Source organism: Rattus norvegicus, assembly GCF_036323735.1.
Source record: "Rattus norvegicus strain BN/NHsdMcwi chromosome Y unlocalized genomic scaffold, GRCr8 chrY_unlocalized_21, whole genome shotgun sequence".
Lineage (NCBI taxonomy): Eukaryota > Metazoa > Chordata > Mammalia > Rodentia > Muridae > Rattus > Rattus norvegicus.
In genome coordinates this window covers 504711-648889 of record NW_026947380.1, presented here as the reverse complement: position 1 = coordinate 648889, position 144179 = coordinate 504711, and the positions used below count along the sequence as shown (strand labels likewise).

The window sequence follows — 144179 nt, the reverse complement described above, 5'->3', positions numbered from 1 at the left end:
AAACTCCTCCATGGTTTGGATACCTATATTGCAGTTTGTGTCTGACACTGATATCTGGGAGAGAGAAGTGCTTCTAGTTGAGATTTCATCATCTGTCTTTCACTAGTATTACTCTGATTACCATTCCCTTACAGTAACCCTTTAGATTTCAATAGGTGAGATTAGGTAGCAGTTTCTTTTACTTCTTCCATTTTTTTTTATTTTTTGGCAAAATTCATTGCTTATTTAATTGGATATTTCTATATTTACATGTCAAATGTTATTTTCTTTCCCAGTTTCCTGTCAATATGAGCCCTATCTGACCCCTCTCCCCTTCTTCTATAACCTCCCATACTGCACCTTGACATTCCCTTGAACTGGGAGTCAAACCTGGAAAGACCAAGGGCTTCTCCTTCTATTGGTGCCCAACAGGGTCATCCTCTGTTACATATGCAGTTGGAGCCATAATTCTGTCCATGCACAAAATATTGGGTTAGTACCAGAAATCTCTGGTTCTTTGGCATTGTTTTTCTTATGTAGTTGAAAGCCCCTTCAGTTCTGTTTGGAGCGACACTCTTGATGCCCTCCACTGTTGATGATATTATTATGGTTAGAATTTACTATCACTATTTTCATGGAAAATCCCCACCAAGCTGCAAAATAGTAATACACATTTGCTGGTAAAGAAAAAATAATACTATTTTAAAGTTGTCCTGCTGACTAATAATATGACAAACCTGTGACATTTCTGATACTTTGTGAACATCACCTTATTACCTGACCACACCAGTATTGTATGTTGGTCCTGGGTAAATGTTCCTTACTTTTCCCTGCCCTCTGTTACCCCTGTTATGGTATAAATTCAGCCTTGGAGGAAAATAAAATTGCCGCCCTGGTCAGACTCCTGTCTTAACGTCATTATTTGTCCCAAGAACCCTTGTCCCAATTCTATTCCAGGCACCCTCTGATCTCTCACTTACAAAAGGCACACAAGTTGCGGCTCTTTGAAGGTGTCCTGGAGGAGAAAGTCTTTCCCTATTAATAGGCTGGTCTGTCTTCTTTGTTTGTGGAAGACTTTGCTCCTTCTTGGACCTTTGGCTCCCACCCCTAACCCCCTCCCAGAGCTATTGCTGAGTGATGGGACAAGCATTCTACTCTCATCTTTTGTGACAGGACACAGAGAATAGGGCTATGGGGTCTTAAAGCACTTTGGTGCATCACAGGGACTGTGCTCCCTCCAGACCACAATTGGTTAAGAGATCAGAGGTAAGCTTGAGCAAATCTGTGTTTTGTGTTCTGTGTTACTTTCTGTTTTGTCTCGGTGTCATGTTTCGCCTTTGTTTCATGCTGACTTGTGTTGTATGCCCCGCTGTCTGAAGGGTTTGAGTCCCAACTGGAGAAGTTTTAGAGTCCACTTGGTGGTCGCTATTGGTCCTGTAAGGGGCTTATGGCTGTGACAGGTCGACTTGCTTGTTGTCACAGGCCATAGGCCCTAGAGGATGCTCTAGGAGGAGAAAGGAATATAGAGGACACTCTAGAGTCACATTGGGAGGTGGGATCAGATGTTCTGCCTCATCCCAGAAACAGCTAAGGTTAAGCTGCATTTTGGGCCAGGTATTGAAGGTAATGGGCATCTGTGGAATTCACTTATAGAATGCTTTTTCTTGGTCTTGTTTGTCTAGTTTTTTTCTTTGGTATTGTCGAGTGTCTTTTTTGCTGTTGTTTCATTTTTGGACTTGGACTGATGATAGTGTTTGAAATCATGGAACTGTTTGCTTTCTTTCTCAAGAAGTTTTACTTGGTCTACTTGGTGCTTAACTTGGAAATAATTTGCTTGAGAGAAATTGTTTTCTGCCAGGGAACCTGCCTTATCTGCTGGCCCTATTGCAAGTGAGGAGTTGGTCTTCAGCATTAAGTCACCTTCCTTGTTAGTCATCATTGACATACACAGTGCCTCTGATCCTATTCCTGCAGCAGTAGGTTCTTGCCCCTGTGGTCAAAATGCCCCAGGTTGGGAATCAGGGTAGTCCCGAAAATAGTTTCAGAAAGAGTCTGCAGCAGACTGTGAGGAACATCTTTGTGCCAGACAGAAAAGGCTTTACTCTAGGATGACAAGAGGAGAAAGTCTTAGCACCGGCTCTTCAGCTTACTCCAACTGGAGGCTGTGGCCACGGTCAGGATCAATGTTTTCTTTTTCATGGCCCTCTAACTCAGTGAGGCGGCTTGGTGAACGGCTACAACTGCAGTCCTTGGAGGGCTATACTTCTATTAAAGATCAGTACTCCAATGTTAGTAATCTATTTATTGGTTGTAAGAGTCCGGAAACCCAACACAATTGTGACCAATGCCTCAGGAATGGTAGCCGAAAGCGTCCTTAAAACCAATTGCCTGTAACTATAGTTTACTCTATGATATCTGAGGCTTCAATCGGATAACACCCCCTGGGCAAGCCCCCCTTCAATTCTCAAATGCTATTTTCTCCTGGTCTTTTGGCGCAAGGTCATCTAGCATGTATGACAGCCTGGAAGAAATTCCCCCCTTAAAGTAGACGAACCATACAATTATTTTATCAGCCACTTGGCATCTAGCACTCAGTTCTTAACCATCTCTCTATCCTTTTGTTATTAATTCTTACTGGAAGCCTAGTGTCCTTCAGAGGCTGGGTCTCTTGATAGGCAGAGCCACTGAGCTGACTCTAAGGAGCTGAGCTGAGCTCAGGACAATCAAAGTCCAGAGAGACAGCCGGTAACAAACCAGCTGCCACTCTGCTCTCATTTTTGTTTCACAGGCACAAAGCTTGTGCCTGATTATGGGCTGGCCTTTTTGCCCCAAGAAAGCTGGCCCATTTAGCTGTATGACTGAATGCTATTTGTCACCTATCTGGTTGTTCCACGTGCTCTCACCATGTCACCCACTAGCATTCTTGCCTGGCACCTCACCGCTGTTCTTAAGAATTTTATCACCCAAGACACTGTGTAATTTGACTTAAAATATATCCCATCCTGCTAATATGGATGTCCCAGATTCACATTCTGAAGGTACTAATTTTAAAACAAGGGATGGTACATTCCCCTAAGTATTAAATTGATATACTTGGGGTCTTAGAACGTTTCAATCAGAGGTTGATACAGAGATTATAATTACTTTAAAATAGTTAAAAGATACAGTGCATTCTTACTGACCTGCTTTTGGGCACAGATCCAAAGAAGGAGCCCAGCGAGGCACTTAACATGGCGTAAGGTACACACGACTTCATCTACAGCCTGCATTCCACTCAAAGGACCTGCTTCCTCAAAGAACTGCATCGCTTCAAGAAGAATGAGAAACCTAACACCCACTCCAGGACAGCTAAATTATGTATTCTTCAAAAATGCAATACCATTCATAGGATTTGACTTTTTGGATAATGCAATTATGATTGTTGCAGGAACCCAAATTGTATTGTCTATTTGATTTATTTTGAGACTTTAAAAAATGTCAATCAGCATGCTATTTTTCCTTCTATGTATCAACACATAATTTATTTTTCAGTTAATGATGCTGTACATTAATTATTTGGGGTTTGCTTATTCCTTATTGGACATGCATGGGATACCTATTTATCTCCTTGTCTTTTGCTTATATATTTTGGCCCTTGGACATTTAATCATTTATCAGCCTTGTTAAGTAACAGGGAGATAATATAACAACAAAACCTATTCACTTATATTATCATAGGCTAACTATCAATGATGCTTTGATGAGGGTCAAGTTCACCTACAAATCTCCAGCCCAGTCCAGGGAAGGACATTTTTGTTCCTCAGTCAAATGAGGCCATCATTCTTTTTTGCCTACTGTCCTGATGCCTTTGCTGAAAAACCAAAAAATTCTCACCCCTGCGTGCAGAGCTGGACAGTCATTGATGGATAGAGAATGATATATTCATGAATAAATGGCCTAAGACAGGAGGGCCGACATTAGCTGCTGCCTTATCCCATGATGGGCCCTGGCTACAAGATTCTCTTGGCCATGTGACAAATAACACCCCAAGTTAGACAGACGCAGTTTCCAAGGGGTGCATTCCAGTACATGCATGGGCACTGGTCACTTTTACATTTGAATATATGTAAATTGGAGATGTTGGTTGCAATTCCCTTGAAGCCCTCCATTGTAAATGTTATTATTATGATTAGTATTAAGTATGACTGGGTTCATGGAAAATCCCCAGCCAGCTGCAGAAGACTAATACAAATCTGGTGGTCAAGAAAATAAAAATATGGTAATGTTGTCCTGCTGATTAATAATATGACAAACCTGTAAACTCTGTACCATCCTTTCAACATCAATCCGTGACCAAACAAATCATGTGTTTTGCCCTGCGTAAATGTTTCTTAGTTCCACCTCCCTCTGTTAACCCTCTTATGGTATAAATTCAGCCTTGGAGAAAAATAAAATTGACGCCTTTTTCAGACTCTTGTCTTGGGATCCTTCTTTGGTCCTTTGTCCCACATTCTCTTCCAGGTACCCTCAGAACCCTCACTTACACAGCATTTGTAATCCCTTCTCAAAATCTACCAACAACATATCAGTTGTCAGTAAACTAGTTTGCCACTAGCATTCACTTCTGTATTTGATATGCTCTAGCTGTCTCTCTTAGGAAGGAGCTATATCCGGTACCTGGCAGAATGCACTTCATAGCTTCATCACTCATATCTAGTTTTGAATATATATATTCAAATATATATATTTGGTGTCTCCTACAGCAATGAGGTTAGGTAGAATTTTAGCATGGATTGTGCGCAACTAGCTAAAGAATGTAGAATTCACAAATGACAATGGCAAATAATCTCACTCCTGTTCTTAGGAACCTATTGAGGTTGATGTTTAACTGGACCTCAAGCCATTCCTCTCACTGCCCATCCTCCTAAGTATGATGTATGGCCTGAAGAAATAATCATGGTGGGAACACAGGTAGGTAGATATGAGAGAACTGATAATTAATTGGAAACAGAACCACATTCTATAGTCTATGTTGTCCTTTGTTTTATTGATATCTGCTATTTTTTGGATAAAATAAGCATTTAGGAGTTTATCATTCGAAGTAGGTAGACAATATTTACATTGTTATATTCATTCTATTGCTAGACCCACATTGTTGCCAAAATCAATGAAAAAAAATGGAATTGGAAAACAGATTATTTGATAACACATTCTGGAATATATATATATATATATATATATATATATATATATATATATATTCCAGAATACACACACACACACACACATACACACATGTATATATATATATATATATATATATATATATATATATATATATATAATATATATATATATATATATATATATATATATATATAAATTCCCCAATCAAGGAATGTTCAAATAGAAAATGAAATACAATATACACTCAATTAAAGGTCTGTAGGGTAAATACAGGTTTTTGGGAAACAAAGAAAACCTAGGAAACTGAACTGTATATCACAGGAATGGACCTGGTAATAGAATTATGATCCAGAAGAATCTCCTCCATCCTATGTTCCTAGATGTTTTCTACTCATGCCAAGCCCCTGAATAACTTTCTCCATTCAGACCATGTAAACACTAATACAGGAAAGAGAAGTATCTAGACTTGGAGAGATGAAGTTTGTAGTACGTACAGGTTTCCACTGTGTCATAGGAGACACACCTGCAAATCACATTCTTGAATATATTCAATGTACCTCTCCAATATTCCTTCAGTTCATATAGGGTTTACTAATTGGCTGCTAATTCAGTGTAAAGGGCCATTTAGGAGGGATGACAAAGAGGATGAAGAAATCAGAGGTGTGGAAAAGAAAGCTGGCCTTCTGTCTTGGTATAAAAAAAGGAAGATATGCATGGATTATGGGAAATCTCAGTCCTTGGTAGGAGTTGAGTATATTCACTTGAGACACAGACATGACCTTAGCCCTCCACATACGGGATTCAGGTGCTGGAGCCTCTCAGAAGCATCCTGACTTCCCTGCTTCTAATGGTTCCTGGAAGTCAGAGAGTTTATATCATTAATATCTTTATCCAAAAGGCCAGGTGTTGTGAAGGACACTGTTCTTTTCCTTAGAACTCATCGTTTTTATTCTTTCTGCCCAGAAGAAAATGGTCCTAAGGAAGAAGTAAAAAAAACATGTATTCTTTCCTCAGCTCAGAGGAAATTACTCAATTATTTGGATACTTATAGAGCAGTATGTTCTGATACTGGTATTTGAGAGAGAGAATTGCTCCAAATTTGGACTTCATCACCTCAGACTTTCCACTAGTATTATTCTGACTATAATTCCCTGATAGGGACCATTTGGATTACTGAGCCAATAGGTCTGATTAGCTGCTAATTTTCTTTTCTTTTCTTTTCTTTCTTTAATTTTTTTTATTTTTTTAGCAAATTTTATAGCATTTTTAAATGGGTATTTCTATATTTACATTTCAAATGTTATTTTCTTTCCCAGTTTCTTGTCCATAAGATTCCTAACTGGTCTTCTTACCCTTCTTCTATAACGCCTTTACTGAGCCTTGACATTCCCTTGAACTAGCAATAAAAACTAGGGAGAACCAAGGGCTTATCCTATCACTGATGCCCAAAATCACCATACTCTGCCACATATACAGTTGGAGCCATAAGTCTGTCTATAAACCGTCTTTGAATATTGGTTTAGTACCAGAAAGCTCAGGTTAGTTGAACTTGTTGTTCTTATTTGGTTGAAAGTCCATTCAGTTCTTGAAATCCTTTCTCAACATCTACAAACAAGGGGTCTGTTTTCAGTTATCTGGTTTGCCACTAGCAATCACTTCTGTATTTGACATGCTCTGGCTGTCTCTCTAATGAAAGATCTATAACTGTTTATTGGCAGAATGCACATTTTAGCTTCATCAATCTTATCTAGTTTTGGTGCCTGATTTTATATATATATATAAAATGGCTCCTACAACTATGAATTTTAGTGGAATATTTACATGGATTCTGTGCAATTAGGTCAAGAATATAGGATCCACAAATGACAATGCCAAATAGATTCCTTCCTGTTCTTATGAACCTGCTGAAGTTGAGGTTTCACTGGACCTAAAGCAATACATTTTGCTGCACATCCCCCTGAAACTGACGTTTGGACTGAAAAACTCTCATGTCTTGCCCTGGGAATACAGGAAGATAGATATTAGAGAAAAGATATGTAATAGAACTATAGAACTGCATTCTATAGTCATTGTTGTCTTTGCTTAACTGATGTCTGTTAATCTTTGGATATTATAATGATTTGGGAGTTGATCATTTGAAGTAGTACACAATATTTCCACTGTTATATTCACGCTATAGCTGGGTCAAGTTTGTTTACCAAATTTATTGCAAAAAATGGAATTCGAAAAATGAAATTTTTGAGTACTCATGCAGGAATATATAGAATATCCCCTGTCAATGAATGTACAATCAAAAAATGTAACAAAATATCCACTAAATTAAAGGTCTGTAGGGAAAATATTGGCACATGGGAAACTGAGAAAACCTAGGGATTTGAATTGTATTTCACAGGATTGGACGTGGGAATAAAATTAATCTCCAGAAGAATCTCCTTCACTCCTTGTTCCTAGATATTTTCTACCCATGCTAAGCCCTTGCCTAACTTTCTCCATTCTGAGCATGTGACCACTAATGAAGCAGAGAAATCTCTAGCTTTAGAGAGATGTAGCATGTGAAGTTTTACCCTGTGTCAAAGGGGACACTACTGGAAAGGGCACACTTGAAACTGGTCAATGTAAGGAAAGCTGTTTAGCAGGTAGGCCATGGCAGTTCTCAGTGACATCATCATTAGGCCCTCCACGAAAAATCCCTTGTATCCTGGAGAGCCCTAGCTTCTTCTGTGACATAACAAGTGTTGCTTCGTCAGCAATTGTCTCTCAGATATTCCTTCCATATATCTATGGTTTACTAATTGGCCTCTAATTCAGAGTAAAGAGCCATTTGGGAGGGTGAACAAACAGGATTAAGAGATCAGAGATGGGGAGAAGGAAGCTGGTCTTTTGTCTTGGTATAAAAGAAAAAAGAAACATGTGGTTCTTGGGAAAACACCCTGGGAAGATGGCTTTAGTTTTTTTGATCTCTGGTTTAACTGTGATCTTGGAGAAGTTGCTGAACATTCTAAAGACCTTTGGGCAGATGGTAAAGTTTCTAGATACCACTTTTTTATTTCATTGGTCCTGGGGATTGTACGGCTGATGGTAAATGTTTCCCAGGAAGACTGCTAAGCCAGATTGATTTTTGGATGCTTTAGAAGACATGGAATATTTCTGATATACTTGGGCTGATGGCACAAGGTCTAAAAGATATTTTTCGATGTGGACTTTCCCTCAGACCTTTGAAAATATAAAAAAAGCTTTTGTAATTTTGAAGTCTAATTTGCACAATGACAAATCACTTTGAGCATGGACAACACTTTCTGGAGCCCTAGAGCAGTGTGAAGAAATTCCCTGAAACCCTGGGCAGACGGTGAACATGCATTTTGGTAGAAAAGTGAGTTTCTTGAGCACCTTGGGACAATATGGAATGTCCAGTATGCCCTTGTAAGGATTGGCAACTTTCCAAAATTCCTTCGTCATTTTTGGAAAATTCCAAGGGCCTATGGACAGATGGAGAATGTGTGGGACTCACCTGAGGAGTAGTTGTATCTTTTGGTGTCTCTTTTTTTCCAGAAGATGACACAATATCCCAATTCACAACTGTCTTCCTCAGAGGAGAAAGTTCTCAAGACTCCATCCGAAGGATCAAATCTTAACCCTGTGTTTCTAGAGACTGGATGCTTATGGTCCACTATGGTAGAGGGAGAATGCAATCTATTTCTTCCCAGAGTGCACATGTGATATAAATCTACTTGGGTAGAGAGGGATAATTGTAAAGCATGCTGTTCAGCTGCAGTAGATCCTCAGACATCCTTCTCAGATGAGGAAGGTCTTAATGTATCATGTATATGTATAGAAATCCTGACTGTGACATCAGAATGGTGGTTAGGTATTAGAGCTACCTCTGAAGATGTGACTTCTTCTAGAGCATCATGGACATATGTGAAAGATCTGGGAGCCTCATGAGCAGATAAAGATGTTTCTACACATCGTTGTGTAATTGTGGAAGTTCCAAGAAAATTTTCTTCTGCGGGAGAAATGGAATCAGACTTTCATATAGAAGTGTCAGGTTCCCTAGCCTGCTTGATAGGCAAAACGGCTTCGAAGGCACCTTCAGGAGATAAGGTAAAATCCAGAGCCTTAGAAGTATTTTGCAGATGTTCTGGGTCTGCTTGTGGGTATAAAGAAGGACTGGATACCCTTTGGGAATATTTGGAAGAGTCTGTAGCGTCTTTTGTGTTTGTGGATGTTGGCTGAGCTTGAGGAGATTAAGAAGTTCGTATAGACACCTGTGAAGTTAGCAGAACTCATATCCATTCTTTTGCACAAATGCAATCCAAGCAATCCCTTTCCTCAGCTGTTGAGGATGGTACAGACACTGGTATTTCGTTATCATGTTCCCCCACTCCTGGTTCATATATGGTTGAATCCATAACCTTCTCTACAGATGGAATATGTCCTAGAACATCTTTTGTACATGTGTCACATCGGCAAGCCATTTCTACATATGTGGCTGTGGGTAGAACTCCTTTTGTAGATGTTTCTTCTCTCACAGTCTCTTTAAGAGATAGAGTACTACTCAGAGAATTCTGCTAAGTTTTGGGAAATGCTAGCATCTCTGCTGTATATGTGGAAAAATTTGGAGCCTCTCCTTACAGGACAGAATGACCTAGAGTCCCTTGAGGAGGTAGGGGATGTTGTATCTTCTCTGCACTTTGTATAAATATGGAGTCTGCATGGCTCATTGACTGTGTGTTGTGATAAACTTGGTTCTTTTGGGCCTGATGACAAGTCAGGAGGGACCTTTTCGGTGGTAGAGGATATTTGAATAATTCTCTGTTGTATAGTGACATTGTAAGTACTGGGGGAGATGGTGAGGGTGCTAGATCATATTTTTTATATGCTGAAGGCACAAGAGTTCCTTTGGTGGACTCAGAATTTTCTACCACATCTTGCTTTGGTATGGAACACTGAAGAGCCCCTTCTGAAATTGTCAATGGTCCTTGATCTAATGTTGTACATGCAGAAAGTTTTGTCTCTGCTTGGGCTGGTATGTGCGTTTTGAGTTTCACTTTGGGATTTGTGACTGCATTTTGTCACTCTGGACCATAAGTGATGATTTAATCTCATTTTTAATAGTGGAGGGCTTTTAAGTTCCTCTTGGTTTAATAGGGAAGTTCTGAAACCCCCTTTTTCAGCAGAATCAGGTTTAAAATTCGCTTTACCCTAAGCAGATTGCATTAGGCACTTTGATGTAGATTGGGGACATCTTTGACTGTCTTTCGGATTGGACATAGCTCTCTGCCCTGCTTTGGCAGCTATCAACGGTATTAAAGTCTCCGGTGGAGAGGGGGCATGTATTAATCCATTTGTGGAATATGAATAATCACTGAGATTACCTTTAAGAGAAGTAGTTTTGCAGCCCTCTTTTTCTGATGGGGCCTGTTGTACCTCCCCTTGACCAGAGGGTTCTTGTCCATCACACTTTGGAGGAGAATTGGAATGATTAGAGACCTACAGGATAGGGAATGAACATTTGAAACTCCTCTGGAATCTCTGTGTGACAGAGAGCTGATCACCCAGAAGAGTGGGCAATACTGGGACCTCAGGGAAGGAGAGACTGCCACTTCTGTCCACCTGTGCCGACATCCCTAGCCCAAGAGGAAACTGCACAGTGCCTCTGGATACATGAATATAGTAGGAGTCAAGGTACAGGAGCCCTGCAGTCCAAACTGCATCTTTATCTGGTTTAGTCCAAATGCATCCTACACCCAAATCTCATGGGATTGGAAGACTTAGAGCATCAGAGGGGTGGAAACCCCTGAAAACCACCTAGCTCCAACTGGGCCTCCTGTGCATAGGGACCTAGGAGCGGTAGGGGTAGGACATTTCTGCTTGTGGCTCTCATAAAGAGCTGAAAGTCAGCTGTGGAATGACTTCTGGCCTGAGACCAGTGGTAAATCCAACTTTTCTGCTCTAAGTGACCTGACTGGTGGACTCAGAACAAGCAAAGGCAGAACTCTTCTGGGACCAGGCACTTCCAGTTTCTAGCTTTCTCCTGAAACTCGTCATCCCGGCCCAGAGCTCCCTGCTCCTAGACGCTGTGGGAGAGAGAGCTGATTATCCAGTATTGTGCACAATACTGAGCCTACAAAGAAAAGAGGCTCCCATGTCTTCCCACTGTTACCCACATCTCTGGCCCCAGACAAAAGAGCATAGTGCTACTGGACCCAGGAATATAGAGGAGTAAAACTGTAGGAGCACCATGTCCCAGACTGTGCCTGGATCTGAAATGAACTGGATGAATAGCTCACTGCACACAAATCCAGAGGGTGGGGGAACTATACTTTCAGAGGAGCGGACACTCCTGGGAAACCAGAGGATACTATTCTATCCCCAAATTCCTGTCTCAAGAGGGAAACACCTTGTGCCTTCTGTGCCCCCACCCGCACAGTAGGACCTAGGAGAAGTATGTGAATTTCCTTCTGGTTCCTGCCCACAGGGAGAGCTGAAAGCCAGTGGACAGGAGAAACTACTCGGCTGAGAGCAGAATACTCTGTTCCCATAACTGACTAAAAGAAATCAGGAAAACAGGTTTACAGCCGTCCTGACACACGAGCATACAGGACTGTCAAGCCACTGTCATAAAGAGCAAGACAAGCTAACTCTAGAGACAACCTGATGGCTAGAGGCAAGAACAGGAACTCAAACAACAGTAATCTAGACTACTTAGGCTCATTCAGAGCCCAAATCTCCCACAAAAGCAAACACTGGATATCCAAACACACCAGAGAAGCAAGATCTAGATTTAAGTTCACATTTTATCATAACCATGGGGGATGTTAAGAAGTTCATAAACAACTTCCGTAAGAAAATACAGGACAGTAAAAAAATACAGAAGTAAACAGGTAGAATCCCATAAAGAGGGAACAAAAAGGTACCTTAAGAACTACTGGGAAAACAACAAAACAGGAGAAGGAAATGAACAAAACCGTCCCGGAATTAAAAATGGAAATAGAAACAATAAAGAAACACAGAAGAAGACAACCCTGAAGATGGAAAACCTAGGACAGAGACCAGGAGTCACAGATGTTAGAATCACCAACAGTATAAAAGAGATAGCACACATAATCTAATGAGCAGAAGATTCCATAGAAAACATTGACACAACTGTCAAAGATAATGTAAAACCGAAAAAAACTCCTAGCCCAAAACATACAGGAAATCCAGGACACAATGAGAAGATAAAACCTAAAGATAACAGGATGGAAGAGAGTGAAGACTGCCAACATCAAGGGACAGTAATATCTTCAACAAAATTATAAAAGAAAACTTCCATAATCTAAAGGAAGAGATGTCCATAAACGTACACAAAGCCTACCGAACTCGAACTCCAAGTAGACTGGAATGGAAAAGGAAATAATCCAATCACATAAAAGTCAAAACACCAAATTCACAAAAGAAATATAAATATTAAAAGCAGTAAAGGGAAAGGTAAAATAACATATAAAGGCAAAGCTGTCAGAATTCCACCAGAATTCTCACCAGAGACTATGAAACCCAGAAGATCCTGGACTGATGTCATACAAACACTAAGAGAACATAAAGGCCAGCCCAGGTTACTGTATCTAGCAAAACTCTCAATTAACATAGCTGGAGAAACCAAGATATTCCATGACAAAACCAAATTTACACAATATATTTTTACATATCGAGTAAGACAAAGGAAACTAACTGGCAAACCCCAATACAAGGAGTCAGGTAAAATCATAGATAAAGCAAGAAATTAATCTTTTCACAACAAAACAAAGAGAAGCACACAAACGTAAACTAACCTTCAATATGAAAATAAGAGAAAGTTACCATCACTAATCCTTAATATCTCTCAACTTCAATGGACACAATTTTCCACTAAAAATACACAGATTGACAAACTTGATATGTAATGAGGACCCAGCGTTTTGAACTACAGGAAACACACTTCAGAGACAAAGACAGACACTACCTTAGAGTAAAAGGCTGGATAAATACTTTCCAAGCAAATTGTCTGAAGAAGCAAGCTGGAGTAGTGATTCTAATATCATATAAAATCTACTTTCAACCAAAAGTCATTAAAAATCATAAGGAAGGACACTTCATATTCATCAAAGGAAAAATCCACCAAGATGAACTCTAAATCATAAATATCTATGCTCCAAATACAAAGGCACGTACATACATAAAAGAAACCTTACTAAAGCTCAAAGAACATATGGCACCGCAAATAATAATAGCAGGAGATTTCAACGCCCTACTCTCATCATTAGACCGATCAGGGAAACAGAAATTAAACAGAGACATAGACAGATTAACAGAAGTTATAAACCAAATGGACTTAACAGATATTTTAGAACATTCTATCATAAAACAAAAGGATATAACTTCTCACCACTTCATGGCACTTTCTCTAAAATTGATCATATAATCAATCAAAAACCAGGCCTAAAAGAATATGGAAAGATAATAATAATCCAATGAATCCTACCAGACTCCATGGGCTAAAACTGTTCTTCAATAACAATTAGGAAAGAACACCCACATATACATGGAAGTTGAACAATGCTCTACTCCATGATAACTTGGTCAAGGAAGAAATGAAGAAAGAAATTAAAGACTTCTTAGAATTTCATGAAAATTAAGGTACAATATACCCAAACTTTTGGGACTAATATAAGCTATACTAAAAGGAAAGCTCATATCTCTGAGTGCCTGCATATAGAAACAGGGGAGAGCATACAGCAGCAGCTTGACAGCACACCTAAAACTCTAGAACAAAAAGAAGCAAATATTCACAGGTGTAGTAGAAGGCAGGAAATAATCAAACTCAGAGCTGAAATCAACCAAGTAGAAAAAAAGGGGACTATACAAAGAATGAAGAGAACCAAATGCTGGTTCTTTGAGAAAATCAACAGGATACATTAACCCATAGCCAGACTAACCAGAGGGCACACAGAGTGTTTCCAAAATAACAAAATCATAAACGGAAAGGGAGAAATAACAGCAGAATCAGAGCAAATTATAAAATTTATCGGGGGTTGAGAATTTAGCTCAATGGTAGAGCACTTCTGTAGCAAGCACAAGGACCTGGGTTCGGTCCCCAGCTCTGAAAAAATAATTAAAAAAAAGTTATCAGATTGTCCTACAAATGCCCATATTCAAGAAAACTTGAAAATATGGAGAAAAAGGACAATTTTCTCGACAAATTCCAGGTACCAAAGCTAAATCAGGAACAGAAAAACCGTTTAAACAACCAATAACTGTTAAGAAATACAAGCAATCATTAAAAGCCTCCCAACATAAAAGGAGTCCAAGATCAGATGGGTTTAGTTCAGAAATCTATCCAATATTCATAGAACATTTCATACCAATACTGTCCAAACTATACAACAAATTTGAAACAGGTGGAGCACTACCGAATTCCTTTTATGAAGCCACAATTACTCTTATACATAAACCACACAAAGACCCAACAAAAAAGAAAACTTCAGAGCAATTTCCGTTATGAATATTGGTGCAAAAATACTCGATAAAGTCTTGCAAACTGAGTCCAAGAACACATCAAAAAATCATCCATCATGATCATGTAGGTTTTATCCCAGGCATGCAGGGATGGTTTTGTATATAGAAACCATCAACATAATCCACTATATAATCACACTCAAAGATAAAAACCCAATGATCCTTTCATTACATGCTGAGAAAACATTTGAAAAAATTTAAAACTACTTCATGATAAAAGTCCTGGAAATTATAGGAACATAAGGACCGTTTCTAATCATATACAGCAAACCAGTAGCTAACATTAAATTAAATGGAGAGAAACATGAAGCAATCCCACTAAAATCAGAGACATGACAAGGCTGTCCACTCTCTCACAATTTATACAATGTAGTTCACGATGTCTTAGCCAGAGGAAGCAAACAACAAAAGGAGGTCAAAGGTATATAGACTGGCGAGGAAGAAGTAAAAATAGCACTGTTTGTAGATGATATGATAGTATACTTAGTGACCTCAAAAGTTTCACAAGATAATTCCTGAGCCTGATAAACAATTTTAGCAAAGTGGCTGGGTATAAAAGTAACTCTACACAAAAGCTAAACTAGCAGAGCAAGAAACTAGGCATATGACAACCTTCACAATAGCCCCAAATAATATAAATATCTCAAGGTGACTTTATCCAAGCAAGTAAAAGATATGAGCATATGAGCAGAACCACAAGTCTCTGCAGAAAGTGAAGGAGATTTCAGAAGATGGAAAGATCTCCCATGCTCATGAACTGGCAGGAATAATATAGTAAAAATGGCCATTATACCAAAAGCAACCTACAAATTAATTCCAATCCCCATCAAAATTCCAATCCAATTCTTTGTAGAGTTAGACAGTACAATTCATTATTTCATCTGGAATAACAAAAAACACAGAATAGCTAAAACTATCATCAACAATAAAAGACTTCCTTGTGAATCACTATCCCTGAACTCTAGTATTACAGAGCAACAGTGATAAAAACTGTATGGCATTGAGATAGAGCCAGGCAAATCAACCAGTAGAATAGAATTGAAGACCCAGAACTTAAACCATACTCCCATGGTCACTTAATTTTTGAGAAAGAGCCAAAACCATCCAATGGAAAAAAAGATAGCATTTTCAGCAAGTGGTGCTGGTTCAACTGGAGGTCAGTATGTAGAAGAAGGCAAATTGGCCCACTCTTACTGCCCTGTAAAAAGCTAAAGTCCAACTGGATCAAGGACCTCCACTTCAAACCAGATAAACTCAAACTAACAGAAGAAAAAGTGGGGAAGCATCTGGAACACATGGGCACTTTAGAAAATTTCCTGAACAAAACACCAAAGGCTCATGTTCTAAGATCAAGAATCAACAAATGCCATCTCATAAAACCGCAAAGCTTCTGTAAGGCAGAGGACACTGTTCTTAGGACAAAATGGCAACCAACAGATAGAAAAAAGATCTTTCCAATCCTACAACAGATAGAAGGGTAATATCCAAAATATGCAAAGAAAACAAGAAGTTAGACTGCAGGAGACAAATAACCCTATTGAAAAATGGGGTTCAGAGCAAAACAAAGAATTCACAGCTGAAGAATATCGAATGTCAGTGAAACACCTAAAGAAATATTCAACATCTTTACACACAAGGGAAATGCAAATCAAAACAACACTGAGATTTCACCTCAAACCAGTTAGAATGGCTACGATCAAAAACTCAGGTGACAGAAGATGCTGGCGAGGATGTGGAGAAAGAGGAACACTCCTCCATTGTTGGTGGGATTGCAGACTGGTCCAACCATTCTGGAAATCAGTCTGGATGTTCCTCAGAAAATTGGACATTGAACTACCTAAGAACCCAGCTATACCTCTCTCGGGCATATACCCAAAAGATGTCCCTTCATATAACAAAGACACATGCTCCACTATTTTCGTAGCAGCCTTATTTATAATAGCCAGAAGCTAAGAACCAAGATGCCTTCAACAGAGAAATGGATACAGAAAATGTGGTACATCTACACAATGGAATATTACTCAGCTGTCAAAAACAATGTCTTTATGAAATTCTTAGGCAAATGAATGGAACTGGAAATATCATCCTGAGTGAGGTAATCCAATCACAGATTCACATACATGGTATGCACTCATTGATAAGTGCTATTGGCTCAAATTCTCGAATTACCCTAGATGCACAGAACCAAAATGTGAATGCTTCACTCCTTCTTTAAAAGGGGATCAAGAATACCCTTGTCAGGGAATAGGGAAGCAAATTGTAGAACAGAGGCAGAAAGAACACCCACTCAGAGCCTGCCCCACATGGGGCCCATACATATACAGCCAGTAAACTAGGTAAAAAGGATGAATCAATGAAATGCAGGGTGATAGGAACCAATGTAGATCTCTCCTGAGAGACACAGCCAGAATACAGCAAATACTTAGGCAAATGTCAGCAGCAATCCACTGTACTGAGAATGCGACCCCTGCTAAAGGAATCAGAGCAAGGCCTGAAAGAGTTAATGGGCTTGAGACCCCATCTGAACAAAAATGCCAACCAAACCTAGGTTCAACCGACTAAGCCACTACCCAAGCCTATACATGAACTGACCTGAACTCCAAATTCACAGGTATCAATGAATGCCTATTAGGGGCACCAGTGGAAGGGGAAGTCTTTGGTTCTCCCAAGAATGAACCCCCAGTGAATGGCATTTTTGGGAGAAGGGCAGTAATGTGTGGGTGGATCGGGAGAGGAAAACCCCTATAGAAGGGGAGAGGGAGGGGCTAGGAAAATGTTAATGGGCAAACTTGGAAGGGGAATAACATTTGAAATGGAAATAAGAAATACTCAATTTAATAAAGATGGAAGAAAAAAAGATACTCCCTCTGGAAGAGGAGAATGTATGATTTTCCTTTCAGGATCTGTGGGAGGAATTTTGGACACCTGGGCAAATGTGGAATAACCCTATAGAACATTGGAACCATTTGGTTATTTCCGGAAAGTCCTGGGTGGGTAGGAACATCTTGGGGAAAAATGGGAGATCCAAGTTCTCCATGTCTAGATAGGGAAGGATGTTGGCAACCTGGAATGTGTGGGGAAAGTACCTGTCCCAATTTGTCAGTATAAGAGTCAGCAAAAAGTGGCCCAGGCACAGTGTGATATTCTTTGAGTCTTTCACTATTCTTTCCAGTATTGTGTTTTGTAGATGTTACAGGCACTCTGGCTACCAACTCGTCCTAGTCCACATGTTCCTCAATCCCAGTAGACATAACCCGCTTTTCTTTTCTTTACTTTTTTTTTTTCATCTTCCCAAGAACCAAGAATGGGAACTTAGATGAGGCCACTCTTTTTCGGGTAGCAGGATGTAAAGCAGATCTTCTGATATCCCTAGTCAGTGGGTTTCTCAGTGATCTGCTATCCTTGGTCAGTGTATTACTCATGCCCTCAGAAACCCTCAGAGTAAGTGGAACTGTCCATTTCTTCTTCTCTGTCAGTTCCCTTCTGGAGTCTAGGTCCCTCTTATTGACTGAAGCCTTTATATGATCTTTGAGTTTCTGCAGGTTTTCTGTAACATGAGCATCAGGTTTTTTGAATCTCTGATCTTCATAGGGTTTTGGGCATCTGAACTTGTCCCGAGCCCTTCTAAGTAGTCCGGGAGGTGCAAAGTCGCTCGGGTCTCTGGTGTTCAATTGCTTCCCCCACTGTGGTAGGAAGTTATAATCCACTTGGGGGACACCGAAGGTCTTCCAGGCTGTGGAGGCTGGGAACCCTTAAAATGCTTCCCCCATTGGAGTCCGGTGTTATAATCATCTTGGGGGACACTGAATGGGCTTCCAGGCTGTGGAGGCTGGGAATCCTTCAACTGATTCCACTGTTGCACTCAGGTGTTGTTGTCATCTTGGGGGACACTGAAGGGTTCCCAGGCCGTGGAGGCTGAGAAATCGTTGGTGCATGGTCAGAGGGTGAAGTCCGGGATGAGGGTCGCTGGTCTCTCTCCTCACATCTGGTCGTTTAGTCTTTAAGGAAATTGAACAAGAAATGTCGAATGGGCTACTACCATGTGAAGGGGCAGTGAATGTACTTGCCAGTGGTGAGTCATGGTAAGCATCAGTTGAGCTGTATCCTTTGAGTATGTCTCTCTATCTTCCGAGAACTGTGGACAAGTCCGGAAGGCAAAGCAGGGAAATCTCGAGTGACCATTGATCTCAGGAAACATCCAAAGCTCGAGAGGAGCTGTCCTCGAGTTTGCACAGGGAAGTAGCGAGGTCTGCATGGGGCAGTAGCGAGTTCTGCACCGGGCAGTCAGGAGCTGCTTCACTTGTCATTTCTGCTTGTAGTAGCGGGACGATCATCCAAGCTTTCTGAATGAGGAGGAACCATGTCGAATCTCTTCCTTTGTGTCCAGAGTGCTATCTGCTATTGTGCCCACTGTCAGGGGCCAAGACAAGGGATTCGGGAAGGAGCAACATGAATGGAAAGGGCAAGGGGTGCTTAGGACACTGTGCGGTCAAGCGACACTTACAACACGGTAGATCCCTCTAACCAGAGGCCATCTGTGGTGCAGTGATGTGTCTTGGAGCCTCATAACCGAATGGGAAAGGTTGATCCAGACCCTTGATCCTCAGAGACTGCAGGGACTAGAAAATCACTGGTGGATTTTTTTAGGGAATGAACATGTTATAGGATTTGTATAGAGCATTGAATGCATGGGATTGATATTAGAATTCCATTTGAGTTCCAGATATTACTGTGATGCTTCTGCCTTGATGTATCACTATTTTTTCTTGTCCCAAAGCTCTTAATATTCTTTCCGTGATGATATATTTGAAATATTGAGTATGCTACACAATGGAAAGTATTTTCTCTAATCACATATATTGAAATTCTAAATATGTCTTGATATCGTATGCAGTTGCCTTTATTATTACTATTATTAACAATTGTATTTCTTTGCATTTCAAATATTGCCCCCTTTCCGGTCCGCCTCTATAATCCCCACCACCACATACTCTTCCTCTTTGTCTCTAAGAGCGTGCGTCCCCAACACCCCCAGTCGTTCTTACCTCACCCCTCTAGATTCGCTCTTCTCTGGGACATCAAGCTACCAAATACCAACTGCTTCCCCTTCCACTGATGTGAGATGAGGCAATTCTCTGCTTCATTTGTAGGTACCAGAACATGTATATTCAATGGTTGGTGGTTAGGTCCATGGGTTCTCTGAGGGGTCTGGTTAATTGATATCGTTGTTCTATCTCTAATAACGATCCCCTTCAGCACCTTCAGCCCTTCCCCTACATCTTCCATTGGGATCTCTAGGTTGAGTTCAATGGTTAGCTGTGAATATCTGCATCTGTCTCAGTCAGGTGTTGGCAAAGCCTCTCAGAGGACAGGCATATCAGACTCCTGTTTGCAAGCACATATCAGCAGCAGCAACAGTGTCCAGGTTGGTGTCTGCAGATCTCTGGATGGCCTTTATTTCAGCCTCTGCCCCACTTACCCCTCTGCATTTCCATTAGACAGGATAACTCTGAATATATTTGAGATGGGTGAGTGGTCCCATCCTTACACTGGGGGCCATGTCTATCTACTGGAGGTGGTGTCTTCAGGTTAATTTCAGTGTTATTGTTGATGTTGGCCAATGTCATCAGTATTGGGTCCAGGGAACCTGTCGCATTCCTAGTATCTGGTTTATCCTAGAGGTTACCCCCATCCTCAACTGTTCCTTCTCTCTATACTAATTTTCCTGGTCCTCTGTTTTTTTCCCTGTTTCTTCCAACATCTTATCCTGATCTCCTATTTTTCTATTTCACTCCCCTCTCTCACACAGGGTGATTCCTCCATCTGACTCCCATGAAAATTTTCTTCCCCCTTCTAATTGTTAATGAAGCAATCCCCCTTTGTCATTTCTTGTTAAGCTTCAGAGTGCATATGAGTTTATGGTGGATATTATGAGCTCTTGGGCTAATATTCACTTACTAGTGAGGGCATGCTATGTGAATTTATTTGTGTTTTTGTTATGTCACTCAGGATTATATTTTCTAGTTTCATCCATTTCCCTATGAATTTCATGAAGTCATTCTTTTTAATAGCTGCATACCACACCATTGTGTAAATGTACCACATTGTATCAATCTGTTCCTCTTTTGAGGGACATCTGGGTTCTTTCCAGCTTCTGTCTGTTATAAATAAGGCTGCTCTGAACATAGTGGAGCATGTGTCCTTGTTGTAGGTTGGAGCAAGTTTTGGGTATATGCCATCAAATGGTACAGCTGGATCCTCAGGTAGTAAATACTATGTTCAATTTTCTGAAGAAGCTCCAGCCTGGATTCCAGGGTGATTTTAAGAGCTTGTAATTTCCACAGTGAAAGAGTGTTCCTTTCTCTCCACATCCTTGACAGAGACTGTTGTCACCTGACTTTTTTGACTTAGCCATTCTGACTGGTATGAGGTAGAATTTCAGGATTGTTTTGATTTGCATTTCCCCAATGAGTAAGGATGTTGAACATTTTTAGGTGCTTCTCATCCATTCAATATTCATCAGTTGAGAATTTTTGTTTAGAACTGTAGCCCAGTATTAAATAGGGTTATTTGATTCTCTGGAGGATAGCTTATTGAGTTTTTTTGTATATATTGGATATTAGCACTCCATCGGATATAGGATTGGTAAAGATCTTTTCCCAATCTGCTAGTTGCTGTATGGAAGTAATAACAGTGTTCTTTGTCTTAGAGAAACTTTGAAATTTTATGAAGTTTCATTTTTCAATTTTTGATCTTAGAACAAAAGCCTTTGGTGTTCTATTGAGGAATTTTTCCCCAGTACCAATCTGTTTGAGGCTTTCCCCTGCTTTTCATCAATTAGTTTCAGTGTATCTGGTTTTATTTGGAGTTCTTTAACCCAGTTTTACTTGAGCTTTGTACAAGGAGATAAGAATGGATTGATTTGCATTCTTCTACCTTCTGCCCTTCAGTTGAAACAGCACAATTTTTAAAAAAATGCTATCTTTTTTTCCACTGTATGGTTTTAGATCCTTTGTTAATTATCAAGTGGCCATAGCTGTGTGGGTTCATTTCTGGGTCTTACATTCTATTCCATTGTTATACCTGACTGTCTCAATACCAATACAATACAGTTTTTCCTCACCATTGCTCTGTAATACAACTTGAGCTCAGGGATAGCGATTTCCCCAAATGATTTTATTTTTAAGAATAGTTTTCTCTATCCTGGGATTTTTTTTATTCCATATAAATTTGCAAACTGCCATTTTTATGTCTGTGAAGAAATCAGTTGTAATGTTGATGGAGATTGCATTGAATCTGTAGGTTGCTTTTGGCAAGATGGCCATTTTTACAATATTAAACCTGCCAATACATGAACATGGGAGATCTTTCTAATTTCTGAGATCTTCTTCAATTTATTTTTTTCATACAGTTGTGTTCTTGTCATGTATATCTTTCATTTGCTTGGTTAGAGTCACACAGAGGTATTTTATAAGCTTTTTCACTATTGTCAAAGGTGTCATTTCTGTAATTTCTTTCTCAACCTATTTCTCTTTTGAGCAGAGGCAGGATACTGATTTGTTTGAATCAATTTTAAACTCTTCCACTCTGCTATAGCTGTTTATCTGCTTAGAAATTCACTGGTGGAAATTGTCGGGTCACAACATCTGCATATAGTGACATTTTGAAAATTTCCTTTGCAATATGTATCCCTTTACATCCATTTGTTTTCTGTTTACTCTGGCTAGGGCTTTGAATACTATATTGAAAAGGTAGGGAGAGAGTGGTTATCATTGTCTAGTTCCTGATTGTAGTGGGATTGCATTAAGTTTTTCTCCATTTAGTTTGATATTGGCCTCTGGTTTGCTGTATATTGCTTTTATTGAGTTCAGTATGGTCCTTGAATTTCTGATATTTCCAAGACTTGTAACATGAAGGGCTACGTTCTGTAAAATGCTTTCTCAGCATCTAATGAAATGATTGCTTGTTTTGTTTTCTTTGAATTTGTTTTTATAGTGGGATTAGTTTGATTAGTGATCAGGTTCTGTATATTGAACCATCCCTGTATCTCTGGGATGAAGCCTACTTGATCATGATGGATCATTGTTTTCATGTGTTCTTGGATTTGACTAGCAAGAAATTTACTGAGAATTTTTGCAGGGATATTCATGAATAAATTGGTCTGAAATTCTCTTTCTTTTTTGGGTCTTTGTTTGCTTTAGTTGTAAGCATAATTGTGGCATCAGAGAAGGAATTGTGTAGTGTTCGTTCTATTTCAAGTTTGTGGAATAGTTTGGAGAATATTGGTATTAGATATTCTATGAAGGTCTGAGAGAATTCTGTACTAATCCTTTCTGGTCCTGGGATCTTTTGGTTGGGAGACATTTAATGACTGCTTCTACTACTTTACAAGTTATGGGAGAATTTAGGTGGTTTATCTGATTCTGATTCAACTTTGGTACCTTATATCTCTCTAGAAATTTATCCATTGAATCCTTACTTTCACACTTGTTAAGTATAGGCTTTTATACAAGGATCTGATAATTTTTTGAGTTTCCTCACTTTCTTTGGTTATATCTCTATTTCATTTCTGATTTTGTTATTTTTAATTTGAATATAAGGGATTTACCTATTTCTGGATTTTTCGAAGAGCCAGCTCCTGGTTTTGTTGATTCTTTATATAATTCCTTTCATTTCTACTTGGTTGATTTCAGTCCTGAGTTTGATTATTTCCTGCTGTCTAGTCTTTGGATTTTTATTGGTTCTGAGATTTCAGGTGTTCTATCAAACTGCTAGTGTATCATAGCTTCTGTTTGTTTGTGGAGGCTCTCAGAGCTATGAGTTTTCCTCTTCCATTGCTTTTTTGTGTTCCCAAGTTATGCCTTCATTTTCATTAAAATCTGAAATGTCTTTAATTTTTTTTCTTTATTTCTTCCTTGAACAAGTTCTCATCGAGTAAATCATTCTTCAGCTACCATGTATATGTGGAACTATGGTTGTTTTTGTTGTTATTGAATACCATTCTTAGTCTGTAGTGATCTCATAGGATGCATGGGATTAATTCAAACATCTTGTATCTCTTGAGGCCTGTTTTATGATGGATCAGATTGTCAGTTTTTGAGAAGGTACCATGTAAGACTGAGAAGAAAGTGTCAGGATCCATAACAGGACAGGCTAATAACTAGCAGGTGATCATCCTGAGATACACAGCTTCGAATTATTTTATAATCTACAACTGGTTCTACCTTATTAAGCAAAGTTGTAAGGGATTCATTTTGGGAAAGTTTACGCTATTAAATGCTATTCCTGTTGTTATTATTAGACATATATAACAATCATTGAGTAATAGCACACCCCTTTGGAGCAGATCTCTGCAGTCATACGAAGTTTTACTGTCCGTAGTGATACTATACAGGCAAATAGATGAATTCTTTAGTCTTAATAATGATTCTACAATAATTCCTAAAATTATATCAATGGTTATTAATCTCTATTATAGTGGGACTGCTATAAGTCTCTATTTTTTTTCTTTTTCTTTTTTTCAGAGCTGGGACTGAACCCAGGGCCTTTCGCTCGCTAGGCAAGTGCTCTACCACTGAGCTAAACCCCGAACCCGTATAAGTCCCTTTCTAATAGTCAAAATTGCAGTGACAATTCTGCCGGTGTCCCTGGTGTCAACAGTTAATTTTTCTGAGATAGTAAACAGACTTTCTCCTACTAAGAACACATTCCATGATGTTGCAATACAGTTATCAAGAGTCATAAAAAGAAAACAAACGATTTGTTGCAGGTGCAAGGACAGTTAATATAAGATATTAACTGGGTTTATCTATATATAACATCACTAACAACTATGGTTTTGGATCTTCAGTGAGCCTGTGGAGCTGACACAGGTGATGAATGTTTCGCCAGATAATTACTCTTGATGGATATTGATGTAAAAATTCTCGGTTGTAAATTATGTTTCAATTTATGCTTGATCTTTCATATGAACTTGTGATGAACATTGTAATATGGGATCATATATTCTTAAAGATGTTTAAGTTCTGAGGAGAAAGAGAAGTCACACAGAAGGACTGAGAGAGAAGGACTGAACTGGAAGGACAGAGACAGGTGGACTGACCTGGAGATGGACAGAGCTGAAAAGTCAGCTTTGAGTTAAGGAGAACTGAGCTTAGTAGAACTGAGCCAAAAATATCTGGGCTGAGAAGAAATGTAGAGAGGAATAATGTAGATATTATAAGTAACATAAGAGGGCAATCTGCAGAATTACAGAGGAGAAGAGGAAAAGAGAAGAAGCTGGAAAGAACAGAAGGTGCAGGCAGGTTTCTCCTTACCATGGGACAGAACAGGTCATTTCTTAATAGCAATGCAGGCTTACTCTTATCAAAAGGAACAAGGCTTTTCTCTTACACACTTGGGTTTAATTCACTTAGCATTAAAAGGGTCGAAGTGATTTTTTTCTTTATGTTATAAAGATTGGACCTCATCATTCTGCACTGGTGCTTGGTCTCTTGCTCCCTATGCATATGAAAGTAAGGATGTCTGATTAAATATGTAATTACAAGAATGAATGCATATGTGTGTGTGTAAGAGTATAATTGTGAGAATGCGTGTAAGTTGGACCCAGCTGATTTTGAGTGGAAATATATAAATGCACGTTTATGGAATTCAGGTGTAAAATTACATGTTTATGCATATTTGGCTATGTAAAATACTGACATCATTTGTGATTCAAATATACTAACAATATATCTATACTTACCTTCATTATTATATAAACTACTCATTGAAGAAATTTTAATGGATATATCAAAATTTGTTTATAGGAATGGTACATCAAATATTTCTGTTAATAGTCAAAATCAGGAAATTCTTTCTATATGCATTTTGGTATTTGAATATGGAAGAAACTGAATGATCTTAGATTTTGTAATAATGTTTATAAATCATTTATTCTTAATGTTTGTTGAAAGAAGGAAGTTATCAATGAATACATATATACAATGTGCCACACATTACAAAAGCAATGTGCCACACCTTTGTAACATAAATAGAGCAAATTAAATATATAATTTATGAACTAAAGTTGAGCAATCATGTAAAAAAGCAAAATATATCATAGAGTCTACCTACATTTGGAGTTAAGAGATGATTCATGCTTCTGTGTATTTCTTTCTAGACATCTAAAGAGATAAAATTAGTGTGGAAAAGGCTAAAACTGCAATTAGTGTGCTTCATGTAGTATACATATTTAAACAATGCTTTTGAAAAAATATACAGTACATATTTTCAAGGTTACATATACAGCATATACAAAAATTCAGTGTCCATAAATTATCAATAACACTCAAGCTACTTTCTCTGGTCTTATTATATTTGAATTGTCAAAGATATACATGTATGTATGTATGTATACTCAAACAGGCATACTCACAGACAAACAAACAAACACACACAATACTTCTAAAAATTTAAAACAAATTTGTAAATAATAGTCTTTCAGACAAAACTAATGAAAAAGGATGAACTAAATTTCCAGTGTAATGTACTCTCAAAAGTGTACTTTCTAGCATATAAAACTTTACCTTATAATTTTTAAAAAAATCGTACGGGGCCAATATATGTAATCAGATCCCATTTGGACTTATTACTCAGAGTTAAAGTAGAAATTGAAATGAAGTGGGAAAAATATTAAATTACAAGATTTAGCTATACACTTTCAATTATACAAAAAAATCTGAGAAACAGTGAAATGACACAACATGTAAAATTGCTTTCTATTAAGCATTGATATCTAAGTTTAGTCTTCATAGTCTATATAAAAGAGAGAACTAAATCTCAAAAGTTTTTTCCGGGCTTAAATACAATTTTCTTGGCTTGTGAATATACCCAGAACCAATCAATACAATGAAAATGGATAGATGTTGTGTTACAACAAATAAAACACATTTTGATTATTTATTCAGTATAAATTTATTTTTGTAGCATTTCTTCCTATGTTTCTGTTGGATATTATATAAATCCTCACTTTGGTGTGGTCAGTGCTTAAATTTAACTGAACATGACTGAATATGTCAATATAGTAGAAATGAATTCTTGGGGCAGAGAATACCTTTGGGTTAAACCTGGTTATAATGAAATGGTGGTGACAATGAGCACAACTAAATAGAAGGAAAGAAACTGTGGCTTCAGGTACAGGAGTCAATATAAGATTTCACTTTGTAGTGTTGGAAGAATTGTTCCGTGATATCATGAGATTGTGCAGTGAACAGGCCTTTTCTTTATTCCTGTAATGAAAGCAAAAATTTGTGGCTTTCAGTTCCTTCAGAGAGCTTGCTACGTGTGCAGATCAATCAGCAACTCGGGAGTAGGGATTTAGGTGTGCAAAATATATTTTTGATACTGAATTTCTTCTAGGTACTTTAGGGAGCTAACTTCATAAGATTTGGAATATAATCAGACAAGAGCTTGTTAAAGATGTAGAAAAGCACGGAGTGTGGTGGCACAGGCCTTTAATATTAGCACTGGGTAGCAGAAGCAGGCATAACTCTAAGTTCAAGGCCAGCTTGGTCTACAGAGAGAGAGAGAGAGAGAGAGAGAGAGAGAGAGAGAGAGAGAGAGAGAGAGAGAGAGATAGGTGAAAGAGATAGTGAGTTCTGGTACTGCCAGGGATATAAAAGAAACAGTGTCACAAAAATTTTCAAGAATAAGTTCTGTATTATACAGAGAAAATTCTCATTTTATTTTAGTAAGATGTTAACAATTCTTTCTTGATTCTAATGAAATCTCTTAGCTATAAAATAATGTGAAGGCAACGAAAATGTAAGAAAAGATGTTTTACATCACTATTCCCCTTAAACTATAAGTTGAATTTTTACTAAATAATCCTATGTAAATACACTTTGAAGGCTTTTCTGTGATTAGCTAAAGGGCATTTACATTGTGAATTAAGAATGATGGATTTCATGCCAATCTTGAATTGTCATCACTAAGGTGTAGAAGCATATTAAGCATACAAAATCATACATAAAATTTTGCACAATAAAAAATGAGAACCTTTAATTGGTTTTCCTCTAATGTCAACACCTTCTTTTTGTTGGAGTGAAGATTGGATGATTTGAACTAATTTTATGAGAAATACCACCTGCTTTCAGAAGATAAGTAACAGAGAAAGATGAGGAAAAACATATGCTAAGGAACAGTGAACTGGGATAGAGTATTCTATGTAATACATAGAACAATAAATTTGACCCATCTGTTACTGGTAAGGTGGGGACTTCATTACGCACATCTATGTACTTAAAAATGTTTTCTTTTCCTTCTTAAGTTTGTATGGTTGCTATGAAAACTATGGGTTTTGTGTTAAGATCTTTGCATATTTAATGATAGTTTTGAAATATTAGTGTTATAATCAAAAGCCGTGCTTTGTACATACTTTTTAAGCAACAAAAAAGAGAAGTGTCTGCTTGGGTTTTATGAAGAAAGTTACTATGTTAAACATGAATTAATTTTTCTGACATATACATTATCTTCATGTACCATGCTTGTTGATGAAACCTTAGCACATAGGAATGAATAGTAACCATCTTAGTATAGTTTCAGGATTTTATTGTATCTTGTTTGCCATGTGCCTTTCTATTAAAATGCTATCACTTTTCTAAGTCTCTTAATTTAACTGGAGAGGTTTGCAATATCTCCTAGTCTGTTGGTTATTCATATAATTCGTCTTTGGTGTTGTTATTGAATTTTATGACTAACTTCTTAATATTATTTATTTTGAAGGTAATATATATATATATATATATATATATATATACATACATATATATATATGTAAAATAGTTTATAAAAAGATTACAGTTTTAGTGGAAATATAACTTAGTGATGAACAATTTTATAAGTATTATCTAAATTATTGAATATTCTACATTTTATTAGTATAAAAATATTATAAATACCACATCCTTTATTAACTTTAACACACACTGCTCCAGTTAATATAAACACAAATATGTTCGTCATATTTATCTTTGAAATTTTCTTAGTTTCTTAGTTTCTTGACTTTTCTATCTGAGCTTTCTCATCGTTTTTCAAAAATAAATCTATTGCTCTTTTATTGAGAATCATAATGAATATTCATTGATACATAGATATATAAGAATGTGACAATATACACAATGGTACTTCATTCTCCCTAGGAAAACTAAACCGAGTAAGGTAACAAAGACTTAGAAAGGCAAATACCATGTGTTCTTTTTCAAAGAGATCAAAGAATCTCCTTTTAATATACTTGTATTTATGTGAAGCTGTGGGTGGTTTGAGTTCATTTAACTGGTATACATCACAGAGATTAGAGAGTAGGGTTTTAAACAGTGTGGTATGGAAGATATTGAGCATGTGGGATATGAATCTAGAAGTAAGAATAATGAAGAGAGACTAGTATAAGTGGTGAGGGACATAGGGCAGGCGAAAACAAAGAACTGAGGAAGCGAGGATGAGGGTGATTGTCTACAAACATAACATATGGCAACCTGTTACTTTATAGGTTAGGTTATAATAAATATTAAAATTTAAAACTAATACCATAATGTTCAATGCTATAAACATCATGTTTGAGGAAAAATGCCAGGAAGTGATATCAGAATGAAAACAATATATTTATCTTATTTGATCTTAGTCATATTATCCATAATTACTTGTTAAAAACATCATTTGTCTGCCAAATTTATGGTACCACTTAAAAATTGCCTGTGATATAATAATTCCTTATGACAGTAGAGAATTTTTATTATTAGGTCAATTTTTAAAATCTGTGATTTGATCTTGTTTTAAGTTTCTTTTTACTTAAATTTGGTCCCATGACATTCACTCATACTAAATTATAATTTTCAATTTTAACATACTACTGTAAAATATGATCAAGAGGGTTGTTGAAATTGCTCAATTATAAGTAATATTATCCATAAACTACAGGACATCCTCCACAAAGCTTAAAGGTACAAAGAAGATAAACAAGAAGAATGGCCAAAGTGCATAAGATTGACTCTCACTTAGAATGGGGAATAAAATAGTCTAGGAGGCCGATTGAGGAAAGGAACTAGATGAGAGATGGAAGGAAGAGGAGAATGGATCCTGTGTGTGAAGGGACAGGAGATAGGACCCGATAGTCATGAGAAAGAAAGGAAATCTTGAACTTTAAGAGATGAGGAGGTGGGAGAAACCTCCAGGAAGAGAAAGAGACCTGGTATAATGGAGGTACCCACGAATCAATGGGGTGACCTAAGCTGTGACTTACATTGGTGATATGAAACATTAAGAGGCCAAATCCCATTGACTGGAAAGACCAGCAATGGAGGGATAAAGACACAAATACACCCACAAAACCTTCTTCGCAAAATTTTTCAAGCCTAAAAGAAAATCTGAACCGCATTCTAAAGTCCATATTGTCCTTTGCTTTACTGATGGCTGGTAATTTTTGCTTAAATTAAGGATTTGAGAGATTATCATTTGAAGTAGGTATACAATATTTATACTGTTATATTCATGCTTTAGCTGGGCCAACTTTGTTGCCAATATTATTGCAAAAATTAAAATTGGAAAACAGAATATTTGAGTACACATTCAGTAATATATATAAAGTCTCCTTTCAAAGAATGTACAATAAAAAAATGTAATACAATATTCATTCACCTAAATGTCTGGAAGGAAAATATTGGACTTTGGGAAACAGAGAAAACCTAGGAACTTGAACTGTATGTCACAGGAATGGAACTGGGAGTGGAATTATTATCCAGAATAATATCCTCCACCCCATGTTCCTAGATCTTTATACCCATGCCAAGCCCCTGACCAACATTCTCTATTCCGAACATGTACGTACGAATGAAGCAAAGAGAAGTCTCCAGCATTAGAGATATATAGTATTTAAAGGTTTCCAGTGTGTCACAAGAGACACTCTTGGAAAGGGAACCCTCAAATCTGGTCAATGTAAAGAAAGCTGTTCAACAGTTAGATCATGGCAGTTCTCAGTGACATCATCATTAGGTCCTCCCTGAAATATCTCTTGTATCCTGAAGAGCTCTAGCTTTTCTGTGATGTCACAAGTGTCATGGTGACAGCAACTGCCTCTTGGATATTCTTTGAGGACCTCTAGGGTTAACTCATTGACCTCTTATTCTGGCTAAACAGCCATTTGTTAGGGAGATAAAAGAGAAGGAAGCTGGCCTTCTCTCTTTGTATAAAAAAAGGAAGAAATAAATGGTCCGTGGGAAAGCTCAGTGAGTCTTGGGTAGGCGTTGAGTGTTGTATCTGAAGAGATAGCCTTGATCTGAGCCTTACACACATGGGAATCCAGAGCTGGGATTCTCTCATTATCATCTGGACTTCCCTGCTTGATATGGTTTCTGGAATTCAGAGAGTTTATATAATCATTTTCTTCATTCCAAAAGTCAGTTGTTGGGAAGGGCACAGTTGTTCTAGTGAGAGCTCATGGCTTTCACTCTTTTTGCCCTGAAGAAAAAGGTCCGAAGAAACAAAGGATAGACAAGTATTGTCTCCTCAGCTCAGTGTAAACGCCTCCATGCTTTGGACACCTATAGTGCAGTTTGTGTCTGACACTGATATTTGGGAGAGAAGAGCTTCTAGTTGAGACTTCATCATCTCAGTCTTTCCACTAGTATTACTCTGATTACCATTTGCTGATAGTTACCCTTTAGATTTCTGAGTCAATATGTGTAATTAGCTGACAGATGTCTTTTCTTTAATTTATTTCATTTTTTTTTAATTTTTAGCAAATTTTATTGCTTTTTTTATTTGGATATTTCTATATTTGAATTTCAAATTTGATTTTCTTTCCCAGTTTCATGTCCATAAGACCCGTAACTAGTCCTCCTAACATTCTTCTATAACCTACCTTAGTGAACCTTGATATTACCTTGAACTGAGAGTTAAACCTAGGTTGGACCAGGAACTTCTCCTTCCATTGGTTCCCAACAAGGCCATCCACTGCTAAATATGCAGTTGGACACATAGGTCTGTCCAAGTACAGTCTTTGAATATTGGTTTAGTACCAGAAAGCTCTGGTTCACTGGCATTGTTGTTCTTATGGATTTGAAATCCCCTTAAGCTCTTGTAATTCTTTCTCAAAAACTACCAACAAGAGATCCATTTTTGGTTCACTGGTGCCAGTAGCATTCTCTTCTGTATTTGACTTGCTCAAGCTGTGTCTCTCAGGAAAGATGTACATCTCGTTCCAACTATACATTTGGTGGCTCCTACAGCTATGAGGTTAGGTGGAATTTTCACATGGATTATGTACACCTAGGTCAAGAATGTAGAATCCACAAATGGCAATTCCAAACACCTCCCTCTTGTTCTTATGAACCTATTGAAGTTGAAGTTTCCCTGGACATCAAGCCATTCATCTCCCTGCACATCCTCCTGAATTTTATGTTTGTCCTGAAGTAACAACCATGGTAAAACCTCGAAAACCTTCACGTCTGGCCCTAGAGGAACAGGAAGTTAGATATTAAAGAACTGATGTCTAATGAGACTACTGAAACATATTCTATATTTCATGTTTTCCTTAGCTTTTCTGATGTCTCGAAATTTTTGGATAAACTAAGGATTTGGAAGTTCATCATTGGAAGTAGGTACATAATATTTACATTTTTATATTCAACCTTAGGTGGGACCCTTGGGTTGCCAAAATCATTGCAAAAAAACATGAAATTGGAAAACAGAATTTTTCACTTCACATTCAGGAATATATAAAGTCACCTATCAAGGAATGTACAATGAGAAACTGTAATGAAATATGAATTCAATTAAAGGATTGTAGGGAAAATGCTGGCCCTTGGGAAACAGAGATAACCTAGGATATTGAACTGTATGTCACAGTAATGGACCTGGTAATAAAATTATTATCCAGAGGAATCTCTTCCACTCCATGTTCCGAGATCTTTTCTACCCATGCAAAGCTCCTGATTATCTTTTCCTTTCAGAGCATGTAACCACTAAGGAAATAAAGAGAAGTTTCTAGCTTTAAAGACATGTAGAATGAAAAGGTTTCCATTGTTTCACAGGAGACAAACCTTGCAAGGGCACCCTCGAATCTGGTCATTGAAAGGAAAACACTTTAGCAGGTAGGCCATGGCAATTCTCAGTGACATCACCATTAGGCCTATCTAAAAAAATCTGTTGTATCCTGGAGATCCCTAGTTTCTTCTGTGATGTAACAAGTGTTGTCCTGACAGAAGTTGCCTCTCCAGTAGTCCTTCAGTACCTCTAGGGTTTACTATTTGGCCTCTAATTCAGCATAAACAGCCTTTGGGAAGGAGAAAAAAGAGGATGAAGTGATCAAAGATGGGAAGAAGGAAGCTGGCCTTCTGCTTTGTTATAAAAAAAAAGAAATATGTGGTCCATGGGAAATCTCAGTCATTTCTGGGTAGTGGTTGAGAAGGTTTGCTGAAAAGATAGTATTGATTGGAGCCTTCCAAATATGGTAATCAGGAGATGGGAGCCTCTCAGATGCATCTGGACTTCCCTGCTAGTTATGGTTCCTGGAAGTCGGAGAATTTATATCATTCATGTCTTTTTTCCAAAGCCAAGTGTTGGAAAGGGCACAGTTTTCTTTAAAGCTGATGGTTTTGGTCCTAAGGAAGAAGGGAAAGACAAGTATTGTGTCCTCAGCTCAGAGTAAATTACTCTGTGCTTTGGATTCCTAGAGTGCAGATTGTGTCTGACACTGATATCTGGGAGAGAAAATTGCTTCTATTTGAGATTTCACCATCTTCGTCTTTGAACTAGTATTACTCTGACTACCATTCCCTGACAGTGACCCTTTAGATTTCTGAGTCAAAGGGTGTAATTAATTGGCAGTTTTCTTTTCTTTTATTTCTTTCATTTTTTTCTTTTTTAGCAAAATATATAGCTTTTTTAAATTTGATATTTCTATATTTACATTACAAATGTTATTCCTTTTCCAATTTCCTGTCTCTAAGATCCCTAACCAGTCCACCTCCCATTCTACTATAATCCCCTTACTACCCCTTTGCATTCCCATGAACTGTGAATCAAATATAGGGAGGACCAAGAGCTTCTACTTCTGTTGGTTCCCAAGAAGGCCATCTGGTACTAAATATGCAGTGGGAGCCATAGGTATGTCCATGTACATTCGTTGAATATTGGTCTAGTACTAGAAAGCTCTGGTTCATTGACATTGCTTTTCTTATGGGTTTGAAAACCCCTTTACCTCTTGTAATCCTTTCTCAAAAGTTATCAACAAGAGTTCCATTTACAAGTAACTGGTTTGCCACAAGCATTCACTTATGTAATTGACATATTCTAGCTGTGTTTCTCAGGAAATGTCTATATCCTCTTCCTGGCAGAATGCACTTCTTAACTTCAACAATCTTATCTTATTTTGGTGGCAGATCTATCTATCTGTCTATCTATCTATCTATCTATCTATCTATCTATCTATCTATCTATCTATCTATCATATATATATTGGCTCCTATGTGAGGTTAGATGGAATTTACCATTGATTCTGCGCATCTAGAACAAGAATGTAGAATCTACAGATGCAAAAGTCCCTCCTGTCCTTATGAACTTATTGAAATTGAGGTTTCAGTTGAACTCAAAACATTTCTTTCCCTGCCCATCCACCTAAGTCTTATGTTTGGCCTGAAAAAAGAATCATTGTAAAATATCCAAAAACCTCAAGTGTGGCCATGGGAACACAAGAAGGAAGATATTGCAGAAATGATATCAAATGGGAATAGAGAAACGAATTGTATAGTACATGTTGTCTTTGATTTACTGATATATGATAATTTTTGGATAAAATAAGAATTTGGAGTTTATCATTTGAAGTAGGTACAAAATATTTACACTGTTCTCTGCACTCTATACTTCGGCCCTCTTTTTTGCCAAAATCATTACAAAAATGCAATTGTAAAAGAGAATTTTTGAGTACACTTTCAGGAATGAATACAAAGTGCCCTATCTAGGAATGAAGAATTAGAAAATGAAATACAATATTCACTCAATTAAAGGTCTGTATGGAAAATAATGGCCTTTGGGAAACAGAGAAAAACTAGGAAATTGAACTGTATGTCACAGGAATGGACCAGGGAGCAAAATTATTATCAAGAAGAATCTCCTCCACTCCATCTTCCTAGATCTTTTCTACCCATGCCAAGTCCCGATTAATTTTGTCCATTTAGACCATGTAAACACTTATGCAGCAAAGAGAAGTCTCTAGCGTTAGAGAGATGGAGTACAAAAGGTTTCCACTGTGTCATAGGAGACTCTCCTAGAAAGGGCACCGTCAAATCTGGTCAATGTAAGGAAATCTGTTTAGCAGGTAGTCCATGGCAGTTCTCAGTGACATCATCCTTAGTACCCCCGTAATATATCTCTTGTATCCTTGAGAGCCCTATCTTCTTCTATGTTGTCACAAGTGTTGTCCTGACAGCAATTGCCTCTCAGATATTCATTCCATATATCTATGGTTTACTAATTGGCCTATAATTCAGTGTAAAGAGCCATTTCGGAGGGAGGACAAATAGGATGAAGATATCAGAGATGGGGAGATGAAAGCTGACCTTCTGTCTTGGTACAAAAAAGGTCCTTGGGAAAGCTCTCTGAGTCCTTAGTAGGTGTTGAGTTGTTTCATGAAGAGATTGTCTTGATCTGAGCCGTCTACAAATGGGAATTAGAAGCTGGGGTCCTCTCAGAAGCATCTGGACTTCCTGCTCTTACAGTTCCTGGAAATCAGAGAGTTTATATCATTAATTTCTTTATCCCAAAACCCAAGTTTGGGAAGGTCACAGTTGTTTTCCTGACAGCTCATGGCTTTTATTCTTTTTGCCCAGAAGAAAAATGTCCTAAGGAAGAAGTGAAAGACAAGTACTATGTCCTCATCTCAGGGTAAACTCCTCCACGCTTTGGATTCCTATAGTTCAGTTTGTGTCTGACACTGATATCTGGGAGAGAGAAGTGCTTCTAGTCGACTCTTAATCATATCAGTCTTTTCACCATTATTATTCTGATTACCATTCCCTGACAGTTACTCATTATATTTCTGAATTAATAGGTGAGAATGGCTAGCAGTTTCTTTTTTCATTTCTTCCATTTTTTTAGTAAATTTTTGCTTATTTTATTGGCTATTTCTATATTTACATTTCAAATGCTATTTTCTTTCCAAATTTCCTCTCCATAAGGTTGTAACTGGACCGACTCCCCTTCTTTTACAACCCTCCTTACTGCACCTTGACCTTTCCTTGAACTGGGAACCAAACCTGAGAAGGACCAAGGGCTTCTACATCCATTGGTGCCCAAGGAATCCATCCTCTGCCACATATGCTGTTGGAGCCATAGGACTTTCCATGGGCAGATTTTGAATATTGGTTTAGTGTCAGAAAGCTCTGGTTTGTTGGAATAGTTGTTTTTATGGGGTTGAAAGTCCCTTCAGCTCTTGTAATCCTTTCTAAATATCTACCAAGAAGAGACATGCTTTCTGTTCACCAGTTTACCACTAACATTCACTTCTGTATTTAACATGCTCTAACTATGACTCTCTGGAAAGATCTTTCTCCAGTTCTTGGCAGCATGCACCTCTTAGCTTCATCAATCTTATGTAATTTTGGTGTCTCCTACACCTATGAGGTTTGGTGGAATTTTAACATGGATTATGCACAACTGGGTCAAGAATGTAGAATCCACAAATGACAATGCCAAATAGATGCCATTCTCTACTTATGAAACTATTGAAGTTAAGTTTTCCCTGGACCTCAAGACATTCCTCTCACTGTCCATCCTCCTGAACCTTATGTTTGGCCTGAACAAAGAATCAGGTTAAAAAACCCTCAACCCTCATGTCAGAACCTTGGAAATAAGGAAGGGAGATATTAGAGAACTGATTATCTTTTGGGACTACAGAACCACATTCTAGAGTTGATATTGTCCTTTGCTTTACTGATGTCTGTGATTATTGGATAAAATAAGGATTTGGGAGTTTATCATTTGAAGTAGGTACACAATATTTACACTGTTATATTCACTTTATCATTGGGCCAAAATCATTGCAAAAAATGGAATTTTAAAACAGAATTTTTGAGTAAACATTCAGGAATATTTATAAAGTTCCCTATCAAGGAATGTACAATAAGAAATTGAAACACAATATTCATTCAATTAAAGGTCTGTAGGGAGAATACTGGCCTTTGGGAAACAGAGAAAACCTACAAAATTTTTATGTATTTCACAGGAATGAACCTGGGAAAAATTATTATCTAGAAGAATCTCCTGCACTCCATTTTCTTAAATCGTTTATACACATGCCAAACCCATGGCTAACTTTCCCCATTCAAAGCATGTAACCACTAATGAAGAAAAGAGATTTCTACAGTTTTAGAATGATGGACTATGTAAAGGTTTCCACTGTGTCACAGGAGACGTACCTGGAAAGGGCACTCAAAATCTGGTCAATGTAGGGAAATCTGTTTAGCAGGTAGGACATGGCAGTTCACAGTGACATCATGATTTGGCCCTACTGCAAGTATCTCTTGTAACCTGGACTCCCTAGCTGCTTCTGTGACATCACAAGTGTTGTTGTGGCTGCAACTGCCTCTCTGATATTCTTGCAGTACCTCTAGGGTTTAATAATTGACCTCTAATTCACGGTAAACAGCCATAGGGGAGGGAGAACAAAGAGGATAAAGATTTCAGTGATGTGGAGAAGGAAGCTGGCCTTCTATCTTTGTATAAAAAAAGGAAGATGTACATCATCCTTGGGATAGCTCAGAGTCCTTAGTAGGGATTGAATGGAATCTCTGAAGAGTTAGGCTTGATGTGAATCTTCCACATATGGGAATCAGGAGCTGGGAGCCTTTCAGAAGCATCTGGACTTACCTGTTCATATCATTCCTGGAAGTCAAAGAGTTTATATCATTATTTTTTTTTATTCCAAAGCCAAGTGATGGGCAGGGCACAGTTGTTTTGCTGAGAGCTCATAGCCTTATTCTTTTTGTCAAGAAGAAAATGGTCCTAAGGAAGAATGGAAAGACAAGTATTGAGTCCTCGCCTCAGAGTAAATTCCACCATGCTCTGGATGCCTATAGTACAGTTTTTGTCTGATACTGATATCTGGGAGAGAGAAGTGTTTCTAGTTGAGTCTTCATCATCTCAGTCTTTCCATTAGTATTACTCTGACTATCATTCCATGAAAATGACTTTTACATTTCTGAGTCAATAGATGTGAATACTTCGCAGTTTTCTTTTCTTAAATTTCTTTATTTCTTTTTATTTTTTTAGCAAATTTTATTCCTGTTTTAATAGGGTATTTCTATATTTACATTTGAAATGTTATTTCCTTTCCCTATTACCTGCACATATGATCCCTAACCGGCCCCACTCCTCTTTTTCTATAACTCCCCTACTGTCCGTTTTCAATTCACTGATTTGCCTCTAGAATTCACTTCTTTATTTGATATGCTCTAGCTGTGTCTCACAGGAAAGATCTCTATACAGTCCCTGGCACAATGCACTTCTTAGCTCCATCAATCTTATCTAGTTTTGGTGACTGATGTGTATATATTTTTGCCACATGTACAGCCTGCTCTGAATGGGATTTCCTCAGTCTCTGCTCGAAATTCATAGATATTATTGTGTCCACCTTTTGAAAAGGATTAAAGCATGCACATTTTGTGTATCATTTTATTGAGCTTCCAGTTGTCTGTGAACTGCATCTTTGGTAATTTTAGCTTTTGTGCCAATATCCACTTTTGGTGATTTCATAAAATGTGTGATTTCATACCATTTTGTGATTGGGTAACCTCAATCATTATGATATTTTCTAGATCATCCCATTTGTCTTTGGCTTTCTTGAGATAATTGGTTTTAAGAGTTGAGTAGTACACAATTGTTTAGATATACTACATTTTCTGTATTCATTCCTCTGATGAATGCCATTACGGATTCTTCTAGCTCTTGGGTATTATACATAAGGCAGCTCCCAGAAATGAACCCACACACCTATGGGCACTTTACTTTTGACAAATGAGCCAAAACCATTCAATGGAAAAAAGAGCATTTTCAGGAAATGGTGCTGGTTCAACTGGAGGTCAGCATGTAGAAGAGTGCAAATCGTTCCATGCTTATCACCCTGTACAAAGCTTAAGTCCAAGTGGATTAAGGACCTCCAAATCAAACCAGATACAGTCAAACTAATAGAAGAAAAACTAGGCCAGCATCTCAAACACATGGGCACTGGAAAAAATTTCCTGAACAAAACACCAATGGTTTATACTCTAAGATCAAGAATTGACAAATGGGGTCTCATAAAACTGCAAAGCTTCTGGAAGGGAAAGGACACTGTGGTTAGGCCAAAACGACAAACAACAGATTGGGAAAGGATATTTACCAATCCAACAACAGATAGAAGGCTTATATTCAAAAGATGCAAAAAACCCAAGAAGTTAGACAAATAACCCTATTAAAAAATGGGGTTCAGAACTAAACAAAGAATTCACAGCTGAGGAATGCCGAATGGCTGAGAAACACCTAAAGAAATGTTCAACATCTTAAGTCATAAGGGAAATGCAAATCCAAACAACCCTGAGATTTCACCTCAAACCAGTGAGAATGGCTAAAATCAAAAACTCAGGTAAAAATAAATGCTGGCGAGGATGTGGAGAAAGAGGAACACTCCTCCACTATTGGTGGGAGTGCAAACTGGTACAACCATTCTGGAAATCAGTCTGGAGATTCCTAGGAAAATTTCACATTGAACTACCTGAGGATCCAGCTGTACCACTCTTCGGCATATACCCAAAAGATGCCCCAACATATAAAAAAGACACATGCTCCACTATGTTCATCACCCCCTTATTTATAATAGCCAGAAGCTGGAGAGAACCCAGATGCCCTTCAACAGAGGAATGGATATAGAAAATGTGGTACATTTACTCAATGGAGTATTACTCAGATGTCAAAAACAATGCCTTTATGAAATTCATAGACAAATGGTTGGAGCTTGAAAACATCGTCCTGAGTGAGGTAACCCAATCATATAAAAACACACATGGCATGCACATGATAAGTGGCTATTAGCACAACTGCTTGAATTACCCTAGATGCATAGAACACATGAAACGCAAGATGGATGATCAAAATGCGAATGCTACACTCCTTCTTTAAAAGGTGAATAAGAATACCCTTGGCAGGGAATAGAGAGGAAAAGATTAAAACAGAGACTGAAGGAACACCTATTCAGAGCCTGCCCTACATGTGGCCCTTACATATACAGCTACCCAATTATACAAAATGGATGAAGCAAAGAAGTGCAGGCCGACAGGAGGCGGATGCAGATCTCTCCTGAGATACACAGCCAGAATACAGCAAATACAGAGTCTAAGGCCAGTAGCAAACCACTGAACTGATAACAGGACCCCCGTTGAAGGAATCAGAAAAAGAACTGGAAAGCTTGAAGGGGCTCAACATCTCATATGAACAAAAATGCCAACCAAGCTGAGCTTCCAGGGACTAAGCCACTACCTAAAGACTATACATGGACTGACCCTGGAATCTCATTTCATAGGTAGCATTGAATATCCTAGTAAGATCACCAGTGTAAGGGGAAGTCCTGGGTCCTGCTAAGACTGAACCCCCAGTGAATATGATTGTTGTGGGGAGGGCGGCAATGGGGTGAGGATGGAGAGTGGAACACCCATATAGAAGGGGAGGGGAGGAGTTAGGTGAATGTTGGCCCGGAAACCAGGAGAGGGAATAACACTGGAAATGTAAATAAGAAATACTCAAGTTAATAAAAAAAAAGAAAAGAAAAGAAATGGCATGCTAAAAAAAAGAAGTTAAAAACATATATGATATTTTTAAAAAGGCATTTTTTTTCCATTCACTCTATGTTGGGAAGCAGAATAAGCAGGTTTTTCTTTGTTTTTATTTTGATAACTGTCACTGAATCTCCTTTGTCAAATAAATAAGTTTATTTTTCTTCTGCTTGCATCCTGTCTGACCTTCCGATTGCTTTTAGCAACAGACCTCAGAACAGATGAAGCTAACGGGGGTAGAGACATTACAGTTGTTGTCCTGCTTTGTACCCGAGGCTGTCAGAAAGTGTTCAGTAGTTTAAGGTGCTAAGTCCTGGAATGGCTTGTTGTATAACATATAGCTTTAAGAATTGTTAGGATAAAAGTCTTCAAGAGCTTGGTAGGACTTACTTCTAAAGTATATACTAATAAGTATTAATAAAAATAGTAAAAATAGCAATAAACAATAATAAGAATAGGTGACTGGGATTTTTAATGAAAGGAATAATGGCAATTTTATTGACCAAACTTTTAAGATAGAAAAGGTTTCTTAAACATTCTGCAGAGGAAGACAAAATTCTCAAAGGAGCATGCTGAATGTGGTAGTTTAATGTCTTTTCCTAGCAAGAATTCATAGGCAAATAAAAGCTAAGGAAAGAACTGTTGAGTGTGATTTTATGCAGAAAAGGAGTAAACCTGCATGTTTTTCACATGGAAGGATGGGCTGTGTCATATGCCATCATTGCTTATACATGGGAAGTATAGCCTCAGCTTTCAAATGTAGTTGTGTGACTTGATATGGATGGTAAATGCTGAAGGATGTGATAGGTTGTTGAGTCCAGGACAATGATGTAAGGGATAACACAGGGGTCATGCATTTTTTTTCCTTCTTGTCTCACTCTTCTGTTGTTACAATTGCCATGAATGATCTCATCATTCAGGGGACTGGAGTGAACAAAATGATTTTGAGGAGCATGGGAGCAGATTCTTCAAAGATCATGTAGAATATGAAAGCTGAATGCTGATATCTAATGCTATTAGATTTGTGAATTTGCTTCTTTGTTGTCATTGTAGACAACATAAACAATGTGGTTGTACCAAAAGTGAAATAATAATGGAACGTTTATATGTTAATATTATGAATATTTCGTATCATTTATTTTCTCCCCCTCCATCACTTTTTACAATAAACTAAATGTACTCAAAAAAAAAAAAAAAAGAAGGCCATAAGCGGTAAGCAGAAGAGTAAATCTGAATAATAATAAAGTCTGTTAAAACAAACATGAAAAGGGCTAGAAGCGAGCACGCAACCCATGGAGAAAGACCAATATACCTCTTGAAAATAAAGTGAACATTGGAAAATAAGTGCTGTAATTGGAAGTAAAAGGTACAGAAAGTCCTACAGTTAGGACAGTGATGGCACCCAGGCTACTGTACTCCAAGAATCTATAGTAAAACCTAAAATTGTGACAAAGCAATTGATTTCATAATGGTCACTGGATCTACATATTCAGTCTTCAATAATGTACTGTGACAATTACCTGATCAAAAGGTACCATTCACGGTAGCAAAAGGAAAACTCCCTTAATGTCTCTGAAGCAGCAAACATGCCATTGACATAGGCAAGGGGATAATAACTCACCTGTTATTAATCATGTCTCATTGCCCCCCTTCTTCCTGTTTCCTTCTGGCAAGAGGCCTCTTGCATAAACAGAAAGCAACCATCATCTTTTTGAAAAATTAGACACAGTTCGACTTACATATACTAACAAAGTTAACCTTTTTTCTGTTTACCAAAAGAATATCTTCTTTGTGAAAGTCCTGAACCGTATTAAAAAGATAGTTGGACTAAAACTCACACTTGTAGTTTCAGGTTAGTAGTGAAGAATCCTAGGTATATTGGGATAATCTATCTTCCCAGACCTGTCCCTAAAACATAATCCCATAATTATTCAACTAACCAGATCATTTGTGCATATGTAGATTAAATAATGCACACTCTGGAAGCAAAGGGAGAGATACAGTCTATATTACCAACTGAAAGAGATGGGCATCCTGATATCCTCACAGTCTCACTGGAGTTGTTGTCATTACTTGAGAAGAAACTGGGCTATTTATCATATGAACTATCCAAGATATGAGGGACTGGCAATAGAGGGTAGAGACTACCAACCCCATAGTTCCGATCTCATATACACTCAGAAGTCTGAATCTCCAGTAAAGTATGTAGATTTTCTTGTTCTTGGAAGATGTATTCTTCAGGTGCTTTTTGCAAAGGAGATAAAATTAACATTTGAATGACCATTTCAGAATGAGTTAAAAGTGGGCAAATACCTTAGACCCTATTCTTTCATGGATTTCAAAATTCTTCAGTCCTGTCTGTTGATGGCCTCAGAAGTTTCACAGGTTGACACCCTTACAACAGAGAGATAACCTCCTCCTCTCTCCTGAAGCTCAAAATAATTGAACAAGGGACACTGAGGCACTGGTCCAAGAGTTATAATCACTTAGCTAGCAAGGGTGAGCTAGGAATGTTCACATTTCTATATTAGGAGGACAACAATATTGGCAAAAATCTGGGGGAGGCAAAAGGAACCTGTATCATAGAATGGTTGCTGTAATCCCACTGTTCTCAACTCCGGAGGTACTAGACAGGTTTGAGAGATTATTTGTGTGTGTGGGTATTGCTCTGCCTGGATACCAGGGTTTTGGAGAAACAGCAAATCCTAGATACCCCAGAACACATGGGGATACTAGAACCTAATCTGCGTGGAGACAGATGGTATGGAGTTTGATACTTGATAGTTCATTGTGGTTTAACTCCTAGAATTTCAAGGTTCCTCAGAATGTTTTCATCTTTTTTTTTCACAAAACACATGAAAAGACACTGCATGAAGGATTTACATGAACATTTTAGGGCCATGAAAACACCTTGTGTGCATCTCTCTAAACAACTGGACCTTGTAGCCTCAGGAATGATTACTTGTCTAAAGGCTATATTAGCTGCCCCTCTTCTGTGAAAGAAGCAAGGTAGTTAATTCTGTGTCAGCATTTTATACTCCTATCAGACAAGAGAGTTGAAGCCTTTCTACAAGGAACACCACAATCTGGCTTCTATTATTTTTCTCATCTATATTAACTTGATTATTTCTTATTTACATTTCGATTGCTATTCCCCTTCCTGGTTTCCGGGCTAACATCCCCCAACCCCTCCCCCTCCCTTTCTATATTTGTGTTCCCCTTGCCAACCTACCCCCAATTACCACCCTCCCCCCAACAATAACATTCACTGGGGGTTCAGTCTTGGCAGGATCAAGGGCTTTCCCTTCCACTGGTGCTCTTACTAGGCTATTCATTGTCCCTATGAGTTTGAAGCCAGGGTCAGTCCAAGTATAGTCTTTAGGTATTGGCTTAGTCCCTGGGAGCTCTAGTTGTTTGGCATTGTTGTTCATATGGGGTCTTGAGCCCATTCCAGCTCTTTCAGTGCTTTCTCTGATTCCTTCAACTGGGGCCCCGTTTTCAGTTCAGTAGTTTGCTGCTGGCAGTCACCTATGCATTTCCTGTATTCTGGCTGTGTCTCTCAGGAGAGATCTATATCCAGTTCCTGTCAGCCTGCACTTCTTTGCTGCTTCATCCATCTTATCTAGTTTGGTGGCTGTATATATATGGGCCACATGTGGGGCAGGCACTGAATGGGTGTTCCTTCTGCCCCTGTTTTAAAATTTGCCTCCCTATTTTCTCCCAAGTGTATTCATGAGACCCTGGCTTCTATATGTCCCTGTTGCACACTTACAGATACTATTCCTGCACCATCCTGGAGTGTAGTTAAGAAGACCCACTTGACATAAATCCTGTTACCCTGTTGTGTGGTGTAGACCCACAGATGCTCATCACTGACTGTCCAAGGTAACAACAATGGTCCAATTTATCTAGACAGACCTAATGGATTACTGCAAAACCCCATCCCAAGAAAGACTCTAATGCAATAGTCAGCACAGTTGGTAGTATTTTCATTAAACATTGAGCAAGGTATCGAGTAGCTTCAATAGTTACTGTTATTGAAATTATTTCACGGCAGCCTTAGGGCCAGGTACCTAGGCCCAGAGAAGAGAACTGATTTATCACTCTGACTCAGGATGTCAAATAAGGAAAGGGGAAACCTGTCATCTTGTACATCCACAGACATTATGCTTTGGATACTCCACATGTCTTTTTTATAATACAGAGACAAAATTGTCCTTTTGCTGAGTAAAGGACATTAAGAATTTAGAGAAGGTCTTGGCTCTCCAAGAGAATATTTGGATTCCCCTATGATCTGCTAGGCTTACTACTATGGACATCAAAGAGATGTCTGCCTTGTGACTGAAGGTAACAAGATCACTGACCTGGATTCCCAACAAGTGTCCCTAAAACCCATGATCATACTGACCTGCTACCTGAGACTTCACAGTATAAATAAGATGTGAGCATGCAAAAGAATCAAATGGATACCTTGAATCACAGGTTGGTAGTGAACAGGAGAAGGAAAGATCATTCTTTCAGAAACAATTGGCAGTTTTCTGGTAATTCAGCTTGACCAGGCTACCTGTCTTGGGTCCACAGAACTCTATGAATTGCCAGTAACAATGTATATTATAACTACCTACATTGAACGGCATGGCAGGATATGTCTAAGACAGACGTCAGGTTTATATTGTACATTAAATAATCTAGAACATTACAAAATTAATGTATATCATACATTAATATATATTCCCCTATCATATAAAAATGTAATTTAAATTAATGAATTAAGACATAAAACCCAACTTTAACTTCATTGCATATTAACATGAATATTCTCAAATACATTAAAATAATGATTTATGGACATATTTGTGTTATCAGACATACACCATAAAAGTCATAAACCTTTCTCTTCAATAATACTATTACCTACCCCAATTGGTTTCTATTTCTACCATTCTCTGCAAAATCAACAACCTGCCCACTAGTCCCCCTCTTCTCGCTCAGGGCCCATACAACATGGGGGTGAATAACGTGAAACTTTACCAGGCATCTGGTTCTTAATTAAGGGCCATTTACTGCTTTATCATCCATACATTCCCCTGAATAAGACATCTCTATGGTAACGGGTCTAATTAATGAATGATCATCACAACTGCGATGTCATACATTTAGTATTTTTTTTTCGGCTGCCTTCTGTCAACATACCTGCTCAAGATGTTTTGCAGGTAGGCCATGGCAGGTCTCAGTGACATCATCATTAGGACCTCCTGGAAAAAATCTCTTGTATCCTGGAGGGCTCTAGCTTCTTCTGTGATGTTACAGGTGTTGTCGTGAAAGCAACTGCCTCTCAGATATTCATTCATTACCTCTAGGGTTTACTAAATGGCCTTTGATTCAGAGCAAACAGCCATTTGGGAGGGAGAAGAAAGAGGATGAAGATATCAGAGATGGGGAGAAGAAGCTGGCCTTCTGCCTTGGTATAAAAAAAATGAAGAAATATCTTGTCCATGGTAAAGCTCAGTGAATCTTGTGTAGGGTTTAGTTGGTTTGATGAAAAGATAACATTGATCAGAGCCTTCCTCATATGGGAATCAGGAGCTGGGAGCCTCTCAGCAGCTGGACTTCCCTGCTTGTTATGGTTCCTGGATGTCAGAGAGTTTATAACATTAACTTGTTTATCCCAAATCTGAGTGTTGGGAAGGGTACAATAGTTTTCTTGAGAACTCATGGCTTTTGTTCTTTTTGCCCAGAAGAAAATGTCCTAAGGAATAATGGAAATATAAGCATTGTGTCCTAAGCTCGGTATAAAGTGCTCCATGCTTTGGATTCCTATAGTGCAGTTTGTGTCTGACACTGATATCTGGGAGAGAGAAGTGCTTCTAGTTGAGACTTCACCATCTCAGTCTTTCACTAGTATTACTCTACTACCCTTCCCTGATAGTGATCCCCTAGATTTCCAAGTTAATGGATGTGATTATCTGGCAGTTCTCTTTTCTTCAATTTCTTCCATTTTTTTTAATTTTTTAGCAAATTTTATTGCTTTTTTAACTGGATGTTTCTATATTTACATTTAAAATGTTTTTTTTCCTTTCCCAGTTTCCTGCCCATAAGATCCCTACCCGTTCCCTTCCCCTAATCCCCCTTAAGTCCTTCCTTTAATCCCCCTTAAGTCCACTTGGCATGCTCTTGAACTAGGAGAGAATCCTAGGGAGGACCAAGGGCTTCTCCTTCCATTGGTGCACAACAAGGCCATCCTCAGCCACATATGCAGTTGTAACCACAGGTCTGTCAATGCACATTCTTTGAATATTGGTCTAGTACCAGAAAGATCTAGTTTTTTGGCATTGTTGTTTTCATGGTGTTGAAAGCACCTTCAGCTCTTGTAATCCTTTTTCAAAATCTTCCAACAAGAGGTCTGTTTTCAGTACACTGTTTGCCACTAGCATTCTTGTATATAGTTGACCGGCTCTAGATATGTCTTTCAGGAAATATCTACATCTGGTTCCTGGCAGAATGCACTTCTTAGCTTCATCAATCTTCTCTAGTTTTGGTGGCATATATATATATATATACACAAACACACTTTTGGTTTCTCCTACAACTATGAGGGTAGGTGGAATGTTAACATGGATTCTGCATAACTTTGTCAAGAATGTAGAATCCACAAATGACAATGCCAAATAGACTACCTCCTGTTCTTATGAACCTATTGAACTTGAGGTTTCACTGGACCTCAAGCCATTCCTCTCCCTGTACATCCTCCTGAATCTTATGTTTGGCCTGAAGTAAGATCATGGTAGAACATCCAAAACCCTCAAGTCTGGCCATGGGAACACAGGAAGATACATTTTTGAGAACTGATATCTAATGGGACTACAGAACCACATTCTGTAGTCCATGTTGTCCTTTGCTTTACTGATGTCTGATAAATTTTGGATAAAATGAGGATTTGGGAGTTTATCATTTGAAGTAGATACACAATTTTAAACTTATATTCACTCTAAAGCTGGGCCTTCTTTGAAGCCAAAATCATTGCAAAAAATTGAACTGGAAAACAGAATTTTTGAATACACATTCAGGAATATATGTAAAGTCCACTATCAAGGAATGTACAGTAAGAAAATGTAATACAATATTCTTTCAATTAAAGGTCTGTTGGGAGAATACTGCCCTTTGAGAAACAGAAAACCCCTAGGAAATTGAATTGTCTTTCACAGGAATGGTCCAGTGAATAAAATTATTATCCAGAAGATTCTCCTCCACTCCAAGTTCCTAGTTCTTTTCTACCCATGCCAAGCCCCTAACTAATTTTCACCATTCAGAGCATGTAACCACTAATGATGCAAAGAGAGGTCTCTTTCTTTATGGAAATGGAGTATGTAAAGATTTCCACTGTTTCAAACGACACACTCCTGGAAAAGACACCCTCTAATCTTGGCAATGTAAGGAAAGCTGCTCAGCAGTAGGCCATGGCAATTCTCAGTTACATCATAATTAGGCCCTCCCTGAAAAATCACTTGTGTCCTGGAGAGCCCTACCTTCTCCTGTGATGTCACAAGTTTTGTTGTGTCTGCAAATACCTCTCAGATATTCTTTCAATACCTATAGGGTTAACTAATTGGCCTCTAGTTCAGAGCAAACAGCAATTTTGGGAATGAGAACAAAGAGGGTGAAGAGCTCAGCGATGGGGAGAACAAAGATGGCCTTCTGTCTTGGTAGAAAAAAAATGAAGAAATATGTCGACCCTGGAAAATTTCACTGAGTCTTTGGTAGGAGTTGAGTAGGTAAGCTGAAGAGATAGAATTGATCTGAGCCTTCCACATATGGGATCAGGTGTTCAGACTCGGTCAGAAGAATCTGGACTTCCCTGCTTCTAGTGATTCCTGTAAGTCAGGGAGTTTATATCATTAATATCTTTATAACAAAAGCCATTTGTTGGGAAGGGGGCTGTCCTTTTCCTTAGAGCTCATGGCTTTTATTTTTTTGCCCAAAAGAAAAAAGTCCTAAGGAAGAAGTGAAAGACAAGTATTATGTCCTTACTCAGAATAAACTCCTCGATTATTTGGATAACCTTAGTTCAGTTTGTGTCTGATACTGGTATTTGGGAGTGAGACATGTTTCTAGTTCATCATATCAGTCTTTTCAATAATATTTCTCTGACTCCTGATCGTGACCCCTTAGATTTCTCAGTCAATATGTGTTTAAATGGAAGTTATCTTATCTTTAACTTATTTATTTTTTTTTATTTTTTAGCATTTTTTTGCTTTATTAATTTGATTTGTCCATATTTACATTTCAAATATTTTTGCCTTTCCCTGTTTCCTGCCCATAAGATCCCTAACCGGTCCCCCTACCTTTTTTGTATAATCACTCTTACTGCATTTTGACATTCCCTTGAATTCGTAATAAAACCTCATTTAGACCAAGGGCATCTCCTTCCATTGGGGCCGAACAAAACCAGTCTCTGCTACATATGCAGTTCGAGCCATAGGGCTATCCATGTACAATCTTTCAATATCCATATAGTACCAGAAGACTCTGTTTCGTTGGCATTGATTTTCTTTATTTTTTTTGTTTGTTTGTTTGTTTGTTTTGTGGTATTTATTTCCCTACTTTTCTTTCTTTTTTTTTATTAACTTGAGTATTTCTTATATACATTTCTTTTTTTTTTTTATTAACTTGAGTATTTCTTATATACATTTCGAGTGTTATTCCCTTTCCCGGTTTCCGGGCAAACATCCCCCTCCCCCCTCCCCTTCCATATGGGTGTTCCCCTCCCAACCCTCCCCCCATTGCCGCCCTCCCCCCATATATACATTTCAAGTGTTATTCCCTTTCCCGGTTTCCGGGCAAAAGTCCCCCTCCCCCCTCCCCTTCCTTATGGGTGCCCCCCTCCCTACCCTCCCCCCTTTGCCGCCCTCCTCCCATAGTCTAGTTCACTGGGGGTTCAGTCTTAGCAGGACCCAGGGCTTCCCCTTCCACTAGTGCTCTTACTAGGATATTCATTGCTACCTATGGGGTCAGAGTCTAGGGTCAGTCCATGTATAGTATTTAGGTAGTGGCTTAGTCCCTGGAAGCTCTGGTTGCTTGGCATTGTTGTACTTTTGGGGTCTCGAGCCCCTTCAAGCTCTTCCAGTTCTTTCTCTGATTCCTTCAATGGAGGACCTATTCTCAGTTCAGTGGTTTGCTGCTGGCATTCGCCTCTGTATTTGCTGTATTCTGGCTGTGTCTCTCAGGAGCGATCTACATCCGGCTCCTGTCGGTCTGCACTTCTTTGCTTCATCCATCTGTTCCAATTGGGTGGCTGTATATGTATGGGCCACATGTGGGGCAGGCTCTGAATGGGTGTTCCTTCTGTGTCTGTTTTAATCTTTGCCTCTCCCTTCCCTGCCAAGGGTATTCTTTTTCCTCATTTAAAGAAGGAGTGAAGCATTCACATTTTGATCATCTGTCTTGAGTTTTGTTTGTTCTAGGGATCTAGGGTAATTCAAGCATTTGGGCTAATAGCCACTTATCAATGAGTGCATACCATGTACGCTTTCTGTATTGGGTTAGCTCACTCAGGATGATATTTTCCAGTTCCAACCATTTGCCTACGAATTTCATAAAGTCGTTGATTTTGATAGCTGAGTAATATTCCATTGTGTAGATGTACCACATTTTCTGTATCCATTCCTCTGTTGAAGGGCATCTGGGTTCTTTCCATTTTCTGGCTATTATAAATAAGGCTGCGATGAACATAGTGGAGCACGTGTCTCTTTTATATGTTGAGGCATCTTTTGGGTATATGCCCAAGAGAGGTATAGCTGGATCCTCAGGCAGTTCAATGTCCAATTTTCTGAGGAACCTCCAGACTGATTTCCAGAATGGTTTTACCAGTCTGCAATCCCACCAACAATGGAGGAGTGTTCCTCTTTCTCCACATCCTCGCCAGCATCTGCTGTCACCTGAGTTTTTGATCTTAGCCATTCTCACTGGTGTGAGGTGAAATCTCAGGGTTGTTTTGATTTGCATTTCCCTTATGACTAAAGATGTTGAACATTTCTTTAGCTGTTTCTCAGCCATTCGGCATTCCTCAGCTGTGAATTCTTTGTGTAGCTCTGAACCCCATTTTTTAATAGGGTTATTTGTTTCCCTGCGGTCTACCTTCTTGAGTTCTTTGCATATTTTGGATATAAGGCCTCTATCTGTTGTAGGATTGGTAAAGATCTTTTCCCAATCTGTTGGTTGCCGTTTTGTCCTGACCACAGTGTCCTTTGCCTTACAGAAGCTTTGCAGTTTTATGAGATCCCATTTTTCGTTCTTGATCTTAGAGCATAAGCCATTGTTGTTTTGTTCAGGAAATTTTTTCCAGTGCCCATGTGTTCGAGATGATTCCCTAGTTTTTCTTCTAATAGTTTGAGTGTGTCTGGTTTGATGTAGAGGTCCTTGATTCACTTGGACTTAATCTTTGTACAGGGTGATAAACATGGATCGATCTGCATTCTTCTACATGTTGCCCTCCAGTTGAACCAGCACCATTTGCTGAAAATGCGATCTTTTTTCCATTGGATGGTTTTGGCTCCTTTGTCAAAAATCAAGTGACCATAGGTGTGTGGGTTCATTTCTGGGTCTTCAATTCTATTCCATTGGTCTATCTGTCTGTCTCTGTACCAATACCACGCAGTTTTTATCACTATTGCTCTGCAATACTGGTTGAGTTCAGGGATAGTGATTCCCCCTGAAGTCCTTTTATTGTTGAGGATAGCTTTAGCTATCCTGGGTTTTTTGTTATTCCAGATGAATTTGCAAATTGTTCTGTCTAACTCTTTGAAGAATTGGATTGGTATTTTGATGGGGATTGCATTGAATCTGTAGATTGCTTTTGGTAAAATGGCCATTTTTACTATATTAATCCTGCCAATCCATGAGCATGGGAGATCTTTCCATCTTCTGAGGTCTTCTTCAATTTCTTTCCTCAGTGTCTTGAAGTTCTTATTTTACAGATCTTTTACTTGCTTGATTAAAGTCACACTGAGGTACTTTATATTATTTGGGTCTATTATGAAGGGTGTCGTTTCCCTAATTTCTTCCTCGGCTTCTTTCTCTTTTGTATAGAGGAAGTCAATTGATTTATTTGAGTTAATTTTATACCCAGCCACTTTGCTGAAGTTGTTTATCAGCTTTAGTAGTTCACTGGTGGAACTTTTGGGATCACTTAAATATACTATCATGTCATCTGCAAATAGTGATATTTTGACCTCTTCTTTTCCGATCTGTATCCCCTTGATCTCCTTTTGTTGTCTGATTGCTCTGGCTAGAACTTCAAGAACTATATTGAATAAGTAGGGAGAGAGTGGGCAGCCTTGTCTAGTCCCTGATTTTAGTGGGATTGCTTCAAGTTTCTCTCCATTTAGTTTAATGTTAGCAATGGGTTTGCTGTATATGGCTTTTACTATGTTTAGGTATGGGCCTTGAATTCCTATTCTTTCCAGGACTTTTATCATGAAGGGGTGTTAAATATTGATAAATGTTTTCTCAGCATGTAATGAAATAATCATGTGGTTCTGTTCTTTCAGTTTGTTTATATAATGGATCACCTTGATGGTTTTCTGTATATTAATCCATCCCTGCATGCCTGGGATGAAGCCTACTTGATCATGGTGGATGATTGTTTTGATGTGCTCTTGAATTCGGTTTGCCAGAATTTTATTGAATATTTTGCGTCGATATTCATAAGGGAAATTGGTCTGAAGTTCTCTCTTTTTGTTGTGTCTTTGTGTGGTTTAGGTATAAGAGTAATTGTGGCTTCGTAGAAGGAATTTGGTAGGGCTCCATCTGTTTCAATTTTGTGGAATAGTTTGGATAATATTGGTATGAGGTCTTCTATGAAGGTTTGATAGAATTCTGCACTAAACGCGTCTGGACCTGGGCTCTTTTTGGTTGGGAGACCTTTAATGACTGCTTCTATTTCCTTAGGAGTTATTGTGTTGTTTAACTGGTTTATCTGTTCCTGATTTAACTTCGATACCTGGTATCTCTCTAGGAAATTGTCCATTTCCTGAAGATTTTCAAGTTCTGTTCAATATAGGTTTTTAAAGTAAGATCTGATGATTTTTTGAATTTCCTCTGAATCTGTAGTTATGTCTCCCTTTTCATTTCTGATTTTGTTAATTTGGACACACTCTCTGTGTCCTCTCGTTAATCTGGCTAAGGGTTTATCTATCATGTTGATTTTCTCAAAGAACCAACTTTTGGTTCTGTTGATTCTTTCTATGGTCCTTTTTGTTCCTACTTGTTTGATTTCACCTCTGAGTTTGATTATTTCCTGCCTTCTACTCCTCCTGGGTGTATTTGGTTCTTTTTGTTCTAGAGCTTTTAGGTGTGCTGTCAAGCTGCTGACATATGCTCTTTCCTGTTTCTTTCTGCAGACACTCAGTGCTATGAGTTTTCCTCTTAGCACAGCTTTCATTGTGTCTCATAAGTTTGAGTATGTTGTATCTTCATTTTCATTAATTTTTAAAAGGTTTTAATTTCTTTCTTTATTTCTTCCTTGACCAGGTAATCGTTGAGTAGATCATTGTTCAACTTCCACGTATATGTGGGCATTCTTCCCTTATTGTTATTGAAGACCAGTTTTAGGCCGTGGTGGTCTGATAGCACGCATGGGATTATTTCTATCTTTCTGTACCTGTTGAGGCCAGTTTTTTGACCAATTATATGGTCAATTTTGGAGAAAGTACAATGAGGAGCTGAGAAGAAGGTATATCCTTTTGCTTTAGGATAGAATGTTCTATAAATATCCGTTAAGTCCATTTGGCTCATGACTTCTCTTAGTCTGTCGACATCATTGTTTAATTTCTGTTTACATGATCTGTCCATTGATGAGAGTGGGGCGTTGAAATCTCCCACTATTATTGTGTGAGGTGCAATGTGTGTTTTGAGCTTTAGTAAGGTTTCTTTTACGTATGTTGGTGCCCTTGTATTTGGGGCATAGATATTTAGGATTGAGAGTTCATCTTGGTGGATTTTTCCTTTGATGAATATGAAGTGTCCTTCATTATCTTTTTTGATGACTTTTAGCTGGAAACTGATTTTATTTGATATTAGAATGGCTACTCCAGCTTGCTACTTCTGACCATTTGCTTGGAAAGTTGTTTTCCAGCCTTTCACTCTGAGGTAGTGTCTGTCTTTGTCTCTGAGGTGTGTTTCCTGTAGGCAGCAGAATGCAGGGTCCTCGTTGCGTATCCAGTTTGTTAATCTATGTCTTTTTATTGTGGAGTTGAGGCCATTGATATTGAGAGATATTAAGGAATAGTGATTATTGCTTCCCGTTATATTCATATTTGGATGTGAGGTTATGTTTTTGTGCTTTTCTTCTCATTGTTTTGTTGCCAAGACGATTAGTTTCTTGCTTCTTCTAGTGGATAGCTTGCCTCCTTATGTATGGCATTACCATTTATTATCCTTTGTAGTGCTGGATTTGTAGAAAGATATTGTGTAAATTTGGTTTTGCCATGGAATATTTTGGTTTTTATATCTATGTTAATTGAGAGTTTTGCAGGATACAGTAACCTGGGCTGGCATTTGTATACTCTTAGTGTCCGTATGGCATCTGTCCAGGATCTTCTGGCTTTCATAGTTTCTGGCGAGAAGTCTGGTGTGATTTTGATAGGTCTGCCTTTATATGTTACTTGACCTTTTTCCCTTACTGCTTTTAATATTCTTTCTTTATTTTGTGTGTTTGGTGTTTTGACAATTATGTGATGGGAGGTGTTTCTTTTCTCGTCCAATCTATTTTGAGTTCTGTAGGCTTCTTGAATGTCTATGGGTATCTCTTTTTTTAGGTTAGGTAAGTTTTCTTCTATGATTTTGTTGAAGATATTTACTGGTCCTTTGAGCTGGGAGTCTTCACTCTCTTCTATACCTATTATCCTTAGGTTTGATCTTCTCATTGAGTCCTGGATTTCCTGTATGTTTTGGACCAGTAGCTTTTTCCGCTTTACATTATCTTTGACAGTTGAGTCAATGATTTTTATGGAATCTTCTGCTCCTGAGATTCTCTCTTCCATCTCTTGTATTTTGTTGGTGAAGCTTGTATCTACAGCTCCTTGTCTCCTCTTTTGGTTTTCTATATCCAGGGTTGTTTCCATGTGTTCTTTCTTGATTGCTTCTATTTCCATTTTTAATTCCTACAACTGTTTGATTGTGTTTTCCTGGAATTCTTTTAGGGACTTTTGTGTCTCCTCTCTATGGGCTTCTACGTGTTTATTTATGTTTTCCTGGAATTCTTTTAGGGATTTTTGTGTCTCCTCTCTATGGGCTTCTACGTGTTTATTTATGTTTTCCTGGAATTCTTTCAGGGATTTTTGTGTCTTCTCTCTATGGGCTTTTACTTGTTTATTTATGTTTTCCTGGAATTCTTTCAGGCATTTTTGCGATTCCTCTCTGTAGGCTTCTACTTGTTCTCTATGGGAGTTCTTCACATCTTTCTTGAAGTCCTCCAGCATCATGATCAAAAATGATTTTGAAACTAGATCTTGCTTTTCTGGTTTGTTTGGATATTCCATGTTTGTTTTGATGAGAGAATTGGGCTCCGATGGTGCCATGTAGTCTTGGTTTCTGTTGCTTGGGTTCCTGCGCTTGCCTCACGCCATCAGATTATCTCTAGTGTTACTTTGTTCTACTATTTCTGACAGTAGCTAGACTGTCCTATATGCCTGTGTGTCAGGAGTGCTGTAGACCTGTTTTCCTCTCTTTCAGTCAGTTATGGGGACAGAATGTTCTGCTTTTGGGCTTTTAGTTTTTCCTCTCTACAGGTCTTCAGCTGTTCCTGTGGACCTGTGTCTTGAGTTCACCAGGCAGCTTTCTTGCAGCAGAAAATTTGGTCTTACCTGTGGTCCCGAGGCTCAGGTTTGCTCGTGGGGTGCTGTCCAGGGGCTCTCTGCAGCGGCAGCAACCAGGAAGACATGTGCCGCCCCTTCCGGTAGCTTCAGTGCACCAGGGTTCCAGATGGTCTTTGGCTTTTTCCTCTGGCGTCCGAAATGTGTGTGCAGAGAGCAATCTCTTCTGGTTTCCCAGGCTTGTCTGCCTCTCTGAAGGTTTAGCTCTCCCTCCCACGGGATTTGGGTGCAGAGAACTGTTTATAAGGTCTGTTTCCTTCAGGTTCCGTGGTGTCTCAGGCAGGGGTCCTGCCGCTCCTGGGCCCTCCTCCACGGGAGCCCAGAGGCCTTATACAGTTTCCTCTTGGGCCAGGGATGTGGGCAGGGGTGAGCAGTGCTGGTGGTCTCTTCTGCCCTGCAGCCTCAGGAGTGCCCACTTGACCAGGCGGTTGGGTCTCTCTCTCACGGGGTCTGGGAGCAGAGAGCTGCTGCTGTCACGCTTTTCATATGCTTCATGTGACCCAGTTGATAGCCTCCTTCATCTTATTCACAGATCAACAGGATGCAACTTTGCTTCAGAGCCTTCATGTCTGGCCACAGAAGCCACGAGAAAAATGTCACAGTCAACAGTGACAATGTAGCCATCCCAGGGCATTTCCTCCAAGTTTTACTTTCAGCTGTATTATTTTTTGCAGATTATGCTACTCTTTCTAGAAGGTCATGATGTGGGAGAACATTTGGATGCTGCCCCATCCACAGTTTAGAGATTTCTTACATAGAATCCTTCTCTATACTTGCATACAAACTAACCATTTAAGCACACAAACTGAAACACACACACACACACACACACACACACACACACACAAACACAAACACAAACACAAACACAAACACGGTATACAGATAATAGAGAAGAGCTTATTGAAGAAAAGTTAGGTCAGTTGGTCTACTATATAAAATGGGAAGGGCTTTTCTAAAATCTATTACCCTAGAATGGAGGATGTGAAAATGGGAAAGAATAGTGAGTCGCGCTTTCCCCGCAACTTGGCCACATGAACAATGATGTATGAGACAATAGATCTGCATAGTCAAAGCCAAAGACCAGAAGCATACACAGTCAATTGAAGGTCAATACAGCTCATCTCTCTGATTCTAATGGAAGAGTTCAGTTGTTTCCCACACCTCTCCTGAAGAGTATTTCATTTCAGTCCAATGCTAGCACACTGAAGGATATTCAAGAACATACCTGACAGGTGATCTTTTGACCTAGGTTAATATAAACATGAAGCAAGAGTGTCAGCATTCCCAGAGCTCTGCTGAGCAGGGCGTGCTGATTTCCTCTGGATCACTTAGTAATGCTTCAGAAATCCAAGAAGTCAGCCTTCTCAGACTTATTCACAGCTGCACATGTGGTATCTTGTCTTCACAACACCATAGCCTGTAGATACAGAAACCAGGATGAAAACTGCAAACTTCACCAGCCTACATTTCTTTGACAGATGCCCAGAATCAATGATAGGTCTCTCTAGATCCACGACTATAGATAGGCATGCCTTGTAGGGGTATAACATGGTTGTTTAGTTTCCCCATCTACTGTTCAGAACACGTAGGGAAGTCAGTAAGGAGCCAGTCCTTGTTTTAGTTTACTAACTGACAGTTCTTCACTGTAGTAGAAAACTGCCTGCCAAAGGACACTTTTAGGACAAAACCGCAAGGAACAGATTTGGAAAAGGTCTATATCAATCCTCCATCTGATAGAGGGCCATAACCAATACATACAAAGAACTCAAAATTTAGACTTCAGAGAGACAAATATCCCTATTAAAATTATATTCCAGAACTAAACAAAGATTTCTCAACTGAAGGAAATCAATTATCTGAAAAGAACGTAAAGAAATGGTCATCATAGAAATGTAAATGAAAACAACTCTGAGTTTCCACCTCACAAAGTCAGAATGACTGTAATAAAAAAACTCAGGAGACAGAAGATGATGATAAGGATGTGAAGAAAGAGGAACACTCCTTCTTTGTTGGTTGGATTACAAACTGGTTCAAACATTCTGGAAATCAGTCTGCAGGATCCTTAGAAAATTGGACATTGCAGTAACTGAGGTCCAAGCCATACCACTCCTGGTCATATACCGAAAAGAAGACATACATAAAAGACACATACAGAACAATGTTCATAGCAGCCTTATTTAAAATACCCATAGGCTGGAAAGAACCCAGATGGCATTCATCAGAGAAATGGATACAGAAAAATATGGTACATCTACACAATGGACTACTAATCAGCTATAAAACAATGATTACAAGAAAGACATAGACAAATGGATTGAACAAGAAAATATCATCCTGTGTGAAGCAAACAAATCACAGAAAAACACACATGGTATGCAATCACCAAACGTGTGTATTGACCCAAAAGCTCAAATTACTCATGATACCATCCACAGACCACTAGAAGGTCAAGAAAAGGAACCCAACTTATGCTTGCTTCAGTCCGTTTTAGAAGGGGGAAAAATATCTATGAGTTTACAGCAGATACTGAAGGAATATAAGAATATAAGATTGATATGAATATAGGATTGATGAAGCTAAGAAGTACATGCTGACAGGAAACAGATTTAGATCTTCCCTGAGAGACATAGCTAGAGCATGTCAAATACAGAAGTGAATTCCAGTGGCAAACCAGTGCACTGATCCAGACCTCCTGCTGGTAGATTTTGAGAAAGGTTTACAAGAACTGAAGGAGATTTCAAATCCCATAAGAACTACAATGCCAATGCACCAGAGCTTTCTGGTTCATTCAAACCAATATTCAAATCTGTACATGGAAAGACCTAAAGATCCAACTGCATATGTGGCAGAGGATGGCCTTGTTGGGCACCAATGTAAGGAGAAGCCGATTGTACTCCATGGGTTTGACTCCCAGTTAAAGAGAATGACAAGGGGCAGTAAGGGGAGTTTATAGAAAAAGGGGAGGATACTAGTTAAGCTCTATGGAAAGGAACTTGGGAAATGAAATAACATTTGAAGTGTAAATATGGAAATATCCGATTAAAAATTCATTAAAATTTCCTGAAAAAAAAATAAAAAATAAACGAAGGAAAAGGAATAAAAACTTACTGACTCAGAAATCTTAAGGGTAACTGTTAGGGAATGCTACTCAGAGTAATAGTAGTGAAAAGAGTGAGATGATGAAGTCTCAACTAGAAGCAATTCTCCTTCCCAGATATCAGTTTCAGACACAAACTGCACTAAAGGAATCCAAAGCATGGAGGAGTTTACACTGAGCTGAGGACACAATACTTGCCTTTGCCTTCATCCTTAGCACCTTTTTGTTCTGGGCACAAAGAAAAGCCTTGAGCTCTCAGGAAAACTACTTTGTCCTTCCCAAGACTTAGCTTTTAGAATAAAGAAATTAATGATATAAACTCAATAACTTCCAGGAACCATAATAGGCAGGGAAGTCTACATACTTTGAGAGGCTCCCAGCTACTGATTCCTATATGTGGAAGGCTATGATTTAGGCTATCTCTTTGAGGAACCCACTCAACCCCTAAGCAGGACTCACTGAGCTTTACCAAGGAGCACATATTTGTTCTTTTTATACCAAGACAGAAGGCCAGCTTCCTTCTCCCTATCCCTCCTCCTTGATCTTCTCTCTCACAAATGGCTGTTTACTTTGAATTATAGGCCAATTAGTAAACCCTAGAGGTAGAGGTACTTAAGGAATATCTGAGAGGCAGTTAATGTCACGACAACACTTGTGACATCACAGAAGAATCTACTACTCTCCAGGTTACAAGAGATTTTTCGTTGAGGTCTTAATGGTGATGTGACTGAGAACTGCCTTGTCCTACCTGCTAAACAGCTTTCCTTACATTGACCAGATTAGAGGGTGCCCTTTCCAGGAGTGTCTCCTGTGACACAGTGGAAACCTTTACATACATCTCTCTAAACCTAGAGACTTCTCTTTGCTTCATTAGTGGTTACATATTCTGAATGGAGATAGTCAGGGGCTTGTTACTGGTAGAAAAATTAGGAACATTTGGGGGAAGAGATTCTTCTAGATAATATTTTTAATCCCAGTCAATTTCTGTGACATACAAATCAATTTTCTAGGTTTTCTCTGTTTCCTATGGCCAGTGTTTTTCCTACAGACCTTTAAATGAATGAATATTTTACTACATTTTCCAATTTTACATTCCTTGATAGTGAACTTTATATATATTTCTGAATGTTTACTCAACAATTCCGTTTTCCAATTTCATTATTTTGCAATTGTTTTGGAACAAAAGTGGGCCCAGTTATAGAGTCATTATAACAGTGTAAGTATTGTGTTCCCATTTCAATGATAAACTCCCAAATCCACATTTTATCCAAAAATTACCAGACATCAGGAAAGCAAAGGACAACATGAACTATTGAATGTGTTTCTGTAGTCCCATTAGACATCAGTTCTCTAATATCTACCTTCCTGTGTTACCAGGGACAGACCTGAGGGTTTTGGATATTTTACCATGATTCTTTTTTCAGTCCAACCCTAAGATTCAGGAAGATGGGCAAGGAGAGGGATGGCTTTAGGTCCATGGAAACATCAACTTCAATAGGTTCATAAGAACAGGAGGGAGGATATTTGACACTGTAATTTTTGGATTCTAAATTCTTGACCTAGATCTGCTCATTCATGCTAAATTTCCAAATAACCTCATAGCTGTAAAGACCATCAAGAATATATATATATATATATATATATATATATATATATATATATATATATTTTCATCCAACAAAATTAGATAAGAATGATTAAGCTTAGAAGTGCATGCTGAGAGGAACCAGGTATAGAACTTTACACAGTGACCCAGCTAGAGCATGCCAAATACAGAATTGAATGCTAGTGGCAAACCAGTTAACTGAAAACGGACCTCATTTTGGTAGATTTTGAGAAAGGATTACAAGAGCTGAAGGGGCTTTCAATCCCATAAGAACAACAATGCCAATGAACCAGAGCTTTCTCTTACCAAACCAATATTCAAAGACTGTACATGGACAGACCTATGGCTCCAAAAGCGTATGTAGCAGAGCATGACCTTATTGGGCACCAATGGAAGGAGAGGCCATTGGTCTTCCCTGGGATTGACTGCCTGTTCAAATGATTTTCAAGGTATAGTAAGTGGGGTAATAGAACAAGGGGAGGGGAACTGATAAGGGATTTTATGGCCAGGAAATTGAAAAAGGAAATAATATTTGAAATGTAAATATAGAAATATTCAATAAGAAAAGAATAAAATTTGCTAAAAAATAAAAAAAATGAAAGAAATAAAAGAAAAGAAAAGTGCCAACTAATCACACTTATTGACTCAGAAATCTAAATGGTCTTGTCAGGGAATGATAATCAGAGTAATACAGTCGAAAGTCTGATGTAATGAAGTCTCAACTAGAAGCAATTTTCTCTCCCAGATATCAGTTTCAGACACAAACTGCACTCTAGGAATCCAAAGCCTGGAGGAGTTTAAATTGAGCTGAGGACACAATACTTGTTGTTTCCATCTTCCTTAGCAACTTTTCCTTCTGGGCAGAAAGAATAGAATCCATGAGCTCTTAGAAAATCAACTCTGTCCATCCCAGTTCCTGACATTTGGAATATAGATATTAATGATATAAACATCTCTGATTTCCAGGAACCATAGTCAGCAAGTAAATCTAGATGCTACTGAGTGGATCCAGGCTCCAGCTTCCCACGTGTGGAAGGCTGAGATCAACACCATCTATTCAATGAACCATAACTATTCTGAGAGAGCATTCAGTGAGCGTTCCCATGGACTACATATTTCGTCGATTTTTTAAACTAAAACAAAAGGCCAGCTTCATTCTCTCCATCTCTGATCTCTTCTTCTTCTTTGTTCACCTCCCAAATGGCTGTTTACTCTGAATTAGAAGACAATTAGTAAACCGTAGAGGTACTGAAGGAATATCTGAGAGGCAGAGCAGTCACAACAACACCTGTGACATCACCGAAGAACCTAAGACTCTTCTGGATAAAGAGATTTTTCAGGAAAAGCCTAATGGTGATGTCACTGAGAACTGCCATGGCCTTCCTGCAGAACAGCTTTCCTTACATTGACAAGATTAGAGGGTGCCCTTTCCAGGAGTGTGTCCTTTGACACAGTGGAAATATTACATACTACATCTCAATAAAGAAAGTGACTTCTCTTTGCATCATTAGTGGTTACATGCTCTGAATGGCGAAAGTTAGTTAGGGACTTGGCATGGGTAGAAAAGATCTAGGAACTTGGAGTGGAGGAGAATCTTCTGGATAATAATTTTATTCATTGGATCATTCCTGTGAAATACAGTTCAATTTCCTAGGTGTTTTCTGTTTCTTAAAGGACAGTATTTTCCCAACAGACCTTTAGTTGAAAGAATATTGTATGACATTTTCTTACTGTACATTCCTTCATAGTGGACTTTACATAGATTCCTGAATGTGTATTTAAACATTCTGTTTTCCAATTCAATATTTTGCAATGATTTTGGCAACAAAGAAGGCCCAGCTATAGAGTGAATATAAGATTAATATTGTTTACCTCTTCGAAATGATAAACCCCCAAATCCTCATTTTATCCAAAATTTATCAGACATCAGTAAAGCAAAGGACAATATGGACTACCTAACGTGGTTCTGTAGTCACATTAGATATCAGTTCTCAAATATCTTCCCACGGCCAGACTTGAGGGTTTTGGATGTTCTACCATGATCTTTCTTCAGGGCAAATATAAGATTCAGGAGGATGTGCTGGGAGAGGAATTGCTTGAGGTCCAGTGAAACCTCAACTTCAATAGGTTCAAAAGAACAATAGGTAGTCTATTTGGCATTGTCATTTGTGGATTCTATATTCTTGACCAAGTGGCACAGAATCCACGTTAACATTCCATGTACCCTCATAGCGTTAGGAGACAACAAAAGTGTGTGTGTGTGTGTGTGTGTGTGTGTGTGTGTGTGTGTGTGTGTGTGTATATATATATATATATATATATATATATATATATATATATATATATATATACATGCCACCAAAACTAGAGAAGATTGATGAAGTTAAGAAATGCATTCTGCCAGGAACCGGGTGTAGATATTGCCTGAAAGACACAGCTAGAGCAGGTCAACTATATACATGAATGCTAGTGGCAAACCAGTGAACTGAAGACGGACCTCTTGTTGGAACATTTTGAGAGAGGATTACTAGAGCTGAAGGTGCTTTCAACACCATGAAAACAACAATTACAATGAATTAGATCTTTCTGGTACTAGACCAATATTCAAAGAATGTGCATTGACAGACCTAAGGCTCCAACTGCATATGTGGCAGAGGATGGCCTTGTTGTGCACCAATGGAAGGAGAAGCCTTTGGTCCTACCTAAGTTTCTCTCTCAGTTCATGGGCATGCCAAGTGGCCTTAAGGGGTATTAAATAATTGCAGAAACTGCACATACTGTGGCCATATTCCGGTATTCAGGACACAAGGAAATTAATTTGATTAATCATAGGTATGCAAGGAGATACTTCAGGAGAAGAAGAGGAAAGGGAACTTGGGCCTGACTGATGCACAGCATGAGTTCACCAATCCTAAAAAGAAAGAGGAGAGATGTAGTTCCTCATCTTAAAAAATGTGTAGAATCTTTTTAATGTTTTTTCTCTCCAAGCTTGGTTACTGGAAGATTGATATAATTTATTAATTTTTATTTACATTTTAATTGTTGTTCCATTTCCCTGTTTCACCTCCAGGAACCAAGTATCTCATCCTTCTTCCCCTGATTCTATGAGGGAGCTCCTTACCCACCTACCCACCTACTCCCTCCCGCCTCCATTTCCTGACATTCCCCTACCCTGGGACATTGAGCCTTGACAGGATAAGGGACCTCTGTTCCAGGTCCATCCTCTGCTACATATGTGACAAGAGTTATAGGTCAATCCCTGTGTACTCTTGGGATGTTGGTTTGGTTCCTGTTATTTCCTGAGGGAAGGTTATTTTTAAAGTTGTCACAGATATAATTTTAAGGAATCAAGTGCAAACGAGAGAGGAATGTGTTGTTATAAACCTAAGCACACATCTATGGAAGGAAACTAATTAGAATGGCCAGGAGTTCTTATGATGCCCTGCCATACTTTTCCAGATTTCCAGTGTTTTTTTTCCCCTGAACTCAGCCATTTAACCTTAAAGGAAGGCCATTCTAAAAGAATCCATACACACCTCCTTGTGGTTTTCAGGAAATAATAAAGATAATATCCCCAAGGAGTGAATGGCTTATTAGTTTTAATAAAAAAATCTCAATTCACAGTGACAAATAACGGAATGGTCAGAAGAGACAGAGATAGACAACACATAAACAAATAAATGAATATAAGGAGACAATAAATGGTGGTTACAACAAAATCATGCACTTGGGAAAAGTGTCATTTGGAGACATCTCCCTAGAATCTTGATGTCTGTTAGAGGCAGTAAAAATGGCCATCACTATGTGTTCAACAGAAGGTTTTAGATCCAGTATTACTTCTAAAAGTAACAAAATACATGAAAATTTCTATAGGAAATGTAGACCAGGGTATCACAGGTCCCTCAATCACTCTGTTGAGTTTCTTTATCTTGGTTCCCTGTGGAATGCCTCAGGTAGCACCTTGAAAAAAACCTACACACATCAGGGTCATAGTACATGATGAAATGTATAATTTGCTCAAACTGGTTACAATTTCAAAAAGATAAATCTATGGCTTCACGATATTACAGGGTAAAATCGAAAGACCACTCAGAATGACCAAGGCTTGGAGGGAAATATTTTAGGAAGACTAACTCTAAATGCAAATTACCAGATTCAGTTTTAAAGAAAAAGTATACAAGAACAAAAATGCATCCTATTTGGCTAATGCTGGGGGAAACAAGAAAGTTTAACAAGAGTCAAGAACATGCGGTCAGCTAGGTCAACTTCAACTTCTCAGTTTCTAGAAAAGAGTTGGGTTCTCTGCCAGAAACATTATCAGGCCAGTTGGTAGAAATGAGAGACAGCTTGCACTTGGAAAAGATGGAGAGATGTTTGTCCTCATAGCCAATGTAAAAAGAAAATAGTCAAACTCGTGCAGAATGACAAAGGGTGCAAACCCATCAGGCATGGAGATTGGTATCTAAAGAGGTGCTTCTGTTGGGGGAAGAAAATAAAACAGGGTAGTGAAGAAGGTATTTATAAATACAACCTAAGGTTGTATTTACACATGGTTGTCTATATAACCATAACTAGAGTAGAAAATGATTAATAATTGAAATCAATAATTCCTTCGTATTTTGTTAATAAAGTGTTTCTATAGATTTTTGTGTTTTCTTTCCTCCATTTATTTATCATGCAATATAATATCAATTAAGACAATACAATCATTTTCATATTCATTTCAAATTTGAGATACTAAAAGAATGTGCCATGAAACCCATTGCACCTATTCTAAATGTATAACGTGTTTGACATTGTGGAATTGATAATTATATCACATTCAGTATAACTATGACCTGGTTAAATATATAATGCATTTCTCTTTGTAAGTAGGATCATTCTATTTTATCAAGGCACCATTATAATCTGGTTATTATTTTCATTTACAAATTATTCACAATATAGGAAAATATGATGTTGTCTCAAGTTGACAAGAAGTAGACTCGTGATGGCTATTTTCGGTTGCCTACGTGAATGCAACAGGAATTATCTAAAACCATAAAATAATTGGCATATCTTTGAAGCACTTCTGGTTTCATTCAAAGTGACAAGATCTACTTCTAGTCTGAATATGTAAAATACAAAAACACACCATGAATCCAGATATTTAATCCTGCTACAATGTGGTCAATTCCTTCTATTGGAAGTCTATAGGAGGACAAGGAAGAAAGAAATGCTTGTTCTTATCCTGCTTGGTCTGTCTTGATAGCAAGTTTATTTCATTACTGGCATTAAATCTTAATTCGAAAGAATGCCAAAACCACTGAAGACAACTTAAGACATCATTCTCGGTGACACAGCAATTGGAAGATTCTTGACCTTAACTTTCACAGCCAGCCATTGTTGGATTAGCTGTACCAGAGCCTGTAAGTCACTCAAATAATCTCTCCTCTCCCCATATGTGCACAAACACATACAGGCACACACACACACACACACACACACACAAACACACACACACACATATATGTATATCTATATATGTATATATATGTATATCTATGTATATATATATGCATATCTCAGATCAATACTTCTCTGTCTGTTTATCTACCTACCATGATACCTAGATACCTAGACATATAAGTAGACACATAGATTAATATTTGGTTGTGTGAAATCGGTATAGACCCAGGATAGAGTAGGTGCCTCCAATCATGTCACAGGTACTTGGTGCTTAATTCTTCTCAATCCAAGATATCTGTTACTGCTGTGGAAGCAAACTTACTCCACAAATTAGTCCTCACTTACACAGGACATAAACAAAACTGTGTGTCAGTTTATAGGTATCTTAAGAATAAAGTTAAAGAATGCCAGTAAAGTAAATTAAGCTTCATGCATTTAGACTCTGTCTTTAGCACTACATTTCAAGGCTTAAACGACGCTTGTGTTCCCTGAGGCCTACCGGCACAATGGACAACCAGGAAGACACTGCTTCAAGCACTTGCCAGCAAATCCCCTGAAAGCACACTCTGCAGGAGTAAACTACACCCTGAATCTTGCACTCCATTTTCTGATGCACAACTCTGACTGCTTTCATGGAGACCAGCTCTGACAAGGACTAACCAAGAAAGATCCTGACCCAATTCCTTGTGTAACAAGACCCCTTAAAGCACACTCAGGAACCTTAAATATCACCCCATTCCCTAGGGTCCATTATCTGGAGAACAACTTCCACCTTCTTTGCTCTAGATTAATGTGGTAACTGGGTTCCCAAACAAAACCTATACTAGGTAACATAGAAACAATTTTAGGACCCAAAACCCAAGAGGCCGCATAGGCCGTAAAAACCTGTGGATAGACCCCTACTGGGTTTGAACCTTTGCAAGTAACCTGTGCTCTGGGACACTCAGAGCAGAAGTCAGAAAGAAAACAGGAATCAATGGAGTGGGGCATCCAAAAGCACTTTTCCAACAATGATAATCTCAGAAATCATCATGTAAATCCATAATAACTGCAAAACCAAGAGGGCTAAAGGGCAACATAAGATCACAATCAATAACACCCAGGGCAATTGGTATAACCATGTTCTAACTATACTAAAGCAGCCTGTTGAATATTAAATCACAGCTGCAGCAGAAAATGACCTTAAATCTAATCTTATGAAAATTCTAGCTAACTTTAAAGAAGTAATGAATAATCCCTGTAAATAAATATAGGAAAATAAAATCAAATGGGTGAAGAAAATGAATAAGATTGTTCAAGGCCTGAAAAAAAAAATAGAAGAAATAAGAAAAACATAAAATAAAGAAACCCTGGAGATGGAAACCCTACGTAAGAGAACAGAAACTATAGATGCAAACATCAACAAGAGAGTACAAGAGATGGGAGCAGCAATCACAGGCATATAAGACAGATGGAATTAATCTATCAGCAAAGATAAATATTAAATATAAAACCTCCGGGAAATATGGGACACTATGAAAAAAGAAACAAACAAACAAACAAACAAACAAACCTAAGGGCAATAGGAATACAAGGAGAAGATTCTCAGTTTGAAAGTCCAGGAACTATTTTCAACCAAGTAATAGAAGAAAACTCCCCTAAACCAATGGAAGAGATGTCCATGAATGTACATGAAGTTTACAGAACAAGAAATATGTTGGATTAAAAGAAAAGAAAACAAACAAATGTGTCCACATAATAATCAAATCTTAATATACAGAAAAATGATATTAAACGGTACAAAGGAAAAAGCCCAAGTAACAAACATAGGCAAACTTAACAAAACTATATTAATTTTAAACAGAAAGTCTAAAAGTCAGAAGGGCCTAGGCAGATATCTTACATACATTAAGAGAACACAGATATAGGAAAAGATCACCATGGACTAAAGCTGGCATTAAAAATCAAGGAAAAGTCTCTACAAACTCATGTAAATTAAACAACTTTTTACCGAATGACTGATGGCCTCGAGAGGACATACAGAAATTAAAGACATTCTAAAATTCAGTGAAAATGAAGGAGTAGCATACACAATCTCATGAGAAACAATGAGAGAATTGCAAAGTGGAAAGATCACTACAAAAATGGCCTTTCCAATGCAATCAGAGAGATCACATACCAGTAACTTAAAAACACAGGGAAGACCTCTACAAGAAAACAAACATACAAACAAACAAACAAACAAACATGCCACAGGGGCAGTTATCAGAAGGCAGTTATCAAACTCAAAGCTGGAATCAATAAATAAGAAAAAAGAAGACAGTAATATTAAAAAGGGTCCCAAGAGTTGAGAAAATTAGCAACTTAGCCAATCTAATTCAAACGTGGAGGAACATTCTCCTAACTAACAAAAATGAAGGAAGACATAACGAGGAACAATGAGATAATTCAAAGAATCCTTAGGTTTTACTTCAAAACCATATACTCGGGCTGGGGATTTAGCTCAGTGGTAGAGCGCTTACCTAGGAAGCGCAAAGCCCTGGGTTCGGTCCCCAGCTCAAAAAAAAAAAAAAAAAAAAAAAAAAAAAAAAAAGCATATACTCCTTAACATTGGAAAATCAGAACAAAATAGTCAATTTCAAATTTAAATCAAGATCAGGTAAACAACTTGAATAAAGGTAAAGCCCCTAAGAAAATACAATCATTAAAAGTCTCCCAACTAAAAAAAAAGGGTGCATAGCATGGCAGGTTAGAACACATGTGGGAATCCCCCTTCTCTAAGGTGAAGGATAAGGAGCAATGGAAGAGGAGCATGTGAGTGTGGGAATGGGATGAGAGGACTTGGGAAAGGCTGTAATCCAGATGCAAAGGGAACAGATGAAGGGAATTAAAACAAAGGAATTACTGGCCATATGACTTACTTCTCCCACAGATTTTCTTACTGTGTAGCAGTCTTCCTATCCCTAACTTATGTCCCTTGTCTCACACACCTGTGGGCCCCCCAGACATGGGCACAGAGCTGTGACACTGAAGAGCCTGGAGAAATATTTGTTGATTGTCTGCTGAGAAGGAGGCCAGCTGTAGAACACACCTCCTGTTATATTTTGATTTTCGCTGTCTAGAAACCTTCTAGGACACTTTTCGAAGCTGATTTCTACCAATTTTGGATGACAGAATCTTTTCTTCAGTCCTTTAAGGGGAGAAAATGCAAAGCTGGGAGTGGGTGGGAAAAGCTGCTGAATCCTGAGTGCAAGTTTTGTGTGGAGTTCCTCTACTTGCTTTCTGGTAAATCAGGGAAGAACCAGGCAAAAGGGTGCTTTCCTGGTGTACTAGAACACTGTAATCTAGATTGTATGCAACAGGGCCACCAGGAGAAATGATGATTAGGAAGGCAAGAAATCACCAAAGAGCCTTGTAAGAGTGCATTGTCCTTGGTAGTATGTCTGACTAATGCATAATGCACAGCAGCATCTATGCCTCTTTTTATGTCACAGTGGGAGCCTGGCTATATGAGGCAATTGTGGCACACTGACTGTCCACAGGACCTCTAGGACATATGATTCTTTTTACGCTAACCCTGATCTCTGTAAGGTGACCTTGGACAATAGGAAGACATAGCACAAAACACACACACACGAACACACACACACAAACACCACCACTACCAACAACAACAACTACAAAATCAACAAAAAATAAACAAAGAAACAAACAAACAAAAAACAACAAAGAGGTAATTTGTTGTAGAAAATAATTTAATCCCAATATGGTATTTTTACCCTGCCTTTGTCCATTTAATTCCCTGTTAAAAGACACACACATACACACACACACACACACACACACACACACACACACACACACGCATGCACACACACACACAAACACACACCACCACTAGCACCACCACCACCACCAACAACAACAAAAACAACAACAAACAAACAAACAAACAAACAAAAACAAAAAACAAGGAGGTAGTTTGTTGTAAAAAATAATTTACTCCCATTCTGGTGTTTTTACCCTGCCTTTGTCCATTTTATTCCCTGATAAAACACACACACACACACACACACACACACACACACACACACATTTTATATTAAGATAAACCATTTTGAGAAATCGAAATGCCCAGATATTTACACTTTATCTCATTAAAATCTATTTTCTATCTATAATTCCACACTATTACTATGTTTTATCTGGCCTTCTCTTGATTCCAATTGACCAGATGGTATGTCCATGCCTTTTTGAACCAAAAACCATTGCACGTTCCTCTTCTTTTCACTCTGTTCTCTCTTCTGGGTCTCATCTGCCTTCCTACCCCACCCTGACAGTAAATTCACCCTCAAGACTTCCAATAATCCGTTTTGGCTCCTACAAACATCACAAATACCTGTGTGTGTGCATGGGATTATGCATGTGCATGTGAGGGTCTGTGTGTGTGTGTGTGTGTGTGTGTGTGTGTGTGTGTGTACATGCATGCACACATTCACATGATTAAAACATAAACATTCTTTGAACATAAAAAGAAAACTCATAACTCATTTGAACCAGCATTCTTAGATGAGTTTAGCCATCATAAAAAAAAAATTATTTTCGCAACTGGTGGTACTTGTTGGGAATGCAAACTCAAGTCCATATATTTGCATGACAATGAAATCACCAACTATGACATCATCCAAACACCTTACAATTACACTTTATAAGCTTCTTAGGTTTACTGATGTGTTAGTTACAGATTCAGATACTATCTGTCTAAATACAAGTTGTATGGTTGCTTAGATATTTTTAAGAGTCCTCAGATGCCTGATAGTGTTGACTCGTGCCTTTAATTGCAGTACATGATCAAGTTTCTTTGTTCTGGGTGAAGGTCCTCACAATGACTCTGCATTGCTCTGGAATGGCCTCTTGTATTTACATTCTTTTGTGCTAATTTAGCAATAATCCAGAATCATCCAACCTAGCTGTCAAACATCACATTATATGATGTTTCCAAGTCAAGTGATTGCTAGGCCCTACTTGCCATGGCATATCACTGTGTTGAAAATCTATTGGAGCCCTCAGGAATGCTTCTTCAAACTTGTCATCAGCTGCTGTTGTAATACACAAATCCTATGATACATAGCCTTTCACCTGTGAAAAAGAATAACCTTTACAGCAGGCTGATCGTGTACCTTGTTGTACACTATGTTATTCTTTCAGCCAACACATGCCACTGTGTGCTTATTAGATGTCACAAACACTATGGGGATACATCTGGCTTTCCAAATTTCTCATATAAAACCAGGATGATCTTTATAAACCCTTTTTCAGGATCAGACCTTTATATAGGCTTTGAAACATAACAATAAACACTGATTTTCCTTATGGAAGAATAAATTCCTGACAAGAGGAGGGAGAGATTGCTGTCATCTCTGTTTAACAATAACCTCATGCCATGTGTGTGATATGGAGTAGCTTCAATACTGTACTGTGGAAATAATATGATGTTTTTGGTGTACTCTGTCTAAATGACAGTGTGACATCCATATAGATTCCTGTCCTAACAAATATGGAGGCCTGAGGATTCATTCAGCTTGCTAAAGCCCCTAATAGAGGAACTTTGCTCACCAACTCCTTGTTGTTGTACCCCTTATTGAGCAACTTGCTAGTGGGTATCAAGGAACAGAACAACTTTGAGATTATATATATATATATATATATATATATATATATATATATATATCACCACTCCTACATGTGACAGAGGGCTATTACCTAATACATACAAAGAGTTCAAGAAGTAACTCTACAGAGAGACAAATAACCCTATTAAAATTGTGGTCCAGAACTAAACAAAGATTTCTCAACTGAGGAATATCAAATATCTGACAACCTTCTAAAGAAATGTTCATCATTTTTAGTCATCAAGGAAATGTAAATGAAAACAACTCTGAGATTCCTCCTCACACATGTAAGAATGGCTAAAATAAAAACTCAGGAGACAGCAGATCTTTATAAGGATGTCAAGAAAGAGGATTGCTCCTTCTTTGTTGGTGGGATTACAAACTGGTTAACCACTCTGGATATCAGTCTGGAGATTCCTCAGAAAATTGGAAATTTCACTACCTGAGAATCCAGATAGAACTCTACTTGGCATATAATCCAAAGATGCTCCAATATACTTAAAGGACACATCCTCAACTGTGGTCATAGCAGCCTTATTTATAATACCCAGGAGCTGGAAGGAACCCTAATGGCATTCATCAGAGGGATGAATACAGAAAATATGGTATATCTATACAATGGTGTACTACTAGGGTATCAAAACCAATGATCGCAAAAAAGTTATAGACAAATGGAATGAACTAGAAAATATCACACTGATTGAGGTAACCCAATTACAGGAAAACACATATGGTATGAAATCATCATAAGTGAATATTGGCAAAAAAGCTCAAGGTACCCAAGATGCAGTCCACAGACAACTGGAAGCTCAAGAAAAGAACACACAAAATGTGCATGCTTCACTCCTTTTTAAAAGGTGGAACAATACTATCTATGAATTTAGAGCAGAGACTGATGGAATCCCATTCAGATCATGCCGAACTTGTGGCAGAAATATATATATATATATATATATATATATATATATATATATATATATATATATATATATATATATCACTCACCAAAATAGATAAGATTGATGAAGCTAAGAAGTGAATGATGACAGGAACTGTACATAGATCTTCCATGTGAGACACAGCTAGAGCATATCAAATACAGAAGTGCATTCTAGTGGCAAACCAGTGAACTGAAAGCAGACAATAATGGGGGTTATAAAAGAGGAGGGGGACCGGTCAGAGATCTTATGGGAAGGAAATTGGGAAGGGACATAAGATTTGAAATGTAAATATAGATATACCAAATTTAAAAAGGAATACAATTTGCTAAAAAATAAAAAAAAATGAAAGAAATTAAGGAACACTGTGAAGTATTCACAGCTATTGACTCAGAAATGTAAACGTCATTGTAATGGAATGATAGTCAGAGTAATACTAGTGGAAAGACTGAGATGATGAAGACTCAACTACAAACAGTTCTCTCTCTCAGATATCAGTGTCAGACAAAAACTGCACTATAGGTATCCAAAGCATGGAGGAGTTTACTCTGAGCTGAGGACTCAATATTTGTCTTTCCCTTCTTCCTTTGGACCTTTTTCTTCTTGACAAAAAGAATAAAGGCTATGAGCTCTCAGGAAAACAACTGTGCCCTGCCCATCACTTGGTTTTTGAATAGAAAAAAAATAATGTTATAAACTCTCTGACTTTCAGGAATGATACGAACAGGAAACTCCAGTTGCTTATGAGAGGCTCCCAGCTTCTGATTCCCATATGCGGAAGGCTCACATCAAGGCTAACTGTTCAGATATCCCACTTAATCCATACTAAGGACTCTCTGAGCTATCCCAAGAATCACATATTTCTTCCTTTTTTTATACAAAGACAGAAAGGCAGCTTCCTTTTCCCCATCACTGATATCTTAATCCTCTTTTTTCTCCCTCCCCTATGGCAATTTACTCTGAATTAGAGGTCAATTAGTAAACCCTAGAGGTACAGCAGGAGTATCTGAGAGGCAGTTGCAGCCAGGACAACACTTGTGACATCACAGAAGCAGCTAGAGGCTTCCAGGTTACAAGAGATACTTACGGGAGGGCCTAATGATGATGTCACTGAGACATGTCATGTCCCACCTGCTAAACAGATTTCCCTACATTGACCAGATTTGGAGTGCCCTTTCCAGGTATGTCTCCTGTGACACAGTGGAAACCTTTAGGTAGTCCATCTCTCTAAAGCTAGAGAAACCTCTTTGCTTCATTAGTGGTTACATGCTATGAATGGAGAAAGGTAGTCAAGGTTTGGCATTGGTAGAAATGATTTAGGAATATGGAGTGGAGGAATTCTTCTAGATAATAATTAATTCCCAGGTTCATTCCTGTGATATATAGTTCAATTTTCTACATTTTCTTTGTATCCCAAAGGCCAGTATTCTCCCTACAGATATTTAATTGAATGAATATTGTATTTCACTTTCTTATTGTACATTCCTTGATAGGGGACTTTATAAATATTCCTTAATGTGTACTCAAAAATTCTGTTTTACAATTCCATTTTTGCAATGAATTTGGCAACAAAGGGGGCCCAGCTATAGAGTGAATATAACAGTGTAAATATTTTGTAGCGAATTCAAATGATAAACTCTCAAATCCTTATTTTATCCATAATAGTTTTGGTGCATATATATGTGTGTATGTGAGTGTGTGTGTGTGTGTGTGTGTGTGTGTGTGTGTGTGTGTGTGTGATACATGTCCAGCAGTCTCTGAATGGCCATTCTTTCAGTCTCCTAAAAACAATGCCTCCCTACCCCTCATATAGATATTTTATTTACCCTTTAAAGGAAGGACTGAAACATTTGCATTTTGATCTTCCTTCTTGAGTTTCATGTGGTCTGGGCATTGTATCATAAGTAACTAGAGAATTTGGGCTGATATCCAATTTTCAATGAGTGCATACTGTGTGTTTTTCTGTTATTAGGTAACCTCACTCAGGATGATATTTTCTAGGTCCATCCATTATGCTTATGAATTTCATACACATTGATTTTGATAGCTGAGTAGTAGTCCATTGTGTAAATATAGGCCATTTTCTGTATCCATTCCTCTGGTGAAGGGCATCTGGCTGTGGAAGCATGGTCAACCTCAAACATCTCTGTCACTCTAGCAAGCAGATGTTGTCACAATTTCAAATCACATCAGTCACCGAAAATAACCTGGGTAAAAATCTCTTACAGAGGTATGGCAGCCATTACTGGAGAAGGAAATGGCTTTGATGTCCATTAGAAAAATCTGCTCATGCCATGCCATTCAGTCAACCCAAGCATTATGGGATGAAGAGATCTAGCTTAGAGAATGAATGTTTAAAGTTTCCTTGAGAAATTTTAGCCTGTTCGCAATGGTTCACTGTTAACAGGAAATATTTGAAGTGGAATACTATACAGCTATGAAAAATAAGGACATTGTGAAGTTGTGGTCAACTAGATGGAACGAGTTGAGAAAATTGAAACTCCTCTGGGTGAGATCATTGAAGACCTTGAGAAAAAGGAACACTGGGCATGGATCACTGAAGAAACAGATATCCACAGAAAATACAAGAGACATGACTGAGGAAGAGACAGCTGTGTCTACTGGACTATGGATCAATGGTTAGAGCCCCTAAAAGGGGAGATCTCTATTAACAGAGTATTTGATCCACAAATACTGTAGAGGAAAGCTTGTTGGCATTTCAGAAACCAATGAGCCTATAAAGAAAACACACAATCTGTTTATTATAATTATAATCTATAAACGTGTATTGGGTAGATCTAACATTATCATAACTTATACCCCAATCATAAAACCCCTTGCTAAATGTGCATTCTCCAGGCCATATGGATTGTTTCCAACATTACTTCCTCCTCTTTATCTTCAGCCCTCTCCCTTCCCCTCTTACCCTCTTCTGCCTCTTTACCTAACACCACCATCAAACCTCCAGTACCAACTTTCCCCTCTGGCTATCAGTAATAAGCTCTAGTATTTACTGACCAGTTAAAATTTGAAGAAGGTTCATATGTGATCACCTGAGTCCAAGATAGGGGGATAGTCAGTGGCGAACCTCCTTTGATGAAGCAGATAAATATCAGGATACAAATTGCTTTTGCTGGTGGAAGAGCAAATCCGTATAATGCTTTGCATATCTTTCCAGTAGATTCTGAGAAAATGGGGAATATTCTTCCTAAAGACACAGCTATACTACACCTGGTCTTATATCTGAAAAGACCTCTGCCATACCCCAAGGACATGTGCTCCATAAGGTTCCTAACTGCTTTTTTCATAATGAACAGAAAAGAGAAATAAGCCAGATGCGCCTCAAACAAATACTGGCTACAGAAAATGTGGTTCATTTACACTATGCTATACTACACAGCTAATGAAAAATATGGACATTGTGAAGATTCGGTCAAGTAGATGGAATGAGAAATTATTATTCTGAATGAGGTAACTGAGACCCAAAATAGCATGTACATACTCATGTAAAAGAAGGTATTAGCCATAAAGTACAGAATTCACACACTATGATCTATGGAACCAAATAGGATAAACATGAATAAAGACCCAAGAAAAATGCTTGAATTTCACACAAAAGGAGGAATAAAATAATGAGAGGAGGCAGGTGGAAGAAAAGGATTGGGTGGCTGAGTGTATGGGAAGGGAAATGAGGTTTGAGAATCATTTCTTGGGACAGATGGGCAAGAGGGACAGAGGGCCAAGGAAATAAACTGAAATCAGTGACTGTCCAGGGTGGGTGCTATCTGTATGATTTTTCTGCAGTCTGGGATGTGTGAGGCTATCCCTGCATCCAGGAGGGTGACTTTAACTGAGACTCATAACAGTGGGGATACGGAGACTGAAATGGTCACTTTTCGTAGCCACAGAGGACCTAAGGTGGAAGGATAAGGACACAAATCCACCCCCAAAATATTTACCAAGAAATTGCACTTTCTATTAAAGACACAGGGACAGAGATGGAAGAGGAAATGAGGGAATGGCAAAAGGATAAGTGGCCGGATGTGAGACTTATCCTATGGGCAGACGGCAAACACTTACATTATTTATGGTCCTTTCTTGTGTTTGCAGACAGGAGGGTAGAGTTATTGTCCTCTGCAGCGCTCCACCGAGCAGTCGACTGACACCGGTGCACAGATGCATGGCCAAATTTCGGATGGAGCTCAGTGAGTCTCACTGAAGAACTGAGGGAAGGACTGAGAGAGGCAGAGGAGCACAATGGTCTTCATGTGGGTTCACTAAACCCATCGCCTGTCTGCGTATTCTGTTTTCCTACCCAGGCTGCGTTTTCAGGACCTGGTGGGAGACGATGAGTCTAGGCCTGCAGAGACTTGATGTGCAAGAGGAGAGGTTACACCCATAGGTTTCTCTCCACTCTCTCAGAGGAGAAGGGGAGAGGGTACAAGGAGGGACTGTAATTGGTGGGGGACTGGAGGAGTGTGGTGACAGGGCAGCATTCAGAATGTTACCTGGTGAATAGATGCAACCATTCTAGCAAGGGGCAAAGGCATGACATCATGGGTGTGGAGCATGACATCATGGTGGTTGGGCATGACATCATTGGGGTGGAGGAATGACAGCATAGTGATCAAGGCATGATATCATGAAGTTTAAGAGGAAATAGATGAAACTAAAAAAAGTCAGCACAGGAGGGAACTGAGATCTAGATACACAAACATGGCAGGCGTTTACCTATGCATTGTATCGGCTTTGAGATAAATCATATTCTATCTACAATCTACAAATGCAGAGAGAACACAGGAAAGAAGAAGGCCCGTGAGGGAAAAGCATCGACCTCTCTGAAAGGAAAACTGGAACAGGTTCTGTGAGTGAGTGAGGGCGAGTGAGGACAGGAGTGGAGGGTCAGCGGGGACGATGGAGTGATAGCGCGGTGCTGAGAGAACTGGCCAGAAATAGGGGATACGGTTTAATGTGAAAACTCGATGGAAGCACTCGTTAATTCATCGTGTCTAGAGGGCCACGTTCCTTAGAATTTAATCTAACAGAGATACAGAGTACGAACCTGTAATCTTTTGAAATCGAGCAAGTAGGACATCAGGGGTGGGGATGGGGCACATTCAGTGGAGTCAATTTCTGAGGAGATAAAGTTGAGATCCTTGAACAAGAGACCGATGCGGGGATAGAGATTATAAAGATATAGCAAAGGAGGACTTACTGGTACCTTAAACCTGCAACTGATGTAAATGCAAACGAAAACCCCTTCCTCCTCTCCAAGGTTTATTTAGCCCTTGGTCATCCTGAGTAAAATATATGCACACAGACATAGCGTGTCCCTGAATACCTTCTAACAGAGCTGTGACACTGAAATCCTTGGAAGAAACCAAAATTCACTTGCAGGCAGACAAATCTTCTGCTGACTGACTATTTCCTGGTCCCACTTCATCCTTTCACACATGTTGTGCCCCTGGACACTCTAGGAAGGAGACAAGAGAAGAGTGTGTGTCTGTGTGTGTGTGTGTGTGTGTGTGTGTGTCTGTGTCTGTGTCTGTGTGTTTGTGTCTGTCTGTGTCTCTCTGTGTGTATGTCTGTTTGTCTAACTGTCTATATCTCTTGCTGTGTTTCTCTGTGAATCTGTGTGTGTGTGAGAGCATGTGTGTGTGTGTGTGTGTATGGGTGTGTGTGTGTGTGTGTGTGTTTATCATGCATAAGCTAATCATCCTCACACAGACTGTCTGGATTCCTTTTCTTTTTAGGAGGTTGGCGAATCTTTCTCTTGTCCTAAAAGACCACTCTGGTTCTCAACTCTCTCTGTGAGGCCCTGACAGGTTGAGTAATTTTCATGTGTGAGGAGTCTGTCCTATTGAAACTTGCTTTCCTGGATACAATATCACCTGAAAAACACATCTCAACTTTTACTATCCTTACTCCGTGATCCCTTGAGGGGTTTAGTCCATTATTATTGTTGTTGTTATTATTATTATTTTATTATTATTATTATTATTATTATTATTATTATTATTATTATTACAGGATTATTCCATTATATTGCTATCTGCATTGTTACTGGTGTGCTAAAGTTCATTGACGTCAGGAAGAAAGATTTTATTTCATATGGGTCCCATTGGACGGCCATGTCTTTGTTCTTGGAACTGAAAGATTTATTTGCATGCTCCCAAGAGCAAATACATGCAAGTACAGAAAGTTTCTTGCTCTTCAACATGAGAGAGACATCAAGTTAGGGAGGAATAAGACAGTTTTCCACAATGTTTCAGGCTTTGGGGATTGGTAGACATTACATAACCGTCTTTTTATTCATAGCAAGAATAGTCAAAATTATTAATAGAAGGCAGAAACTTTTAACAACATATTTTTGCTGGCTAATTTAAATTCACATATTTCATTTCTAAAACATTATACATTCTCTTTCAGGTTCTTCTTGAAATTCTTTAAAGAAGTGAAAACTGGTGTGTTTATCTGTTCACATTCATAAAGCATCACCGTTGCATTAGTATTGAACAGACAGCACAACCGTCAAGAGACAAACTGACTTTCTTGCCAAAGAAACAAATCTTCACGTAAATGGAGGCAGTTTCGTTCTTAGGTACAGAAGTTTAAAATCCCCTGAGAATGTTTCCTACAGGTACCCTTTCCTGTTTATTGTAATATCCTAGGAAATGGATTTTCTCTTTGCATTTTGTTTCAAGTGTTAAGATCTACAAGAAAGTTTTGACTGTGTGTACTATTTGGAGATGTTGTCTTTTTTCTTTCTGGGTTGTAGACTCTCAGGCATTTTCTAATCCATCTCACACAGTAGGGGCTGCAAATGAGATTTGTCTTCAGCAGGAATAAAGGAAAGAACACAGGTAAGGTAATACATGACTCCCTGATGTATTTATCCCCTCTGAGTCTGAGATGACTGTTCTCATCAACCTGTATTTCTAAACGTTAACTTTGAAACAAAGTACACTCACATGAGTGTAAGCCTTTGTACTTTACATTGTGTAAATATTTGCAATAAAGGGAGCTTTAAGGTAATAAAGTTGTGTGATGTGTGTAACTCTTTTAACAGATTCCCTTGTATAACTTAAAAGAATATATAAATGGTTTCCTTCATGTTGAATGTAATGAAGACAGTGTCTCTTCTAACAATATATGTAGTAATATTGACCTCTATAAAAATTAACATGTTCATGCCTTCCCTAAACATCCACAACAATTACTTATGGGATACTTCCTACACTTACTCAGTGTTTTTTCCTAAATATTGACTTTAAAATGTATTTAGCATAATAGATATTGAGAAGGGTGGAGGGTGGGAGGAAACTGAATGGGAGGGGAGGTGGGGAATGGAGTGGCCTTTGGAGGAATTAGTTATAGGGAAAGCAGGGAAAAGAGAATGGAAATCACAAGTGTGGGGTGCACATCTCTAGGAGGTGCCAGAGACCTGGGAAAGGCGAGGCTACATGGTGTCTATTTGGGGGACTGTAGCAGTGGGGATACAGATCTTTAATTTGCCACTTCTGTAGCCAGGAATGACTCCCAGTGAGGTGACAAGGACAAAAACCTACCCACAAAACCTTCAATCAAAATGAACACAGCCTACAAGATCTTCAGATACGAAGATAGATAGAGCAGACATGGAAGGAACTTCCAACCAATGTTTAGCTCAGATTGAGCGCTACCCGTGGGCAATCACCGATACCTGACACTATTAAAGATACTCTACCGTGCTTGCAGACACAATCCTAGCATAACTGACCTCTCTGTGACTCCACCCCCCAACAGCTGAGAGAAATAAGTGTAAAGATTCACAACCAAACAAGAGCTGGAGGTTGGGGAGTCTTTAAAAAATAAGGTGAAGAATCAAGGCCCAGATGATATGTGGGACTCCACAGCAAGACCAGTAGAGTCAACTCACAGTGACACTTGGGGTCTGCCAAAGACTGAACCACCAACCAGAGAGTGAACATAGACTGAACCTGAGCTCCCAGGACATAGGTAGCAAATGTGTAGCTTTGTCTTTTTATAAGTGCCCCGGACAATGAGTGTTGGCATCCCATGAAGATGGAGCACCCATTTTGGGATGTAAAGTGAGTAAATAAATAAATGAATTTTAAAAACAAATATCCCATCTACAGACAGCATGTTTTGGGAAGGCCCAATACTAGCTGTTCGGTACCTGCATGAAGACAAAGCCTGTGGAGTGCCTATATCCTTAGAGGCCATAATCCTTTTCATTCTCTTCTTCCATCAGAGTCCCCAAGCTCCACCGTGGTTTGACTAGATGATGCCTGCTTCTGTCTGAGTCAGCAGCTTAGTGGAATCTCACAGAGGGAAGCCATGCTAGACTGCTGTCTGCAAGCATAACAGAGTCATATTAATAGTGTAAGGGATCGGTGCTCATCCATGGGGTGGGTCTCAATCTGCAGTAACCATTGGTTGATCATTTTTCACTATCTTCTCTATGCACAGCCCTTTCATTTCTTGTGGTCAGAATGAATTTTGTGTCTAAAGTTGGTGTCTCTTTATCATTCCATTTGGGTTGCTCTCTGGCGACAGCAGATGGTTTCTTTAGGTCCATATCACTGAGACTGTGATTCTCAGCTAAGGAAACACCCATTGATTAATGGGCATCTCTTACCCCAGCTCTCTGCCTCTTTCTGGAAATCACTTCTAGCTCCCCACCCCAATCCATCTAGGCTGCTGTGTCTGGCCTCAGTATCAGAGGATGTGATCATAGAGACTGGATACGCAAGGGGAGGAGCTACCCGAGGGTTCCCCTCCTGCTCTAAAGAGAAAGGGATGGGCAAAGGATTGTGAGAGGGGTGAACTGGAGGGGGGCAGGGTGCAGCATGTAAAGTGAATAAATAAACAAATTAATGTGAAAATAACTAAGTCTACTTGAAGGTAAGAAGCAGGTGTGTGTGTGTGTGTGTGTGTGTGTGTGTGTGTGTAAGTAAGTATGTAAGTAAACTTGAAGGTAAGAGCAGTTGTGCGTGTGTCTCTGTGTGTGAGTGTGTGTGTTTCTGTTTGTATGTGTGTTTGTGTGAATATATATGAAGGTAAGAAGCAGGTGGGTGTGTGTTTAATAAATTATCACATTTGAGAAAACAGTGGTCTATGGTGAAGGCAGGACAGCTTAGGAACTATATTTACAAAGAAGTGGCATTTGCTTAAGATGAAGAAATGATTTGGTGATTAATAACATTATGTATTCTTCAAGAGAATTCAGGACCGAACCCTAGCTCCCAAGTGACAGTTCACAAGTGGCTGTAATTTCAGCATCATGGAATCTCACACCCTCTTAAACCTCCTGGACACTAGGCATGGATGTATTGAACACACGAATAAGCAGATAAAACTCTTACATATGTACAACAAAAACTATGAAAACAGAAGAGCAGTTCCTGGTTCACATAATTTGATTTTGGTGAATATTCATAGTGATAAACACAGTCAAATAAACACTTTATTGATCTATAATGCAATCAAAGCCACTAAGGTTAATGATCACATGAGTCACTTAAAATCTATTTATTTAAAAATTTGCAATAAAATATGCAGTTATTAAATTAAAATTTTATTAATATACAATTAAACATTAGTATTCTCATATAGAGCTGAAAATAATACTTTCCACATATTTGTTTGGCTTTTATAAATATTTCAGTTTGTGGTCTGTTTGTTGTTGGTTTTTGTAGGAGTTCATTTCCAGGTATTAACCCATAAACTCTATAAACTCATACCGAATACACTACAGGAACTGAGGCTCTCTTGTGTTGAATCCAGGAAGGTTGCTCTCTGATTTCCTTCTTATCTGATCAATTTTATCTACGTACATTACAAGGATATTTTTCCTCTTGGATTCTTCCTGTTTTGTAAAGCTGATAGTTGTTAGCTGATAAGTGGAGATTATTTAATATTTGAAGATCATTTTTGAATGATATTTCCTGATGTCTGCATTATCAATGTTGTAGATTTTCAAATGCATGGCCATATGAACAGCTATTCAGGGACTGAACATGCCTTATAACTCCTGTTGTTTTGACTCTTTGAAAGAAGAAATCAGAAAAGGATGGTGATTGGGTTAAGGGAATCTGTGGGGGAAAACAGGAAAAATGACAGCATTTGAGACATAAATAAATTAATAATATGAATCAATACAAAAAATAAAGCAGAATTCAAACAATACAGGAAAAGGAGATTTAATTGATAGGAAACAGTATGGTTTTATATCGTAACCTAATTACTAAATTTTATATACTTTAATCAATCTAATGACTAATTCTCAAAAAATTAGAAAATTGAAAAAAATGTTAAAAGTAATTTTGTAGGTTGATCAAATCATAATAACAATGTTTCTAGAACTGTACACTATCTATGCCCATTTTCAATCCAGAAATCCAGTTGACATTTAGTTATTACATATCTTATGTTATTCTATTCTGTGATAATTCATTACTATTTTTATCTTATGTGACTACACCTTTGAAGAAAAATACTTTGCTGAAATGTCTCTGAATTTGGATTTGTCCAGTTGTTTTTCTCTTATAGGTTGAGATTATATGTATTTGACACAGATACCAAAAAGTGTTTTTTGCTTTACTTATCGCAGTTATACATTAGGAGGATGCCTGTCATCTTAACAACACCCAATTATGTAGCAATGAAATTATTTTAAATTATTTTCCTTTCATAGTTAAAATATTTTAATGTATTTTCTTTTGTAATTATTTTAAAGTAATAGAAATAATAGGAGAATTACTTAATGCCTGTGGAAAGACTGTATGTCTCTTCAAAACTTTAGGATTTGTTTGTAGCATCTCAGTCATTTTTTTAACCAACATTTTGACCTGAATGGTCGTTACTGCTTATAAGTACACTCAGAACAATGAGTCTGAGGAGAATATAATTATTGTCTTTCTGGTTGGGTGACTCATGCCTAAAACAATACTGTAGTTTTAGTGTCATGGTTATTTTTTTAATGTGTTCCATATTTTCAGCACACTTAAATGGAATTTTATTTTTGTTTCAATATATTTCTAAAGACTCAAATTCTAATTTTACGTTATTTCATTTTCTTGTTTAATAGCAACCTGAATCTAATTATCTGACACTAGCCGGCTTTTCTATTTGTATTCTGTCACTTGTAAACCCACATCAATTCTTGTATAATGTGTTCATGCATGCTTGTTTGTGTGTGTGTGTGTGTGTGTGCGTGTGTGTGTGTTTGTGTGTGAGTCTGTGCATGTGTGTATGTGTGTGTTTATCTGAAACTATGATATTTATGTTGAGAAACATCTGGCTGAAATTCTTTACCACTGCCCTATAGATCAAAAAGTGGGGGAAAGACTACTCCTGTTCTAAGATCATAGGGCCTGGGTGCCCAGAACTGAAGTATGGACTGACCAAATGTTACACAAAGCAGAGCCTAACAATTCACTGTCCCGAGAACTACTTAGCAGTTCCAGTCCAATGCAATGAATTTACATGTACTGAGGAATATGGAATTGTAGCACAATGACTTGAGATCATTTACAAACAATTTGTGGAAGATTTCCAAATAGCTAAGAATGGGTACAGAGAATTTTCAAGGACCCTGAGACATTAGCATGTGGTTTAAACGCTGCCCGGATGAAAACATTTAAGTACTGGACTAATCTACTAAAGTAATTTAGTAGCAAACATATATTACAATTGTTTGCAATTAAGCATGGTGGGGAACAAAGGGAACACACTAAAACAAAGTTATGTTTCTAAAAGTTTGTTTCAAGACAGAAAGAAAGACCAAAGGGATTTTGTTTTGTTTTGTTTTCACAGACTTTGCACCTTTTTAAAAAGCACTTTGGGATCTTTAATTACCTTCTTATTATCAGAACTTTCATCAGACCCAGAGTTCTTCTCAGTGCTGCCTTGACTTCTTGGTTCATTAAGGTATACGTGATGGGGTTCAGCATGGATGTCACAGTGGTATGGAAGATGAGCAAGAATTCATCAACTCTTTGTGGGTGGTTAGATTTGGGTCTCAAGTAGTTTTGTCCCAACCCTACAAGGCAACCTATTCCCCATGAAAAAAATGCCAAATGGACACATACCTCATGACTCATTTGGGTTGAATAGTGAAGTGGGGCCATACAGTGGCCAAAGGCCATGGCTGCCAATAGGCAGCACTTTGTTATACCTAAAATTGTGAAGAACAACATCTGTGTGACACATCCCTCCAGAGAGATTACTCAGATCTCACTTACAAGGCTCTCCATAAATTGTGTATGACAGAGACAGTGTAAACAATTTCCAGGATACATAAGTTCGCCAGAAAGAAGTACATGGCAGTGTGTAGAGATGGACTAATGTAGATAGCAAAGGATATGGGAGCAGAATGAGGGTGAACAGGATGAAGCATTCTCCAGGAATCTCAAAGTATTTGACAGACAAGCCCTTTTCCTGCCACAAAGAGCAATTGACACAATTGAAACTCATCTCCTGGAAGATAGCAGTAAGCCATTAAAAGGATTCTTGCAGATGAAAGATATTAATTTTTTAATACTTTTAGATTCTCACTTACATCAGAGTCAAAGTCTTTCTCTATAGTCACAAAAATCAAAGCTTAGAAGTGATTTATTCTCACAGATTTTCATATCTAATACTTTCTTTCTTAACACCAGGGGATTTTCCAAAGTGTGCTAAGCATTGAGCCAAGTGTCCAAATATTTACAAAGATGGTGCACACTTGTAGTTGTGGCACTAATGAAGCTCAGGCAGAAGCTTTACCATGGGTCTGAGTTCAGTTTCACATGCTGTATAGGCAATCATTCAAATTAAGGTAAAGAAAACCTTGACTTTATCTCATTTTTTTACCCATTCTTATCATTAACTAGTTATCAATGTTATGCAGAAAAACAGATCAACCCACTCATTACTATGCTTACTTGTTGCCACAGTTATAGTCTCTCCAACCACCCTGTGTGTGTGTTGGGCCCCGATTATTCTCTGATTGCTATGATGAATATTCAAACCCACACAGTAAAGGTATCATTTCCTCAAGACTCATTATTTTTGAAGATAAAGTAAAATCAAACAATCATTTGATAAATAAATGATTACTGGTTTTAATACATAGAAAAGGCAAGGCACATCTCGATGTCTGCACAGTAACGAGGTAGTCAGAGAAGCTTTTTAAGGTGTGTAAAATGAGCCTTGAAAGTGAAGAAGGATCAAGCAAACAACACCATACCCCTCATGCCACAACCTTCAATATGACAGCTGGTATTTGTAACTGAATAGTTCCTGTCTCTTTATTGAACATGTTATCTTAGCAGGAGTATCACTGTGTAGGCATGAAATTTCTGTTTTCTTAATATTGTTCATGATATTCTATCAATCAAACTATTGATTTAAATAAATAAAAAATAATAAAATATGTGTTGTCTTCATATGTAGTCTAGGCTAACCTGAAATTCCTAATTTCGTCCCTCAGACTCTTGAATGTGAGTATTCTAAGAGCAAACATGATGCCTGGCTTGATAAGAATTCCGTCCTATTCTTTCATCTCGACATCTTAGAATTCCACGAAACTACCTGTATTTCTGTACACATAGTATGTATACAGTTCCTTCTTCTTTGCTCACTTTTGCATATGGCACCTGCTGTGTGCTTACTTTCATGGAAAATTGTTCAGTTCCAGTACAGCCTTGTTTGTTTTCAAATATAATTCTTCGCTTCCAAAATCAAATGTGGGTTTCAGTATTTCCAAATTATTAATAAATAAACATGTTACCTATGGACATAAATAGCATATAAGACACACACACACACACACACACACACACACACTTGTATAGTTACACTTTGTTATTCACAATGTAACTGCTAAAGTAGCTCTGTTAGCACTTTGGTGGTGACTACTTTTCATCTTTTTCACATTGTAGCCTTATACGGAGACTGAATATGGACTGCAAAGTTCTTATCATTATGTTTACCATCCTTATTAATCTCTGACCTCTCATGTAATGAGAAGCTCCAGTGTTTAGCATAGTTTGGTTCCTTGGGGATTCTGCCTGTCCTTTCCCATTATATCTTCTGAAGATCAGTCTCATGTCCCTCAAATATTGGAATGTGGCAAACTCATTTTTCTCCCAGTCTGATAACTTTTCCTTTCACATGAGATGTCCATTTCTGTTTTATGGAGTGTATATGTCTTTGTGGAAGTTTGGGTTTTCTTGCCAAAAGATAAACCACTTTTTTTCTGACAAGAGTAGTTTAGGAGATATCTCCATCCTCTTAGGCTCTCTCTCTATTCACCTGTATAATGAAATGTCTGAGCTATGTGAGTAGATTGCACATAGTTGATCCACAAATCAAATGTGGGTTTCAGTACTTCCAAATTATAAATAAATAAACATTACACCTATGAACATAAATACAATATAAGACACACACACACACTCACACACACACAACACACACACACACACTCTTATGCCACATACACAAGTGTTCCTATATATTCATGCAGAGACTGAGACACAGAGAAACACAATAGAATAAGAGCACGTAGAGATTGTACATGAATTAAAACAATGAAGGATAATAGTATTTGTTTACATCCTGCTTCACCATTTGGTCACTTATAAACATGGCTAAGAAAAAAATGTATTCCCCATGAGTTTTCTTCTGTGTGAATAAGTTAATTTCCCAAATCACTTAAGTTGATCGGGTGTGGAATGCTTGTACGCTACATGGTTCATGAGCATGTATGCATGTCTACACACAAACATTTAGTTTTACACTTGTGTACACTGCATTTTGGGAAATTTTTCTCCATAATACATAATTTTCCTTTCTATTCACTAATTGATCAGTAGATTAATTTTCTATTGATCTTAATGAAAAACACAGCTCCCCAAAACAAGAACAAAAAAAAAATTAAAACAATAAATGGTTTTCTCAGGAGTGCAGGGGACATAGTCAGTTATAAGAGCTTATTAGATCTATTAGATTAGATCTGACCCAATCAAGCAAAATTTATAAAAATCTAAATGTAGAGAAGATAGGGTTAGACTTAAAGCTCTGACAATTATGAAGCAGGAATGGTGTTGTACATACTTGACCTCTCAGTGGACTCTGCTCTTGTAAAAAAATGCTGGAATGCATAGGATTCTATTGTGATGCATTTCACACTTATTTTGATGTACTTTAAATATTTCTCCACATTAAATTAAAACAAACAAACAAAAACAAATAAACAACCTTCCCACAGCCAACACAGAAAATGACTACATTTTTTAATTTGAAGTATTTTAAAGCAACTTCCTTTTCATTAGTAGTTTCTTTATTTGTATAGGTAGCTCTCTAGTTAGAGAGTGAGTCCTTGCCTCTTCCAGTTAAATTTCCAGAATATCAACTCAAGAACCAGAATGTTATATTTACATTTGGATTTGTTCGATAAAAATGATTAATGAGAGATCCTGAGGATTCATAAAAGAAATCTTACTAAAGCTAAAAGCACACATTGCACCTGACATGATAATAGTAGGAGATTGCAACACCCCACCCTCATCACTGGAGAGATCCTAGAAACAGAAATTAAACAGAGATGTGGAGAAAGTAATAGAAGTTATAAAACATATGGATTTAACAGATATTTATAGAACATTCCATCCTAAAAAATAAGAATATACATTCTTCTCATAACCTCAGGGAACTTTCTTCAAAATTGACCACATAATTGGTCCTTCAACAGACCTTAACAGATACAGGGAAATAGAAATAATCCCAGGCATTCTATCAGATCACCACACACTAAGACTGGTCTTCAACAATATCAATATTGACAGAAAGCCCACATATACACTGAAATTTAAAAATGCTTTACTCCATGACAACATGATCAAGGAAGAAATAAAGAAAGAAATTAAAGACTTCTTAGAACTTAATGAATAATGAAGATACAACATTCCCAAACATATGTGATAGATTGAAAGAAGAGCTAAGAGGGAAACTTATAGCTCTGAGTGCTTGTGAAAAGAAACAAGAGAGAGAATATGTCAGGAGCTTGATAGCACATGTAAAAGCTCTAGAACAAAAAGAACTAAGTAAAGCCAAGGGGGGTAGAAAGCAGGAAATTATCAAACTCAGAGCTGAAATCAACAAAGTAGAAATGAAAAGGACGATACAAAAGCAGGAACTTTTTCTTTGAGAAAAGCAATAAGATAGATAAACCCTTAGCCAAACTAATCAGAGTTCAAAGTGATTGTACCCAAATTAACAAAATCAGAAAGGAAAACGGAGACACAAGAACAGAATCTGAAGTAATTAAAAAAAATCATCAGATTCTACTATAAAAGCCTATATTCAACAAAACTGCAAAATCTGGAGGAAATGGACAATTTAGTAGACAGATAACAGGTAGCAAAGAAAATCCGGAATAAATAAACTATCTAAACAACCCCATAACTCCTAAAGAAATAGAAGCAGTTATTAAAAGTCTCCCAACCAAACAGAGCCCAGGTCGAGATGGGTTCAGTGTAGAATTCTATCAGACCTTCTTAGAAGACATCATACTAAAACTGTCCAAACTCTTCCACAAAATTGAAACAGACAGCGCACTACCACATTCCTTATATGAATCCAGAATTACTCTTATACCTAACCCACAAAAAGACTCAGCACAGAAAGAGGACTTCAGACCAATTTCCCTTATGGATATTGATGATAAAATACTCAATAAAATTCTTGCAATCTGAATATTACAACACATCAAAAAAATCATCCATCATGATCAAGTAGACTTGAAACCAGGGATGGAAGGATGGTTTAATATAGGATAATTCATAAATGTAATCCAACATGTAAACAAACTCAAAGATAAGGAGAACATGGTAATTTCATTAGATAGTGAGAAAGCATTTGACAAAATTCAACAACCCTTGTGGATAAAAGTCCTGGAAAAATCACGAATTGAAGGCTCATATAAAAACATAGTGTAAGAAATATACAGCAAACCTGTAGCTAACAACAAACTAAATGGAAAGAAACTTGAAGCAATCCCACTAAATCAGGGACTAGACAAGGCTGCCCAACTCTCTCCCTACTTATTCAAAACAGGACTCCATGTCAGAGCCAGAGAATTCAGACAGCAAAACGGGGACAAAGGGATTCAAATTGGAAGGGAACATATCAAAATATCACTATTGGCAGATGATATGATAGTATACACTTAAATGACCCCAAAAGTTCCACCAGAGAACTTCTTAACCTGATAAATAACTTCAGCAAATTGACAGGGTATAAAATTAACTCACACATAACAGTAGCCTTCCTCTCCTCAATGAATAAACAGGCTTAGAAAGGAAAAAATGAAATCACACACTTCACAATAGTCCCAAATAATATAAAATATCTTGGTGTAAATTTAACCAAGAAAGTGAATGATCTGTATGATAAGAAGTTCAAGTATCTGAAGAAGGAAATTGAGGACAATCTCAGAAGACAGAAAGAGCTTCCATGCTCATGGATTGACAGGATTAATATAGTAAAGATGACAATTTTACCAAAAGCAATGTACACATTCAATGCAATATCCATCAAAATTCCTACGTACTTCTTTAATAGAGATAGAAACAGCATTTGCAAATTCATGTGGAATAAGAAAAAGCCAGGATATTTAAAACTATCCTCAACAATAAAAGAACTTCACAATAAAAGAACTGGCGTAATCATCACCCTTGAACTCAAGCAGTAAACAGAGCAATAGTGATAATTACTGCACGGTATTGGTAAAGAGACAGATGGATAGACCAGTGGAATAGAATTGAAGACCCAGAAATAAACCCACACACCTATCATTTGATATTTGGCAAAGTAGATAAAACCATCCAAAGAAGTAACATAGCATTTTCCAAAAAGAGTGGTGGTTCAACTGGAAGTCAGCATGTAGAAGAATGGAAATTATCCCATTTTTATGACCATGTACTAAGCTAAAGTTCAAGTGAATCAAGGACCTCCACATCAAACCAAATACACTCAAACTAATAGAAGAAAAGGTCCCAAAGAGTCTTGAAATCATGAGCACTGGAGAACATTTCCTGGACAAAACACCAGTGACTTATGATTTAAGATCAAGAATTGACAAATAGGACCTCATAAAACAGCAAAGCTTCTGTACAGCAAAAGATACTGTCATTAGGACAAATCTATAATCAACAGATTGGGATAAGATTTTTACCAATCCTATATCTGGTAGCTGGTAATATCCAAAATATACAAAGAACTTAAGAAGTAAGGCACTAGAAAGCAAAAATTCCCTATAGAAAATGGGGTACAGTGAATTACAAAACATTCTCAGCTGAAGGTTATCAAATGGCCAAAAAACAACTAAATAAATGTTCAACATCCTTAGTCATCAGGGAAATTAAAATCAAAACAAATCTGAGATTCCACCTCACATCAGTCAGAATGGCTAAGATATAAATCTCATGTGACAGGAGATGCTGGTGAGGATGTGGATAAAGAGGAAGACTCCACCTTTGTTGGTGGGATTGAAGACTGGTACAACTCTTTTGAGGTTCCACAGAAAATTGGACATTCCATGACCTGAGGACCCAGCTATACCTCTCTTGCGCATATACCCAAAAGTTGGTCCAACATACAACAGAGAAATATATTCGACTATGGTCATAGCAGACTTATTTAAAATAGGCAGAAGCTGGAAAGAACCCAGATGCACTTCAACAGAGGAATGGATACAAAAATTGGTACATCTGCAGTACAGAATATTACTCAGCTATCAAAACAATGACTTCATGAAATTCATAGGCAAATGTTATAAACTAGAAAATATCATCTGGAGTGAGGTTACTCAATCACAGAAAAACACACTTGGTATGCATTCATTGATAAGTAGATATTATCCAAAAAGCTTGAATTACCCATCATGCAATACACAGACCACATGAAACTCAAGAAGGATGACCAAATGCAGATGCTTCACTCCTTCTTTAAAAGGGCAACCAAAATACCCATGGGAGGGGATAAGGAGGCAAAGTTTATTACAGAGATTGAAGGACCTGCTTTTCAGAGCCTGTCCCACATGTAGCCCATGCATATTAAGACACAAAAACTAGATAAGATGGATGAAGCTAAGAAGTGCAGGCTGACAATAACTGGATATCGATACCTCCTGAGAGACATAGACAGTATATGTCAAATACAGAGGCAAATGCCATCTGCAAACTAGTGAATCAAGTACCATACTTGTGTTGTAGGAATTAAAGAAGGATTGAAAGATCTGAAGGGATTTGCAACCCCATTATAATTACCATGCTAACCAACCAGATCTTCCTGGTACCAAACCACTATACATGGACTGATCCATGGTTCCAAATGGATGTAGAAAAGGAAGGCCTTGATGGATACAATGTAATGAGAAAGTCTTGTTTCTGCCAAAGTTGGAGCCCCACTGTAGGGGAATGTGGGGAGGCATGGGAGGGCGTGGGTGGGAATGTGAACCCCTTATAGAAGGGTAGGGGGAAAGGTTAAGGGGCTTATGGACTGAAAAACAGGGAAGGGAATAACATTCAAAATGTAAATAGGAAATAGCCAACAAGGAGAGAGAGAGAGAGAGAGAGAGAGAGAGAGAGAGAGAGAGAGAGAGAGAGAGAGAGAGGGAGGGAGGGAGATCAGGGAGGGGAAAGAGGAGGTGGGTGAGGGAGAGGGGTAGGGGGAAAGGGAGAGGAGAAGGAGGAGGAGGAGGAGGAGGAGGAGGAGGAGGAGGAGGAGGGGGAGGAGGAGTTGAAAAAGAAAGAAAACTAAACTTTCATTCTTCCCCATCCCCTCTCTTCCTCAGGTGTTGTTTAGTCGATCATGTTAGTGAGAGGTTATGAGTGTAATTTCTCGTGTTACTTTGAGACACCATCTCATAGTAAAATTAGTCTCTTACAATCTTCTCGCCCCCTCTTCTGTAATGTTCCTCAGCCTTGAATCAAGTGACATTTTGTTAATAGAGCCTTGAGACTGGATTTGAAGTTTCTCTCCTGCTTTTTGATTGGCTGGGATTTTTTTTTCTTACCCCCTTTACCCCCATTTTATTTTATTTTTTTTTGTTTTTTTTTATTTTTTTATTTTTATTTTTATTTTTTATTAACTTGAGTATTTCTTATATACATTTCAAGTGTTTTCCCTTTCCCGGTTTCCAGGCAAACATCCCCCTCCCCCCTCCCCTTCCTTATGAGTGTCCCCCTCCCAACCCTCCACCCATTGCCTCCCTCCCCCCATAGTCTAGTTCACTGGGGGTTCAGTCTTAGCAGGACCCAGGGCTTCCCCTTCCACTGGTGCTCTTACTAGGATATTCATTGCTACCTATGGGGTCAGAGTCCAGGGTCAGTCCATGTATAGTCTTTAGGTAGTGGCTTAGTCCCTGGAAGCTCTGGTTGCTTGGCATTGTTGTACTTTTGGGGTCTTGAGCCCCTTCAAGCTCTTCCAGTTCGTTCTCTGATTCCTTCAACGGGGGACCTATTCTCAGGTCAGTGGTTTGCTGCTGGCATTCGCCTCTGTATTTGCTGTATTCTGGCTGTGTCTCTCAGGAGCGATCTACATCCGGCTCCTGTCTGTCTGCACTTCTTTGCTTCATCCATCTTGTCCAATTGGGTGGCTGTATATGTATGGGCCACATGTGGGGCAGGCTCTGAAGGGGTGTTCCTTCAGTCTCTGTTTTAATCTTTGCCTCTCCCTTCCCAGCCAAGGGTATTCTTTTTCCTCATTTAAAGAAGGAGTGACGCATTCACATTTTGATCATCCGTCTTGAGTTTCGTTTGTTCTAGGGATCTAGGGTAATTCAAGCATTTGGGCTAATAGCCACTTATCAATGAGTGCACACCATGTATGTCTTTCTGTGATTGGGTTAGCTCACTCAGGATGATATTTTCCAGTTCTAACCATTTGCCTACGAATTTCATAAACTCGTTGTTTTTGATAGCTGAGTAATATTCCATTGTGTAGATGTACCACATTTTCTGTATCCATTCCTCTGGTGAAGGGCATCTGGGTTCTTTCCATTTTCTGGCTATTATAAATAAGGCTGCGATGAACATAGTGGAGCACGTGTCTCTTTTATATGTTGAGGCATCTTTTGGGTATATGATTGGCTGGGATTTTTACTGTGATCTTTGCTGCAGAGACTGTAATTAATTCTGTATATAAGGACACATGGCTATGATTGTTGTTAGGTATGATACTGGCTTTAATATGTAAGGGGCTGTACATTCTCCCCCATAACCACAGCTTCAATAACCTTATATATGTGGATAAACTACCAGTACCATACGTGTTCACTGAACAGGACTTAAGCAAAATTAGAGAGCTGTTGGCTATCACCAAGCTATTCATGCCACTGCACTGCCTTTGTGGCTATCCTGCCATGTGCTTGGCAAATCTTCCTGTATAAGAATATTGGTTTTCTGATAGGCAGGAGAATGGTAAAGATAAATTTCATTTTAACATATCAAAGGAAATTAAATTTTTTCCTGCTGTAGCACGTTTAATTAATTGAAGCAAAAAATCTATTTACTTGATGTTATGGAAATATCATTTAACAATATAATCTTAACTCCTTTTAAATGATTAAAAGTCACATGTAGTTGGTAGCTGTCATACTGTATAAAATTGGCATCAGTATTGGGACAATGAAATATTCTCTGTTTTATGCAAATACATAGTAATAATGAACAAAATTATGTACCAAGGTTCATGCTGAAGGGAACTAATTACATTTATTCAATTTTATAAGATAATTTCATATTAGCTAGGTATCAAGTGCATAATAATTATGATTAAATTATTACCTAAATAATAAAATAAGCACACTAGAATTACCAACTGGACATTGAAAACAAAATATATTAGAATAATCAAAAATATTTTTTAAAACAAAATGATGGAAACATTGTATATATAAAAGCAGCCTGGAGCTATATGTCACCTTAATGTTTTACAGTGTGTTCTAGTGAGGTCCCTGAGCAGATAAAATTTTATGCCATGAAAAACCAAGAACCTAAATTTGATACCTACACATATATGTTTGGAAGATTTCCATATTCACTACATGACTTGAACACATAAAAGCTTACACAGAATATTAATAATGAGACTAATGAGAATAATAAGAAGAAGAAGAAAAAGAAAAACATAACTCTAGGAACATTTTAAAGAAATAATGTTTTGGATTGGCCTTAAAATGGGAATTTCAACACATTTTCTTAGTACATTAACTATTCAAAGAAAAACTAAAAGGCTCTTATTCATTCTATATGAAAGAAAAACACATCTGATCAATTGTGTAAAGAAAGAGAGAACTGCGAACTCTAAAATTAATATAGTCATTGCAGAGGAATGAAACAGACACTAAGCCAAGGTTCTATAAGTAAACATATGGAGGATTTACTGCATAATATTAACATATTTGATCTAACACATCTTACTAAGATAAAGGAAAGAAAGCTGGAAATTGCCTGAATGTAGTCTCAGCACCTAGAATGAGGCAAGATGTCCCAAGTTCAAAGATACCCTGAAATACATGAGAAAATTATAAATAGGTTTGTTTTTATTATGTAATAAGTGTTGTAGTATTAGCTTAGAGGTTAAGAGCACTTACTACTCTCTAGAGCAAACATGTTCAGTTTCCAACACACATGAAGCCACTTGCAACCAGCTGTAAAAGCTGCTGCAGGGTATCTGACATCTTCTGGTCTCCCCAGGTGCCTGTGTTCATGTGCACAAGTTTATACACAGACATTCACACATAACAGATCATTAAAATAAAAAAAAATCATGAATGTATTTTCTGCACAAATTATGAATAGTAAGCATTCTACATAGGCAAACACAATTGATGCAAAGTAATAAGAATAGAGAAAATTAAGGATTAATTCTTACACAGTTCAGTAAGCATAAAACGCTAAACTTCACGATTGTATTGCAATGTAGATGCTTAAAAGAAACGAGCATTTGAATTTATGACTAAAAGTATTATAAAAATTATTTTATTTATTTACATTCCTGCCATTGCTCCCTCTCCAGGTCCTCTTCCACAGTTCCTCATTCCATTCCACTTCCTCCTCCCCTACTCCAAGAGGATGCTCCCCAGATCCTGCCAGTCATCCCTGGTCCCTGGGGGCTCACGTCGCTCCAGGATTAGGCCAGACCAGGCAGTCCTCTGCTATACATGTGTCAGGGTCTTGGACCAGCTCGTGTATGATACCTGGTTGGTGGCTTAGTGTCTGGGAGATCTCAGGGGTGGGGATGATTCGAGACTGTTGGTCTTCCTATAGAGGCTGCCCTCCCCTTCAGTTTCTTCAGTCCATACCCTAATTCAACAAGTGACAGAAATCAGAGACTGATACCGTTTTTAAAATATGTACATGATTAATTTTGAATGGTATACTATGGGTTCTATCATATAAAATTGATTACAAAATGTATTTATTATAGTCTTCTGAGATGGCAATTTGGCAGTATTTATACAAGTATTACATTACTTAACAGCCTTGACATCATTCCAACAACGTGTTTTGTAATTTATACAAAATACAATGTAAATAATCAACATTGAGTACAGTGACTGAGTCAGTGTTCATGCTGATTTACAGTAACGAACTTTAGTTAATGAAAATGAAAATAATCTGAATTACATAGGTAGGCTATTATTTAAACAAAAGAATATACTACCATTTCTTAATTGCCTGATGTTACATGAAGAATTTCCCCATGTACATGTATTCAAGATATATTGTTAAATGAAAAACAAATAACAGAATATTGCATTATGTTGTCAAATTTCATAAACAGAAGATTTACATATATCCTTTAATTTTGTCCATGTTTAGTAAACCTCCAATAAGGGCAGGGGAGGCATGTGACAGAACACTGGGCGTTTTAGGTCAATTTGAGCTATGCAATGAGACCCAATTTTTAAAACAAATAGAGCAGACTTGAGAGAATATCTCCCAAACTTTCTTGGTGGTTACATTTAGAAGTTTTAAGAAAGCAAGTTATTCTTTGACAATTCCGTAGATGCACAACACATGTATGGAAGCCCTCTACACTCTCAACCTCATCCTCCCCAAGCAACATACCCTCTTTGGACTAAACCCTGATAGCACTTGCATATCTTTATTATTTGTTTCATAAACCCCTGGATTTAACCTGAGCCATTTCGGTGAACATGGGTGTGAAGCTATACATTTAACCACTAGTAAGACACCAGTGGCTACATCATTTTTTTTTTCTCCAGCACTGTCCTTAGTTACTTTGAATAGGCAGGGTCAATATTATTTAGGGTCTGTTCAGATAGATTGTGACTTCTTGAGTGTCACAACTGCATGATGTTCAGAAGACAGCAACTCACAGATCTCCTTATCTCTTAATTAGCCCTTGAAAGAATCCAAGCCCTGCACTTCACATTATCTCTAAACCAGAAGTTATCTCCAATGGGTAATCATTTGAAAATGAAAACTTAATTTTCTCCAAGGGAATCTCACTGGGTACAAAAATTAAATTTAAGTTTAGACTGTGTATAAAGCACTAAGGGAACTCAACCTTATCTTTGGAGGTTCCTTGTCTCATAATGGGTCAGGACTTTTTCTTCATGATTTCTTCTTCCTTATGTTATTTGTTTATGTATCTATTAATTGTTACTCTGTATGTTTGTGTATATATTTTCCTGGTTTTATGTTTCCATGGAATTCCTGAGTGTGTGATTAGAAGTCTGGGTCCCTGTGTCTGTACCTGATTCTTGTACCTTGTACTGGTTCTTTTCTATCTGCTTGTTTTGTTCTACTCCAGTTCATTAACTTGCATTTTATTTTTATCGCTGAGATGACTGTTTGTTTTCTAGTGAGAGTCGGAAGAATGTAGATACAGATGACAGGAGAGGAATAGAAGAAGGAGGGAATAGAGGGAAGGCAAGTCATAACTCAAATATATTCCATGAATAAGTCTAATTTTAAGAAAATAATTTTAAAAACATACTTTCTAGGGCCTGTCTGCGCCATTTTCACAAATTTTAAACCCTTTCCAAGGCACAGAAAATGATTTTTTTACAGCCAATCTGGGACTGCCACTATGGGAGTGAAGCCTCTATAGAGTTGCAATAATGCAGTAGGAGAGTCTTTAAATGCTTCCAGAGACATCAATCCACTGAGGTTCAGTGGGAGTTTCACATGATGGATGTTACAATTTTTTAAATGGAAGATATACATTCAGTTTTCATGAAACTCTTCAAGATCGAATTAAAAGTTGTATGGGATACAATCATGGCATAGGTTTTTTCCTTTGAAATTTTCAAAATTAACCCAAATAATACTAAAATGCCATAAGTAAATCAGAACATATTGTATCCTATGCCCATGTCAACATGACAATTAAGAAATAGAAGTAGATGTGTATCAGTGGATAAAATCTCTTTCTGTAGAGGCACTATAATATTTCTGGGACAATTTCATTTTGTTGGTAGATGGGTTAAATCAAAGTCTGATAATGAAGACCTTGCTGTAAAAGACCATTCTATTACTAAGGGACTCTCAAACCCTGTTGTATAGAATGCTACCATTTCATTCAATCTTCTGAAGCAAATTTGGCAATGTCTTTATGACATTAAAATGACTGCACAGCAGTTAGTGTTCATCAGTATCTCTTCTTCAAGCAGAATACTTCTCATTTCATCTTTGGTGTAACAAAATTCCAAATTCAATTTCATGTAAATTGGATGATGATGGTGATGATGATGTTGATGATGGTGGTGGTGGTGGTGGTGGTGGTGGTGGTGGTGATAGTGGTGGTGGTGAAGATGATGAAGAAGAAGTCAGAAAACGATATTTTGGAACAGTGAACAAAGCCCATACTATTTTCAGTGTTTTCCCTATCTTTAGTGTGTCTATGTTCAACACTGAAACATAATCTATTGTGAGTGCTAGGTTGGTAAGGAAGCTAGGTTTAAGCTCATCAATAGCTCACAAAACACCAGAAGAGAAAGCAAAATTTGTCATGAGAAATATATATATATATATATATATATATATATATATATATATATTCTCACAAGAAACACTTATCATAACCATAGCAATGAAACAATATAATTTTGTGAAGCACCTAATTCCCTTTCAGAGTTTAGCTAATTAATATAAAGTGATCATGTACAGAGTACAATCCCTGGCTGTCAGGACCAAAGCCCAAGGATTTTAAATTTTGTTGTCCTAGGATTTTAAAAATGAATGACATAATTGATGGCAATGTGCAACTCTAAAAATCTTACCATATAAGTCACAAAGACACCATAATATATGCTATGTATCAGGTTAGAACCTTTATATTCATATTTATTCAGAGTTTCAAAGAGTAAAATTGTTGAGGTTAGGAACGGGACATTTTTTTGGTTTGCATTTACTTCTATAGTGTGCAGTTTGGTTTTGTGGATCATTACACAGTGTTTCATTTTATTTTATTTGAACAGGTGATATAAATTAACTGTACAGATTAATGAGCCTCAGTTTGATATTTCAATAATGCAGACCGCATGCACTAAACCAGTGTAACTATGTTTTTTCACTGACTTTTCTGCAACTTAACAAAAGTTAGGATACTCTATTCTACTTTTACGGAAAAATGACTTCCATAGGATATAAAAATCCTCAATATATTTTCAGAACTTTTTTTCTTATTTTAGAATTTTTATTTATTCTTCACACATGTTTGCAATTTACCTTGATCACACCAATCCTTAACTTTGTTCTACTCTCTCTGGATTCATTCCCTTTCCAGCTACATGTCCTTTATATTTTCCTGTTTTATTTTCTTTATAATCCAATGGTTCACTGAGTACTGCCTGCTGGGATCTTCCCTAATTCATTGTCTTAATTGTGTACATGATTGTTTTCCAAATCCATTTTCTGTCATAATTTTGGCTACAAAAGTGGCCTAGCTATAGAATCAGTATAACAGTGTAAATATTGTGGACCTACTTCAAATGATAAACATCCAAATCCTTATTTTATCCCAAAATTACCAGACATCAGTAAATCAGAGGAGAACATGGACTATAGAATTTGGTTCTCTAGTCCCATTTGATATCAATTCTGCACTATCTACCTTACTGTGTTCCCATGGTCAGACTTGAGTGTTGTGGATATTTTACCATGATTTATTCTTCAGGAAGAATAAGATACAGGAGTAAAAACAGGGAGAGGAATGGCTTGAGGTCCATTTAAACCTCAACTCAATATGTTCATTAGTACAGGAGAGAGTTTATTTGGCATTGTCCTTTGTGTATTCTACATTCTTGACTTAGTTGCACAGAATCTATGTGAAAATTCTACCTATCCCCGTAGCATTAGGAGCCACACAAAGGAGAATATATATATATATATATATATATATATATATATATATATATATATATATATAATCACCAAAACTGGATAAGATTGATGAATCTAATAAGTGCATTCTGCCAGAAACCAGATATAGATATTTTCTGAGAGACAGAGCTAGAACATATTATATACAAGAAATGTGTTTATGTAAAAATCTAAAAATAAAAAATAAAATTTTCTTCTACCCTGCTAACTCTGGAACCTAAGTGTCGGCAATTCTCTGCTAGATATCTTGGCAGAAACACAATCCCTCTCCTGCTGCACAGTGTTTCATGACATTACACACTTTCCTATACTCAAACCCTCACATAAAAACATACAACACAATAATCTTTGATCCAGTTGATTAGATATAATAGCCCACTTAAACATACAAAGCCAGGTACCATACATCCCTTAAGAACATTAACAACGACCTGTAAATACACAGTGCAGAATCTTAAATTCACATACCATGGCTTCTCAATCTGTCATCTTCCTTTCTCTCTTTTTTCCTCTAGTCTCCTCCTCTTCCTTCAAACTTCTCTTCCGCACATTCTTCCTTCTCCTCCCATGATAACCCTCCTTCTGTCCTGTTCCTGCCACTCACATATACTTTACAAATTCAATGGGGTCGTGGTTCTGGTGAAGCAACCTGAATTCTGAGTACAGGACTATGCAGCTGACCTTGGGGCCGGGGAATTAGCTTCGACCACAGATAACTTTAGGGCAAACCACAACATGAACCCTAGTGTCAAACCAGTGAATTGAAAATGAACATTAAAAAAAAACAAAGGAATAAAGGAAGAGAAAACTGACAGTTAATCATACCTAGTGACACAGAGAAGTAAAGTGGTAGTCAGTGGAAATTTTAGTGGAAAGACTGAGATGATGAAATCTCAACTAATAGCACTGCTGCTTCCCAGACTGCACTATAGATATCCAAAACATGGAGGAGTTTACTCTGAGGTAGGACACAATACCTGTCTCTCCTTTTTTCCTTAGGACATTTTTCTTCTTATCAAAAAGAGTAAAGGCTATGAGCTCTCAGAAAAACAACTGTGCCCTTACCAACATTTGACTTTTAGAATAAAGAAATTAATGATATAAACTCTCAGATTTCGGAACCATAAAAACAGGGAAGTCCAGATGCTTCTGAGAGGCTCCCATATCCTGATACCCATAGGTTGGAGGCTCAGATCTAGGCTATCTCTTTAGCATTCCCACTAAATCCCTACCAGGTACTCACTGAGCTATACCGAGGACCATGTATTCCTTCCTTTTTTATACCAAGACAGATGGCCAGCCTCCTTCATTCCCCACATATCTGATCTTTTCATCCTCTTTGTTCTCCCTCCCAAATGGCTGTTTATTATGAATTAGAAGTCAATTAGTAAAACCTAGAGGTACTGAAGGAATATATGAGAGGCAGTTGCAGTCACGACATCAAATGTGACATCACAGAAGATAGGTATCTCCAGGTACAAGATATTTTTCAGACAGGGCCTAATGATGATGTCTCTGAGAACTGCCATGGCCTACCTGCTGAACAGCTTTCCTTTCCTTGTCCAGATTTGAGAGTGCCTTTTCCAGGTATCTCTCCTGTGACTCAGGGGAAACCTTTATGTACTCCATCACTCTAAACGTAGTGACTTTTTCCTTCTTTAATGGTTTCATGCTCTGAATGGAGAAAGTTAATCAGGCACTTGGCATGGGTAGAAAAGGTCTAGGAACATGGAGTGGAGGAGTTTATTCTGGATAACAATTCTACACTTAGGTCTGTTCCTGTGACATACACTTCAATTTCCTAGGTTTTCTTTGTTTCCCAAAGGCCAGTATTTTCCCTACAGACCTTTAATTGACTGAATATTGTATTTCATTTTCATATTTTACTTTCCTTATAGGAGAATATATATATATGCATGTATATATATATATATATATATATATATATATATATATATATATATATATGTCATTCCTGAATGTGTACTCAAAAATTATGTTTTACAATTCCATTTTTTGCAATTAATAAGCAATAAAGCATGCCAATCTATAGAGTGAATATAACAGTGTAAATTTTTTGTACCTACTTGAAATAATGAACTCCAAAATCCTTATTTTATCCAAAAATAGGAGATAGCAGTAAAGCAAAGGACATCATGGACTATAGAATGTGGATGTCTAGTCCAATTAGATATCAGTTCTATAATATCTACCTTCCTGTTCCCAGGGACAGACTTAAGGGTTTTGGAGGTTTTACCATGATTCTTTATTCAGGCCAAGCACAAGACTCAGGAGGATGGGCAGGAAGAGGAATGGCTTGATGTCCAGAGAAACCTCAACTTCAATAGGTTCAAAATAACAAGAGGGAGTCTGATTGGCATTGGCCTTTGCTGATTCTACATTTTTGAACTAGTTGCACAGAATCTATCCTAAAGTTCCAACCTACCACATATATATATATATATGTATATATGTACATACATATATATGTACATATATATATATATATGTGTGTGTGTGTTAATGTGTGAGTATGTATATATGTATATGTATATATATAAATATAAATATATATATGATAGATAGATAGAGATAGATAGAGATAGAAAGAGATAGGTAGATAGATAGATAGATAGATAGATAGATAGATAGATAGATAGATCTGCCACAAACTACATAAGATTGGTGACGCTAAGAAGTGCATGCTGCCAGGAAACCGATATAGATCTTTACTGAGAGACACAGAGCATGCCAATTATAGAAATGAAGGTTATTGGCAAACCAGTGGAATGTAAACGAATCTCTTGTTAGTAAATTTGGAGAAAGGATTACCAGGACTGAATGGGCTTTCAATCCCATAAGAACAACGATACCAATGACCCATAGCTTTCTGGTACTAAAACAATATTCAAAGACTGTACATGGACAGAACTATGGCTGCAGGTGCATATGTAGCCTTGTTGGACATCAATGGGAGGAGAAGCTCTTAGGCCTACCAAAGCTGGACCCCCAGCGTAGGGGAATGTCAGGGGGTGATGGGAAAGGGAGTGGTTGGTGAGGGGGCACACCTTTATAGAAGAACTGGTGGGGGAAGGGATAGGACACTTACGACTGGAAAACTTGGAAAGTGAATAATATTGGAAACATAAACAAAAATGTCCAATTTTTCTAAAAGGAAAAATAAAAGTTTAACAAGCTGAACAGCCAAAGTGCAGAATCTCAATCCCACTTGAGAGAGAGAAGAAATGAACTACAGGAGGGAAGGGTGAGGGACCTGGGTGAGAAAGGAGACAGTAGGGACAGAGGGACAGAGTTATTGGTGGGGAGTAGGACTGAAACCCTGAGTGTCAGCAGAATGAATGAAAAGAGGCAACTTCAGGAGCTAAAATTTTGGCGGTGGGTGGTGGCTCTAGAATATTCCAGAGACCTGAGAGGTAAGAGACTATCCGGACTCAGTGAAATGTCCGGGAGTGGGTAGAGGGAACTTGTAGAGTCTACCTCCATGAGGAAGAGAGAGCATCAAGTGAGGGATAAGGTGGCCATCCACAAATCAATACTCTGACCCATATGTGTTCCTGTCTGAAAGACCTTCAGGGCAAAACCAGTGAAGAGCCTGAGTAAAAGGAATTCCAGTGACCAGCCATATCTGGGAACCAGATTAAATAAAGGCCCCCAAGCCCTGACACTATTACTCATGCTTTGTCATGTTCACAAAAGGGACCTGTTATGACTGCCTTCTGAAAGACCCAACAAGCAGCTGAAAGAATCAGATGCAGATAATTACACTCAGCTAATGTACAGAAGCTGCTAAGCCCTGTGGTCGAACTGGGGAAAAGCTGGAGGAAGCTGAGGAGGAGAGCAACCCTGCAGGAGGACCAGCAGTGTTAACTAAGCTGGACCCCAGTTTTTTTTTCAGACACTGAGTCATCAATGAGGCATCATGCACCAGCTGATATGAGGCCTCTAAGACTGGAGTGCTGGTTCTGGACACAACACAAGATGCACTTAATATTCAAAAGACTTGAGTTCCCAGAGAGTGGAGAGGGCTGGGAGATTGGGGGCAGTGTGGGAGTCAGCATCATTCAGATGGGCATGTGGGGTGTAGGTATGGGATGTAGAACAGTCAGAGTATGGGCTGGGAGAGGGATGAGATCTGGATTGTAAATTTCTATTAAATAAAATTTTAAAAAAGAAGATGTAAACTAAAATAAACTTTCTTTCCCAACTTTCTGTTTTCCCTTTTGGTCACGGTATTTCATAACAGCAATAGAAACTCTGGCTAAGACATGGTATTTTGGACAAAAGTCGGCAAATGCTAATTAGAGAAGGATGACATCTCTGTGGAGTCAAGTTGCATGATCTGATTCAAACGTCCTTATTCAGAGGTAGCAACTAACAGGGAATTTCTAAGACTAAGTTTACTATCATGACACAGTGAACCCTTTTTAATCCAACAATTATGGGATCCGTGATATCTTGAAACAATTCAAAAGACTGGGAATATTAAAAGGGAAGAATCTTGTTGAAATATTCATGGAAGAAATGAAATTCATATCTATTAGATTACCACAAAGAGGTTGAGACTTCTGATTGCTGCCTGCTACCCAACACAATCCATATTCTCTTTTATTCCTTCCAAAGTAATAATAGATTAATTAATAAGACTCTATATCTAGAGTGAAAGTTTGTATTTAATGTGAACTTTACTCTAAAGATATTACTGTTTGTATGGGAGTATTTTGCTTACTACATTTATTATAAAAAGAATTTGTGTAAGAATTTCAATTGGAATTGCTTGGAAAAGTTTCTATAGCTTGCAGGTATGGTTTACCTTTAATGAGTTTACTGTAGCAGGGAATTCCATTTGTTTATATCATTGTTTCTTCTACATCTACTGATGGAAATGACAATAGTTAGATTAATTCTCTAACACTTGGATATAATTTCACTTACCAAAGGAAATCATTATTGAATAACTACAGCAATTATCTTTCTCACTACTGATGGACTTTCTTCATGTACACTGGTATTGGCTTTTGGAAAAAGAAAGCAAAATTCATTTTTGAATGTCTCAAGTTAGCAAAAGCATTTTAGAAAAAAGTCATTCTACCCTAATTAAAGGAGATATGTATCTAATGGTAACTAAGTTTTAAAATAATTTAAAAGGATAACATTTGTGTTATTTCTTATTTTTTAACTGTAATACAAGAAGTAAAATTCAGTTTGGTCAGTACTAATGTAAGGGAATAATTCTGTGACATAGAAATATTGCATAAAGAATAGCCATCCCATTAAATTACTCTTGTTAATTTTGATTTTGCATTACCTTGCAATTCAGAATAAGTATCTTATATTTTCTTGCATTTTACTAATTGGGTATTCTCATTTTCTCAAATAACATGCTTCTACATATTTATCTCAAAATATTTACAAACAAATTTGCAAAAATATATGTACTACAGAGTTTCCTTTATGCATGTACTTAATATCAAAATATATCATGTAAACTTTTCCTATTGTAATTCCATTCACCATGACGAATCAGATTTATTCTGGTTCTACATGTTTGACAAATACACCTGCACACAAATTGTTGTTGCTATCACAGAGAAGACAAATATTTGGCAACATAAAATGTTCCAATAAAAATCAATCAATTAGAATTAAAGCAGTATGTCAGGTAGAAAATTAAAGCATGCTAGCTGGAAAACAGTTCTGACCAAACAAAACTTCACACGTGTGAGCTTTAAATTTTAAATATACTATGTTGTATGGCAATATGAACCCAGTCTAAAATGATCATCCTTATGTCCTTTTAGAAGATCTAAAATATTTATAGTATTCTTTTGAATGTATACGGGCATTTTATATTTTATAGTGAGAGTTTTTTCAGAGGCACTTGTCTCTTTACATTCTTATTTGCTTTATGATTAGATAATGGAGAGCCAGTATTCCATCCCAGACAATAAGACTTTAGATGCTGTATTCCACCACTATACCACAGCACTTTTAAAAATTTCTTAAATGAATTCATCTCCTAAAATTATTCTAATTGTGAAAGTCATATACACAGACAGAACTGCTTCATGTAAGTAATTAAAACCGTATGATTTCATTCAATCAATTAATAATTTTATATTTTCACAGTTTAAAAAGATGTTTGTATGTGACTGAAAATACATGGAAGATACTTGTATCCCAACACTGAATCAATACTCTCTATTCCTGTCTTATCCCATAAAAATCTTTCTGAGAGTGGTTTACGCTATGTTGGAAGATATGCCAATGATTCCTGAACCAATAAACCCAATACCAGCTGTCTATTTTTCTTTCCAATGACTGTGTGTTCATATAAAAAATGGAAATATTATTTCAATAACTTTTTTAAAAAAAAACATGAATCACTATAGTCTGCTGACCCTTACCTTTTGTACATAACAAAGAATCTTGAATCTTCTAACTTAAACCACCATCTAGAAGCTCTTTCATTCCTTTGAGGATAGCCTCCTCTTCCTTTCTCCCCCAGTCTCTTCATTTTTAATGGGATATTTTAAGTATTTATAAATCAAATGTTATACACTTTCCTGGTTCCCCTCTCTCCCATCCACCCTTCCATGTTTCTGTGAGTTTGCTACAAATACTGCCTGCCCACTCACACTTCAGCACTCTGGCATTCCCTACACTAGAGAAACTAGACTTCACAGGACAAAAGCTTTTCATCCTATTGATTCTGGACAATGCCTTCATCTTCTATATATGAGACATGGATGCCTCCAAGTGTACTCTTTGATTGGTATTTAGTCCCTAACTTCCTTCTTCATTCACTGGACAACAGCTTATTATGATTCACTGCTGTCAGTGCTGTCCTTGCAGCAGGAAATCAATGGTCAGTGAGCCTGGACCTCAGGAAGCTGAAGATTCACACAAATGCATGAACACATGTAACCAGAGCTTGGTTCCCACTGAAAAAAAAGCATGCAAATATTTTCCACATATTGTGCAATGAACACTTGCCATGGGATTCAATGCTGTTTCACAATAGTATTGCCAGTATTACTTGGTGGCCAGCTCCATGAGTGAGTGTTCATCATTTATTTTACATTATTTATTTAGTGTTGAATATTGAGGGCCACAGACAAAGTTCTTCCAGCAGATCTTTATACACACTCATGATTCTTTATTTGCTTTTTGTTTTCTTTGGTTTGGTTTGGTATTAAAATATATACAGCACAAAACATAGCACTTTACCATTTTTGGTATAGTGCTCAGCATCTCTGGTGTGTGTATGTCACTCCCTCAATGACCCAGATCTCTTTGAATTCATAGAGCTGAGAAGCCATGCATTTTAAACATAGTAAACATATTCCTTCTCTCTCCTTCCAGACCCCAAACCTCCTGCTTCTTACCACTGTTGATAAAAACTTTATATACACTGATATATGCAGGACCAGAAAATACCTGTCCTTTGATATTAACTTGGCATCCTGAGGGTCCCTTCATTCAGCATACCTCACATGCCTGAGTGATATTACAGCCCAAGAAGAGCCCACAGCTGATAGCTCTTCAAACTAAAACTATATTTTTTCCAAATATAAATATTAGCTGATGACTCTTAAAAGCTTTAACCTCCCTTGTAGCCCACCAGGCACCAGAGGTAAAAGAAAGGATGTGGGGCAATGGGCAGTGGGGGTGCTGGCCCTGTTTAGAAAGGTTCATTGGAGGAAATCCCTGAATTTCAGTTCTCAAGTTGGAATAGGCAGCTTGTTCCATTAGCAAACATTTCATGAATACACTAGTAGTTCATGTCTGTAGAGTTGTCATAACAAACTGGGAACAGCAGCAGTGGCACAACATAGTAGAACAGACAAGGCTTCTGTCAGTAGCCTAGACAGATAGAAGTTCTATGCTGTGCTTCTCTCAGGGAATTGAAAATTAGTAGTGACTCAAGATGCACAAACATTGTTGCTTTTGCTTTATTTGTTTGTCATCGTCTATACAGCCATATGTCCCTTTGAAAAATATAAGATGTTTGAAAGGTTTCCTGCTGCTATAAACATATTATTGTAGCTGATTAGTCCTGTACATCATTTTCTCCTCAGAGGGATAGCGACTATTCCAATCATTTACAACTATTGCAGCTTATGTTGAAATGGGAATTCCAGTATGTGCTCAGAGGAGAAAAATCAAGACAGAGTAGATCCTTTGAATATGTTTCCAATATAAAAAGTTTAAAAACAACCTGTGAGCTGTAATGGTACTGCAAACTCTTAAAAGCACCTCATTTGCAGATACTTATTCTTACTCTTGTATGAAAGAAAGTACAGTTAGTTAAAAAAAGGGGAATGTGTATTTCTGATGGTTCCTTTGGTCAAGATGATAATTATCAAAACTATGATTTCAAGCAAGTTTATAAAATAATGTTTGTAGGACATGAAGCTCCTCCGTTTATTTTCCTATTATGTGTGGCTAAAGGCACATGCCATCTAGTTGTGGTGATAAGGGATTACTTATTTTTGTAGAAAGTGTATGAGTGAGTTAGAGAAGCAAAGGGCATCATTTCAATCCCCAAATACATAGAATTCAGATTGGTAGAACCATCATCATGTTAAACCAGCAGAAATGATTCCTCAGACAGAGCCATTTAGCAAAAACATCATTTTTCTCTTACTTGGCTAAACCATAAACATCATGCCTAGTCAAATTCTTTTAAAACCAAGTATTTTGCTTTATAAAAGCATGTATGTATGTGTGTATGTATGTATGTATGTATGTATGTATGTATGTGTATATTTGTATATATTTGTATGTGTACATAAAGACATATGTTTATATTTTGTATACATGTTTATATATGTGTATATGTATATATGTGTATGTGGCCACATGAGTATATATATATATATATATATATATATATATACATATATATATATATATATTTGTATGTGTATATGTGTATATATATGTAACATACAAATGCACTCTCTTTTCTAATTTTATGAAATTTTTCTCATATATTTATCAGGACTCAAGAATTTTAAAAGCAGCTTCATTAATTTAGATTCATTTTAAAGTACTGCTCAGAAAATAGATTCAATATGGGTCATTAATTTTTTTACTATCAAATTTTTTATCTTTTTCATAAAATCACAAATATTTACTTTAGTTATGTGACTGTATATATGTTTTAGCATGAGACACAACTAATTAGCTTTTCCAGCATGTGATATAATTTCAGGATACTATTAGACCTATGTGAGGTAGAAACTATATCAAATGACTTAATATGTGATAGATCAGAGTGATAGATAGAAAGATATATAGATATATAGATACATACATACATTCTTACATGGATAGTTACATTGATGAAAGATTACAGATGATAAGTAGACAAAGCACGTACTCAAAATAATCAGTCACGAAATAATTAGTATTGAATGGTAAAAATATCTTTTAATTTTAAAATAATAAAATTTAAAATGTGAATTGTGATCACATTTTAATACCTAAAGGGAGATTTATCAGCCATAATCTTTAAAATAAAATGTCTATTTGACACTTCCACACAGGTCGATAACAGACATGAAATACTTAACCTCCTTTGCATTAATCTGTCAACTTCTTTCATCATTTTGTCTTTGTTCCTTAAATGCATAACATCAAACTCTTTATCCATGTTCAAATCTTCAGTCACTTTCCACCCTGCTCTGCATTCTACCTCAAATCCTATCACTATATTTAAGTCTTAATAAATCCTCATATGCTATCATGACAATTATTACTGATGATTCTCTTTTAAGCTTTACTAACATTGCTCTCATAGAGATAACTATTATTTCTCTGTCACAAATGAGATCACTATCCCCTTCTTTGATTTCAGTACTATTTTCAACATCAATCATTTTATAAGTGCTCATTATATGAGATAATAAATGATCTTTATTTTTTTTTTTTTTTTTGGAGCTGGGGACCGAACCCAGTGCCTTGCGCTTGCTAGGGCAGTGCTCTACCAATAAGCTAAATCCCCAAGCACAAAATGATCTATTTTTCCCCTATAAATTATGTACCAACAGTTTGTTCAATTGAAATTTTAGACAAGAAAAAACAAAGTTGTTACAATGTGTTAGTTCTACTCAGTCCTAAAACTGAAAGCTGTCTATGTGACAGGAAAAATAAGTGGAACACTTCTGGAATAGAAAGCAGAGATGTAGAAGAAGATCTCATACAAGGACGTGCTTCATGCGATTTTAAACAAAAAGTGTAAAAGACCTGAACTTTCATATTGAGGGAAAGTTGTTGAAGAATATTTACAAGTGACTCTGAGTGGATTACATAAGCAGGTTTATTTATAAATCCATGGTAAATACTAGAAAAAATGGCAATAAAGTGTAATAGAGCAGAAAAGAAAATAAAGTTGAAATTTGGTACAGGTTACCATATGGATTTTGTTGACTAGAACATGCTGAAGGTTATTGGATGATTTAATCTGATGAATGACTCAGATAAACTAACAATATTGCATGACTAATGAAATTACTCTATACTGAGAACACAACAATAATCTGTGACAAAAATCTGTTCAGTTATGGTTATATTCTTTAATATTTCTTTTTGAAAACACTCATTTAATTAAATAAAATTCAATAAGTAACAGAAGGTAACCCTTTTCATTTTGGCATATCCAATCTCTAAACAGACAGGAGTATAGCGGATGAAACTTCTTCCAACATTTGTCTAATCCAGGTGTTACTAATTTAAAATAATAAACATAGCAGTTTATCGTACTTTGGGCATTTGTTATAAAGACCTAATAATCTCCTCAGAAAGACATCCAATAAAAGCAATCTAAAGTAACTTTCCCCTTTAAATACTAAAAATCTTAAATATGAAGCTTCCTTATCATTTTCACAACATATACACTATTTGTAATTACTTCGTTTTTACATGTGACTTTCAGTCACTCTACTTTTCTGATTTTGATAAATGCCAAGCTTCACAAAGAGGAGATTGTACCCTTCTCAGCCTACCTCATATTTCTCCCATTTTCCACTGCATCTGGGCCATATTACATTCAATGAAATTAATATTTTATGTAAATGATAATGGTATGCAAATGTAGATTTTGATATTTCATACAATAAAACAAATAAAAAGAGCCAATAAATAACTAGGTACAGAATTTGCTTTAATATGGAAAAAATAAGCTAATAATATCTTATACTATCCACCCTAATTCATATTGAGTCAGTGTTGAAATATATGTGACAATTTTTTGTGAAAAGATTAAGTAACTTTTCTGTATCTTTGTAAAACAATTGGACATATTCAACATAGAAGTGTCAGTCTCAGATATTTTATAGAAATGATTTAAAAAAACACTCCTAAAATATTCTAAAAGATAGATCTAGAAAACAAGTATAATTCTCAGGCTCCAGATAACCAGCTCACATAGTTATGAGCACTTGCCTTCCTTGTGCATATGCAATTTTAATTTCCATAGGAAATGAATTTTTTAAAATCTCAAAAGCTATATTTATTAATAGTAAGATTTTAGAAGTGGAAGGTTCCTTTTTTCCATTTTTATTAAATTGGGTATTTATTTGAATTTCAATTGTTTTTATCTTTCCTGACCATCACCTCTAACCTCTTCCATCACCTTTTATAGTGGTTGTCCCCTCTACATTGATATCCCCTTCCTTACTGCCCCAGACAAACAAATATCAAAGTTTTAAAATTGGTTAGAGAGCCAAACCAAGAATTCTCAACTGAGGTATCTAAATAGCTGAGAAACACATCAAGAAATGTTCAACATCCATAGTTATCAGAGAAAGGCAAATCAAAATGAACCAATGGTTCTACATTACACGAATCAGAATAGCTAAGATAAAAAACAGATCCAGTAGCAGAGTAGGCTAGGATGTAGACAAAGGGGATCACTCCACCACTGCTGGTGGGATTAGTAGCTGATAGCCACTTTATATATCAATGTGGAGGTTCAGAGAAAATTGCAAATAGCTTTACCTGAAGACCGGGCTTTACCACTCACTTCAACACATATACACAAACTTGATCCACATACAACAAAGACTTGTGGTTGAACAGGTTCACAGCAGCCTTACTTACAATAGTCGAATGCTGGAAACAAGTGTGATTTACCTCCACTCCACTGAGGAATAAATAGAGAAAGTGTGCTATATTTAAACAAAGGAACACTACTCAGGTATTAAAAATGAGGACACCAAGAACTTTGTAGGCAAAGGGATGGAGCTGGAAATTAGTGAAGTAACAGAGATCAAAAAGGACATAACATGGGATGAACTTAGTGACAAGTGGATGTTAGCCCGAAGCTCAGATTGCCCACTATACAGAGCATTTATCACATGAAGGGTAACATGTTAGAAGGCCAAATTGTGGATGCTTGTAACCAATTTAGAAGGGAGAACAAAATAATCATGGAAGGCAGAGGGACGGAGGGACTTATTTAGAGGTAGAGAATGATAGACAAAGTGGGGGGAGTTGCAACAATGAAAAGATACAAGAGAAAATTCCAGAAAAAAAGTGGAATGTATGACAATAAGCATCAGTGGTGGGTGGTGAACTTGGGTATCCCCAGGAAAGTCCCAGGTGCCAGGGATGCAAGAGGTTCCGATAAACCTAATGGGATGATGGTAGTTGAAATACCAAGCAGCAAAGTGATAGAACCACTAGAGACTGCCACCTGTAGCTAGGAATGCCCCCCAGTGAAGGAATGGTGCTGCCCACACAGTTCAAAATCTTTATCCTATAAATATCCAAGGCCTCAAAAAACGCAAACACAAAAACAGAGCAAAGACTGAAGGAAAGGCCCTTTAGAGACCACCCCACCATAAGAACAATTTCATCCACAGACTGTAAATCCTGGCCCTATTCCTGATTTCAACATGTGCTTGCAGTTAAGATCGTAATAGGTCTGTCCTCTGAGGGGCTCTGCCATCACCTGACCATTTGACAGAACCTGAGAGCCAGAAAAGAAGAGTTAGGGGAATGCCTGAAGGATCTGAAGGGGATTGGAGCCTAATATGAAGAACAACAGAATCATTACATTTACCCTTCAGAAGCTCAGGAAATTTACTACGAACTAGAATATACTTGGGTCAGTCACTGGCTTCTGCTACATAGATTGTAGAGCACATGGAGAAGACAGCAGCCTCATCAGCCATATATGGGAAGGGAGGCAATTGGTCCTGTGGAGACATCATATCCCAGAGAAGGGGGATGTTGGATTACCTCATCTATGAAGACTTTCACAATATCCATTCCTTGTCCTGAAAATTACATGCTTTCCTTTTTCCAATCTGTAAAACACTACATTTTTTTATCCCTTCATTTGTTAATGAACAACTTGAATATTTCCAAATAATCAAGGGTTTATAACCTAGGATGAATCAACATTTGGACATATGTCCTCGAGTCATATCATTAGGCGTATCCATTTCCATATTCCTGAAGAAACATCATACTGATTTCAAAAGTTGTTACAGAAGTTTCCTTCCCATCAGGAGAATAGTAATGTTACCCTCTCTCCATAACACAGTATAGATAAGTTGGCTCATGTGTTATTAACCTAAGTTTTCTGAAAAGGATGAAAAAAATCTCAAAATAATTTTGTTTTGCATTTCCATAATGTGTAAAGATCATACATATTTGCCATTGGATTCTTATTGATTTGAGTTTCTTCAATTGTGAATATTTTTTTTCAGATATGTAGTTGAATTTAATTAATTTTTCTTGATATGTAGTTTTTTTTTTTATTTATAGATGTTCATTGCTGAGCCTGTACATGTAAATAATGCTTAGTATTTTTCAAAATAGCCACTTTAATTTAAATTTACTAAGGTCAAATCACATAATGTGCTCCCATTAATCTCACCTAATTCGCAGATCTGTTGTAGCTAACAAAACTAATTAAGGTCACTTTATGAAGCATCCCTATATAATAATACATTCTCTATGTACATAATATACTTTAATTGTTTAATTTTTTCATTAACTTCAGTATTTCTTATTTACATTTCGAATGTTGTTCCCTTTCACGATTTCCGGGCAAACATCCCCCTAATCCCTCCCTCCCATTCTTTATGGGTACTCCCCTCCCCACCCTCCCCATTGCTGCCTTCCCCACAACAATCAAGTTCACTGGGGGTTCAGTTTTAGCAGGACCAAGTGCTTCCCATTCCATTGGTGCTCTTTCTATGATATTCATTGCTACCTATGAGGTTGGAGCCCATCTCTAGGTCAGTCCATGTATAGACTTTAGGTAGTGACTTAGTACCTGGAAGCTCTGGTTGGTTGGCATTTTTGTTCATAAGGGGTCACGAGCCCCTTCAAGCTCTTCCAGTCCTTTCTCTGACTCCTTCAACGGGGGTCCTGTTCTCAGTTCAGTAGTTTACTGCTGGCATTCGCCTATGTATTTGCAGTATTCTGGCTGCGCCTCTCAGTAGAGATCTACATCCGTCCCTGTCAGCCTGCATTTCCTTGCTTTATCCATCTTATCTAATTGGGTGACTGTATATGTATGGGGCACATGTGGGGCAGGCTCTGAATGGGTGTTCCTTCAGCCTCTGTTCTAAACTTTGCCTCCCTATTCCCTGACAAGTGTATTCTTGTTACACTTTTAAAGAATGAGTGAAGAATCCTCATTTTGGTCATCCTTCTTGATATTCATGTGTTCTGTGCATCTAGGATAATTCGAGCATTTGGGCTAATAGCCACGTACCAATTAGTGCATACCATGTGTGTTTTTATGTGATTGGGTTACCTCACTCAGGATATTTTCTAGTTCCATCCATTTGCCTATGGATTTCATAAAGTTATTGTTTTTGATAGCTGAGTAATATTCCATTGTGTATATGTCCCACATTTTCTGTATCCATTCCTCTGTTGATGTCATCTGGGTTCTTTCCAGCTTCTGACTATTATAAATAAGCCTGCTATGAGCATACTGGAGCATATGTCTTTGACATATGTTGGTGCATCTTTTGGTTATATGCCCAAGAGAGGCATAGCTGGGTTCTCAGGTAGTTCAATGTCCAATTTCTGAGGAACCTACAGACTGATTTGCAGAATGGTTGGACCACTCTTCAATCCAACCAACCATGGAGGAGTGTTCCTCTTTCTCCAGATCCATGCCAGAACCTTTTATCACCTGAGATTTCATCTTAGCTATTCTGAGTGGTGTGAGGTGGAATTTCAGGGTTGTTTTGATTTGCATTTCCCGTTAAACTAAAGATGTTGAACATTTCTTTAAGTGTTTCCCTGCCATTCTAAATTCTTCAGCTGTGAATTCTTTGTTTTGCTCTGAACCCCATTTTTTCAATAGGGTTAATTGTCTCCGTTTAGTCTAACTTCATGATTTCTTTGTATATTTTGGATATTAGCCCTCTATTTGTTGTAGGATTGGTAAAGATATTTTTCCAATCTGTTGGTTGCCATTTTGTCCTAACAACAGTGTCTTCTGCCATACAGAAGCTTTGCAGATTTATGAGATTGCAGATGTCAATTCTTGATCTTAGAACATGAGCCATTGGTGTTTTGTTAAGGAAATTTTCTCCAGTGCCCATGTGTTCGAGATGCTTCCCCACTTTTACTTCTGTTAGTTTGAGTGTATCTGGTTTGATGTGGAGGTCCTTGATCCAGTTGGAGATAAGCTTTCTAAAGGGCAATAAGAATGTATCAATTTGCCTTCTTCTACATGCTGACCTCCAGTTGAACGAGCACTATTTGCTGAAAATGCTGTCCTTTTTTCCATTGGATGGTTTTGACTCCTTTCTCAAAAATTAAGTGATCATGGGTGTATAGATTCATTCCTGGGTCTTCAATTCTATTCCACTGGTTAATCTGCCTGCCTCTCTCTCAATGCCATACAGTTTTTATCACTACTGTTCTATAATACTGCTTGAGTTCAGGGATAGTGATTCCCAGGGAAGTCGTTTTATTGTTGAGGACAGTTTTATTATGTGTTTTTTGTTATTCCAGATGATTTTATGAATTTTTCTGTCTAACTCTATGAAGAATTGGGTTGGAATTTTGATGGGGATTGGATTGAATCCGTAGATTGCTTTTGGTGCAATGGCCATTTTTACTGTAGTAATCCTGCCAGTCCATGGACATGGGAGAACTTTCCATCTTCTGAAATCTCCTTCAGTTTCTGCAGAGACTTGAGGTTCTGCTCATATGCTCATATCTTTTCTTGCTTGGATAAAGTCATCCCGAGATATTTTATATTATTTGGGGCCATTGTGAAGGGTGTCATATCCCTAGTTTCTTTCTCCGCTTGTTTAGCTTTTATACAGAGTTATTTTTATACCCAGCCACTTTGCTGAAATTGTTTATCAGGTTTAGGAATTCTCTTGTGGAACTTTTGGGGTCACTAAGTATGCTATCATATCATCTACATACAGTGCTATGTGACTTCATCCTTTCCAATCTATATACCTTTGACCTCCTTCAGTGTCTGACAGCTCTGGCTAAGATGTCTAGTACTATATTGAATAAGTTGTGAGAGAATGAGCAGCCTTGTCTAGTCCCTGATTTCAGTGTGATTGCTTTAAGTTTCTCTCCATTTAGTTTAATGTTAGCTACGGGTTTACCATATATGTTTAGGTGTGGGCCTTAAATTCCTGTACTTTCCAGGACTTTTATCCTGAAGTGGTGTTGAATTTTGTCAAAATCTTTCTCAGCATCTAATGAAAGGATCATGTGGTTTTTATCTTTGAGTTTCTTATATAGTGGAGTATGTTGTTTGTTTTCTGTATATGAAAGCATCCCTGCAAGCCTGGGATGAATCCTACTTAATCGTAGTGGATGATTGTTTAATGTGTTGTAGGTTTAGGTTTGTAAGAATTTTATTGAGTATTTTTGTGTCGATATTGATAAGAGAAATTGGTCTGAAGTTCTCTTTCTTTGTTGGGTCTTTCTGTGTTTTAGTGATAAGAGTAATTGTGGCTTCATGAAATCAATTTGGTAGTACTACATCTGTTTCAATTTTATGGAATAGTTTGGACAGTATTGTTATGAAATTTTTAATGAATTTTGGATGGATATCTGCAATAAACCCATCTGATCCTGGACCCTTTTTGGTTGGAAGAGTTTTGGTGATTGCTTGTATTCCTTTGGGAATTATGGGTTGTTCAAATGATGTACTTTTCCTGATTTAGGTTTGGTACCTTGTATTTGTCTAGAAAATAGTCCTTTTTCTCCAGATTTTCAAGTTTTGTTGAACCTAGGTTTTTGTAGTACAATGATTTTTTTTTAATTTACTCTGATTCTGCTGTTATGTCTCCCTTTTTAATATTTGATTTTGTTAATTTGGACATACTCTTTGTATAATCCGGTTATTCTGGCTATGGGTTAATGTGTCCTGTTGATTTTCTCAGAGAATCAGGTATTGGTTCTTTTCATTCCTTGATTAGTCACTTCTTTTTCTACTTAGTTGATTTCAGCACTGCGTTTCATTATTTCCTGCCTTCTACTTCTCCTGCATGAATTTGCTTCTTTTTGTTCTAGAGGTTTTAGGTATGCTGTCAATCTGCTGATGTATGCTCTCTCCTGTTTCTTTCTGCAGGCACTCAGAGCTATGGGTTTTCCTCTTAGCACAGCTTTCATTGTGTTCCAAGAGTTTGGGTATAATGTACCTTCATTTACATTGAATTATAAGAAGTCTTTAATTTCTTCCTTTAATTTTTCCTTGACCAAGTTATCATTCAGTAAAGCATTATTCAACTTCCATGTATATGTTGGTGTACTTTCACGATTGTTATTGAAGAACAACCTTAGCCCATGGTAGTCTGGTAGAGTGCATGAAATTATTTCCCTATTTCTGTATCCTTTGAGGCCTGCTTTTTGACTGATTATATGATCAATGTTGGAGAAAGTGCCATGAAGTGGTGAGAAGAATTTATATCCTTTTGTTTGGATAGAATGTTCTCTAAATATCTCTTAAGTCCATTTGGTTTATACCTTCTGTTATTCTGTCTATGTCTCTGTTTATTTCTCTTTCTGTGATCTGTCCAATGGTGAAAATGAGGTGTTGAAATCTCGTACTTTTATTATTTGCGGTGCCATATGTTCTTTTAATTTTAGTAAGGTTTCTTTCCTGTAGGTAGGTTCCATTGTTTTTGGAGCATAGATATTTATGATTTCGAGTTTATCATGGTGGATTTTTCCTTTGATGAATATAAAGTGTCCTTCCTTATGCTTTTTGATGACTTTTGGTTGAAAGTCAATTTTATATAATATTATAATGGCTACTCCAGCTTGCTTCTTCAGATCATTTGCTTGAAAAGTTTTTTTTCCAGCATTTTACTCTGAGGTAGTGTCTGTCTTTGTCTCTGAAGTGTGTTTCCTCTAGTGCAAAACGCTGGGTCCTCATTACATAACCAGTGTGTCAATCTGTGTATATTTAGTGGGGAATTGAGTCCACTGTTGTTGAGAGATATTAAGGAATAGCGATGGTCACTTTATATTATTTTCACAATTGGAAGTTAGTTAATGTTTGTGTGCTTCCCTTCTCTTTATTTTGTTGTGAAAAGATTAATTTCTTGCTTTATCTATGATTTTACTTTCCTCCTTGTTTTGGGGTTTGCCAGTTAGTGTCCTTTGTAGGACTGGATTTGTAAAAAGATATTGTGTAAATTTTGTTTTGTCATAGAATATCTTGGTGTCTCCATCTATGTTAACTGATATTTTTGCTGGATACAGTGGTCTGGGATGGCATTTTTCTTCTCTTAGTGTCTGTATGACATCTATCCAGGATCTTCTGGCTTTCATAGTATCTGGTGAGAATTTTGGTTTAATTCTGATAGGTTTGCATTTATATGTTACTAGACCTTTTCCCGTACTGCTCTTAATATTTTTATTTGTTTTTCAATTTTGGTGTTTTGACTATTATGTGATGGGATGATTTCCTTTTCTGGTCCAATCTATTTGGAGTTCTGTAGGCTTTGTGTTTGTTTATGGGCATCTCTTTATTTAGATTAGGGAAGTTTTATTCTATAATTTTGATGAAAATATTACTGTCCCTTGATGTTGACAGTCTTCACTCTCTTCTATACCTGTTAAGCTTAGGTTTGATCTTCTCATTGTGTCCTGGATATCCTTTATGTTTTGGGCTCACTGCTTTTCCATTTTCCATTATCTCTGACAGTTGTCTCAATGATTACTATGGAATATTCTGCTCCTTAGATGATGTCTTCTATCTCTTTTATCCTGTTGGTGATTCTCATATATATGACTTCCAGTACCTCTCCTAGGTTTTCCATTTCCTGGGTTGTCTTCCTTGTGCTTTCTTTTTTGTTTATATTTCCATTTTTAACTCCTGGATGGCTTTGTTTATTTTCTTCTCCTGTTTTGCTGTTTTTCCAGTAGTTCTTTCAGGTAGTTTTGAGTTCCCTCTTTCAGGGATTCTACTTGTTTACTTCTGTATTTTCTGTTGTCCTGTATTTTCTTAAGGGAGTTATTTATGACCTTCTTAACACCCTTCATTGTATTGATAAAATGTGAATTTAAATCTAGATCTTGCTTTTCTGGTGTGTTTAGATATCCAGTATTTGATTTGATGGGAGAATTGGGTTCTGTTGAGCCCAAGTAGTCTTGATTTCTGTTGTTTGTTTCCTGTGCTTTCCTCTGGCCATCAGGTTGTCTCTGGAGTTAGCTTGCTTGCTCTTTCTGACAGTGGCTTGACTGTCCTGTAGGCTCCTGTGTCAGGGCTGCTGTAGACCTGTTTTCCTGTTTTCTTTTCCCAGTTAAGGGAACAGAATTTTCTGCTCTCAGGCATGTAGTTGCTCCTGTCCACTGACTTTCAGCTGTCGCTGTGGGCAGGAACCAGACGGTACTTCCCATACTTCTCCTAGGTCCCTCTGTGGGGGGAGGGTGCACAGATGGTACAAGGTGTTTTCCTCTTGAGTCAGGAATTTGGGCAGAGAGTAGTCTCCTCTGGTTTCCCAGGAGTGTCTGCTTCTCTGAAGGTCTAGTTTCCCCACGCTCAGGATTTGGGTACAGGGAGCTTTATGACCAGTTCTGTTCAGATCCAGGCACAGTCTGGAACATGGTGCTCCTGTAGCTTTATTCCTCCTATATTCCTATGTCCAGAGGAACTATGCAGTTTTGTCTAAGACCAGAGATGTGGGCAATGGGGGGTAGAAGTGGCAGTCTCTGTGCCTTGTACACTCAGTATTGCCCACACTCCTGGGTGATCAGCTCTCTCTCCCTCAGTGTCTAGGTGCAGGGAGCTCTAGGTCGGGAATAGCGAGGTTCAGGAACCAGCTAGAAACTGATAGTGCCTGGTCCCAGAGGAGTTCTGCCTTTGCATGTCCTGAGTCCTCCAGTCAGGTCACATCCAGCAGAAAAGTTGGATTCACCTCTTTTCTCAGGCCTTAAGGCGATCATTGTGCTCACTTTCACCTTTCCATGAAAGCTGCAACCAGAAATATCCTGTCCCTTCTGCTCCTAGGTCCCTATGCACAGGAGGACCAGATGGAGGTAGGTGTTTTTTTTTTTTCCTGAGTCAGGAACGTGACCAGAGTTCTCATGGGTGTCAACCACTCTGACGTCTAAAACTTCCCCATCCCACATGAGATTTGGGTGTAGTTTGGACCAGTTTAGATCCAGGTGCAGTTTGGACTGCAGGGCTCCTGCAGCTTGACTGCTCCTATATTCATGTGCCCAGAGGCCCTACGCAGTTTCCTCTTGTGGTAGGGATGTGGGCACAGGTGGGAAGATGTGGCAGTCTCTCCCTCACTGAGGTCCCAGTATTGCCCACTCTTCTGGGTGTGCAGCTCTTTGTCCCACAGAGTTTTCAAAGGAGTTTCAAATGTTCGTTCCCTATACTACAGGTCTCTAATATTGACAATTCTCCTCCAAATCGTTGGTGAAGACCCCTCTGGTCAAGGGGAGGTACAAAATGCCCCACCAGACAAAGAGGGCTGCAAAAGTTCTTATCATAAAGGTAATATCAGTGATTTCTCATATTCCACAAATGTATTAAGTCCTGCCCCATCTCCACACAAGACTTTAAAACCTTTGCCAGCTTCCAAAGCAGGGCAGAGAGCTATGTCCACTCACAAAAACAGTCAAAGATCTGCCCCATTTCCACCAACGTGTCTTATGATATCTGCTTCATTTAAATTCGTTTGAAACCTGATTCTGCTGACAAAGAGGATGTCAGAACTTCCCTATAAAACCACGAGGACCTTCAAAGTCCTCCACTATTAAAATATGAGCTTAAATCATCACTTACAGTCCAAGGGAAACAAAATACAGTCACATCTCCAAGTGAACCTCATAACACACATAATTGCCAAAGCAGAGATAAAATTTTCTGCATGTACACCATTAGATTAAGGACCATTAAGAGTTTCAGAAGGGACTCTTGAGAGTTCCCCACCCATTCAAGATGTCTTAGAAAATTCTGAGTCCACCCAAGGGACTCTTGTGCCTTCTGCAGATATAAAATGTGATCTACCTTCCTCAACATCTCCCCCAGTACTTCCAATGTTTCTATACAACAGAGAATTATTCAAATACCTTCTTCCACTGAAAAGGACCCTCCTGAGTTGTCATCAGGCCCAAATGAGCCAAGATTTTCATAACACAATGTCAATGATCCATGTAGACTCCATAATTATACAATGTTCAGAGAAGATAAAACATCCCCAACCTCCTCAGGCGACTCTAGGTCATTCTGCTCTGAAAGGAGATGCTACAAAATTTTCCATATATACATCAGAGATGCTAGAATTTTCCAAAACTGAGGAGGATTCTCTGAGTAGTACTCTATCTCATAAAGAGACTGTGGGACAAGAAACTTCTCCAAAAGAAGTTCTACCCATAGCCTCAGCTTTAGAAATAACTTGTGGATGTGACACCTGTACAAAAGATGTTCTAGGACATATTCCGTCTGTAGAGAAGGTTGTGGATCCAACCATATGTGAACGTGGAGTAGGGGAACATGATATGCAAACACCAGTGTCTGTACCATCCTCGACATCTAAGGAAAGGGATGCCTTGGATTCTGTTTTTGCAAAAGAATGCTTATGACCTCCACAAACTTCATAGGATGCTGCAGGAACTTCCTTATCTCCTCAAGATCAGACACCTTCCCCAACTACAGAAGAAGCTACACACTCTTTCTAATATGCACAAAGAGGTTCCAGGCCTTCTTTATACCCACAAGTGGACCCAGAACACCTACCAAATACCTCAAAGACTCTGCATTTTACCTCATCTTCTGAAGGGGCCTTGGAACCTGTTTTGCCTATCAAGCATTCAAGGGAACCTGACACTTTTATATGAAAGTCTGTTTCCAATTCTCCAGCAGAAGAAATTTTTCCTGGAACTTCCACAATTACACAACAATATTTCGAAACATCCTTATCTGCTCGTGAGGTTCTCAGACCTCTCAATATGTCCATGATCCTCTAGGAGAGGTCACATCTTCAGAGGTAGTTTCATACCTACCCCCATTCCGACGTCACAGTCAGGATTTCCACACATATAAATGGTACATTAAGACCTTCCTCATCTGAGAAGGATGTCTTAGGATCTACTGCATCTGAACAGCATTCTTTACAACTATCCCCATCTACCCAAGTACATTTATTTCACATGTCTACTCTGGGGAGAAACAGTCACTTTCTCCCTCTACCAAAGTGTACCACAGGCATCCAGTTTCTAAAAACAAAGGGTTAAGATTTGATCTTTCTGATGGAGTCTTTTGAAACTTCTCCTGTAAGGAAGACAGTTTCAATCTTCCCCTCCTGCCAAAAGGAATCTTGTGCCATCTTCTGCTGCCTAAGAGACACCAAAAGCTACCAATACTCCCCAGGTGAGTCCCTCACCTTCTCCATCTGTTCAAAGGGCCTTTGACTTTTCCAAACTGACGAAGGAATTGCGGAAAGTTGCCAATCCCTACAAGGCAATGCCGGACATTCCATCTTGTCAAAAGATGCTCAAGTAACTCCTCTTTCTGCCAAAAAGGTGTGTTCACCGTGTGCCCTAGGGTTTCAGGATATTTCTTCACCCCTCTGTAGGGCTCCAGAAAGTGTTCTCCAGACTCAAAGTGATTTGTCATTGTGCAAATTAGACTTCAAATATACAAAAGCTTTTTTTTTTATTTCCAAAGGTCTGAGGGAAAGTCCACAACGAAAAATATCATTTAGACGTTGTGCCATTAGCCCAAGTATATTAGAAAAATTCCATGTCTTCTATACATCTAAAAATCAATCTGACTCTAGCACTCTTCCTGGGAAACATTTACCATCAGCCATACAATCCCCAGGACCATCAAAATCTAAAAAGGGATATCTCGAAACTTTACCATATGCGAAAATATCTTAAGGATGTTCAGCATCTTCTCCAAGAGCTCGGTTCACCCTGAGAACAAAAAAACTAAAGCCATCTTCCCATGGTGTTTTCCGAAGAACCACATATTTCTTCTTTTCTTTTATACCAAGACAGAAGGCCAGGTTCCTTCTCCCCATCTCTGATCTCTTCATCCTATTTGTTCTCCCTCCCAAATGGCTCTTTACTCTGAATTAGAGGCCAATTAGTAAACCATAGATATATGGAAGGAATATCTGATAGGCAGTTGCTGTCAAACAACACTTGTAATGTCACAGGAGAAGCTAGGGCTCTCCAGGATACAAGAGATATTTCATGGAGGAACTAATGATGATGTCACTGAGAATTGCCATAGCCTACCTCTAAAAAGCTTTCCTTACATTGACCAGACTTGGAGGTGCCCTTTCCAGGAGTGTCTCCTGTAATACCGTAGAAACCTCTACAGGCTACATCTCTCTAAAGCTAGAGTCTTTTCCCTGTTTCATTAGTGATTACATGATCTGAATGAAGAAAGATAGTCAGGGGCTTTCCAAGGGTAGAAAAGATCTAAGAATATGGAAGGAAGGAAATTCTTCTGGAGATTAATTTCATTCCCAGGTCTAATTCTCTGACATAAAGTTCAATTCCCTAGGTTTTCTCTTTTTCCCAGGTGCCAGTATTTTCCCTACAGAATTTTAATTGACTGAATATTGTGCTACATTTTCTAATTGTAAATTCATTAACAGGGGACATTATATAGGTTTCTGCATGTGTACTCAAAAATTTCATTTTTCCAATTCATTTTTTGCAATTAATTTGGCAACAAATGGGGACCAGCTATACAGTGAGTATAAGAGTGGAAATATTGTGTACCTACTTCAAATGATCAACTCCCAAGTCCTTATTTTATCCATAAATTACTAGACATCAGTAAAGCAAAGGACAACATGGACTATAGAATGTGGTTCTGAAGTACTATTAGATAACAGTTCTCTAATATCTAACGTTTTGAGTTCCCAGGGAAAGGCTTTGAGGGTTTTGGATGTTTTAACATGATTCTTTCTCAGGCCAAACATCAGTTTCTGGGTGATGGGCAGCGAGAGGAATGGCTTGAGTTCCAGTGAAACCTCAACTTCAATAGGTTATAAGAATAGGATGGAGTCTATTTGGCATTGTCATGTAAGGATCCTATATTCTAGACCCAGTTATGCAGAATCCATGCAAATATTCCATCAAAATTCATAGTTTTAGGAGCCAACAAAAGTAAATATTAATGTATGCATATACATATATATACATATGTATGCATATATATATACATATACATATATATACATATGTATGCATATATATATACATATACATATATATACATATGTATGCATATATATATACATATACATATATATATACATATATATATATATATATACATATATATGATATGGATATAGATAGATATAGATATAGATATATCAGGCACCAAACCTAGATAAGATTGTTGAAGCTAAGAAGAGAGTGCTGCCAGGAACTGGATACAGATCTTTCATGAGAGACACAGCTAGAGCATGTCAAATACAGAAGTGAATGATAGTGGCAAACCAGTGACCTGAAAACAGGTCTCTGGTTGGTAGATTTTGAGAAACGATTACAAGAGCTGAAGGGGCTTTTAGGCTGATAAGAAAAACAAAGCCAACGAACCACAGTTTTCTGGTACTATAGGAATACTCACAGATTGTACATGGATAGACCTATGGCTCCAACTGCGTATGTAGCAGAAAATGGCATTGTTGGGCACCAATAGATGGAGATGCCCTTGGTTCTCCCTAGTTTTTTCTGCTAGTTGAAGGGAATGTCCAGACACAGTAAGGGGGGTTTTATAATAAGGATAAGGGGATCGGTTAGAAATCTTATGGACAAGAAACTGGGAAAGAAAATAACATTTGAAATATAAATATAGGAATATCCAATTAAAAAAGCTATAAAATTTGTGAAAAATAAAACAAAGGAAATAAAGAAAAGAAAATTGGCACCTCACCAGACCTATTGAATAACAAATCTAAAGAATCCCTTTCAGGGAATTTTAGTCAGAATAATACTGGTGGAAAGACTGAGATGATGAAATCCAAATTTGAAGCACTTCTCTTTCCAAGATATCAGTCTCAGATACAAACTGCAGTACAGGAAATCAAATCATGAAGGAATTCAAACTGAGCTGAGGACAGAGTACTTATCTTTCCCTTCTTCCTTAGCACCTTTCTATTCTGGGAAAAAGAGTCAAAGCCATGAGCTCTCAGGAAAACAACTGGGAACTTTCCAAAACCTGGCTTTTAGAAAAACAAAATTAATGATATAAACTCTCTGACTTCCGGGAACTATAACAAGCAGGGATGTCCAGATGTTTCTGGGAGTCCCTCAACTCTTTATTCCCATATGTTGACGGCTCAGATAACGGCTATCTCTTCAGCAAACTCACTCAAGCCCTAACCAGGACTCAGTAAGCTTTCCAATGGACCAAGTATTTCTTCATTTTTATAAAAATACAGAAGACCAGCTTCCTTCTCTCCATCTCTGATCCCTGTATCATCTTTCTTCTCTCTCCCAAATGGCTGTTTGCTCTGAATTAAAGGCCAAATATTAAACCCTAGATGTACTGCGGGAATATCTGAGAGGCAGTTGCTGTCAGTACAACAGTAGGAACAACCCAGAAGAAGCTAGGGCTTTCCAGAATTTTTCAGGCAGGGCATAATGATAATGTCACTGAGAACTGCCATGTACTACCTGCTAAATAGCTTTCCTTACATTGACCAGTTTCGAGGGTGTCCTTCACAGGAGTGTCTCCTGTAACACATTGGAAAACTTTACGTACTACATCTCTCTAAAGTTATGTTCTTCTCTTTCTTATATTAGTGGTTACCTGTTATGAATGGAAAAATTTAGTCAAGATCCAGGCATGGGTAAAAAAGGTCTAAGAACATGGAGTGGAACAGATTCTTCTTGATAATAATTTTATTCCCAGGTCCATTCCTGTATATACACTTCAATTTCCTAGGTTTTCTCTGTTTCTCAAAGGCAAGTAATTTCCTTACAGAGCTTCAATTGAATGAATATTATATTAATTTTTTTCTACATTACTTGAGAGGGGACATTTTATATATATTCCTGAATGTGTACTCAAAAATGCTGTTTTCCAATTCAATTTTTTGCAATGATATAGGCAAAAAAGGGGCCACAGCTATAGAGTAAATATAAAAGTGTAAATATTGTGTACCTTCTTCAAAACTCCCATATTCTCATTTTATCCAAAAATTACAAGACATCATTAAAGTAAAGGACAGCATGAACTATAGAATGTGGTTCTCTAGTCCCATTAGATACCAGTTCTCTAATACCTACCTTCCAGTGTTCCAAGGAAGAGATTTGAGGGGTTTGGACCTTTTAACATGATTCTTTCTTCAGGCGAAAATAAGATTCAGGAGGATGTGCAGGATTAGGAATGCCTTGAGGTCCAGTGAAACCTCAGCTTCATTAGGTTTATAAGAACAGGAGAGAGTCTATTTGGCACTGTCATTTGTGGATTCCACATTCTTGACCTTGTTTCCCAAAATACATGTTAAAATTCTATCTATCCTCATAGCTGTGGGTAACACACACACACACACACACACACACACACACACTATATATATATATATATATATATATATATATATACATTTATATATATATATATATATACATTTATATATATATATATATATATATATATATATATATATATATATATATAGAGAGAGAGAGAGAGAGAGAGAAATATATCAGCCCCCAAAACTAGATAAGATTAATGAAGTTTATAATTGCACGATTAGAAGAAACAGATACAAGTCTTTCCTGAGAGACACAGCTAGAGTATGTCAAATACAGAAGTGAATGGTAGTGGCAAACCAGTGAACTGAAAACAGATCTCTTATTGGTAGATTTTGAGAAAGAATGACAAGAGCTGAAGGAGCTTTCAATCCGATAAGAAAATCAATGCCAACAAACCAGTTCCCTGGTACTATACGAATATTCAAAGAGTGTACATGGATAGACCTATGGCTACAGCTGCATATGTAGCAGAGAATGGACTTGTTGGGCACCAAAGGAAGGACATGCCCTTGGTCTAAACTAGGTTTTATTACCAATATAAGGGAATGTCAAAGGGCAGTAAGGGGGATTATACAAGAAAGGTAAACGGACAGGTTAGGGATCTTATGGGCAGGAAACTGGGAAAGGCAAAAATATTTGAAATGAAAATATGGAAAAATCAAATTAAAAAGCAAAACCATTGCTAAAAAATAAAATAAAAATTAAATAAGTTAAAAATAAGAAAACACCCAGCTAATCACACATATTGACTGAGAAATCTAAAGGGTCACTATCAGGCAAAGGGAGTCAGAGTAATTCTAGGGAAAAGAATGATATGATGGACTAGAAACACATCTCCTCCCAAATACCAGTATCAGGCACAAACTGCAATATAGCTTTCCAAATAATAGAGGATTTTACTCTGAGGTGAGGACACCATACTTGTCTTTCACTTCTTCCTTAGGACCTTTTTCTTCTGGGCCGAAAATAAAAGCCATGAGCTCTAAGGAAAAGAACAGTGTTCTTCCAAACACCTGGCCTTTGAAATAAAGTTATTAATGATATAAACTGTATGACTTACAAGAACAACTAGAAGCAGGGAAGTCCAGATGCTGCTGACAGGCTCTGAGCTCCTGATCCCATGTACCTAATCAAATCCTACCAAGGACTGTGAGATTTATAGGGTCGACATATTTCTTCCTTTTTAATATACCAAGACAGAAGGCCATCTTCGAACTCCCCATCTCTGAAATTTTCATTCTCTTTGTTCTCACTCCCTAATTGATATTTCCTCTGAACTAGAGGTCGATTAGTAAACCCTATAGGTACTGAAGTCATTCCTGAGCGGCATTTGCAGACACGAAAACACTTGTGACATCACAGGAGAAGCTAGGGATCTCCAGGATACAAGAGATATTTCATGGAGGGACTAATGATGATGTCTCTGAGAACTGTCATGGCCTACCTGCAAACAGCTTTCCTTACATTGACCAGTTTCGAGAGTGCCTTTTCCGGTATGACTCCTGTGACACAGGGGAAACCTTTAGGTACTCCATCTATGTAAAGCTAGAGACTTCTCTTTGCTTCAAGAGAGGCTACATGCTCTAAAAGAGAAAGTAAGTAAGGCACTTGGCATGAGTAGAAAAGATCTAGGAACATACACTTCAATTTACTAGGTTATCTCTGTTTCCGAAAGGTCAGTATTTTCCCTACAGACCTTTAATTGATTGAATATTGCATTTCATTTTCGTATTGTACTTTCCTTTATAGAAGACTTTATATATATATATATATATATATATATATATATATATATATATATATATATTCCTGAATGTGTATTCAAAAATTCTGTTTTGCAATTCCAGTGTTTGCAATGAATTAGCAACAAAGCGTGCCCTGCTATAGAATGAATATAAAAGTGTAAATATTGTGTACCTAATTCAAATGATAAACTCCCAAATCCTTAATTTATCCAAAATTTATGAGACATCAATAAAGCAAAGAATATCATGGAGTATAGAATGCGGATCTCTAGTCGTATTAGATATCAGTTCTATAATATTTACCTTCCGGTGTTCCCAAGGCCATATTTAAGGGTTTTGTAGGTTTTACCATGATTCTTTCTTCTGGCCAAACACAAGAATCAGGAGGATGGGCAGGAAGAGGACTGGGTTGATGTACAGAGAGACTTAAACTTCAATAGATTCACAATAACGGGAGCGAGTCTGATTGGCATTTGCCTTTGGTGATTTTACATTTTTGACCTAGTTGCACAGAATCCATCCTAAAATTCCACATAACCACATAGCTGTAAATAGCCACTAAATATATACATATATAGATATGCATATACATATACATATGCATATATAGATATAGATATACATATAGATGTACATATAGATATAGACATAGGTAGATAGACATAGAGATAGAAATAGATAGATAGATAGATAGATAGATAGATAGATAGATAGATAGATAGATAGATAGATAGATAGATAGATAGATCTGCCACAAAACTACATAAGATTGATGATGCTAAGAAGTGCATGCTGCCAGGAAACGGATATGGATCTTTCCTGAGCGAACCAGGTAGAGCATGCCGATTAAAAGTGAGATGTTTTTGGCAAACCAGTGGAATGCAAACGAACCTCAGGTTAGTAAATTTGGAGAAAGGATTACCAGGATTGAATGGGCTTTCAAGCCCATAAGAACCACAATGCAAATGACCTATAGCTTTCTGGTACTAAACCAATATTCAAAGACTGTACATGGACACAACTATGGCTCCAACTGCATATGTAGCAGAGAATGGCCTTGTTGGACCTCAATGGGAGGAGATGCTCTTAGGCCTAGCAAAGGTGGAACCCCCAGTGTAGGGGAATGTCAAGGGGTTCTGGGAAAGGGAGTGGTTAGTGAGGGGGAATACCTATATAGAAGAACTGTTGGGGGAAGGTATAGGTGTCCTATGACTGGAAAGCTGGGAAAGGGAGTGGTTAGTGAGGCGGAATACCTATATAGAAGAACTGTTGGGGGAAGGGATAGGTGTCTTATGACTGGAAAGCTGGGAAAGTGAATAATATTTGAAATGTAAACAAAAATATCCAATTTTTATAAAAGGAAAATTAAAAGTTTAATAAGGTGATGTGCCAAAGTGAAGAACCTCAATTCCACTTGAGATCGAGAAGAAATGAACGACAGAAGTGAAAAGTGAGGGACCTGGGTAAGAAAGGAGACAGGAAGTGAAAGAGGGGAACATGGTCAGGTATTGGTGGGGAGTAGGACTGTAGCCCTGAGGGCCAGTAGAATGAATGGAAACAGGCAACCTCAGGAGCTAAAATGTTGGAGGTAGGGACTGGCTCTAGAATATTCCAGAGAACTGAGAGGTAAGAGACTATCAGGACATAGTGAAATGTCCAGGAGTGGGTAGACGGAACTTGTAGAGACTATCTCCATGAGGAAGATAGAGCACCAAGTGAGGGATAAGGTTGCCATCCACAAATCAAAACTCTGAGCCATATTTGCTGCTGTCTATAAGAACTTCAGGGACAAGACAGGGGAAGAACCTGAGTAAAAGAAATTCCAGTTAGCCGCCATATCTGGGAACCTGATTAAGTAGAGGCCCCCAAGGTCTGACACTATTATTCATGCTTTGTCATGTTCACAAAATGGACCTGACATGACTGCCTTCTGAAAGACCCAACACCCAGCTTAAAGAGTCAGATGCAGACAATTACACTCAGGCAATGAACAGAAGCTTCTAAGCCCTGTGGTCGAACTAGGGGAAAGTGGAAGAAGTTGAGGAGGGGAGAAACCCTGCAGGAGGACCAGCAGTGTTAACTGAACCAGACGCCAGTGTTTTTTTAAGACACTAAGATATCAATGCGGCATCATGCACAAGCTAGTATGAGGCCTCTAAGCCTGGAGTGTTGGTTCTAGACACAACAAGAGAAAATGCACTTAACCATCAAGAGACTTGAGTCCCCAGAGAGTGGAGAGGTCTGGTAGACTAGGGGTGCAGTGGGAGACAGCTTCATTCAGATGGGCATGAGGGGAGTAGCTAAGGGATGTAGAACAGTAAGAGTATGGGCTTGGAGAGGGATGATCTCTGGATTGTAAAATTCTATTAAATAAAATTTAAAAAAAGAAAATGTAAACTAAAATAAACACTTTCTTCCCCAACTTTCCTGTTTTCCCTTTTGGTCATGGTATTTCACAACAGTAATAGAAACTCTGGCTATGACATGGTATTATGAACAAATGTGTGCAAATGATAATTAGAGAAGGAAAACATCTCTGTGGACTCAAGTTGCTTGATCTGATTCAAAATTCCTTATTCATAAGTAGCAACAAATAGGGAATTTCTAAGACTAAATTTATTATCATGAAATAGTGAACACTTTTTAATACAACCCTTATGGGATCTGTGATATCCGGAAACAAATCAAGAGACTGGGAATATTAAAAGGGAAGAATCTTGTTTAAACATTCATGGAAGAAATGAAATTCATATCTATATATCCATATTCTCTTTTATTCCTTCCAAAGTAATAATAGATTAATTAATAAGACTCTATATCTAGAGAGAAAGTTTGAATTTAATGTGAACTTAACTCCAAAGATATTACTATTTGTATAGGAGTATTTTGTTTACTACATTTATTATAAAAAGAATTTGTGTAAGAGTGTCAATTGGAATTGCTTGGAAAAGGTTCTATAGCTTGCAGATGTGGTTTATATCATTGTTTCTTCTACATCTACTGATCGAAATGACAATACTTAGATTAATTTTGAAACACATGGTTAAAATTCCAATAACCAAAGGAAACGATTATTGAAGAACCGCAACAATTATCTTTCTCACTACCTATGGATTTTGTACAATGGTATTGGCATTTGAAAAGAAAGCAAAATTCATTTTTGAATATCACAAATTAACATAAGTACTTTAGGAAAAAGTCATTCTACTCTTTTTTTTCTCTCATTTTTTATCCCCCTCCCCCTCCCCTAAATAAGGGTGTTCTGGTCCCAATCCTCCCCCCATTGCTGCCCTCCCACCAACAATCATGTTCACTGGGGGTTCAGTCTGAGCAGGACCCGGGGCTTCCCCTTCCACTGGTGCTCTTACTAGGATATTCATTGCTACCTATGAGGTCAGAGTCCAGGGTCAGTCCATGTATAGTCTTTAGGTAGTGGCTTAGTCCCTGGAAGCTCTGGTTGCTTGGCATTGTTGTACATATGGGGTCTCGAGCCCCTTCAAGCTCTTCCAGTTCTTTCTCTAGTTCCTTCCACGGGGGTCCTATTCTCAGTTCAGTGGTTTGCTGCTGGCATTCACATCTGTATTTGATGTATTCTGGCTGTATCTCTCAGGAGAGATCTACATCCTGCTCCTGTCAGCCTGCACTTCTTTGCTTCATCCATCTTGTCTAATTGGATGGCTGAATATGTATGGCCACATGTGGGGCAGATTCCAAATGGGTATTCCTTCTGTTTCTGTTTTAATCTTTGCCTCTCTATTCCCTGAAAAGTGTATTCTTGTTCCACTTTTAAAGAAGAAGTGAAGCATTCACATTTTGATCATCCGTCTTCTGTTTCATTTGTCTAGGCATCTAGGGTAATTCAAGTATTTGGGCTAATAGCCACTTATCAATGAGTGCATACCATGTGTGTTTTTTTGTGATTAGGTTACCTCACTCAGGATGATATTTTCTAATTCCAACCATTTGATTCGAATTTCATAAAGAAATTGTTTTTCATAGCGGAGTAATATTCCATTGTGTAGATGTACAATATTTTCTGTATCCTTTCCTCTGTTGAAGGGCATCTGGGTTCTTTCCAGCTTCTGGCTATTATAAATAAGGCTGTGATGAACATAGTGGAGCACGTGTCTTTTTTATATGTTGGGGCATCTTTTAGGCATATGCCCAAGAGAGGTATAGGTGGATCCTCAGGCAATCCAATTTCCTGAGGAACCTCCAGACTGATTTTCAGAATGGTTGTACCAGTCTGCAATCCCACCAACAATGAAGGAGTTTTCCTCTTTCCGAATCCTTGCCAGCATCTGCTGTCACCTGTGTTTTTGATCTTAGCCATTCTCACCGGTATGAGGTGAAATATCAGGGTTGTTTTGATTTGCATTTCCCTTATGACTTAAGATGTTGAACATTTCTTTAGGTGTTTCTCACCCATTCGGCATTCCAAACCTGTGAATTCTTTGTTTAGCTCTGAACCCATTTTTTAATAGGGTTATTTGTCTCCCTGAAGTCTAACTTCTTGAATTCTTTGTATATTTTGGATATAAGACCTCTTTCTGTTGTAGGATTGGTAAAGATCTTTTCCCAATCAGTTGGTTGCCATTTTGTTGTAACCACAGTGTCCTTTCCCTTACAGAAGCTTTGCAGTTTTATGAGATCCCATTTGTTGATTCTTGATCTTAGAGCATAAGCCATTGGTGTTTTGTTCAGGAAATTTTTTCCAGTGCCCATGTGTTCCAGATGCTTCCCTAGTTTTTCTTCTATTAGTTTGAGTGTATCTGGTTTGAAGTGGAGGTCCTTGATCCACTTGGACTTAAGCTTTGTACAGGGTGATAAACATGGATAGATATGCATTCTTCTACATGTTGACCTCCAGGTGAACCAGCACCATTTGATGAAAATGCTATCTTTTTTGCATTTGATGGTTTTGTCTCATTTTTCAAAAATCAAGTGCCCAGAGGTGTGTAGGTTCATTTCTGGGTCATCAATTCTGTTCCATTGGTCTATTTTTCTGTCTCTGTACAAATACCATGCAGTTTTTATCACTATTGCTCTGTAATACTGCTTGAGTTCAGGGATCGTGATTCCCCCTGTAGTCTTTTTATTGTTGAGAATAGTTTTAGCTATCCTGGGTTTTTTGTTATTCCAGATGAATTTGCAAATTGTTCTGTCTAACTCTTTGAAGAAATGGATTGTTATTTTGATGGGGATTGCATTGAATCTGTAGATTGCTTTTGGTAAAATGGCCATTTTTACTATATTAATCCTGCCAATCCATGAGCATGGAAGATCTTTCCATCTTCTGAGGTCTTCTTCAATTTCTTTCTTCAGAGTCTTGAAGTTCTTATTGTACAAATCTTTTACTTGCTTGGTTAAAGTCACACCGAGGTACCTTATATTATTTGGGTCTATTATGAAGGGTGTTGTTTCCCTAATTTCTTTCTCAGCTTTTTTCTCTTTTGTGTAGAGGAAGGCAACTGATTTATTTGAGTAAATTTCATACCCAGCCACTTTGCTGAAGTTGTCTATCAGCTTTAGTAGTTCTCTGGTGGAAATTTTGGGATCACTTAAATATACTATCATATCTTCTGCAAATAGTTATATTTTGACTTCTTTTTTCCAAACTGTATCCCCTTGACCTCCTTTTGTTGTCTGATTGCTCTGGATAGAACTTTGAGAACTATATTGAATAAGTAGGGAGAGAGTGGGCAGCCTTGTCTAGTCCCTGATTTTAGTGGGATTGCTTCAAGTTTTTTCCATTTAGTTTAATTTTTAGCAACTGGTTTGCTGTATATGACTTTTACCATGTTTAGGTATGGGCCTTGAATTCCTATTCTTTCCAGGACTTTTATCATGAAGGGGTGTTGAATTGTGTCAAATGCGTTCTCAGCACCTAATGAAATGATCATGTGGTTCTGTTCTTTCAGTTTCTTTATATAATGATCACGTCGATGGTTTTCCGTATATTAAACCATCCCTGCATGCCTGGGATGAAGCCTACTTGATCATGGTGGATGATTGTTTTTATGTGCTCTTGGATTCCGTTTGCCAGTATTTTATTGAGTATTTTTGCGTCGATATTCATAAGGGAATTTGGTCTGAAGTTCTCTTTCTTTGTTGGGTCCTTGTGTGGTTTAGGTATGAGAGTAATTGTGTCTTCATAGAAAGAATTCGGTAGTGCTCCATCTTTTTCAATTTTGTGGAATAGTTTGGATAATAGTGATATGAGTCTTCTATGAAGGTCTAATAGAATTCTGCACTAAACCCGTCTGGACCTGGGTTCTTTTTGGTTGGAAGACCTTTAATGACTGCTTCTATTTCCATAGTAGTTATGGGGTTGTTTAACTAGTTTATCTGTTCCTGATTTACCTTCGTTACCTATATCTGTCTAGTAAATTGTCCATTTCCTGCAGATTTTCAAGTTTTGTTGAATATAGACTTTTATAGAAAGATCTTATGATTTTTTGAATTTCCTCTGAATCTGTAGTTATGTCTCCCTTTTCATTTCTGATTTTATTAATTTGGACACACACTCTGTGTCCTCTCATTCGTCTGGCTAAGGGTTTATCTATGTTGTTGATTTTCTCAAAGAATCAACTTTTTGTTCTTTTGATTCTTTCTATGGTCCTTTTTGTTTCTATTTGGTTGATTTCAGCTCTGACTTTTATTATTTCCTGCCTTCTACTCCTCCTGGTTGTATTTGGTTCTTTTTGTTCTAGAGTTTTAGGTGTGTTGTCAAGCAGGTGACATATGCTCTTTCCTCTTTCGTTCTGCAGGCACTTAGCACTATGAGTCATTCTACTCTTACTGAAGGATGTATTTATTAAATGCAATATTAGTTTTAAAAGAACTTAAAAGGAAAGTTTTGTTTTATTTTTTTTAACTGTCCTATAGGAAATAAACTGTAGTTTGGTCATTTTGCTTATTAATGTACCAAGGAGTAATAATGTAAGGATATAATTCTTTGACATAGAAATTTTGCATACACAATAGCCATCCCATCAAATTATTCTTGTTATATTTGATTTTGCATTCCATTGCAATTCAAAATAAGTATCTTATATTTTCTGGCGCTTTAGCAATAGGATATTCTCATTTCTCAAATAACATATTTTTACATTTTTATCTCAAAATATTTAGAAACAAATTAGGAAAAATAAATGTACTACAGAGTTTCCTTTATGCCTGTACTTAATATCAAAATATATCCTGTAAATTTTAGCTATTTTCGCAATTCCATTCACCATGATACATCAGATTTATTCTGGCTCTACATGTTTGACAGATTCAGCCGCACAAAAATGGTTGTCGTTATCACAGAACAGACAAAAATGTTGGCAACTAAGAAGGTTGCAATAAAAACCAGTCAATTAGAATTAAAGGGGTAAATAATGAAGAAGATCAATGCATGCTAGCTGGCAAACAGTACGGACCAACAAAACTGCACACGTATGAGCTTTAAATTTTAAGTAAAATATATTTTATGGAAATATGAACCCGTTCTAAAATGATAATCCTTATATCCTATTAGAATATCTAAAATATTTATATTATTCTTTTAGTGTATAAGGTTATTTTAAGTTTTATAGTGAGTCTTTTCTTAGAGGCACTTGTCTCTTTACATTCTTGTTTGCTTTATGATTAGAGAGTGGAGAGCCTGGATTCCATCCCTCCACTATACCACAGCACGTTTAACAATTTTTAAATGAATTCATTTCCTAATTTTATACTAAGTGTGAAAGTCATACACACAGATAGTACTGCTTCATATAAAGAATTATATTCATAATATTGCATTCAATCAATTAATAACTTTATATTTTCACAGTTTAAAAGGATGTTTGTATGTGTCTGAAAATACATGGAAGATACCTGTATCCCAACACTGACCCAATACTCTCTATTGCTGTCTTATCCCATAAAAACCTTTTTGAGAGTATATCAAGCTATGTTGAAAAATATGCCAATGATTCTTCAACCAATAAATCTAATAAAAACAGCTGTCTATTTTTCTTTCCAATGATTCTGTGTGTTCATATAAGAAAATGGAACTATTATTTCAATTGCATTTCTTTAAAAACATGAAATACTACAGTCTGCTGACCCTTGCCTTTCATATATAACAAAGATTCTTGAATCTTTTAAGTTAAACCAGCATCTAGAAGCTCTCTCATTTCTTTGAGGTAAGCCTCCTGCTCCTTTCTCACTCATTTCCTTCTTTTCTTATTGGAAATTGTTTGTATTTACATTTCAAATGTTATACCCTTTCCTGTTTCCCCTCTCTCCCATCGACCCTTTCCATGTTTCTGTGAGTTTTGTACGATTACTGCCTGCCTACTCACACCTCAACACTCTGGCATTCCCTACACTAGAGAAACCAGACTTCATAGGACCAAGTCCTTTCATCCTATTCATTCCAGAAAATGCCATGCTCTTCTATATATGAGGCTGAAGCCATGGATACCTCCATGTGTACTCTTTGATTGGTATTTAATCCCTCACTTCCTTCTTCATTCACTGGACAAAAGCTTATTATGATTCACTGCTGTCAGTGCTGTCCTTGCAGTAGGGAAAACAATGGTCAGTGATCCTGGACCTCAATAAGCTGAATGTTCAGACAAATGCATGAACACATGTAACCAGAGCTTGGTTCCCACTAAAAAAAAGCATGCAAATATTTTCCAAATGTTGTGTAATGAACACTTGCCGTGGGGTTCAATGCTGTTTCAAAATACTATTGCCAGTATTACTTGGTGGCCATCTCCATGAGTGAGTGGGTCATCATTTATTTGAGATTATTTATTTAGTGTTGAATATTGAGAGCCTCAGACAAATTTCTTCCAGCAGATCTTTACACACACACATGGTTCTTTATATTTTTTTTTGTTTTCTTTGGTTTGGTTTTGTATCAATATATATAGAGCACAAAACTTAGCACTCTATCATTTTTGTACAGTACTCAGCATCTCTGGTGTGTGCCTGTCACACCCTCTCTGACCCAGATCTTTTTGAATTTATGGAGCTGAGATGCCATGCATTTTACACATAGTAACCATCTTCCTTCTCTCTCCTCCCAGACCCCAAATCTCCTGCTTCTTACCACTGTTGATAAATACTTTATATACACTGATATATGCAGGACCAGAAAATACCTGTCTTTTTTGCTATTAACTTGGCATCCTCAGGCTCCTTCCATGCAGCATATGTCAAATGCCTGAGTGATATTACACCCCAAGGAGAGCCTAAAGCTGATAACTCTACAAACTAAAACTTTATTTTTTCCAAATATCACTATTTGTTGATGACTCTTAAAATCTTTAACCTCCCTGTAGCCCTCCAGGCACCAGCGGTAAAAGAAAGGATGGGGGCATTGTGGAGTGGGGGTGGTGTCCCTCTTTAGAAAGGTTCATTGGAGCAACTCCCATCTGTGTTCTCTGGAAACCAGAATTTCAGTTCTCAAGTTGGAATAGGCAGCTTGTTCCATTAGCAAACATTTCATGAATACACTAGTAGTTCTGGTCTGTAGACTTGTCATAACAAACAGGAAAGAGCAGCAGTGGCACAATCTAGTATAACAGCCAGGCTTCTGTCAGTAACCTGGACAGAGAGACATTCTATGTTGTGGTTCTCTCAGGGAATTGAAGATCAACAGAGACTCAAGATGCAAAACATTGTTCCTGCTGCTTTATTTGTTTGTCATAGTCTATATTGCCAGATTTCCCTTGGAAATATATAAGGTGTTTGAAACGTTTGCTGCTACAAATATATTACTGTTGCTGAGTAATCCTGTACAACATTTTCTCCTCAGAGGGATAGAGACTATTCCAATCCTTTAGAGCTATTGCCGCTAATGGTGAAATGGGTAATCCAATATGTGATCAGAGGAGATGCTTTGACCATGTTTCCAAAATAAGAAGTTTAAAAACCTGTGAGCTTTAATGGTACTGCAAACTCTTAAAACCACCTCAATAGCAGTTACTTATTCTTACCCTTGTATGTAATAAAATAAAGTTAGTTAAAAAAGGTGAAAACAAGGTGTTTTTGAATGTGTAAGCCTGATGGTGCCTTTGATCAAAATGATAATTATCAAAACTATGATTTCAAGCAAGTTTATAAACTAATGTTTGCAAGATGTGAAGCTCCTATTTTATTATTCCTATTATGTTTGGCTAAAGGCACATGGCATCTAGTTGTAGGGATAAGGAATCACTTATTTTTGGAGAAAGTGTATGAGTGAGTTAGAGAAGTAAAGGACATCATTTCAATCCCCAAGTACATAGAAGTCGGATTGGTAGAAGCATCATCATGTTAAACAAGCAGAAATGAGTACTAAGACAGAGCCATTTAGCAATAACATCATTTTTCTCTTATTTGGCTAAACCATATACATCATGCCTAGGGAAATTCTTTTAAAGCAAGGATTTTGCTTTTTAAAAGCATGTATGTATGTATGTATGCATGCATGCATGTATGTATGTATGTATGTATGTATGTATGTGTATGTCTATATGTGTATGAGTACATAAGGACATATGTTTATATATTGTACATATATTTATATTTGTATATGTATATATGTATATATTTGTATATATGTGTATGTGGCCACATGTATATATGTGTGTGTGTGTGTGTGTGTGTATATATATATATATGTTTATAAATGTGTGTACATATATATATATATGTGTCTGTACGTGTATATATGTAACATACAAATGCACTCTATTTTCTAATTTTATGAAACAATTCTGATGTATACATTAGTACTCAAGAATTTTAAAAGCTGCTTTATAAATTTTGATTCAGGTTAAATTTCAGTTCAGAAAACAGATTCAATAAAGATAATTAATATTTATGCTATCAAATTTCTCAACTATTTCATAAAAACACAAATATTTACTTTAGTTATGTGACTGTATACGTTTTAGCATGAAACATAACTAATTAGCTTTTCCAGCATGTGATATAATTAGAGGATAATACTAGACCTATGTGAGGGAGAAAATATATCAAAGTACTGCAATATGTGATAGATCAGAGTGATAGATACATACATACATACATACATACATTCATACATACATACATACATACATACATACATACATACATGCATATTTACACTGATTAAAGATAACAGATGATATTGTCTACTTTCCTGTCCATCACCGCTAACCTCTACCCCTCACCTTTTATAGTGATTGTCCCCTCCACATTGATATCCCCTTACTTAATGTCCCAGACAAATAAATATCCTAACTTTTAAAATTGGTTAGAGAGCTAAACCAAGAATTCTCAACTGAGGTACCTCAATAGCTGAGAAAAACATCAAGAAATGTTCAACATCCATACTTATCTGAAAAAGGCAAATCAAAATGAACCAGAGATTCTACATTACACCAATCTCAATGACTAAGATAAAAAACTGATGCAGTAGCAGAGTAAGCTAGGATGTAGACAAATGGAACACTCCCTCACTGCTGGTGTTATTAGTACCTGTAGAGCCACTTTGGATAGCAATATGGACGTTCAGAGAAAATTGCAAATAGCTTTACCTGAAGACCCAGCTTTACCACTCACTTCAATACATATACTCAACCTTGATCCACATACAAAAAGGACATGAGGTTGAACAGGTTCACAGCAGCCTTACTTACAATAGTCGAATGCTGGGCGCAAGCGTGATTTACCTCAACTCCACTGAGGAATAAATAGAGAAAGTGTGCTATATTTAAACAAAGGAACACTACTAAGGTATTAAAAATGAGGACACCAAGAACTTTGTAGGCAAAGGGATGGTGCTGGAAATTAGTGAAGTAACAGAGATCAAAAAGGACATAACATGGGATGAACTTAGTGACAAATGGATGTTAGCCATAAAGCTCAGAACTCCCATTATTGAGAGCATTTATCACATGAAAGGTAACATGTTAGGAGGCCAGATTGCGAATCCTTGCAAACAACTTAGAAGGGAGAACAAAATAATCATGGAAGGCAGAGGGACGGAGGGACATATTTAGAGGTAGAGAATGATGGACAAAGTAGGGGGAGTTGCAACAATGAAAAGAGACAGGAGAGAATTCCAGAGGAAAAGTGTAATAAATGACAAGAAACATCAGTGGTTGGTGGTGAACTTGGGTTTCCCCAGGAAAGTCCCAGGTGCCAGGGATGCAAGAGGTTCTGATAAACCTAATGGGATGATGGTAGTTGAAATACCAAGCAGCAAAAAGATAGAACCATTTGAGACTGCCTCCTGTAGCTAGACGTGCCCACCAGTGAAGGAATGGTGCTTCCCACACAATTCAAAATCTTTATCCTATATACATCCAAGGTCTAAAAAAAGACAAATACAAAAACAGAGCAAAAACTGAAGGAAAGGCCCTTCAGAGACACACCACCATAAGAAACATTTCTTCCACAGACTCTAAATCCTGGCCCTATTCCTGATTTCAAATGTGCTTACAGATAAGACCCTAATATGTTTGCCCTCTGAGGGGCTCTGCCATCACCTGACTGTGACAGATGCAGAAACACCTAAGCATTTGAGAGCACCTGACAGCCAGAAAAGAAGAGTTAGGGGAATGCCTTAAGTATCTGGAGGGGATTGCAACCCAATTTGAAGAATAACAGTATCAACTAAATATAACCTTCAGAGCCTCAGGAAATTTTCCACATCCTAGAGTATGCTTTGCCCAGTCGAAGACTTCTGCTACACAAATAGCAGAGTATATGGTGAAGACAACTGCCTCATCTGCCATATGTGTGAAGGGAGGCAATTGGTCCTGTGGAGACTTCATATCCCAGAGAAGGGGGATGTTAGAGGACTAAAGCGGAAGTGCGCATGTAGATGGGGGATCACCATATTAGAAAAATGAGGAACAGAATAGCTTAGGGGATTCAAGAAAGAAAGACCAGTTTGGGAAATGACATTTGAAATGTAAGCAAATAAATAGATTATTTTACATATATAATGTATATAATTAATATTTTTAAACAGCAGAGATATTCCCATCTGTCTCCTTAAGGACTGTATATTGCATTATCTGTACTATAGCTTTATTGATAGTTGAAATCCATAAGTACTGTGAGTTTCTTATTATTGAAATTTCACATAGAAACACCCAATCAATGTTTTATCTTCTGTCCTTATAGCTTTAAATCTTTAGTTTGACAAAAAACATAATTAAATAAAAAAATAGTTTTTATTTCTGTTGCATATGGTTTTCATTCAATGCCTCAAACGTCTCCCAATTTAACTGTACATCTCTGCATTCCCTCCATTGTCATACTCTTCCCACTCTCTTCACATTTGACATTCCTGTTCCTGACAGTGTTCCTCTGCAATCCATAAGTACATTTGTACATCACAAAGTGAGGATAGTCTGGACCACATCCCTTGACTTTTACACTAAACTAATCAAACTGATACAGTGTGGAGAATTAATATTCAGATTAAAGTGAAAATATATCCCATTTTTCTCTTAGGTCCGGATTATCTCATCTATGATGACTTTCACATGATCCATTCATTATCCTGAAAATTACATGCTTTCCTTTTCCAATCTGTAAAAGCACCACATTTTCTTTATGCATTCATTTGTTAAAAAACAAGGTGAATATTTCTAAATATTCAAGAGTCTCTATACTAGCATGAATCAACATTTGGATATATTTTTTCTCATTATATCTTTAGGTGCATACATTTCCATGTTCCTGAAGAAACATCATACTGATTTCCAAAGTTGCTGTTGAAGTTTGCATTCCCACCAGAAGAATATCATTGTTCCCCTCTCCCCATAACACAGCAAACATAAGTTGACTCATGTGTTATAAAACTAAAATTTCTGAAAGGGAGGAAAAAAATATCAGAATAATTTTGATTTGCATTTCTGTATTGTATAAGGATGATAAATATTTCACTTTCGATTCTTAGTCACTTGAGTTTCTTCACTTTTGAATATTTTGCTTAGACATGTAGCCAAATTTAATTATGTTTTCTTGATATATAGTGTTTTAGTTTTTTCTATTATTATTTATAGAAGCCCGTTTTTGAACATGTACATGGAAATAATGCTTACTATTTTTGAAAATAGCCACTTTAAACTTATTAAGATCAAATTACATAATGCACATATTCAACTCACAGAATTGGCAGATCTGTTTTAACCAAGCGAATTCATAAGGTCGCTTCATGAAGTATCCCTATATAATAAAATATTTTCTATGTACATAACATTGAGGAATAGAGTTCATATATTTTATTCTTTGAGAATTTCCGCCAATGAATTTTGATGATAATCTTTCCATTTATTTTACCCACTCACTCTATTTCTTTGAATCCTAAATTTGTATATCTTCTACATTAAAGTACTGTTTAATAACTCTATTATAAACCCTTACAAATAATTTTTTATGTACAGCAGTTTTTAGGCCTTTTCACTGCATTCTTGACTGTTGACTGGCTTGAAGCTTTGCAGGAAACCACAGCTGCTATGTGACATGAGGGCAGCACCTCTTGTATCAAGAAGACGCTTTATGTCTGATCCCACCCACAATTTTGGGGACCTATAGTCTCTTTGCATCTTGTTTCAGGATGGCTTTTTAGCCTTGGGGAAGGGGTATAGCATGTATATCCAACTCATCATGGCTGAAATCAATAAAATGTAGACAAATGTAGACAATATAATGAATGAAAGGAAGGGGTCACTCTTGGAAAGTATTAACAGGATCGTCATAACCTCTGGCCATGTTACGTAATGAAAGGTTTGAATTAATAAAATGAAAGAGAAAATCGGAAACATGGAGAAAACACAGATTATTTATATTTACAGTCCAAAATCTAGAATTTTTTTAAAGCATTTGTGATTTACTGTGGGAAGCGGGTATAGCGGCAATCCCAAAATGGAGCCCGGGACTGCTGCCACGTCTCATTAATAGCACCTGAAATTAAGCCATTCCCCATCGTGAGAGCTGCGCAGGCGCACCATGACGATATATCAGACCATGTGACGTGGACCTAGGAATGGAGGTTACGCAGACTGGACCATTGAGGTGGTTGAGGGAGGATATAAGGGAGTGGGCTCGGGGGCTGGATGGAGGCATTGTTCATGCTTGCAGACAAAAGGGTTCCTGAATAAACTGCTTTGAGAAGAATGTGGGGTGTCACTCCTTTCCTGCTGGTCGGGGTTGGAAGTGACAGTAAATACTAGATGTATTCCATTTATCAATATTAAATCAGCTCATTTTTTTATAATTTAAACAGCTCTATACTAAACAATTACAAAGAATCGGTATTTAATTTCTCCCACCTCAAATATCATAGGACCACATGTATTCAGTTGAAAAGAAATGAATATACATTTAAATAGCATTTAAAGTGTCTAAGACTTTTTCATAAAGTAGAGAAAAGGATTGAATACATTAAAATTATATTTTTGAATCTGGTTTTATCTAACAATGACAAAGAATATAAGGAGAGAGAGTGAGACAGGGGGACAATGAGGCAAAAGGTAAGGTAATGAAGAGGGAGAAAAAGTTACAGACGACTGACACAAAGAGAGGAAGAGAGAGTATTACACACTAATTTACACCTATACACACATATTCTCAATAAAATACTTGTGAACAGATTCAAGTCAACATTAAAAATAATCTTCAACCAGATAAGCTTTCTTCAAATCCCAGACATACAAGTTTGATTAGTCCTGGGGAAGCTGTAGGTATGGAGGATATAGTTCAACATAATAAAGGCAAGGTACAAGAAGCCAACCAAAATCATCTTGCTAAAGAGAGAAAAATCAAATGCCGTTCCACTACAAGCAGGAGAAGACAAGCATATACACTGGTTTCATACCTATGTATTATAGTATTTGTAATTTTAGTTAGAACAATATG

At 37.6% G+C, this 144179-nt stretch overlaps 2 long non-coding RNA genes across 8 annotated transcripts in view; one reads left to right on the top strand and one right to left on the bottom strand.

The window, feature by feature from the left end:
- LOC134484645 (uncharacterized) overlaps window positions 1–3415 on the top strand; it is a 3979-nt gene extending 564 nt beyond the window's left edge. Inside the window, exon 2 of the long non-coding RNA XR_010062217.1 lies at window positions 3178–3415. This is a non-coding gene — a long non-coding RNA (uncharacterized LOC134484645). The remainder of the gene's footprint in view (window positions 1–3177) is intronic.
- A 22126-nt stretch (window positions 3416–25541) lies between these two features.
- Window positions 25542–82838, bottom strand: LOC134484644 (uncharacterized). Of its 7 annotated transcripts, none has more exons than XR_010062216.1 (6): window positions 81874–82838; window positions 80307–80482; window positions 56613–56804; window positions 37579–37713; window positions 35271–35432; window positions 25542–26948 (listed from the first exon to the last, which is right to left on the bottom strand). It is a non-coding gene; the product is annotated as an uncharacterized LOC134484644 (long non-coding RNA). The 7 variants fall into 7 exon arrangements; XR_010062212.1 differs by lacking the exon at window positions 25542–26948 and adding an exon at window positions 28684–32165 and having other exon boundaries at window positions 32754–35432; XR_010062210.1 differs by lacking the exon at window positions 25542–26948 and adding an exon at window positions 33214–33314 and having other exon boundaries at window positions 81874–82837.
- Between the last annotated feature and the right edge of the window lie 61341 nt (window positions 82839–144179).